General features: G+C 37.2%; 11 protein-coding genes across 17 annotated transcripts in view; 4 read left to right on the forward strand and 7 right to left on the reverse strand.

The window, feature by feature from the left end:
- Positions 1-2,006: 2,006 nt before the first annotated feature.
- Positions 2,007-5,910, reverse strand: LOC114479578 (phospholipid phosphatase 6-like). The gene is made up of 2 exons (XM_028473323.1): positions 5,444-5,910; positions 2,007-2,831 (listed from the first exon to the last, which is right to left on the reverse strand). The coding sequence occupies exons 1-2, from the start codon at positions 5,823-5,825 to the stop codon at positions 2,407-2,409; spliced, it is 807 nt and encodes a 268-aa protein (XP_028329124.1). The 5' UTR covers positions 5,826-5,910; the 3' UTR covers positions 2,007-2,406.
- A 5,286-nt stretch (positions 5,911-11,196) lies between these two features.
- fggy (FGGY carbohydrate kinase domain containing) lies at positions 11,197-26,083 on the reverse strand. 3 transcript variants are annotated; one of them, XM_028472531.1, is made up of 15 exons: positions 25,699-26,083; positions 24,083-24,194; positions 22,816-22,967; positions 21,412-21,500; positions 21,171-21,286; positions 20,811-20,939; positions 18,860-18,963; positions 17,529-17,636; positions 16,940-17,001; positions 16,651-16,810; positions 15,675-15,749; positions 15,449-15,569; positions 13,669-13,763; positions 12,407-12,468; positions 11,197-11,561 (listed from the first exon to the last, which is right to left on the reverse strand). In XM_028472531.1, the coding sequence occupies exons 1-15, from the start codon at positions 25,879-25,881 to the stop codon at positions 11,480-11,482; spliced, it is 1,650 nt and encodes a 549-aa protein (XP_028328332.1). In that variant the 5' UTR covers positions 25,882-26,083; the 3' UTR covers positions 11,197-11,479. The 3 variants fall into 3 exon arrangements, 2 of the variants coding, with proteins under 2 accessions (XP_028328332.1, XP_028328333.1); XR_003675942.1 differs by having other exon boundaries at positions 11,482-11,561; positions 15,478-15,569; XM_028472532.1 differs by lacking the exon at positions 24,083-24,194 and having other exon boundaries at positions 11,427-11,561; positions 25,699-25,827.
- A 5,464-nt stretch (positions 26,084-31,547) lies between these two features.
- On the forward strand, positions 31,548-34,744 carry LOC114479076 (transcription factor AP-1-like). Its single transcript, XM_028472533.1, has one exon. It carries the CDS (start codon positions 31,845-31,847, stop codon positions 32,724-32,726), a length of 882 nt encoding a protein of 293 aa, XP_028328334.1. The 5' UTR covers positions 31,548-31,844; the 3' UTR covers positions 32,727-34,744.
- Positions 34,745-36,752: 2,008 nt separating this feature from the next.
- On the reverse strand, positions 36,753-43,713 carry tada1 (transcriptional adaptor 1). Its single transcript, XM_028473071.1, has 8 exons — positions 43,617-43,713; positions 43,219-43,310; positions 43,075-43,140; positions 40,866-40,960; positions 40,512-40,724; positions 39,585-39,736; positions 39,252-39,408; positions 36,753-37,865 (listed from the first exon to the last, which is right to left on the reverse strand). The coding sequence occupies exons 1-8, from the start codon at positions 43,688-43,690 to the stop codon at positions 37,713-37,715; spliced, it is 1,002 nt and encodes a 333-aa protein (XP_028328872.1). The 5' UTR covers positions 43,691-43,713; the 3' UTR covers positions 36,753-37,712.
- Positions 43,714-65,512: 21,799 nt separating this feature from the next.
- On the reverse strand, positions 65,513-75,947 carry angptl1b (angiopoietin-like 1b). Its single transcript, XM_028472729.1, has 5 exons — positions 75,799-75,947; positions 71,960-72,803; positions 69,687-69,880; positions 67,550-67,820; positions 65,513-66,345 (listed from the first exon to the last, which is right to left on the reverse strand). The coding sequence occupies exons 2-5, from the start codon at positions 72,765-72,767 to the stop codon at positions 66,158-66,160; spliced, it is 1,461 nt and encodes a 486-aa protein (XP_028328530.1). The 5' UTR covers positions 72,768-72,803; positions 75,799-75,947; the 3' UTR covers positions 65,513-66,157.
- A 2,483-nt stretch (positions 75,948-78,430) lies between these two features.
- Positions 78,431-89,425, forward strand: LOC114479242 (protein zyg-11 homolog). Of its 4 annotated transcripts, none has more exons than XM_028472810.1 (14): positions 78,431-78,623; positions 79,804-79,969; positions 81,442-82,238; positions 82,384-82,524; positions 84,021-84,197; positions 84,383-84,447; positions 85,529-85,628; positions 85,849-85,899; positions 87,001-87,162; positions 87,261-87,308; positions 87,390-87,590; positions 87,686-87,738; positions 88,884-88,981; positions 89,110-89,425. In XM_028472810.1, exons 1-14 carry the CDS (start codon positions 78,621-78,623, stop codon positions 89,289-89,291), a joined length of 2,244 nt encoding a protein of 747 aa, XP_028328611.1. In that variant the 5' UTR covers positions 78,431-78,620; the 3' UTR covers positions 89,292-89,425. The 4 variants fall into 4 exon arrangements, with proteins under 4 accessions (XP_028328611.1, XP_028328612.1, XP_028328613.1 ...); XM_028472811.1 differs by having other exon boundaries at positions 87,004-87,162; XM_028472812.1 differs by having other exon boundaries at positions 79,930-79,969.
- Positions 89,426-94,131: 4,706 nt separating this feature from the next.
- LOC114478705 (leucine-rich repeat-containing protein 52-like) lies at positions 94,132-103,095 on the reverse strand. The gene is made up of 2 exons (XM_028471864.1): positions 102,135-103,095; positions 94,132-96,240 (listed from the first exon to the last, which is right to left on the reverse strand). Exons 1-2 carry the CDS (start codon positions 102,769-102,771, stop codon positions 95,927-95,929), a joined length of 951 nt encoding a protein of 316 aa, XP_028327665.1. The 5' UTR covers positions 102,772-103,095; the 3' UTR covers positions 94,132-95,926.
- A 6,828-nt stretch (positions 103,096-109,923) lies between these two features.
- On the forward strand, positions 109,924-116,556 carry mgst3a (microsomal glutathione S-transferase 3a). Its single transcript, XM_028472334.1, has 6 exons — positions 109,924-110,017; positions 110,322-110,448; positions 110,539-110,612; positions 113,783-113,840; positions 113,999-114,071; positions 115,978-116,556. The coding sequence occupies exons 2-6, from the start codon at positions 110,332-110,334 to the stop codon at positions 116,139-116,141; spliced, it is 486 nt and encodes a 161-aa protein (XP_028328135.1). The 5' UTR covers positions 109,924-110,017; positions 110,322-110,331; the 3' UTR covers positions 116,142-116,556.
- Positions 116,557-116,851: 295 nt separating this feature from the next.
- Positions 116,852-127,216, reverse strand: LOC114478960 (uncharacterized). The gene is made up of 5 exons (XM_028472333.1): positions 126,879-127,216; positions 125,906-126,127; positions 124,785-125,015; positions 124,565-124,713; positions 116,852-118,524 (listed from the first exon to the last, which is right to left on the reverse strand). Exons 1-5 carry the CDS (start codon positions 126,943-126,945, stop codon positions 118,480-118,482), a joined length of 714 nt encoding a protein of 237 aa, XP_028328134.1. The 5' UTR covers positions 126,946-127,216; the 3' UTR covers positions 116,852-118,479.
- On the forward strand, positions 126,650-140,931 carry LOC114478959 (importin-13-like). Of its 2 annotated transcripts, none has more exons than XM_028472331.1 (21): positions 126,650-127,562; positions 129,869-129,994; positions 130,140-130,777; positions 130,853-130,993; positions 131,083-131,224; positions 131,529-131,695; positions 131,883-132,003; positions 132,206-132,353; positions 132,553-132,734; positions 133,824-133,850; positions 133,934-134,068; positions 134,811-134,951; positions 135,025-135,120; positions 135,196-135,333; positions 135,420-135,516; positions 136,997-137,049; positions 137,199-137,265; positions 137,471-137,529; positions 137,616-137,705; positions 139,883-140,064; positions 140,649-140,931. In XM_028472331.1, exons 1-21 carry the CDS (start codon positions 127,500-127,502, stop codon positions 140,740-140,742), a joined length of 2,907 nt encoding a protein of 968 aa, XP_028328132.1. In that variant the 5' UTR covers positions 126,650-127,499; the 3' UTR covers positions 140,743-140,931. The 2 variants fall into 2 exon arrangements, with proteins under 2 accessions (XP_028328132.1, XP_028328133.1); XM_028472332.1 differs by having other exon boundaries at positions 127,500-127,562; positions 135,040-135,120; positions 140,649-140,742.
- Positions 140,932-141,110: 179 nt separating this feature from the next.
- Positions 141,111-143,287, reverse strand: part of fzr1b (fizzy/cell division cycle 20 related 1b) — an 11,889-nt gene continuing 9,712 nt past the window's right edge. The window contains exons 13-14 of the mRNA XM_028472996.1: positions 142,422-142,514; positions 141,111-142,341 (exon numbers count right to left, since the gene is read on the reverse strand). Coding sequence (XP_028328797.1) covers positions 142,300-142,341; positions 142,422-142,514 — 135 coding nt within the window. The 3' untranslated portion in view covers positions 141,111-142,299. The remainder of the gene's footprint in view (positions 142,342-142,421; positions 142,515-143,287) is intronic.

Below are 143,287 nucleotides of genomic sequence, written 5' to 3' on the forward strand. Positions count from 1 at the left end.
GCTCGATTCCCGGCCTGGGACCCTTTCCTGCGTGTCATTCCCTGCTCTCTCCAACCCCCTTCCTGTCAAGCAACTGTTATATAAAGGCCACTAGAGCCCAAAAAAATCCTTTAAAAAAAAAAAAAAAAAAAAAAAGGCAAAATGTAGAAGGAAAAGGAAACAAGTGGTGGTTATTGTGCAAAAGTTGGCTTATTTGGATGAAAAGTGGCCCAAAAAAATAAAATTGTGTCATTGTTAGAAAACTGTGACTGTGCTCTTTAGCTGAACTGCAACTCTTAAAGCAATTGTGTTATTTAAAATCTGAATATGTTACAAAATGTGCCTCACATTGTTTCAAATGCAACACAGGTGACAAAACACCTCATTTTGTCTTGTATAAGATACATTTATAGTCGTAAAATATGAGTTATAGTGCTTTTGTGATTTATGATGCTGAATGTGTTAAGTTTTATTAACCACCAGCTTAAACAGAGAGGGGTCTATCTTACGAGTTTTGGCAAGTGCTGACCTTTTTCCACCCGACAGCCTTCATATAGTTTTTATTTTAAAGTTACAATCGTACAGTAAGGAGAGTGGGTGGAAACACTGAGGGGCTTTTTCAGCACTGTAAGATGAGATCAAACACATTGCAACATGATGGCTATCTGGAAACTCAGCAGCAGCTGATGGAAACTCGGATGGGCTCGAGTCAATCAAAAGCGTGCACGTGTATGCAGATTGAACTGTGGACTGCAATCACTGGGTAAGAGGAAAAACCACACGAGACAACAGATGAATTTGACCTTTAGGTCAGTCAACGCTGCATGTGCACAATACACTTTCTTCAAATTCTAATTTTAAAAAATGTATTTGATTTTGTTCTTGTTTATTTCAGTCCATGAATCAATATGGGGTGATATGTGACTAATACTGTAATCTTTTCATGTAGAAAACAGTTTTCTCAGCAGCAGCCAGGGTTGGGGTCAATTCTAATTGTAAATGCGTGATTGGTAATTAATTACAATTGTGACGTAACTGTAATTGTAATCATAATAGGAAAAATATGTCACTGTTGAAATCGTAATTGAATTGTAATTGAGTTCAGATAATTGACTTTGTAATTGGTAATTGGCCTATAAAAACTGTCAATTAAAATGTAATTAAACACAAACCTGGGGGACCATGTTACAGTTCTATGGCTTACACATACATACTGTAGTTAACAATTTTTTTGGTGTATTTTACAAATGATTTAGGACAAGGGTCAAACTAACCCATTATCATTAGAGATGCTAACAGAAAGCTAGCACAAGAAGAAGGTTGCGTTTTATAGGGTTAGAGTTCCAGCCAGATTCATTACAACTTCTTTTTGATTTGAATAGTATGTTAAGTTAACGTTTTGTTTATTCAGACATGGTTTTTCAGGAATTTTTTTATCTCCTGACATGTTTCGACTGTCAACTGCCAGTCTTCATCAGAGGAGTTCTGCTGATCGCCTTTGATGGTTCCTTTGAAGTTTCACTTGACTTCCATGTAATAGTTCCTGCGAGATTCATTTTGAATAGTATGTTAAGTTGAGGTTTTGTTTATTCAGACAAGGTTTTTCAGAAAATTTTTATCTTCTGACATGTTTCGCCTGTCAACTAAGAGGCTTCGTCAGAGCTGATCGCCTTTGATGGTTCCTTTGAAGTTTCACTTGACTTCCATGTAATAGTTCCAACGAGATTCATTTTGAATAGTATATCAAGTTGAGGTTTCGTTTATTCAGACAAGGTTTTTCAGAAAATTTTTATCTTCTGACATGTTTCGCCTGTCAACTAAGAGGCTTCGTCAGAGCTGATCACCTTTGATGGTTCCTTTGAAGTTTCACTTGACTTCCATGTAATAGTTCCAACGAGATTCATTTTGAATAGTATGTCAAGTTGAGGTTTCGTTTATTCAGACAAGGTTTTTCAGAAAATTTTTATCTTCTGACATGTTTCGCCTGTCAACTAAGAGGCTTCGTCAGAGCTGATCGCCTTTGATGGTTCCTTTGAAGTTTCACTTGACTTCCATGTAATAGTTCCAACGAGATTCATTTTGAATAGTATGTCAAGTTGAGGTTTCGTTTATTCAGACAAGATTTTTCAGGATTTCTTTTATCTCTATTGTTACTATTGCAACAACACATCATCAGTAGGGTAATACTGTAATAGTAGACCGTCGTGAGACAGGTTAGTCGTGATTATGTTGTAATCTAACTTCAGTAATTGAGAACGTAATTGTAATTGACTTTCAGGGGGAAATATTTGTAAATGTAATCATAATTGAGTTGTAATTGAACATGGATAATTGAAGCCGTACTAGTCATTTAAAAATGTACTTGACACCAACCCTGGAAGCAGCATTATATATCTGTGTTATAAAACCCCTCACCCACTACCTCACCTACAGTTTCCACCCCACCATCCACAGTCCAGCAGACACCCTGTTGATTCTCTCTCTTACTTGCATGAACATTAGCTTCTGCAGGCAGTCCCAAGTCACCCACAACCTCTCCACCAGGCCATACTGACAGTAGCCCAAAGCCAGACCGAAGCCCACATCTGTCACATAGTGTCTGGCTAGCAACAGTCTGGACAGGCTGACGAGGGCAGCCCAACCCACCACAAGGACGCGCATGGAGGTGGTGTCCACCAGCTGGGTGAGGAAGAATCGGGCACACAAGGCCGCCCTTGACGCATGGCCAGATGGAAAGGAGTAACGCTCTATGAAGAAGGTTGAGAGGAGGTCGGAGCGGTTCTGAACTGCTGGCCTTCGACGTCTGACCAGTGTCTTCACGACTCGGACCAGCAGCAGGTCCACAATCAGAGCTGGGACAGATAGCAACAGAATGCCAGCATTAGCATATAGCAAAAAGAGAATAATTTACTACATAAAGTTTTAGCTGTTCTGTATTTGGTAAATATGCCAGATGCCTTCAAGAAACGAGAATATTTTTTGAACAATTTGAGCCCATTCTTGCAAATCTTTACCCTTTTTTATGCAACTACACCAAACTTTCCATATTTTAACCCATTTTCACCACTTTTTTTGCCATATTTTTGCGCCTTTTATGTATGTTTCCCACATCATTCCCATTTCTGTCACTTCTCCATCAAATTTCAAAGCCTTTTCGGCACATTTTTTCTACTTTCAAGACATTTTCAGCACATTTTTTCTACTTTCAAGACATTTTCAGCACATTTTTTCTACTTTCAAGACATTTTCAGCACTAATAAACCCTTCCCACCACTGTTCCCACCTATTGTCAAACATGTTGACCCGTTATTGTCACTTTTAACCTCTTTTCACCATATTTCATGCTTATCTTTGCCAATTTAACCACATCCATGAGTAACATGCCCATTATTTGCTAGTTTAAATGAATTGTTCCTTTTTATCATTTTTTTTTTGCCACTCTAATTTGCAACTTTTAACCAAATAAATTACTGTGGTTTTTAAAATCCCATTTTACTACCTTTTCCCACCATTTTTGGTCAACTTCAAACTATTTCATTTCTGATTAAAACAAGGATTGACATCTTTAAGATGACTAGGATAACACTGCATTTTATTCAAATCAATAAATAAATGTGTTTATTACAGATTCATATAACAATGGCCCATTATTATTGCTGACTTTATGGATGGGCCACAAAAAAAGGCCCTTTATTCCCCCTTACAGATGGCCCTGTATCCACATGACTGTTCTTCAGTGTTCATGTACCACCTTCAGGCACCGTGGGTTACTTTGGGTGTCGCGGGCTGAAAAGTTTACAAACCACTGACCTAGACCAGTTGTTCCCAAACTGGGGGCCGAGAGACGTAATGATGGGGGGACGGCCTAGCTGACCATTGAGCAAGTAAAAAAAAATATTTGCACACAAAGAACGTTATTATTCCTTTTCCGAAATATGTGATTTTTGGTATACATAAATATCAGAACACAAGCCTCAACATATTGTGAATGAACTATTTTATATGAGATAAATTGTTGTTCACAGCGTTGACTGAACATGTTCTAATTGGTCTGAAACAAAAGCACTGTTATGCTATCTATAGACTTTCCAAAACACAAAGACTCATTCCCTGGGTGATTATGTGCCCAGAATAGCTGTGGCATTTCCCCACAGCACAAAACTGTATGTCAGCACCACAATAGTTGCGTTACCTTGAGAAAAAAATGGCATTTACGACCAGCCAACAATTATTTTCTGTGGTTTGCAGCTGCTCAACAAACATCTGCCTGGTCTGAACTGGCACAACTTGGACCAGTTGTTCCTAGTGAATGGTTTGACAGACTTTATCTTAACGTGAACTTGAAACTTTGCGGTGAAAGTCAAAATGCAAAAAGAAAATGCAATATTTGTGTGATTCAACATTTTTAATTACACTAATACTCTTTCATGTTAATATCAAACAGTTAATAATAAAGGTGTGGGAAAAAGTTCGGGGAAATATTGCAATATTTTACCACTTGATTATCGTAATCAATCCAAAAAATGTCCAAATCGATTTATCATGTTTTTTTTTTTTAACAAAATAATTATTAAATTGCGCTAACAAGTGCATAGCACGTAAACTCCACATCACTAGTGTCAGTAAATGACATCAGACCTTGTTAAACTACCTCACTCCTCAATGCATTTTGGCTTGGAAGTTGATTGCACTTTATTTTCATAAAACATACTGAATACCTTTATATATGTATGTGGTTACTTTATTTAAACAATAATAATAATTCAAGAACTTAAAGCTGGTATCAGGAGTTTCTGAGAAACGTCTCGATGTCCCGCCCTAAACGGCTCCACTTCCTCCCACTGCCTCTGCCAATCTACCAGAAGCCACGCCTCTACTTTTCTGCACGCGCATCACAGAACATAACAAGGTCGCATCGGGTCGCATTGATATAGGTCTATGGGCCAGGTAAGAGCCAAAATCATATTTACGTTTGCTGTTATGACGCGCAGCCTTGTTTCCGTGCACAGTTCACAATTCACTTTGATTGACAGAGTCCGCTGCAGGAAGTCGAAGCCTATTGGCTGGGCGATCACAGCGCTCATTTCCATTTGTATAGGGGTCCATAATAGGACAAAGGCGGGACTTATTTACATGTATGTGAATGACCACCGGCAGTAGACCATAGTAAAAGACTAGTTTGGTACAAACATAGATGTCTCAGAAACTCCGGATATCAGCTTTAACGAAATCCAAATCTATTATAGATGCAAAAGTTTAACTTTTTTTAGGAAAAATGTAATTTGACAAATGTTTTTGATATTGGTACTTGAATTACAGTCACAAAAAAAAAAAAAAAAAAAAGGAATAAATTGTATTTCATACCATTTTGTACTTAATTCATATAGGCCAGAATAAACAAATGAGTAAGTTATTCTAGTTGTATGTGATAAATCACATTAAAGATAGAGTTATTTGGACTCACCTAAAGCCAGGTTGAGCATGTCCTCCTGCTCTGCTTCGCTGTGTCTGGACACCATGGTGTACACGGTGCCTATGAGCCAGGGGGCCACATGTCCAGAGAGCTCCACCAGACGCACCAGAGGCCTGATACCACCCCACGGAGAGCCCTCACAGGCGCACACCCCCAGCCTCTTGGACAGCCACAGGTCTATGGCCAGCAGGAAGCGGAGGGTTACCATGAACACAGAGTGGCTCACACTGACCGGGAACATCTCCGTCTGAGCTCCAGGAGGGAGGAAGGGGCAGCTGGAGCTCCGGCGGCGGCCAGGGCACTGGTCGGACGGTGGCCGGGTTCCGCGGACACTGTTCCGTCTGGAGGTGAAGGAGGAGGAGGAGGAGGACATCGTTGTTGGATGATCAGTAATCTGTCGATCCCTGACTAAAACTCCCTAAATCTGCACGCGCCCAACTATCGTGCATGTGGTTTTAACGGTACCTGCTCGAGCCTGGAACTGGACCCAGATCACCACGTGACCAAATACTCCCAGTATAAATTTACCCTATAATGTACCCAGTAACCTTTTCCATTTCATACAATTAAAAGCGACTTTTCTAATTATTGACTGATTGAACATGTAGAATTACTTCAGTTTTGTCCTGTGCACCCCCTTTGCATTTTTGTCAAATTATGTGTACCCCCTCTTCATATCACATCCTCTCCATAATTTCATATGCTTTTTCACCTGAGGAACAGTGGGCCCTTCTAAACCTCTAACTGTCCCCAACATTGGTTCCCTAAGGCTTAATCTACAAATTCAAAACAATAAGTGTCATTAAAGTGGATTTTTTTTTTTTTTTTTTTTTTTGTAATCACCAATGCAACTTTTATGTAATTACTTCAATAGTAAATAAATGCAGCCTCCGATGTAAAATGTAGCTAATTATTGTCACCTCCTGTCAAAAGTGTGATAAAAAAAATGGTCTCTACAGCATAAAATAATCCTGTTTCCATAAATTACAAGAAAACATAGTGTTTTATTTATACTGTCCCTCCCTTCTAGTGAGTCTGCTTCTTTTTCTTTATTATCTCCTTAAAAATGGATTTCTCTCACCCCTTACAACTGTGTTGTAGAGACTAAAACCTTGTAATTGTGCAAAAACTGTGCATTCATGCTCAGCTAATCAACTAATGATCACAAACAACATTATTATTACAATATTAATATCCAAACAGTGGTTAAACCAAACATGGAAATGGATTTAATGCTGTCTTGCTTTCCAAATCTGAACTTGATTAAAAACCTTCGGTGCGTCAAGAGAAAAAAAAGTACTTTTTACTACAGTTATTAGTTCAAAGGTGACCTCTGAAATGACTTGTGGATTAAATTTAAAAAAAAAAAAAACAGATATTTATTGGGTCAAATACTTTTTAAATGAGGATATTTGTACTAACGTTACAGTCAAAAATAAAGTAGCACAAGCTCCATTTTAATCAGCCAATACTCACATCATCACAAAATTACCAATTCCTTTATTATTCCCAGGGGGAAATTGTTTTTGTTACAGCCGCTTAAGAAAAAAAATCAAAAATAAAAGAATACAAATACAAAAGAAAGAATAAACAATAAATAAGTGTATAATTAAGTAAAAGACTGTTAAAAATAAGGATCAGATACACACACATTACAGTAGTAAAAAATAAAGTAAGATTATTATTAATAATAATAATAATATACAAATTATATACAAATATGATACAGATATTTACAAAAATAATACAAAATGTACAAACAGATTTATTGACGATTACATTAAAACTTGGAAATAACTGAGTACATTTCACGACACTTCAGTGTGCCATGGATCAGAAGTTGGAAAAGATATGATACACTTTTCTTCTTCCAACTGTTGGAAAGTCAGGAAAAACACTTGCAAAAACCTTCAGATATTTAAGGTTGTGCATCTAAATGTCTTTTTTATTAGATTAAAAGTTATTCAAATGAATCCAAAACTTGGGTTTTAAGTGTATTGCAGTTGAGAATAGAGCCTAATTTGTCTGTAAGTTGTTTAATTAATAGTGTGTGTGTGTGTGTGTGTGTGTGTGTGTGTGTGTGTGTGTGTGTGTGTGTGCACAAATTCTCCTCAGAGCCCGCCTGTTGTTTGTTGTCCCTTTCCATCATTGCAGATAGCAAACAGGAGCTGGCATTGGCCCTGGGCTGTGGGGTCCAGATGAGCACAGTGACGCCAGTCAGCGCCTGCTGTGTGTGAGAGCAGATAGTGATGAGGTGGAGGATGGAGGGAAATTGTTTTTTTTTTTTTTTTGAGGAATTTCTTTTCAATGAAATTCAGCTGTCGTCCAGTTGCTGCGGCAAAAAGCTGGAACATTCTGCAGTCTGAAGCTTAAATATTCTTCTCACAACAGATTGTCATTATGGGACTCTTCAACCCAGCTGTGGAAAATGTAATAATGCTCATTTTTCCTGAGCAGAATTTATTTTATAGGCATATACTTGTTTTTGATGGAAACGTTATTGTCACTGTTAAATTTGGCCTTTCTTGAGGTCTCTGTGGAGGCACATTCATTAAAATTAGGCAACTTTTATTACAGTGGGGACCATTTAAATGTGATTGTCTGATCCAAGGACCACAGTATGAAAATTATTGTCAGCATTTAGAAAAATGACCAATCTGAGCATTAATACAGGGAAAAATAAGTGTTTAGTTTTTCTGTCATTTTGTGTATTTTTGTTGTTGTTTTGTGTGTTTTTATTGTCATTTTCTATATTTTTGTTACTTTTGCAGTCATCTTTACAGTCAGTTTGTGTGTGTTTTGTGTTTGTGTGTGTTTTCATTATCCTTAAGTGTATTTGTGTTGTCATTTTGTCATTCTTTTTTCTTCTTCTTCCGAGGAAATCCTACTTCCAATGCAGGAACAATCACTGAATTTTGTGTCCAGTCCCATCCCAGAATACCTCAGCTACAAAAACAGGCCCATAGTCCAAAAGGTGGTGCTACATCAAGCCTTTACATTTTGAAATTTTGAAAATCCACAACAAATCAACCAATATGCAACTTCCACCAAAATATAGCCCCAACACTGAAGACACTTTTGTACACTTCAAATTTGGCAACAACGTAAAACTTAACCAATCACCTCCCACAATGTTTGCTCAATGAACACCAAACTTGCTACGGTTTATCTTCAGACTGTCCTACACAAAAGATCCACACAGATTTTTTGATTTATCAGAAATTAAACCTACCCTGCGTGAAAATGTTTAACTGTACACGGGAATGTAAACATATATTGCAAATTCTTGCTTTTTCAATTTTCATTATTCAAAAATGACAAAATGATGAGTCACTAGCAATGTTGTTTGGAAAATATCAGAATTTTATCTTAAAAACTGAGTCATTTAAAAAAAAAAATAAAAAAAAAAAAAGTACAGCATTTTGAATTTTGCTCTGGTGAACAAATGGAGTCGACGCAAAAACTGCCATTTTTAAACATCAGTTTTTAACTTATGGAGCCAATATTAAATGATAAAAACAAATTAGCAACATATCCATGCTGTCTAGATGCAATCTGTGTTATGCTGGATTTTTTTGTATTAACAACTGAATTTCTGAAATCAGCCTTTAATCACTAACAGCAGCTTTCTTGCACACAGGTGACTGGTTTAGTCACTTAGTGAAGCTACAGGTGACATTTTTATGGGCAAAATAACTCAGTGACATAGATCAGTGGTTCCCCAACAGGGGTACGTGTACCCCTAGGGGTACTTGCACACATTGCAGGGGGTACTTGGAAACATTGGTGAATCTATTTCCAACATGCTGAGTCATTTTTAAGCCTATTTCCAACACTGTACATGATCATCCAACATCTTTTCCACACGTTGACAATAAACAGCATTAATGAAATAAACAACATTGTGGCCTTAATATCCTACTAAATTATTACTAACATGCTATGCACAATACTACAAACTGAGGCAACTATATTCTTTGATATACAATAATTGTAATGTACAAAATTGATGTTTAGTTTGCGTTAAATTTACAGGACTTAATGACTAATTATTACAGCTGTAGAGTTCTTATGAGCTGGAAGTTTAAAACATATCACCATTGTATCTTATTAATTCACGTAATGACATAGAACTGGGGTCTGCAACCTGCGGCTCTGGAGCCTCATGTGGCTCTTTTACAATGGCTCCCTATAGTTTTAAAAATGTATATTAAAATAATGAATTGTCATTTCTTACAGCGGGTATTGACAATTAATGATATTAACTTCAAATAAAATTACGATAAAACCCTTTGTTAACCTAAAAATAAATCATATTGTACAATAACTTTCCTTGCACCTGTGGCTAACCTTAACATTTAAATCCCTGGTAAAATAACTAAACTAACAAAAATGACTATTCTGGAAGAAAATAAAGATTTCATATGTGTGGGGAAAGTCTAATTTACCTGCCAACATGACGGCTTAATATGTGTGCTGAAATTAGCAACTAGCATGTGTTGACTAACATGATCATGTATGTCAAGTTATTTAACTCAAAAAAAAAAAATGTTTACATAACATTTGATATAATTCCAACTGTGCGTCTTCATTGAGAAGATCTTTTTTTGGCTCCAGAAGGGTTTTTAATCCAGGTGAGATTAAACAAAATGGCTCCTTTAAGAGTAAAGGTTGGAGACCGCTGACATAGAACAATGTCTCTTTTGCCAGAAAATGTGAGTTCAAGGCTCAACTGATGTAAAATGTCACATTTTTTTCCATCTTCCTACACACACTGTATATTGCACAGAATTGCCTGGCCCGGGCCATTGTGTGTGTGTATATATATATATTGTAAATCACTTTGTGTATTTGTAATAACATTTTGAGTATTTTTTCATTCATTTTGTGCATTTACTTTTAAGGGGCGTGACAAACTTAGGTCGAGGGCAGCATGTGGCCCATGTTAGGTGCAACTACGTTAGACTTCCTTGATTTCATTCATCACAGCGTAGAGCTCTAGTTGATATATCTATTGATACAGCTATGCAGGATGTGCACCGTACATCTTCACAGTATCCACAGACAAGCCCATGTCTGCTTTAGCAAAAATGACTTCAACACAACTCATGTTGTTTCATATGTTTATTTGAAATGTATTTAAAACTAACAGCACATTTAAAAATGATCATTAACCACATATTGATAACTGTTCATGCTCAAGAATCCGTGTATCATTTGTTTTTCATTATGTATCAAAAACATGAAAAACGGAAAAAACACTCATTATTTGATATTTGTTTCCAAAACCAAAATGAAAAAACGGAAAACGCCTTGTTTTTCAAATTCAAGCTATTTTGCTTCGATACAGAAAATGAAAAACAAACACCTTTATTCGTTTTCTCCATTACCGATTGGCCAAAGTATGTGACCCGGAAGTGAAACGTTACACATTCCGTGATATCTTTAGCTCTGCAACACTTAGGAGTCTCTAAATCCTCCGAAATGTCCGTGAGGAGGTTATGTGCCCAACACCAGCTAAAGCAAAAAGGACACGTTTCGGAAGCACAGTTGGAAGCTTGTCATGCCGAACTGACGTTAGCATAGCTGTTAGCATCGGAAGAGAGTACACTTCCGGGTCACGTACTTTGGCCAATCGGTAATGGAGAAAACGAATAATTCGTTTTCCGTTTTCTGTACCGAAGCAAAAGAGCTTGAATTTGGAAAAACAAGGCGTTTTCCATTTTTTCATTTTGGTTTTGGAAACAAATATCAACTGAGTATTTTTTTTTTTTTTTCGTTTTTCATGTTTTTGTTACAGAATGAAAAACGAATGATACACGGATTCTCAAGCTTCACCTTTAGATTTAAATGTGTGCAGCGTCAACACACAGAGGGTGGTTCAGTTTGACTATTATGGAAAATCATTGAACCCAGGGCAATCATATGGACACAAGCAGTATAAGGTCAACGAGTCTACTCTGGTTTAGGTGAGCATCACATTATCATCATTGTTACGTCACAGCTGGTTCCCAGCTCAGCCTCTCGTCATCGGTTGTTCATGAGGGCCTGGTACTCCCTCTGGTGGGAGCACAGTCGAAGGAACACTTTGTACTTTCTCTCATAGAAGCTGGAAAAATACACAGACACAGTGAGTGGTCGTGTGCACCAGTGGTTTTCAAAATGTTTTGAGCCAAGGTACAACTTTTTATTGAAGAAAAAAAAAAAATCCCAAGACACACAAACAACCAAAAATGTAAAAAAAAAAAACACTTTATAGCCTATATTAAGAATATACAGTCATTATTTACAAAGTGTCTTGAATAGGAAACAAATGAACACAAAGAAAAAAGTTTTTATGATCTGCCATATTTCGAAGAGTACAGAAAAAAATCTACTTAAGTAAACTTACTGTTACGTTGATTAATTTTTACTTTAAGTAAAAGTAAAGTTACTGGTGTAAAAATCTATGTTCTCAGAGTAAATGTTAACTGGGGGGGGGGGGGGGGGGTAAATTAAATAAAATTAATGTCAAGGATGTCAATTCGATGAGGTAAGTGCTTGTGTCAATACATCCAATGTGTCAGAGCATCCAATAAATCACCTCTGACAGCAATAAATGCATACAGTATGTTAAATGAAGTCTATAAAACATTCTAGGTGGAATGAGCCGAAGGAGGAAAAAAGTATCCTGACGCCACAGGGTGACGTGAGCGCCTACACATACAGTTTGACATTAATAATAATAATTGTAATTAAAAATCATACAATCATTGCGCAAAACTGCTGATCAATTAGCTATTATAAAAATAAATGCGTACACAATGCGTAAAGATGCACAGTGGCTCATCAGGCACTGCTGGAGGACGGGGCGCACAGGAGACTAGAGTCGGTGCCAGGCAGTATTAAATGGGGGGGAATTAAAAAAAACTTCGGGGGGCACAAAAACGTTCCATCACCCTTTTACTTTCTCACCTCTGTAGTTCATCATCAGGTTGAACAACTTTTCCCACTTTGGCCATTTTCTGCATTGCTTCCTAAAGGAACAAACATTGATGCTGTATATAAATGATGGGATGCACATTTGGTTTGTGAGCCACTGTGACCCAGTTAAAGCAGACTTGATGATCAATGCAGTGCACTAAGGTCTCTCAGTAAACCTTTAAAATCCAGTGACCGTGTGCAGCTCAGAGGATCAGACACTGTTGTATTTGTGGCTCTACTGTTGGCTGACAGGTGCAGCCTAGTCCAAGTAATAACATTATATTTTTAGTAGTTGTGGCTTAAAGCCTACTTGGAGCTCTGGTGCAGAGACAGATGATAACCTGACCCTAGTCAAGGATTTAATGCTCACTTTGTGACTCAAACACAAAGATACTTTGTGTTTTGGTTCTATCCTAAAGAAAAATAATATAGAGTTCATAATCATATGAATAACCTATTATACAGTCTTTTTTTAAACATATCTTCTATATTTTGGTTAAGTGCAGACCTTTATTACAAGCAATAACTTCATACACAAATTATCTCTCGCTCTAGGTAAGATGAAACATATTTCGAGAAACAGGTCCTTTTTCCTTTTTTTGTGCATATAAACAATAAAAAGTAATGGAAAAATAACAATAAATGGGGGAAAAAAGCTTTATTCTTCCCCAGATGATTCTTGTCTACATTTTATTTTCTATTTTCCTTCCTTTTCTTTAAAACTGTAAATGAAAAACAAAGTTCTAACTTTTAGATCCAGAGAGATCAAGCAGAAATTCATTGAAACTTAGGCTTTTTTATATATATACATTTTTAAACCAAATATAAATAATAATAATAATACAAAACCGTTCAGCATAACAAAAAATAAAATGCTAATCTATGATAATTTGTAAATAAATAAGTCTTATTTTGGGTTCCAGTGCAAATAAATTGTCTATCCAGTTATTCAGTATTTATTCATTCCTTTTATGTCCGATGAAATAAGGCCCAAGTACCAGTATATATTTTTAAAATCACATGGTAAGTTAATGTAAATCCTTCCAGTGTGTTCCAACACTGGGACCCCCCCCCCAAAAAAAAAAAATCTCTCCATCAGTTTCCTGAACCAAATCAAATCTGCTGATTGTTTTTTCAAATTAATTCTAAGAGCATATAGGTCGCCTTTCTTCATCTGATATTGTTAATTATACTAATTCAGGTGTGTCTGTGATTTAAGCAGTGTGTGTGTGTGTGTGTGTGTGTGTGTGTACCTGAATATTTTTATAGTCCTGTGAGGCACACGCCCCCAGCACTGCTGCTCCCACTAACACAGCCTCCATCTGGTCCGGTAACACAACAGGTAATCCTATAAATCACAACACAAACATAATAATGTATACAGTAAATAATAATATATCCAGTACCTTGAGAAACCACAATTGTATAATCTCATCTAACATGGACCAAATACATCCTTCACAATAAAATTAACCTTTTAAAGTCATTTTTATCAATTGAAGTACTGCTGCGTTCACATTGCAGCCAAATGTGGCCCAAATCTGTTTTTTGGGAGTCAAGTGACCAGATCTGATTATGTAAATGCAGTGTGAACACTAAAATCTGACCCAAATCTGATTTTTCTTTCATAATAGATCTAGGCCACTTTCATATGTGGTCCTGAATCAGATACAGATCAGATCTTTTTCAATGTGACCTCAGTGTGAACGGTCAAGGCGGATTTAATGCGCATTTGATACGTTGGCGTCATTAGTAAGAGCTGAGGAAAGAAGGCTGTGCGCTGTCCTCTGCTGACCATGAACCAGAGAGGGACAAGGACAGAATTGGGACACGCTAGAAGCATCCACTGTAGAATCAATCCTTTTTATGCACAAGAACATGGATTATCCTTTTATTTGATACATGGATTATGTAAATAGATCCACTGTCTCACATGCCCACACTGCGCACATGTCTGTGTTTGACGTGCGCTGATCTGTTCTGTGACATTAACAGTTGTCTGTTGATAAAAGCAGGCTTACCACTAAAGCAAGCGTAAATATTTCATTTGTATGAGGAAAATAATCAGTTTTAACTGTCGGTTTCAGGTCGGGCTCTGATATAAATACCTAATGTCTGTCGTACCTTGCTCTATTGGGTTTGGGTCAAAGCTTGAAGGTTCATATCATAAATAGTCTGTGTTTAAAGGGGCCATATGTAGAATTTGCAAGCAATTTCTGCCACCGCCAGGAGGCAATACGCCTTTGAGGCGTCTAGTCTGCCAGAATTTAAAAAGAAGAAGAAGAATTCTCCACTCTCAAGCTCTCAAGGCGTCAACGAGACAAATACAAATGTATAGTTATTTCAGAAGATGACATCTTCAAGTATTTCACCTCCAAGTGAACCAGTAAGTAACCCTGGTCCGAGCAGAGGCTGAGAAAAATGAGTTCACGCCCGAGATGGCCTAGTTCAGGGACAGCTCTGCTGCAAATAGGCTTATACTCAGCCAACCGGTGGAAAAAATGTAGCACAGGTTGGCCTGGTCGACAATATTTATTAATGTATACATAACTATGTAATCTAAAAAAAAAAAAAAATCACATACGACATGACAGCTAAGGACATGTTTCTTAACACTAGAATTATGATTTTAGGTAATTCAGACATATTTAAAAGTTGAAAATTCACAATAATTCTACATGTGGCCCCTGGAAATCAGCACCACAAAAAGCCTCTCTGCACCTGCTCATTCATTCTCCAGCTCCACTGCACAAAAACTTTGAGACAAACGCAACAATGCGCATGCGAGTCAGTTTGGAGCCACAAACCATCCACACTGGAGTCTGATACAGGTCACATTTAAATGGTAATGTGAACGCACAAACAAAAAATTGGATCTGAGCAAAATATTGGAAGTGAGCATTAAGGCTTGCAGTGTGAACGTAGCCTGTTATATCAACATGCAAAAAGGGCAAAATTCCTCTACTCCAAATCTGACTCAAGAATAAAAAGTGTTATCTTTTCTCCTTGTGTTCATCTAATGGTATTTTCTACCGGTTGCATTGGCCTGAATCTGTACAAACAGTGGGTTTTTGCTCAGGCCCCCACACAGGAAGAGAGTTCTGATATCATGTCCAGCTCCTTTCATGGCCTCCAGAATGTGAAGCGTCCCAAGCTGAAACCAGTGAAGAAAACACAAAGTGAATATAGAAAACAAGCGTGTGTGATTAGAGACTGAGCATGTTAGAGAGAGTTGTTGACATGACAACACGTGACTTACAGCCAGAGCTTGAATGGTGGCCAAATAGAGAAGAGCCAAGTCGTCTAAGGTCTGTGAGAGGGACAGTCCCACCACCTGCAAACCAGCAGTCGCTCACACATTAAGATGTGAAAAATATGCAATGCTTCATGTTGTGTATCACTGGTTTAAGAAGGAAACCAGTGAACATCAATTGCAAAACAAAAATTTGTTTTAAAAAACAGAGAGTATTGCAGAACTGCCTCTTTATCAATAATGTGTTTTCATTTGAAGCAACTATTTATTTATTGTTTGCCTCTTAAATAATACAAATTACTCGACATAAACCTGAGTTGAGACATCATCAACCTTCAAGACATGCTTATACTATGGATTAAATGTCTGACAAATAGGGTTGCAGAATTCTGGGAATTTTCTAGATTTTATTATAATCATTATATCCACGTATTCTAAAGCTCTTATTAAATAAATAGCCTCGACTCGAGTCCGGGCGGCCATCCTAGATAATGTCGTCACCAGCGCGTCAGCGCAACAGGACGAGCAAGCGCAGAACGACCGGAAAATAATTTAAAGTAGAATGAAACGCTTAGAAGATCGAGGAATTACTTCATTATTATTATGAACTTACTTATTTCATTCAGAATTAAAATCAGAATAAACCAGCCACTTAATTTGGATTTAAGTTTAATTCGTAATGGCCGTTTTCATACAGAATCAGGTGTTTACACGGTCAGTTTAAAGAAGATTTAATTTGTATTCTGAATTAAAGGGAATTAAAGCTCTCAAATAAACGTGGTCATTGTTAGAAAATTTTCATGGGAATTAATGTGATTTAATGGGCATTTACTAAATTAAAAGTTGGCCCTTAAGATTGATGATTAAGTTGGGAAAATACATTTTAGCATTAACATCTAGATTTCATTCAAGTACCCCATGAAAGGTTCTATTTTTGATTATTCATTATTATTATTGCGTTTACGTCTCAGTGAACCCTCACCATTCCCTTTAGAGTGGGATCAGCCAGTGGGGATCGGTTCCCGTGAAAGTCTGGCCACAAGTGTAGATTGGTCCCCAGCAGGTCAACAGGATGAGAATTAGCCATTAAACTCAAGTGGCTGTTGAGGTAAGTGTAGAAGTTCCCACAAGTAGAAGGAAATCTGAGTTGAGATATGAGACAAGATAGACACTTGACTGAGCACATCATCCCTATGTAGTTTTTCTAGAGAAGATCTCCAGCATCAGAGGAGAAAAAGCATCTTTTGGAAGTGATACATGTAGCTGCTAACCGCTGCAGCGCCACCTCCTGGAGCTGTGTGTACGCGGCGTGGCCTTTCACCATGTGGTCGATCTAAGGTTGGAGAAAAACATGGCGTATTCGTTTTTTGTGACGTGTGTGACCGATTGTCAAAATAACAATTCATCATGTGAATGTTTGTGAGGCTGAAAGTTCTGACAGTTAATATCTACTGTATGAGAGGCACAATGTCAAACAAACAACTATAGAAGCACAGAGATGTATGACACTGTAGCTCAAGTCCGGTCCTCGAGAGCCTCTATCCTGCATGTCTGCCTGTTTCAACACACCTGGACTTAATAACTGTGTCATGCGGTAAAGGAGCTCTCAAGGAACGGACATCTGCATTCCAGTTTGTAAAATAACAAGAGACTGAGACGGATTGTAGGTTTAAACGTGAATCCTAAACAGTAGGGCTGGGCGATATGGACCAAAACCCCTGATCTGCTTCCCTAGGGAATCACAACGGTTTGGTGGAATCTCTGAATCTTCCATTTTCCATAATGTCATATGTGCACATTCTCTAAATATACATTATTTTACAGATATTCAGCATCACACAGAGTTGGAGGGAGACTGACCAGCCTTCCTGTAGCACTCTGCCCTCCCTCGTTGAGCCACATGCCAGGCACCATGGCAGAGAGGCAGGGTCCCCACACCCCTGGCACAAAGACAGGCTGCTCACTGATCTGATTTACACACAAGCAAAATGTCAAATACATCATTTTAGTGAGTCAACTCATTTAAATACTAAAAATCATCAGTTATTTAAATGTATGTAAAAGTGAATTTCTGAAAAATAAAAACTATTTGGTAGTTCTAAGAGTTTTAATGTTAAAGTTTTTTCTCAGTCACCATTACAATTTTATATCAGTATTATCCACCTTTACTGCACCTGCTAAATGAGCTATCCCTTTCATAAAGACTGTTTTAGCAACCATATATGGACAATAAACCAATAGGAGCACTGCATTATGGCACGTTCATACCAAACGCGTTCAAAGCATCAACAGCATGAGGTTTACATAAACGATATATGGTGGACGCACTACTAGGGAGCGTCAGAGGTCCCGCGCCTCCTGTGCGGCGTGTTTTGAAGCTTTTCGCGTGGTGGATGCTTTTGACTTGAGGCGGGCGCATCCAACACGGCCGACGCAGGAGTTGGGATTGTTGAACTTTTGGGGCATATCGCGGCACATCGGCCAATCAGGAGCGTTCCCTAACCGTGACGTATTCAGTATAATGAGAACTAAACGGAGGTGGAGACAGATGGACAGGCACTCTTCTGCTGGTATAGAACGCCTGTAGTTGGTGTAGGACACAGGAGAGACGGAAGTAGCACTGAAAGCGACTTTTGTCCGAGCGCAGCTCTGGTGAATCCAGAAACGGCGCCGAGGCGCAAATAAAGCCAAGCCACTCTCTCAATAATGTAGAGCCGATGAATGGGAGTCAGAGGCAGCGTGTTAGGCAAGAAACTCCAAATTTTATTCTCTGTTCACCCACACTTCTCTATAGCCCTCTAACATCACAGTGCACACACTGAGTCACACCAAAATACATCCGACCGGAAACACCGCCTTCTCAACACAATGTTCCCCACCACTTCACAGTCATTGGGTGAACTAGGAACGTAACTGATCGCCTGATTGTATGAACACCACCGGCAACAGAGAAGCCCCTCCCCTCGACGCACGTCCCGAGCATCTTCAACGCTGGTGACAAGCGTCTGTATTCGTATTCAATGAGCACAAGCATCCAACTACGCACCATTTTGATGCCCAAAACGCATTTGGTGTGAACATACCAATAGTCATTAAGAGAAACTCACAGAAATCCAAGCAATTGTAAAATCTTATCATTGTTTACTCCCTAAACTAACAAGCCATATACAACTAAACTGTAAAGCACAGACCGCCATGTGACAGGTGGACGTCCCACAGATCATGGCCATGCGTGAGCTGATTGGCTGATTCTCACAGGGCAACTGAAAGCCTTTCACATCAGCACCAATCACACCTGAAAACAAACCAACAAATAATTGGTTTGGATCCCAAATAAATCAAGTGAGCTTTTGCATAGTGGTTAGTACTCTACCTCACAACAACAAGACCTGGGCTGTGTTCGAAACGGCACAGTCCATACTACACACTACAAACTCAGAGTATATACTGTCTACTATATACTATAAGTATGGTTAGGATAATGACCGTTCCCACTGAAGTATATTTTGAAGTTTCCCAAAATCCATTTCGAACCTACAATGAAAAAACCTAAATATCTGTTTTGATTCGCCACGAGAAAGTTCTAAAAACATTTTAAGCGAGAAAGTGACCAAGTAGAATATCAACATGTGGTCATTTAATCTGTAAAACTCACAAAAGCACATTTCATGCAGACATTTCTGAGATTTTCGGATTTCCAGTTAACTTCAAAACAAGAGCCTTATTTACAATAGCGTTAAAAACTAACGGAAGACAAGAGGAGATGCTTTTGTTTTGAAAAGGGAATGTTTGACTTTTAGCTTGAAGCCGGTCCCAGGACCATTTAACGTTCTGCTCGCAATGCATCATGGGACGGTTGAGTATGACTAGTGTGCCCACCGTGCATACTTAGGAAATCAAATCAAACTTTATTTAAAGAGCGCTTTTCATATATAAAATGTAATTCAAAGTGCTTTACATCATAAAAGCAAATGTACCCATACAGTATACTCAATCCTTCCATACTATGTAATGTGAACGCACTACATACTCATTTTGACATCAGACTTAGTATTAGTAGTACATTAGTATGTGCGATTTCGAACACAGTCCTTGTATCTGTGTAGAATTTGCATGTTCTCAAAGGGCTTTCACATTGCAATTTCAACAGTTTACATCTCTTTTTCAAGTAAATGATCTTTGATTTATTGATCAATGCGGCCTACAATATAAAATTATCTGATAAAAAATGTTTGTGTCTAGCAGCTTTAACATAATCTGTTTTTTTTTTTTTTTAAACATCAAATAAATACTAGAAAAAAACTGAAAACAGGCAATCTTTCTGGAAATAACAAACATGACTTGCAGCTTTAAACCAATTACAGTATTTCTGTAACCTTTGTTTAAAATTTTGTAATAACGTCAATTCATTTTTTTTAAAAAAAAACTTTATTTGTCCTCGGGGGACAATTGAAAGGCACATAAAGCAGTAAATTAGTAGCCGCAGAAGACAACAGAAGAGTAACCAAAGTGTAAAATGGTAAATTATAGTTTTTTTAAGTCTGTAAGTTAAGGAAGTAAAATAAGGTCATGCTAAAAATTCAAGAGAATAAATATTACATTATGAGGTGTGTAAATTGGCAGTGAAGTTAAGCAGAGTTACACAGTGAATGGATAACGTGAGGGAGGCAGAAAAGCAGAGGCAAGAGATAAATAACAGCTAGAAATGTGTCTGCCAAGCTGTTTTGAGGTGGAGGTCAGAGGTTAGTCCATATCTCTGTGACATGGAAAAAAAACATATAGTGACGAGTGTTTTAACCTCTGACTGTGACTGGCAGAGGTCGCAGCCTCGGGATAGAGGTCAAAGTTCACAGGCCGTGTAACTATCACAGCAAAACCAGATGGTGAGGATTACTGCGCTAACCTAATTTTTGCCTCAACGTCTTCTGATTCAGAGAAACAAAGATATCTTAATGTTGTAAAGCAAGGTTAAACGCATTAAAACGAGGCTTTTGTTGACGTTTTCAGAATATAAATGAAAATGGATTTTCGCACAGGAAGCGGTGAAAGTGTCTTTTCTACACAAAATGCATCACTGTTGATCAAGTCAAAAGAAAATGCTAATCTTTGATTTATTAATAATGTGTAATAAGAGAGTGGTACCTAAACCTCCAGCATGAGCGTCGATTAGAGAAGCACCAACTGCAGTTCCTGGATCCAGATCCAAATCTGTCGCTGCCTCCTGAGAGAGGCCGCAGCCCACAGGACTTCCTGGAGCACAGGTCTCATTTCCTGAAGAACATAAAGTCCAAAAAGAAAAACAAAGAGTGAAATGAGTGTTGAATCCACAGTCAAAAATAACGTAAATACAGGAGAATATGAAACAAAGTAGAGGTTGATTTATGGTAATAATGAACAAGAGCACTCAAAATTAGGTAAAACATAAGTCTGTAAAACAAACTTTTTTAAGCATTGAAACAAACCAAATATAATAAAATACTTTAGTGATCCAGTCTTTCTGACCTATTTTAGAGAAATTATTTTCTAGAAGGTCCTCCAGTCCGATAGAGGTCCAAAAACTGGGATCCCATCCTTCTGGAGGACTGTACGTCCATTTACACACCAGCGTGCACAAGGACCTGGAACATTTAAGAATAGTGATTAATGACTTATGGAATGGTTCATAAACCAAAATAAGCAAAAACATTATTTTTACAGTATGATCTCCAAGTCACAAAATCATTTCACCACTTGAGGTGTTCACCTTGTTAAAGAGCCTGTTGCCTTCCAAGATAGAAAGTCTGGAAGGTCCAAGAAATGAGCAGCTTTGTTCCAACACGTTTCCTTCAGATTCTGATGAAGAGGAAACAAAGAGAAGTGAGGCAAATAAAACCCTGATTATCTCTAAAAGCCTTTTGATAATTAATAGAGATAAATATGTCCATCACTACGCACTGCACACACTGTACTGTTCCCTAATTATTCCATACTGCATTGAAATATGGGGTAATAATTATAAAACCTCTTTACCAAGGAGGGCAACTCTATCATATCAGGGCCCACAAAAATATGATTGTATCTGATCCGAGGGCCACATTATCAACATTCATGTCAGCATTCAAAATAATGACCAATCTGAGCATTAATACAGGAAAGAAAAGAGTTTTGTCTTTGTCTGTGGTTTTGTCAGTTTTGTAGTCATTCCGTGTGTTTATGTTGTAATTTTGTGTATTTTTCTGTCATTTTCTGCATTTTTATTGTCGGATTAGTGGGTTTTTGCGGTTACTTTCTGTATTTTTGTTGTTGTTTTCTGTATTTTCCTGTCATTTTGTGCAATTTTGTTGACAGATCCTCCATCTTTGGAGCTATTCTGTAATATGTTGTTGCTTTTGTAGTCATTTTGTTTGTTTAGGTGGTGATTGTGTCTGTCTTTGTTGTCATTTTGCGTATTTTTGGAATTCTTTGTGTTTGTGTGTACTTTTGTGGTCAATTTGTGTGCTTCGGGAGTTATATTGTGTATTAGGTCGGGCTTTATATTCCTTCCAAATTCTTGAAATGCAATTTCTGGGGATCTGCTCTATCCAATCACTTTTTTTATTTACAAAAAAGAGCAGTGTGTGTTACACATAAGACTGCATATCTCAAACACACTATTTCTCTATACCTTCAATACAATGGATTAAAAATGCATGATTTTGTTCAATTTTACACTGTACCGTTTGCTTTCCAAGCATTCCACAAAACATTACAAAATGATTCAAACAAAGAGAGTTGGAACACGTCAAAACCGTCACCGCTTTAAATCTCTGTTTAAACAAAGTTACTGGTCACAATACTGAGTGAGGTCTAACTATGTTTGTGTATTCTGGTTAAGCTGTGTTAATGTTGTCCATCCCACTCCATTTCAGGCTTTTATGTTTTATTTTTGTATCTGGTTTCATTAACCAGATACAGATACACAGAATGTATATATTTTTTGTGCTTGTTATCATCGATTGGCTAGTCGAACAATTCCAGATGTTTTTTTTAGTGTTTTCTCCCTAAATAAAACACTATTAAAACAAAACAAACAAGCCTGTGTTAAATGACATGGGTTAACTAATAAATAAAATGCATCAGAGCGTCCTTGGTGGTCGCGTAATGACCTCACTGACCTCTAACCTCTCACCTCTTTGAGCCAGAGCAACTTGGGGGGCTGCATTTCAGGCGACATCACCCCTCCCACACTGCTCAGCACCCTGTGGCCCGAGTCTGTTATACGAGCGGCTTGTTCAGCAGCTCGGTGGTCCATCCACATCACCACGTTCCTCTGTGTGTCACCTAGAGAAGCCAACAGGAACAGTCCAACGTCACAGACATATGGAAAGAATTTCCTCCTAACACTACAATAATGTCTACAAGTCATTACTTACATTATAAATACAAATGAAAACATTTTTAGAATAAAGAAACTATTTTTTTAACAAAATATTTATCATTTAAAGAGATTAAAGAGAGTACACCCCCTGTTGTAAACTGGGGGTGTACTCTCTTTAATTATTATCCCCATAAATTACTTCAACTCCAGCCTCTGTTCAGTGTATGACCCTGACCTTTGACCTCACGAGGCAGAGGCGGGGCTTCAGACGTCAATAAAGTATCACATTACATTACACAAAAGCAATTTGTACAACCAAAGCTCAACGATCCTTGACCATCATTAAAGATTTTTTTTAACAAAATGGGCAACGAACAACAGCAAAAACAGAGATTTGAGTTACACTTAAAATAAAAAAAACACATTCATAAGAGCAAAATTTGAAGAGTTATTAAACCTCAAAACCCCTTTTTTTCCTGCTAAAAACAAATGTATTCGTGTATGAAGTTCAGCTGTTTAAAAAACATTTGCATGGAGTGAAAAACGCTGTGATCATGTCAAAGACGAGAAGAGTGAAAGACGCTTGAAAGATGTTGTCTCTGTGATGCTCATCAGTTTGGGGATCCAACTTAAAGTTTTGAGAAGATCTGAGGCACTCAGAGGGACTGTTGGTAAAAAGCCTTTATTCATTATATATAAAAAAAAACCATGCCATCATGTTTCAGCCTAATATGCCTTCATTAGGGTACGAGAACTTCCGAGTGCCTCAGATCTTCTCCAAAACTTAAAGTTCTGCTGTTGATTGATTCTTGTCCAACTCTTGACATTTTAAACAATCACAGTATTTCAATTTATTGTATTTTGTTTTGAAAATGTACGAGTGACTGCCTGAAATCCGGCTATTACATTAGAAGTTTGCTATTGGCTGAGAATGGTGATATGATGTTTTGGTGGTTTGTTACATCACTAACTACCACTGTTAGCCCCGCCCCTCCTGTAAAAATTAATTAAATTAAACCTAAGAGTTTAGTTACTCTTCAAGGTAGAAAAAGATGTATAAAATTAATTGATCACTAACCCTCTTTAGTGACTGGCACTGGCTGAAAGTTTTGGTCCAAAACCACAAGAGAGCAGGTGGCATCAAAGCCAACCCCTCGCACCCGGCTCCGCTCCACACCATGAGTAACTTTCTAGGATAAAAAGAATAATATACACTCAGAGACACTCTTTTTGGGGGGATTATCTGCACGTAAACAACTCTGTTAACACATTGTATGAGAAAGTGTGTGTATACGCTAGCGTGACTTGTAGTTTATCAACCACTTCTGATGCACTGATGTAGTCTACAGAAGCAGATTTGGGCCAAATTTGATGGAGAATTTTTTTTGGGGACAAATCAAGAACAAAGTTGAAATATAACGTTGAGATTAAAGTAAAAAAGACAAGATTAACATCATAATTTCCACAATGAGCTCAAAATACAATATCGGAAGTGGAAGGTCTGCTAATAAAGTCAAATCTACGGAAGCTGACGAGGGCCAATTTGCCATGTGACAACAAACAGCAGATCGTGGCTGTCTACAAAATGCTGTGTATCGATGAATGTGTTAAACTATACTTCAAAGTTGGGTTTAATAACAAATATATAGATTCTCTCTCTTTTAGCTCATAAACACAGCGTTGTAATCTCTTTAAGGACTTTGAAGAAATATTGCAAACAGTCAAGTTTGGAAGAGGAGCTACGGAAACAGATTAGGGCCAGTTTTGATGATGACTGTTGTTGTATATGGTGAATTGGCCCCAGTCTGTTTCCGTGGATTTCACTTTTTATGAGCAAACCTTCGACTAATATCACGATATTGTATTTTGAGTTTATTTTCTAAATTTCATATTTAATCTCGTCTTTTTGACTTTAATCACAGTATATTTCAACTTTATTTACGAAAGTTTAACTTTAATCTTGACTTTATTCTTGATTTGCCTTAAATTATTCTCTCCATCAAAATTGGCCCTAATCCTCTTCCATATGGTTTAGAGCAGGGGTTCTCAACTGGTCTCACCCTTTTGCCATGGTCATTCATTCGCAATCCACTTTTTTTTTTTTTTTTTTTTTAATTCAACCAACCAAACTTAGTTTTTAAAAACTAGCTGTTGAAAACGCACATATAATCTATATGTTTTTCCTGTGCAACATGCATTTCACAACATGCCTGTCAAAAGAAAAGTTTCTTTCAAAATAAGAGACAAGTCCAACATGAGAGACATTAAGTATTTATTTATTTTTGACCAACTGCCCACGACCCACCCTGTATGTACAGGTCTGCGACTCACTTTTGGGTCCCGACCCACCAGTTGAGAATCGTTGGTCTGAAGAAACTCATGCATGAACACAATTTAGCATTTTTTTTTTTTTTTTTTTTTTAATTTGTGTCCTTGTGTTGTGTTTCATACTGTTGTACCTCTTAGATAGGAGTAAGTAGTTTGTATTTTTTAATAACAGATAACTTATAAAAAAAATTTTTTATAAAAAAGATAGTGTTTGTTAAATGACGTACTTTTCAATTTAAAAAAAAAAAAAAAAAATTTTCATAAATAAAGCCAAAAAGGCATCTAGAATGATATTAAATTGTTTAAAAGTAGATTATAAATGAATTATTAACACTTTCTAAAGTCTTCACTGTGAAGCTGTCCTACCTTTAACACTGTACAACACCTTTCCCAGATCTGAGTGGAGGACTGGACATAGTGGTCAGACTCTGGCTCCCAGATGCTGATGGGCTCCTCCGCAGTGCTCTTGAGCAAACCTTCTCTGGTCACGAGTGCAGCTCTAACACTGGCTGTGCCCACGTCCACACCGACGTAGAAGAGCTCAGCCATGAAGATGACAAACAAGCCCACACGATGCAAGAAAGCCGAACAACGGAGACTACACAACACCGTAATCTACGGTGGTTTAGATTAATATGTAAATATTTAAACTGATTAATTATTTATACAACAGTAGTCTCACCAATGTTAAAATATTCAGTTATTCTTTAAGGTTTGTAAAGAAGCACACATGAACTTTGAGACCGAGGAATTCTACGGTAAGCAAGAGCGGCCAAAAAGGAGCGAGTCGATGTTGCCATGTTGGAAAAACCACCGGTGTTTCTATGCAGGAAAATGCCTACGAAAATAAAATAAAATACTGTTCATTAACTTATACTTGGGAAAATCCTTTTATAATAATTAAAGGGGTATATTTATCTTTAATTTTTATTTTTTAATAAGGCTATTGAGTTGAAAAAGTCCTACCCAGAGTAAGTAGATCAATTCTTCCAGATTTAAAGTCAAATAAAAGCAGGGTTATTTTTACAAGAAAAATCTGCTATCGTATTGTATTGTGTGTGGTGTCAAACTGTGGAACGGCCTGAGGGATGAACACAAGCAATCCAAAGATTTTCATATATTTAAATCAATGTACAAACAATCTGTGTCCTCAAAGTATAGAGCTGAGGAAGAGCGAATGGATTTAACATGGTTTATTGTCATCAGAGGTTTTGTAGAAGTATGCATATATATATATATATAATATTGATAGATGTATGTAATGATAAAAATGTCAGTAACATACGTTTACAAAAGTGAATGAAAAATGGAGGTGGGAGATAAGTGCTATTTTTATTTATGTTTATCTTCAGTATTTATGTTATTGCATATCATGTATATTAGACATGTAGACTACGAATGGAAAAATGCATGTACACAAACTACAAAAGCTTTTCTGTTTGTATTAATCTGCTCGAAATAAATAAATAAATACAAATATTGTGAACTCAGTGCATTGTCCCCTAAGTTTGTTTGAAGCTGTCCTGTGATATGATGTGGTAAAATCTGTGTCATAAGGCATTTAAAGAGTCAACAAAGATTATTTTAAATTTGCAGCTTTTTCTAACATCAATAGTCATGCGTTTCTTTTAGAGGATTTTAGTCAAATAGATGTTGTCTTTTTTACTTGTTTTTTTCTTCTTAGACTAGAGGAGATAAAAAGCAGTCTAAGTGATAAGATGCTGTTTGTGATTATTATCTTTAGAACAGAAATGCTCAGTGAAGACGAGGTGCAGTTAAACACCAGGCGGCAGCAGGACAGGAAGAAACAGATGGTCTTTAACAAACACTGCACAGACACTGTTTGAAATCTCATCTGTCTCTCTCATTGCCCGCAGTATCTCAGTAACTGTCTCTATCTAAAGCAAACTAAAGTAATCAAAACTTCCCTCTGCTTATACATCCACACATGTCAACACATGCACATATAGCTTCTCCCTGTGTTTTTCTCTCATGAATGGGAGGGAGTGTTTCCACTGATCTTGGTTGATTCCTTTAACTCTGTAAGCCGACAACAAAAGCAAAGCCTGTTGGGAAGCAGGTCAGACAAGCTCCTGATTAGAAAACTGTGCTGTGGAAACAACTGGCCCAGGCAGGGAGGGAGCTGTTATCTGAAGGAAGGCGACCCTTTAGGACCAGCAAAGGGGAAAAGCTGAGGGAGAAACAGGAAGCACAGCCAGGGCACAGTGGCACTATGGAAAGTCCTCACACAGGTGTTCAATGAAAAAGGCTTTGAGGCTGATTCTTTATTGGAATATAAGAGGGAAAAATAAGACAGAAGAACTGTTTAAGATCCACAGAGACAATCTGACATCACAAAAAGTGTTGACCCCTGCTTCACTGGTGTCCATAAGCTGTCTGTGGCTGTTAACTTATTTATAGTTGGCTTTAGGAAAGTATGTTAAATAATACAGTGAGGGGAGGCCAAGCAGACTGGACTGAAGCTGTACAGAGACTGATTGGCCTTTAGCTCTAATGTTCTGAATTATAAACATAATGCATATAATAATCATATGTACAGTGTGTATATATATAATATAAATACAAGTCAAATATGTCCTGTTTTCATCAATATACCATAAATTAAAAAAAAGAAAATAAATATATCAACATGTTTTCTTACATGCAATAGAATTTTACATCTTTTGTCTTGATCTTCTTCTGCAAAAAAAGTCAAAGATTGAAAGAGAGTGAGAAGTAAGTACGGAATAACAAAGTGTCTACACGCATAAAACCCAAAGGAAATACACAAATGAAAGCAGAGAAAGCTTGAGTAATGTATTATATATATAGTTCTCCCCACACAGTTCACACATCATTATTAAACCCCACTGTGGGGTGTGTGTCAGCAGGTAGAGATAAATACAAGGAAGGGCGTTTCAGGGACTGGCTCTGACTTGGCTAATTGTCCGCAGCTGTAGCAAGGTGGCTGATTACCCTTCTGTTCGATATTCCAGTGAGTGACTGGAACCAAAGCAGGTATACATAGGCCAGACTGCACAGAAGGACATCAGACAAGGCCTTTTGTTATTACATTACTTTATGGACTCCTTTTTGATACACAATTGCACATTTACGTTTGACGTGGGCGTAGTCAATAAAACTGGTACCTAAAGATTCTCTGGCTTGACAGAACCTTGACTTGAGCAACAGTCCTATAAGAACCTAAAACTAACTCACTCTAAACACAGCTAGCATTTACTGTGGCACTGCAATATGGGATAACAGCACAATTTTAATCAAAGAACTAAACCTTTATCAGAAGGTTCCCTAACAACTATTCAGTTATGTTGCCAAGAGACAATGGAGTCAATGACGCAATGCAATGACCCCGTGGGGACAAAGTGGTGTGCAGTCAAGAACATCAATGTAATCAATTGATTAGCTTCCAACAGTAAAGATGTGCCTTTCTTTACATGATGTCAAAGCTCCATAGACATTACTGAAACGATGTTAAGTATTGAATTTATTGAGTGTAAATATGCAACATCAGCCATCAGATAATGACTATTCCCCCAATATATTCCCCTTTTCTGCCAAAGCAGTCCTTAACCAATAATGCAAATATAGCAGCAAAACAGTTGGGAAAAAATAGTCAAACTCATCTTGTTCAGAGGCCATAAAATATCTAATTAGATCCCATGGGAAAACAATCACATTATTACAGGTACTAACACCACTACGGAAAAACTGAATGAAATTATTACTATTAAATATGAGAAACTAACTAATACACTATAAATATCTGCTTTTAGGGAATGGAACTTTATGTAATTTTCTTTTTTTTTTTTTTAAACCAGACCTGATCAATAATAAACAGATGCACAAGCTGTTAACTATTGATCTATTAATCAATAAGGATTGAGAGGAAAAAGGTCAATAGGTAAAATATCAATTTAAAAATATAATAAAAATAATGTCCTAAAGGATATTCTAGATTTCATTTGTATTATGCAGCAAATGTGTGGATTATGCCATTAGGAAATGTAGTATATTGTAATATGTTGTAGAATATTTATAGAAATGTGGGTGTCACAGCAATAAATGCCAAAAGGGTCAAAATTAGGATCAAAGTTAGATGTGTAAAAATTATTATTATTATTCCTACTAGTGCAGTGCCCGTAGGAAGTATGAATTGCTATAGAAAAGTGGGAGGGTAAGTAGCTTTTTAATGGATGGCCAAATGAGGTGTTTGAAGATGGGACGTCATCACTGTGGAGGTAAGACTGATGACATCATCACTGTGGAGGTACGACTGATGACATCATCACAGGTAGGACCAATGCTCCAATGTTCTAACTGATGGCATCATCACTGGAGAGGTAGGACTGATGACATCATCACTGAGTCCGTTGACTCAGGGGGTGAGGCGTGAGGGTGGAGTGCCCAAACAAATCCGACGTTGCACACCCTTGAACCAAGCAGCAGCCATGTTGGAACTCTCAGGTCAGTCTGATCCTGATCCGCAGAGATATTTGAGGAACACACACACACACACACACACACACACACACACACACACACACACACACACACACACACACACACACACACACACACACACACACACACACACACACACACACACACACACACACACACACACACACGCAGACGCAGACAGACAGACACAGACAGACAGAGATTCCTTGCTTTTATAGAGAGATAATTAGTATTATTACATTAAATAATGAATTGCAGTGGATAAAGTACTCAAGTTGAATAGATAGATATTGAATAGCAGAAAAGTGTATATCAAAGCAGAATGTTATGAAATCAAGCTGCTGTTGGACAATGTGATGGCAGTTAAAATGAAAGTCGTTCAGTCCTGCACCTTAATGGGAAAACCCACCACCTCAACACTGTCCTACAGACCCACCACATGTTGTGCTTTTATCACAAGTTTGTTGATCCTGTTGGTTTCACGAGTCTGACACCAAATTAGTCTACACGAGAAAAACATCTTCCTCTGACTCCTCCTGTAAAGGCCATCCTATCCGTGTTGTTCCCCAGTCAGTTTATTATTGGTGTGAACCCTAAAGTACTTGTGAGTTCCTGTATTCCTTGGTTTTCTGCTTCTTCTTCTTCTCTAGTGTTTTTGATGGAACTACCCTTTTGTACCTGCTTTATTCTGTAGGTATTGAGGACCAGCTGGTGCCGTTTTCTAGCATCCAACACACAAACTTGAAGGACAAAATGTTCACACTTTGTCTGAGTTTTCCCTCTCAATAATAACTGTGCTGTAGAGGTAAGAAGACATTTGATATAATTTAACTGTGTATCATTATATGCCCTTCGCGTGTTCATAATAGATCGATCAAAACAAAGTTTGAAAAAAATGTTTATTGATTAGTAGATAATGTGTAGCATAGGATAATTATATAGAAAAGTCTGAGGTGTTTTTTCAACCGAAGAATGAATGACACTTGGTTTTCATTTACTACTACTGTCTGTCCATTGCTGCCAATGATGACTTCCTTTGTATCAGATCTGTACAGTGACCTGTTTTCATTCAGGTGACCTCAGCTTCCCAGGGGGGTGGATTTATGTTTCTCAATTCTTTTGATTGTATCTATACACCCCGCTACCCTGAAATACAGGAACAAACAGGTCTGAAAATGGATGGATGTATCTATACACTGATTCCTATTTGACCTGGAAATACAGAAACTTTCTTGACGGATTAAAATTCTCAAAATGGCTGTCTGACTATATTTCCCCATCATAGGTTTCCTCGATAAGTATCTATATTTCATTGAATACTTAAATCTTTTTTCTAAAATAGCATTGCTAGAGTTGTTGACAAGTAAGGTGTTTTTTTTTTTTTTTTAGATTTTATGTATTGAAGGTTTTGATTGTAGGTATTTGGTTTAGTTATGCACACCTTCATAGATTACTAATGCCTATTTATTTAAACATTGAGGTGTTTTATTTATTATTATTTGTCTATTAAAGTTAAACTTAGTTAAAGTAATAACTCATACTAATAATCTAAAAATGAGCGGGTAAATTAATATTCAAAAACACTACGTAATCCCAGAATTCATTGCGCCACTCTGTGCATTACCTAATCCCAGAAAGCAACGCGGGAAGGCGGGCATGTCAGTACACAAACCCCGCCCATCGTCTCATTCCAGCCAATCACAGGCTGAAGAAATGACATCATTGTTATTTTCAGGGGAGACACAGCTTAGAGGTGGATAAAGTTCGTCTCCACGTTGGAAGTAATAGAAAGTATTATTCAAATTTCTTGTTTTTCGGAGGGTGGATACGTTGAAGGTTTACGAGGATTGGAGCTCAGCGACGGGACGGTGTTTGTTGAAGTTTAGTCTGTGGAAAGTTGTCAAGCGAGTTGAAGTTCAACAATAGAAAGAACCCGGAGTGCCTGTCCCGGGACACATGTAAACAGGACACTTTGGACTGTTTTATTCTCAGAGGAAAAACACCTGGAATCAGGATTTAACTGAATTTTTATGTCAAAGAAAATGGAAGCGACGTTTTACGAAGAAGCCTCCAACTCTCAGCATGACGGGACGGCGATGTATGGATTCAATCCTAAAACCCTGAAACAAACCATGACTCTGAATCTCAACGACCCGAAAACCTTCAAACCGCAGCTGGGCGCAAAGCAGGCTCTGGATATCCTCACGTCCCCGGACGTGGGTTTACTAAAGCTGGCCTCGCCTGAGCTGGAGAGGCTGATCATTCAGTCGTGCACCGGGCTGACGACTCCCACCCCGAGCATGTGTCACAGGAACATCACGGACGAACAGGAAGGCTTTGCTGAGGGCTTTGCTAAAGCTCTGGCTGAGCTGCACTACGGCACCGCGGGGATCCCGTTCAGCTGCACCACGGCCCGCACTGAGCCTCCGGAGTACACGGACCTGGGCTCCTTCAACCGAGCAGCTGGAACCGTGTCCCAGTCTGCCACAGACAGACACCCAGGACCAGCACCGAGCTACACAGCCGGCCCACAGGCGTCCCACCACGGCCACATGGAGCAGCAGCAGCAGCACCCACGACTACACGCCCTGAAAGAGGAGCCACAGACGGTGCCGGAGATGTCCGGAGAGACCCCCCCTCTGTCCCCCATCAACATGGAGAACCAGGAGCGTATCAAAGCGGAGAGGAAGCGCATGAGGAACCGGGTGGCGGCGTCCAAGTGCCGGAAAAGGAAGCTGGAGAGGGTCTCCCGGCTGGAGGACAGGGTAAAAGCTCTGAAGAACCAGAACACAGAGTTGGTTTCCTCTGCGAACGTCCTGAGGGACGAGCTGGCTCTGCTCAAGCAGAAAGTCATGGACCACGTTAACAGTGGCTGTCAGCTCATTCTGACACAGCAGCTCCAGGCTTTCTAGACTCAACAGGAACCAACCAAGGGGCTTTGCTTTGGGACCAAAATGCAGCTCGTGTAGTTCATACTTTTAAAGGGAAATAAATAACAAACTGTGACTGTAAACACACGGATGGTGACTGACAGGTGGAAACATGTGACTATGTTTCTCCCATTGTAAAGTTGCGCATGCTAAAATAAACCAACTTATTTGCAACACGTTTAAAACACGTGATTTTTTTTTTTTTTTTTTTTTTTTTTTCCACTTTTGACCATATTTACAGCAATATTTGTGAGATTTCGATTCTTATAAAAAATGTCAAAAAATAATTAAAGGTAAATGTTAAAATCTTAATCTAAATGCCATCTATCTATTTTCAGACACGCTTTTTAAATCTAAATGTCACGGGTGAAACTAAATATTCAGCTAATGTGCTAATTCACCGGAAGTAACATATAAGTTAATTCCGGTGAATTTGCATATTTGCTAAATATTTGGTTTTACCCGTTACATTTAGATTTAAAATTGACATTGTAATTTTACGAGGGGAAAAAAATATACAAATTTCATAAGTATTGCTGTAAATCTGTTCAAAAGTAACGTTATAAAAATGCACAGACGTTTTTGAACGTGGTTTGTTGCAAAAAGTGTTTATTATAGCATGCACAACTTTACAATGGGCGTCTCTTATAGGACTTATATTGCACAGGTTCAATAATGAGTGGGAACAGCTGCCCAAGTGTTAGTTTAACACATATTTCTGATAAGTTTATCTGCATTTGTTCAACTTTAAACTCGAGTTTAACCAGGGTATTAATTACAGCACCTGCCAAACGTCCTATCTTGATGGTTCAACATGTGGTCCTGCTTGTTTTGGATGTGAATGTTCGCAATATCACAAGTGTCAAACTCGAGGCCCGGGGACCATATCTGGCCCTTTAGAGCATCCAATTTGGCCTGCAGGAGACAGTAAAATGACAGAGAAAACATTAGTTATTGTATAAATTACCAAACAATCCAGTTGTACATATTTCAAATTCACCAATTTAATGAAACTACATTATTTGTAGGGGCTCGCAGTTTTCCCACGCTTATCACTAGAATGCAGTAATTTTTAACTGCAAATTGTGGAAAGAATACATTTTTTTTTTCCCAAATCTTGCAATTTATCACAAACAATTCCACAAAATTATACAAAAACTGGTTACAAAATCAAGAAGTTCTGAAGTGAAGATGAAACTAGGGCACAGTGATGTTAAAATAGTTCTTTTTCCACTCCTAAAATCTGCGGCCCACTTGAGATCAAAGTTAAACTGGTCCATATTTGGCCCCTGAACTAAAAATGAGTTTGACATCCCTACACTATCATGTAGCTTTTTTATGTCTGTAGACATTGAGTCCAGCACTGAGTATGACACGAACCAGCGACTATAATATTCAGAAAGACACAAACAGAGAATTCCTACTTTAACTCAGAGATATTCTGTTTGTAGCGTTTACTGAAAAAAAAAAAAAAAAAAACTGCCTTACTTCCTTAACACTTATATTCATATTGCTTTGATACAGGCAGAGTTTTTATTCAGTAATGACACTTTGTGATAACATTTGTACGCAGTATTTTGAGCACTTACTTGTAAATAGGTCGAAATAAACATGTTGGACACGCTGTGTGAATATTTTGTATGTTTGTGTTAAAAGCTAAAAGCAGGCAGGTTTGTACCTGCAGCACATTAGAGGGAGCTGATGGGTTTGTTGTTGATAAACTGGGGCAGACGGAGTTTGAGTCATCGATGATGCGTGTTGAGCTAGTAATGACTGGAGAGCAAACGAGAAAGCTCATTGGTGCGTTTGGTACCGGAAGTGAGCCACACAAATCCATATAAGGTAAAAGACCCCGGGGGCGCAGTGGGAGGGGCGTAAGTCTGTGGAGTGAAGCAAGGACACCCAGGCTTTGGTAAACTAAAGCAGGAGCTTCCATTGCAGCCTATGGGACCGTTTAATTTGGATAAAACCCACAGGAAAACATTTATCAGTAAATATAACCTAATAGGATTCAGTTTATTCTCACTAAATACTTTAAAACAATATGATATCCTATATTATTATATATTTATTTAGAAAAAAATACTAGTGTAAAATGACAATCATTGTTTGTTTTTTTAAACGCCTGATCCAATATACCTTAGACTAGTTTTTAATTTTTCAACCTTTGGGTCGTGATCCCATGTGAGGTCGCCTGGAATTTAAATGGAACACTTGAAATGTCTAGTAATTCATAAATAACAGTTACCTATTATTATTATTCTTTTCAAAATTAATCTTAAAAAACTGCATTTTGTATTTTCACTTTCTCAAATATAAATCTAAAATATAACATAACAAATAATAATAAATATTATAAGACAATACAATAAAGAAATGAAATTATGTAATATACATATTTTGGGTTTTTTAAATCACAAATCCTGACTATTCTGTTTAAGTATAACAAACGTGATGAAAAATAAATTCTAAAAGGAAGAAAAAAGTCTTTGGGGTCACCAGAAATTTGTGATATTAAAATATGGTCACGGTCCAAAAAAAAACGTACCACTGCCATATACAATAATGGGCTGAAGATAACTATATGTTTTCGGAAAGGAAAAAACTAAAATTAGTGTGGAAAAAACAAACCATGCTTTTTTTAAATCTATTTTTTAACTCTGGAAATACTTTAATACATACCATGTGTATGTCCTTGTCAACTCAATAGGAACGCAAAAAAACAAACAAACCAGCAAACCACCAACAATCTGATTTGTAGAGGATAATGATGATTTTTCTCCCTATCTATCAAAATTGTCATAGTTGTTTTTACACTTCTTTATCCTTTTGTTGTTATGTGTAAAATAACTGAAAATAAAGATATTTCTGTGGTTCCTTTGTTTAATATCTGATCTGTTTACCATGACAGTTAAAGCTGCGGTAGGCAGAATCGTGAGGCACTCCACGCTCCCCCCTCCATTCTTGAACAAACCTCACCGGTCTTCTTGTGCACGCGCACACTGTGGAACTCTTTGTGACTGTTTTCTCCATAGAGACTAGTAACAATTGTAGAGACTTTATCTTGTGCTATTGGAGAGTTTTTTGATGTTTTAGAGACATGAAAGCATGTATCACTCGCTGCTGTGAGGACAGTAAGAGCCGCTCCTCAAACGCAAACAGCCGATCGCAGCTGGTCAGAGCAGACAGACTCCACACTGCAATGAATTGGGTTTTCTTTCCACCTTAGATCATTTTTAAATAGATATTTATTCCGTCTGTTATAATTATCTTTTTCGGACTCGGGCCGGACTGAGCTGACTGAAAGCGGGTAGCTCGCAGTCCGCAGCCTCTGTTCTTCCTAACCACGTTTGTGCCTTTATTCTGTTGCTTCTCCAACTCGATATTTGCCATGTAACCGCTGTGCCAAAAGCCGCATTAGAGACTTCTACTGGAAGACATAGGACTTTCACTACCCTCAGTTTGGGAACGCACATGGACTTTTGACGAGTAGCCAAAGGTAATGCTTGAAACAGCTCATGGATCGCCCTGTTGGTAGAAAAATCTCTGATTGGCTGAAGTCTAGCGTCACGCACCTGTATTTCTAAAGCTCATTTACAGAGCCAGGAGTAGTAGAGATTCACTGTCCACTCAGAACACTTTGGATTACAATACAATATGATTATGGATTTTTGACCACAAAAAAAAAAGAAAAAAAAAAAAACTTACCTACTGCAGCTTTAATGCATTAAAAGCAGGAGCTTAACAGACCAATTCCATTTTCTGAGAGTCCTCAAAAAAATAAATTAAATGAACAATTCATTTATTTTCAGAGTAGGCAAAGTTATCACCGTGGACTCACAAGTCGGTCCGAGTTAAATTCTTTTGGTTGAATCATTGAACCATGTGATCCTCTGTTAACCCTCTGCTTCAGAATAAAGGTGCTCACAACACATCTCTGAATAGTTTCAATGTCTGGATGGATAATGATTGCGTCATTATTGATACACAACACTTGACAAAGAAAGATTTGATAACAACTTCATACAGAATTTATTTCATCATTTTTTCATCAACGTACACTTCACAAAGTAGTCCGTCAGAATGAACCATGATGACTCAGCTGGTTTGATGTTTGAGGACTCTGTGGCAGCAATCAAAGGAAAGCCCCAGAATTCGTACAAAAAGGCAAATGCGTTGTAAAAACTATCTTCAGTTATATAAATAAAAAATATGTAGAAAAAGATACATTTATATACATCTAACCTGAACAGATGGAATTAAAGAAAGTTGTACAAGAGGAATCTTTTCAAAACTTGGAAACCCAAAAGTGAAAAAAGAAATAATGATAACAGTTTTATACCTGCCACAGTGTAAAGATCTCTGTAAACATCAGCTGTAAACTCAGAGAACTTGACATTTTGTGTGCTCTAATGGACGGCTCATCAGATTTGTTACACTGGTTTATGTAAACTCACAGAATCCTGCTTCAAATTCAGGAAGATCTGATCAAATACAACAACAACTCACCTGAATGAAAACCCCTGGAGTTTAACGACAGTTTAAACATTTATCTTTCAGACTTAAAACATGTTGTGACCTGACCCTGAATGCTAAGATTAGATCTAAGATGTTTCTGTCTCCTTGTATGGAGTTTATATCTTGTGTTGTGGTGCATATCTGTAGATGCGAAAACAAAGAACAAAAGAAGCTGAGTCATGTTTTGGTGTTACTCCTAATGCATCGTTAGTGCTGAATACAGCTTATTTATCATTACTGAAACTAACTTTTTAAACAAGTCAATGAATCCAGATCATCTAAAAACAACTGCTTCAATGTAAGAAATTCAGATCAACTGAAGTCTCTACATGTTCAGTTTTCTAGATGATGATGATGTTCATTCTGATGCACATTCCTAGAACGAGCTCCTGTGTAGGAATAGTTTCAGTGTTTCCTACAGCTGCACATTCAGTGCTGAGTCCCTGGTTCTCAGCTGATGATCATACAGTCCTTAGCAGCGAGGCGCTGCCGGTGCACGTGGTCCTGCTCCAGCTCTTCGTGGCTCGGGTGCCAGAGTCTGGACAGGATGCGCTCCATGTTGAGGGCGTACATAGTGTGGGAGGGCATCACACTGTGCTGAACCTGTGGGCAGATGAGAGAGGTTGTGGTGTGTTTGTGACACGGGATAAATAAATATTTACAATGATTAGTTAAATCACTCTGAAGACAAGAGGGCCACTCAGACTTATTGGTCATGTTTCATCTTCAGCGATACACTCATCAAAGAAAAGAGTCAATTTCCACCTTAGCATTCTATGGACTCATTTCAAGAATAACCATAATTGTTGATACAAAAACACAGAAATTGTACCCAACATATCGATGTAAAAGCTGGTTTTAATAACATTGTTGTTTGAGAATATTCTTACCAATATAATTGGAAAAAATGTCATATTTGCAACAAAATAATTCACTTTAAAAGGTAGAATAAGAATAATCTCTTGTAATTTACTAGTTGGCCTGCTGTATTCATTGAAAAAAACAAAGCAATTATGGGTAAACCTTGTACATCGGCCAGTATGAGATTGCAAAACAACAACAACAACCTAAAATTAGTTTGGATGCTAAAAACTTTGAAATTACTTAAAATTGTGATATTTGTCTTTTGTTGCTTTTCTTTCAGCCGTTGTTGTTTTTCTAATATACTAGTGCAGTGCCCGTAAGAAGTATGCATTATACTGTGTTGCTGCCAATGTTGATTTCCCCTAATAATTCTATAAATTATTAAATGCTCAGTTTTTTTCAAGTGAATAAATAACACTAATGGTCCAGATATCATAATAAGTGACCATTACAGCACAATCCCAAAAGAAAACTTCTCTGCATGTCCATCAACATTTCACTTTTTGACTTACCTGTTAAGTCCATTTATTACCTCCACCTAATAGGTAATATTTTCACAGGTGTTCATTTTTTTTTTTGTCTGTAAGCAGGATTAATACAAACATACTTAACAGATTTTGATCTATTTTTTATCAAAGACAAACCTTACGCCATGGAAGATTCTATTAAATTTTGGAGGGGATCTGCATTAATTTACTGATTCTGGATCAGTTTAAAAAAAAAAAAATCAAAAAATTCTTATTACTGATCTTTGGCAAAATTTCAAAAAATTCACATCTTGATTCGTAATTGATCGATCTTCACCAAAGTTGACTTAGTAATGTCAGTTATGGTTGATCCCTTAATTACCCCACAGAATTTCATCCAGATAGGATTTTTTTTTTTTTTTAATGGGGGTGCCTGTACATTTGGAGCTACTGTATCGTTATTTATGGTGATAGACATTTCTTCCAAGCCTTTAAAATGTGAATGATCCTGGTGGGACCATGATTAGAAATCACTGATCCAGATAACTGCAAATATCAGGCAAAAACGATATTTAACGCTTGGCGGAGGTTTGCGCTCTGCTGTTGCTGCTCTTGTTCAAAGACGCTATGACCAAATGTCGTATCCACATTATCTCACCTGTAAAGCCTCGAAGAGATCAAACATGTTGATTGGAGGCAGGGAAGCAGGAAGGCCGTCAGCAGCACAAGCCAGTAAATGAACAGCCTGTTGCTCAGCCTCGTCAGGGGACAGCTGAGGTGGGGGACCTGCTGGAAGTGAGGCACTAGGAGGGGGACTGAGAAACAAAGTGAAGGAAAAAAGTCAACTGGAATAACTATACGTATCACAAATATTAAGAAAACCCATCTTAACAGGTTTATCCAAGTCACAGGAACAATAACCACATTTCTTTTTATATAACCCTAATGCAAATTATCACAATTCCATAAAGAGATGAAGAGTGGTTCGTACCATTCAGTTACACTGTGGTAAGCAGCGAGGCTGTTCTTCAGGTAAGGCTGAGGCATGACGTCACTGCCAAAAGCATAAGGGAAGCGTCCATCGCGTAATCGATACGCCTTCCTCCGACTGATCACAGCCGTCAGCACATCTTTAAGGTGATGCTGTAATTAATCAGTGCACGGAATCACTACACAGCCAGGAAGAAACGTGCACGTTCCCTTTTATAATATAATCCCAGCAAATAGGAGAGTAAACAAGCACATATTCTGATTAAGGGGGTAAGAAAAACATCTATTAGGCAATATTTCACCGTGCGATTATTGCATCGATCCAAAGAATGTCCAAATCATTGTTTTTAATCATGTCTTTTAATGAAAAAACATTAAAAAGTGCCAACATATGCACAGCACGTAAACACCCAGTCACAAGGTGTCAGTGAACCAAATCAGACCTTATTAAACTACCACACTGCTCAATGCATTTTAGCTTGGAAGTTGATTTCATATTTTCATAAAACATACTGGGCACTTTTATAGATGTATATAGTTACTTTTTTAAAAGAATTTAAGAACTTAACAGAATCAGAATCTGTTGTAGAAGCAAAAGTGGAACTTTTTTTCAAAAATGTAATTTGACAATTTGATAAACACGTCATTTGTTTTTCATATTGGTACTTGAATTACAATCAGTTACCATTTACTGGTTCTCGCAAGTTTAAAAGTAAATTATCGCATCGTGACATGTAAATCGTGAATCGTATCGTATCATCAGATTCATGGCAATGCACACCCCTATTGCTGTTTGTTTGACTCTACTCATGGAAAGTAGATCATAAGAAGGAATGTTTGGGTTGCATAAACAGATTATTGAAAGCAACATGGTAAGATTAATAACAATCGTGACACAAATGCCCCCCCACAAGTCACGATTACACACCTCAACAGCATGAATCATGGCGTTTACGGTGTCGTCTGAGATGTTGTCTAAGCCCAGCTCAAAAGCAGTGACCATCATGCGAGCCTCCAGCTGGCCCCGTGTGGGCAGCAGCAGAGTGTGGGCGCTGAGACGCAGCTCCTCCTCCTCACCTCCAACCTCTCGAGGACTGAAAGGTTGAGCGGCGCTCAGAGGATTCTGAGGCTGGAAACGATGCTGTGGCCCCCGAAGTGGACATCAAAAAGGACAAAGTCAGTTATTAGGTGCACAAGCAGTGACACTTCGTGATAAGAAGGATGTGGAGCTCATTGAGAGCATCGCACCTCTGCAGCGATGAGGAAAAGAGGGAGCACTTACATCAAACTTCTGTCGGGAGGAACATTTTTTTGTCCCTTTAGGTTTGCCAGGTTTGGAAGCACAGCCACTTTGCCACTGCAACGGACCAGTGCCCTCTAGTGACCAAGAATAAAAAGACAGGCAGTGTATGATATCTCAGTCTCAGAAAGAAAGATGTTCAAGTTTGCACAATTGTAGTCCAAATATGACGAAAACCAGAGGTGTAAAAAGTACCAATATATTCTACTCAAGTAGAAGTATTGTTACGTCATTGAACTCAAGTACAAGTAAGTCATGCATAAAATACTCAAGTGCAAGTAAAAAGTAGCTCAATTAAATAGTACTCAAAGTAAAAGTTACTAGTTACTTTCAAACCCCACATTTATTTTTGGTAATAAATCTTGCCACGGTTCTCTTGCATACAGTAAACATCTCATGGATAAACTTAAAAAGGAACTTTTGGAACTTCATTTATTTTCCACAAATTCATCTGAATAAAATAAAAGGTTTGTCGAAATGTACAATTCTTTTTTTTTCATATAAAATAACACCAATGAATTCAATTCAAAATAAAATAATGCATCATGCTCTAAGTATAGCTAATTATGAACTCTAAAACAGGCTATGATGTGATGCATTTGATTGTTGTGTGATTATTTCATTTTTTGTAGTTTAATAATGTCCGTTGACCGTTTTTAATTTAACAAAAATAATAATTTACTCAGTAAAGGTTTGGTGTAAAAAATGTAATGAATTACTTTACTTTTTTAAAAATGTACTTGAGTACAATTAAAATGGCTGATTTTAATATATTTTAAAAAGTACAAGCACCCATGGAATTAAATGCAACTCAATTACAGTAACGCAAGTACTTGTAATCCATTACTTTCACCTATGACTAAAACCAGATTGGCATTAGTGCTTCTATAGGTGGTGGCTAATTGGACATTGGATAAAAAAACGTATCAAAACAGACTGCATGACAAAAAGTTTAATGACTAATCTTATGAAGTTTTTTGAGAGCAAGTTATGTAATTTTGTTTGGTCTCTGTTACTCGTGATCAGCCCATTAAACATTTCTTGCCCTTAAACTTTGAAATTATCACTGGGTTAGATAAAAGTACTTCTGAATCCATTTAGTTTTTAGGAGCCTATTATATTATTAGATAGGGCTGGGCCAGGTTGATATCGACCAAAATTCTTATCTCAATATTTTTTCTCAAAATGCCAATATACAATATACTGTAAATCTCAAAATTTTTAACTCAATAAAATCTTATCAAATAGACAACTGTGGGTTAAATTTGTTGATGCAAAATGCCAGAGGCACATTTAATAAACAAACAGCTGTAAAATATGAACCACTTTTGGCTTCCTCTCCTATAAGGGACAGAATGTGTGAGTGAGTCCTGTAGTGTGGCTTGTTTAGAGGAAGGTCTGGGTTAGGTTACACTAAGCAATCCATCTAACTGTGCTTTTCATGCTGTTCTGAGAGGTAGTGGTAGAAGACACTCCTAAAGTGAGTATTTTCATACAAAATAAGCAAAAAAAAAAAACAAAAACAAAAAAAAATCATTAAAGGCAATATTGTAATTTTCTATACTGCCAAAATAGAAATCACTATGAATCTTGATATATTGCCCAGGCCTATTAGATATCTTTTAATTTTCACGTGAGGCCAATCATCAGTTAAAAACTAGGTTAACTTTGGTTATTTTACAATCCTGAAACATACCATACATATTTGATACATTAATATTATTTTAAAGTAGCAATTCTCAACTGGTGGGTCGGGACCAAAAATTGGGTCGTGGATCTGTACTAGATGTGTCACGGACAGCTGGTCAAAATAACAAACAAATACTTAATGTCTCTCATGTTGGACTTGTCTTTTATTTTGAAATAAAATTTTCTTTTGACAGGCATGCTGTGAAATGCAATGTTGCACAGGAAAATGTATAGATATATGTTAAAAACTGTTTTTACATATGTGCGTTTTCAACAGCTATTTTGAAAAACTAAATTTGATAGGTTGGATTCTTAAAAAAAATAAATCAATAAAAGTGGGTGGAAATTTATTGACCGTGGCAAGATGTGGGTCCCAGGGTGAACTCAGCTGAGAAGCCCCAGTTTAAAGTGTAAAGCTTTGTGTGTTTTTAAATAATAATAATAATAATAATAATAATAATAATTTTGCAGAAATAAAGTGGGATCAAATATGTAGTCATACCTGGTGTGGCGACAATGATCTGGCATCGTGTGAGGATGGCCAGTAGAAAATCATTGTGAACGTGCACTGAGGAGGAAAAAAAGAGCAAATTGTTTTAGTTTTCTTTGAAATTAAGAGTTTACAAAATACTTTGCGTTAACTTACCATTATCCTGGGCTAGCAAACGACGTGCCTCGACGTCAAACTCTTCCTTACTGATCTTGTGTTTAAACCACAGCTTCAGGTTTGCCCAATAACTACAACGTAAACCCACATTAATCACTATTATCCACTAATCCAAAAACACAGTGTGAATAGCAGCTAAAAAGCATTATATTGAGTAAAATAATTAATATGTTTACTGTCAAAAAGTCTTTAACTTAGAGGAAGAAATATGTCCTCATATAATAATAGTGATGCCACTGATGAGAGCTGAGGCTAGCGCTACGAGCACCAGCGAGGCGGATTTTCTACTATATTAAGAAACTTTTCAATGACGTGAGAAGGAAAATAAAACAACTCAACGACAATAAAATAGCAGATCAACACCCCATTTAACTTACTGTTTGACATTGTCCCCAATAGCATCCGTTAAATTCTTCTTTGCAATCTCAAGCTCGCTAGCATGAGCCGCCATGGCGACGTTAATTGAGACGTAGTTGTGACGTCATCAACTGGCGACACAGTAAACTTTATTTGCGGGTGGCAACCATAGTTAAGGTGTATTATTTATTTATTTATTTATTATGATTATTTATACTTATAGCAAGTATTGTGCAGCAATAAATACAATAAATCAATGTGAAAGAAAATAAAAGCCCACAAAAGTGAACAAAAAAGCATTTTATGATACATTTTAATGCTCTTTTAATATTAGTAATTCATTTAAAGGCTTTTTCAACCAAGTTCAGTGACTGACATACGAGTCTGACATGATTTTTAGTGAATAAAGCATGGAATAAATTAAATAAGTCAACATTGCCGTTACTATTTTGTTATTTTCTTTCTCATTTTTAATGTTATATTTTTATAAGCGCATTGGGATGACTTTGTTGTAATTTGCGCAATACAAATAAAGTTGAATTGAAATGAATTATCATTAGCAGAATATCAATATCATTTATATTTAGTACTACTACCACTATAATTATTCTATGTATTATATAATGTATATATTATTACTATTATAAATGAATACAATATTGATCAAATCTACACGTTACTTAATGCAATTTACAAAAAAACTTAAAAACTGATAGAATTTTACACAGTATTTGAAAAAATAAATGTAAATACTACTCATCCACTAGATGGCCAGCAAGGTTCAGTTGAACTTCATTTGAAAAAGAGAACATAACGAAGGGAGAAGCATTTAACTCTTTAATGGCATGTAATTGTCACATCCATCTGTTTCTTTTCTTTTTTTTTCAAGTATACACATCTCCTTTTTAGACTTTATATCTGTTTTCATTGTTCCTGTTTTGTCTTCAACTGTGCCTAAGCTGATGTGTAAAAACATTGCGCAAGCTAGCGTCAACTCTTGTGGTCGAGAACTCATCAGCAGACATTTTTACCTCCTTCCATTCATCACATGTATTATCCATTAACCCATGTACATGGAGCTGGGCTCATGTGGGCGCTCGATTCAACTTCCTATTGCTCTCAGGCAAATGTGTTAAACTCAAGGCCCAGGGCCCTTTAGAGCAGGGGTCCCCAATCCTGGTCCTCAAGAACACTATCCAGCATGTTTTAGACGTTTCCCTCTTCCAACACACCTGATTGAAATGACCAGGATCGTTATCAGGCTTCTGCAGAGCATGATGATGAGTTCATCATTTGAATCAGGTGTGTTGAAAGAGGGAAACATCTAAAACATGCTGGATAGTGGTCCTTGAGGACCAGGATTGGGGACCCCTGCTTTAGAGCATCTAATTCAGCCCCAAGGAGAAGTAAGAATTACTGAGAAAACATGTACCATTGTTTAATTACAAATAATTCAGTTGTAGATATCTCAGTCCCTCCAAATACACACAAATTTACAATTGTCCCATGCTTATATCACATAATGAAGGTAGTCATTTTTTAATTGCAAATTAATGAAAAAAAAAACGATTTATTTAATTACTTTAAATCCTGCAAATTTCAGTCAATTATTCTACTAAATTAAATAACATCTGTTCACAATATCAAGGAAATGAAAGTGAATTTAAGTTTAAGGTCACTTAATGCTTGGATATTGTTGGTCTCATATACTTTATATGTAATTTAGTGCTAAACTAGGGAACAATAATGTTAAAATTGCACTTTTTTCCTGCCTAAAATCTGTGGCCCACTTGGGATCAAACTATGGTCTGTATTTCGTCCATGAACTAAATGAGTTTGACACCCCTGCTTTAAGGTCACATGCCTACATCACAAGTTAAACTTTTTTAACGTTTTCTAGAGTCAAAAATAGCATGAGAAAACGTTCACAAAAACTGCCCTGAATTAGGTGTTAATAGATCAGACTGATTGATTGGCCTCAGCTCACAGGCTATTTTTGTTTGTCTCTGAGTTGTGTTGGTACGTAAATTGACCTCATTCTGTCCAGACTCTCAGCGAAATAAATCCACTTTTTGTTTATGTTCTTCACAAATATGTCTTCACGATTAGCTGAAAAAGGGTCATATGGTCCATATTGAACATGTCTGTGTTAAGCTTTAAATCAAAAGTGCATTTAGGAACAACGTTCGTTAAAGGGTTATTTAACGGTCTGAAGGGAAAAAAGAAATCTCTGCCTTTATTTAAATTGAAAGCAGGTTCACATCCTGTCTGTTGATTTAAACTAACTGAACATTTGACGCTAATGACTCACCGTTGTGGATGTTCTCCTAACACCAGATGTCTTTTAGCAAACATCAACCACTGATCAGACTTGTTGTGTGCAGTGTGATGAAACTCGAGGACCGTTGAGCTTTGCTGACTTATACAAGGAAGGCTTTCAACCAAGAACCCTACAGTAGTTTCTCAGACACCCCAATGCAGCCATAGCTTTCAGGGATACACAGCAAGAGTGTGTTCACATTTATTGGAGCCTAGGATGTTACCTTAAGGGAAAATTACCTGAGTGGACAGAAGCTTGGTGTGTGCAAGGGTCATTTTGGGGTGTCGGTGTCTGAGGTTGTAGATACAGTGTGAGGGTTCGATGTGTGGTTGGCAGATTTAAAGGAAGACAGTGCTCAACTATCCTTATCCTTACTATCCTGATAGGAAAGTAGCTGTGTCTGTGTTTTGACTGTCAGAATTTGTAATTGTTACACTAGAACTCTGTAGTGCATGTGTCGTTCATGTGCACGCAGCAGCCTCCGTATCTGCTGCTGTAAGTGACACTGTGTTGTTGCTGCTGCTGCCGAGGTGTGTGCACATTGAGAGAGATAGAAGCGCTGCAGTAATATGCTTTTAACAGAGCATGTTATATTACTGTGATGTTGCTGTGGGACTAACGTTGGCTTGTTAGCTCCTCTGAGGGAGGGACTTTGGAATGTTTGGAGGCAGGGCAAGAGAGCAGCGGGGAGGGAGGGGAAGAGAGGGATCTGAGAGTTGCGGACTGCACCTTTAATGAATTACAGAAAAATAATTGCAGTTCATCGCTTTTTTTGCACTCCAAACAGCACGGAACCTTTCTCATTTCACAAGTTCCCTGTACCATAATACTGATGCACAGACCACAACACAAGAAATGGGAGAACCTGAGGAGAATCTTTCCTTTTAATACAAAAACAATTTTGTTTTTTATTTAATGTATGTATACGTATTTTAGTTCAAAACAACTAAATTATCTTCAATGTTATAATGGTAAACTAGTTTTATATTTTACTAAGAGTCTTTTGCCCAGATTATTTCAATGTTTGTATTATATCGATACACAGGAAGTTGGACCCATATTAAGATACTAAGTGCTGACTCATCTTTAATTACAAGTGAAGCTGGGACTATAATCCCAGCTACATTTGTACCTGAAGGGATGAGGTGTGGTTGATTTCCAGTTTGTTTTGTTCCAGGCTCCATCTTTTTCAGAAATTCATCTTTTCTCAGAATATCTCAGCGGTAGAGAACTGATTGATTTTGCCATTTTCTGGCCTCCTTTGGTTATGTTTAGTACCTGAACGCTCCAGCACAGACTGAGGTTATTACGTTCCCTTCATCCTGAAACTCTGATTCCCCGCTGGCTGCAGACTTCAATATTATACATATCAGAAGTTTACAGAGCTGTGGTTTTATGACATATTCCTTTTTGGACATTTTCTTTCATACATCACCACCAAAATGTTACACAGTCAATCCAGATAGAACCAGCAAAATATGGTTTCCCTGCTCTGCATCTCATTTAATATCAGTAATATCAACCATAGTCAAGTTCTGCTCGTACTCAAATTTGGTTTCCTAGAGCAACGTTCTCAACCTTAGGGTCGGGACCCCATTTGGGGTCGCAAAACACTGGGAACGGGTCACCAGATGCACTAAGAATATCTTTTGAACAATTTGAGCCCATTTTTGCTTATTTTTACCCTTTGTCTCTACAACTACACCAAACATTCCAGATTTGAACCTATTTTCATCACAAATAGAACCAAACAGGAATGTTTGACTTTTACAGCAAACTATAGAACAATTGAAGGGACGGTTTTTCATTGGTTGTTTCATGTTTCATTTTGGACTGAGCAGCCAATAGGAAGCCTCGGTCAGTGCAGACTTTAACCAACTTATGATTTTTAGTTTTTGTAACTAGTTAACTAGTGCTTATTTCCTCTACACTAGTGAGTCACTACACACTTATGCTATCACTAGTTCATTAGTGCTGCTGCAAACAGCTTTACTCGTAGATATCTTTATTTTATTAGTTCTCTAGTAAACATGTTGAGTCCACCTAGTTTACTAATAAGGGCTAAAGAAGAAACAAGTGAGCATGCTGACAAGTTCACTAGTTTTAGCCTTTTTTGCTAGTGCTTTTTAGCCTCCAAGTAACAATTGTACATTGTACAATTGTATCACTAGTTAACTTTAGAGACATTAACCAATGATTGACTTGTTAACATGTCAGTTTTTACAGCACACTAGTGAAAAAGTTTGATAAAGTATACATCAGCTAATCGATAGGGATGTCCCAATCCGATATCAGTCAGATATCAGCCTGAAAACAAATAGTTTCAATTCATTTTTTTTTTACCTATTTTATTCAATTGTAGAATACTGTAGATATTATGTTGAAGGTTAAAATTAATGTAACCAATTGGTTAATATTAAATGGGTCAGTTTTTCTCATACCTACAGTTGCTGACTATTGTTCTCTGAGTAACATCACTTGATCAAGCCTTTTTTAACATTTCACACTACAAAATAAGTCATTTATTTATTGAAGGAAAGAAAAGTAATAAAAGTTTGTATGATTCATGCTGATATCAGATCAATATCGGTATCGGCCGATACGCAAGGCTGCAATATCGGTATCATATCGGAAATGAAAAAGTTGTACCGGGACATCCTACTAATAAACACTCACCTTTCCATACAATCCTTGCTCATGTCGACAACTTCACATTATGCAGCTCTGCAAGCTCTCCTCTGATTGGTCCTTGCAGTGGTGACTGTCCGGTCACTTTACAGGGTTTATATCCAAATCCCTGATTGGTTGTGACGTTTTCAAAAGCCAATGGCCTGCCTGCATTTAATTTTTCCCCACCCCTGATATTAGCATATAAGGGTTACTAGCAACACGTTTCACTAGCGAATTGTACTCATACATTTGTAAACCAAAACTGAGCACTAGTGGAGCTTAATTATGTTTGATTTCCTTAACAATTTAAATTCTACGACTTTACCTAAAGTGTTAAACATCCACTTGGTGTCATCGGGTTTTCTTGAGTTTCTTGTGTTTTGTGCAGTAAAACGAGCCAGTCCAAAGTAATTGTTTATCTGATGTGAAAAGGCAGATGGTATATCTTTTCCCTTCATTTAACAGGTTTTTACAGCGTGATTGTTGCTTTTACAAGTCTTAATTCAACCTGCTGCCATAACGTGTGTTTTAGGGTATTTTATTTAAATAAATATGCCATCATCACACATTGGAAAACATTGTAAAGTAAAAACCTGCTACAATTAATTGAAAATGCATCCCATAGAAGCACTAATAAATATGTGAACACTAATTTGCAGAAGTGAAAGTAATGGATTTGTTATTTGCTTTTATTGGTTACTTGTACTTTTGAATACATTTCTAAACTGGTCATTTTACCTGTACTTAAATACTTTTAAATAATTTGTTACATTTCCACACCCAACCATTAGAAAGTTAATTGTTCTTTATTTTCGTTTCATTGAACATAATCCATGTTTTTATTTGTTCTGTTTCTCATCAATGCTCATCTACTCTTTTGGGTTCATGTTGTGGTTTAGAACCATTATGTCGTTACCCACATAGCACATTTGACATGGCACTGTTTTAGAGTTCAGAAATAGAGCTATACTTGACCTTATCATTTTATTTATTTTAAATTAAATTTATTGGTAATTCCCACAATTCATTGTCTTGTTTAATAGTATAATGTAATAAGAAATGAAACCTTAACATTAACTTCTTGATGTTATTGTATTTAAAAAAAGAATTGAAAATCAGTTTATACATGAGATGTTTACTGTATGCAAGGTAACCGTGGCAAGATTTACCACCAACAATAAACATGGGGATGAAAGTAACTAGTAACTTCTACTTTGAGTATCGTTAACTTTACTGCTTTTTACTTGTACTTTAGTATTTTATGTATGACTATTTGTAGAGTACAATTTTAATCAACATTGCTCATTACCTCTGGCAATTTGTTATCTGGCTTTGTTTGGTACACTGGGACATTTATTTTGTGGAGATTCTCATTTTGTTTGAAACTCACCTTTTAAAAGAAAAATTAGGGTCATTTACAATATCTATATAATCTTAGTGTTAATTGTCACTACAGTCTGTCAATGTTGTGGTTTTACAGTTTTAAACTTCAGTTTCTTGTAGTTCTTAAATAAATTAATTTGGTAGAGTACAATTTTAAATAGTATGCATTTCTTTTTTTGATAAAAAATGATGTTAGAAATTTAGTACTTCAAGTTTGTTTTTAAAAATTGTCCATTTGGTTTAATATTCATAACGTTGATTACAGGCATTTAAGAGTTTTGTTAATGGTTTACCTGGTAGATTGTTTTGGGGGTTTTTGTACAATATTTGGTAAAATGGTTATTTTAGGCCTTTACATAATTTATCTTGATCTTTTATATATTTCAGTGTTTAGGTGCAGTTGACAGGTTCTTTTTTATTAGTTGTACATGTTTAAGTGGTTGATTGTTGTAATCGACAACGATTTACATACTTGTTAGGCAGAATTCAATACTTTCACTGTTGAAATTAAGTTACAGCTGCAAATTGTTTTTTTTTTATCTGACACTAAAAAGCTTTACATTTTATGTATAATTGTTTTAAATAATTTTTAACAATACACATTGAATAGTTTTTATTTTTTAGTTAAACATTAGGAAATTGGAAAAGAAACATTTTGACTTCATAAAATAGTTTATCAAGCTCAAAATAAGATTTAAGTTTTAAATAAAACCTTAAACCTTTATGTAAGACAAAAAATAACATGATACTAAAGTGATATTAAAGATTCTGAAACAAAACTAACATTTCTGATTTTTTTTACTATGGAGCATAATTAAAGGAAATTCTGTTTGTGAGCTAAATTTCTTCATCCAGGTTTCAAACCAGGATTAATAAGTTAAATGTAAGATTAACAAATATCCATTTTGTTTGCGGAAATAAATAAGCATGCTGTGCTTGGGAGATAACAGTTTTTGCCGATATGAGATAATGTTTAAGACTTTTTTAAAATTAAGAGAGATTGTGGTTAGAAGTATGAAATACATTTATTAATTTTTTACAAGTTGGTCAGACGGGTTTCACTGCCAGGTTCCATCGTGGGAGTCAGACAGGTTCTTCTCCATCTGTGTAAATTTGCAGATTACGTTAGAGTGAAGCATTGCACATTATTGATCTACTTTGTTGAAGCGGTGAACTTACCCTGAGCTTGGGTTCCACTCTTTAAACCAGAAGTCATCTTGCAGAGACTAGCATGAGTCACCAGAAATACTTGATAGGATTCAAACCAGCACCCATTGCCAGAACTTCCTCCTGAAGTCATAGATGATGCCACCTGGTTGTCATCTCGTAGGAAGGAATTCATTTTTGAGCATGTACCACCTAGGACTTGGGTGCCTCATCCAAATGATGCAAAAATGGACTTCGTTATACATCAGAAATAAAGGTCTGGTTAGTCATCAGAACGCAAAAAAAAAAATACCCATTAGTCATCCAAATAATGCAAAAAAGACCTGTTCATTAGAACACAAAAAACAACCTGTTAATCATCAGAACAATGCAAAAAGGACCTGGTTAGTCATTGGAACAATGCAATATGAAAGAAAGACCTGCAAGTCATTGGAACAATGCAAAATTAAAAAAAGAGACCTGAAAGTCATTGGATCAATGCAAAAAGGACCTGTTAGTAACCAGAACAATGCAAAAAGACACCTGTAAGTCATTGGATCAATGCAAAAAGGACCTGGTTAGTCATTGGAACAATGCAATATGAAAGAAAAATACCTGCAAGTCATTGGAACAATGCAAAATTAAAAAAAGAGACCTGAAAGTCATTGGATCAATGTAAAAATGACCTGGTTAGTAACCAGAACAATGCAAAAAGGACCTGGTTAGTCATTGGAACAATGCAATATGAAAGAAGACCTGCAAGTCATTGGACAATGCAAAATTAAAAAAAGACCTGTAAGTCATTGGATCAATGCAAAAAGGACCTGTAAGTCATTAGATCAATGCAAAAAGGACCTGTAAGTCATTGGATCAATGCAAAAAAGACCTGGTTAGTCACCAGAACAATGCAAAAAGGACCTGGTTAGTCATTAGAACAATGCAAAATAAAAGAAAAAGACCTGCAAGTCATTGGAACAATGCAAAATTAAAAAAAGAGACCTGTAAGTCATTGGATCAATGCAAAAAGGACCTGGTTAGTCACCAGAACAATGCAAAAAGGACCTTGTTAGTTATCAGAAAAAGCTAATAAAAGAATACTTGTAGGTCATTAAACAATGCAACAAAAAAGACCTGCAAGTCATTGGATCAATGCAAAAAGGACCTTGTTAGTCATCAGAACAATGCAAAAAAAGGCCTGGTTGGATAGTCATTCGAACAATACAAAAAGGACCATTCAAACAAGTCAACATAACTTTGATTATGCTGAACATTAGAACATGGCCAAACAGGAGCTGTTGACAGCAAAACAGGTCCAAGATTTGTTTCAGCTACATATTGAGAGAGATCAGGGTTAGAGGGGCACATCATGTGATCAACAGTCATGCGAGTTGCAAGGTATGAGGTTGTGCACTTTCCTTTTTTACTCAATCACTTACCAATATTGCTTAGGAATGAAGTCAGGATGAAGGATCTGTGTTGAAGACCAGCAGTCAGCACAGCCAACACTATGAGACTTATGTTTTTTACCCAGCAAGAAAACTTTTAAGGAGAAAATGGGTTAAAATGCATTAATTAATTCACTTCACTGTAAAATGAAAACAGTTTCTTACATTAGTCTGCAAAAAAGAAATATGTAACTTTAGATGGAAGAGAATATAACAGCTGAAAAATAGAAATATTTAACATGAGCCAGCGAAATAGAAGTGTTTAACCTTGGCCAGAAAAGAATGTACCATTAGCCGGCAAAATTAAAATATTTAACATTAGCTGAAACAGAATGTAACATTAGCCGGCAAAATAAAGTTTATTATTAGCTGGAACAGAATGTGATATTAGTTGGCAAAATAAAATTGTTTAATATTAACTGGCAAAAAAAAATATTTTTACATTAGCTGGCAAAATAAAGTTTACCATTAGCTGGAACAGAACGTAATGTTAGCCAGCAAAAATAAATTTACATTAGCTGGCCAAAAAAAATATTTAACATTAGCCGGAAAAATAAAATTTTACAATAGCTGGCACAAAATGTAATATTAAGCAAAAAAAATATTTTTAACATTAGCTGGAACAGAAGTAACAAAATATTTTTTTTTTTTACATTAGCTGGCCAAAAAAAATATTTAACATTAGCTGGTAAAAAAAAATTATTTAACATTAGCTGGAACAGAATGCAATATTAGCCGGCAAAATAAAATTTAACATCAGCTGGAACAGAAGTAATTTTCGCCGGGAAAATTTTTTTTTCAACATTAGCTGGAACAGAATGCAATATTAGCCGGCAATAGAAAATTTAACATTAGCTGGAACAGAAGTAATACTAGCCGGCAAAAACAAAAAAAATTAACATTAGCTGGAACAGAATGTAATATTAGCTGGCAAAAAGAAAGTGTTTAACATGAACTGGCAATATAAAATTATTTAACATTAACCGGAACACAACGTAATAAATGGCAAAATAAAATGTACATTAGCTGGAACAGAGTGTAACATTAGCCAGCAAAATAAAGTTCCTTATTAGCTGGAACAGAATGTAATATTAGCTGGCAAAATAAAATTTATTAATAGCTGGCAAAAATAAAAAATTTAACATTAGCTGGAACAGAACGTAATATTAGCCGGCAAAAGAAAATTTAACAGCCGGAAAAATAAAAAAATTAACATTAGCTGGAACAGAATGCAATATTAGCAGGCAAAACAAAGTTTAACATTAGCTGGAACAGAATGTAATATTAACAGGCAAAATAAAGTTTAACATTAGCTGAACGCAATGTAATATTAGCCGGCAAAAATAAAAAAAATTTAACATTAGCTGGAACAGAAGTAACATTAGCCGGCAAAATGATTTTTTTTTTACATTAGCTGGCCAAAAAAAATATTTAACATTTGCAGGCAAAATAAAATTTGACATTAGCTGGAACAGAATGTATTAGCCAGCAAAATAATATTTAACATTAGCTGGTAAAAAAAAAAATTATTTAACATTAGCTGGAACAGAATGCAATATTAGCCAACAATAGAAAATTTAACATTAGCTGGAACAGAAGTAATATTAGCCGGCAAAAATAAAATTTACTATTGGCTGGAACAGAAGTAATATTAGCCAGCAGAATAAAATTTAACATTAGCCGGCAAAAAATAAAATAACTTAACATTAGCTGAACAGCATGTAATATTAGCCGGAAAAAAAAAAAAAAAAAAAAAATTAACATTAGCTGGAACTGAAGTAATATTAGCCGGCAAAATAAAATTGTGCAACATTAGCCGGCAAAAAATAAAATAATTTAACATTAGCTGAACAACATGTAATATTAGCCGGCAAAAGAAAATGGAACAGCCAGCAAAATAAAAATATTTAACATTAGCTGGAACAGAAAGTAATATTAGCCGGCAAAAATAAAATGTTTTAACATTAGCTGGAACAGAATGTAATATTAGCTGGCAAAATAAAGTTTAACATCAGCTGGAACAGAAAGTAAAATTAGCCAGCAAAATAATATTTAACATTAGCTGGCAAAATAAATTCATTTTACATTAGCTGGAACAGAATGTAATATTAGCCGACAAAAGAAAAAATTTTAACATTAGCTGGCAAAATAAAATTGTTTAACATTAGCTGGAACAGAATGTAATATTAAACAACAAAATAAAGTTTACCATTAGCTGGAACAGAATGTAATGTTAGCCAGCAAAAATAAATTTACATTAGCTGGCCAAAAAAAATATTTAACATTAGCCGGAAAAATAAAATTTTACATTAGCTGGCACAAAATGTAATATTAACAGCAAAAAAAATGTTAACATTAGCTGGAACAGAAGTAACATTAGCCGGCAAAATATTTTTTTTTACATTAGCTGGCCAAAAAAAATATTTAACATTAGCAGGCAAAATAAAATTTGACATTAGCTGGAACAGAATGTATTAGCCAGCAAAATAATATTTAACATTAGCTGGTAAAAAAAAAATATTTAACATTAGCTGGAACAGAATGCAATATTAGCCGGCAAAATAAAATTTAACAATAGCTGGAACAGAAGTAATATTCGCCGGCAAAAATTTTTTTTTTTAACATTAGCTGGAACAGAATGCAATATTAGCCAGCAATAGAAAATGTAACATTAGCTGGAACAGAAGTAATATTAGCCGGCAAAAATAAAATTTACTATTAGCTAGAACAGAAGTAATATTAGCCAGCAAAATAAAATTTAACATTAGCAGGCAAAAAATAAAATAATTTAACATTAGCTGTAACAGAACGCAATATTAGCAGGCAAAATAAAGTTTAACATTAGATGAACAGAATGTAATATTAGCCTGCAAAATAAAAAGGTTTAACATTAGCTGGAACAGAATGCAATATTAGCAGGCAAAATAAAGTTTAACATTAGCTGGAACGCAATGTAATATTAGCCGGCAAAAATAAAAAAATTTAACATTAGCTGGAACAGCAACATTAGCCAGCAAAAAAATATATACATTTAACATTAGCTGGAAAAGAATGCAACATTAGCTGGCAAAATAAAATTTAACATTAGCTGGAACAGAAAGTAACATTAGCCAGCAAAAAAATATTTTTAACATTAGCTGGAACAGAAGGAACATTAGCCATCAAAATTTTTTTTTTACATTAGCTGGAACAGAATGTAATTTTAGCCGGCAAAATAAAATATAACATTAGCTGGCAAAAATAAAAAAAAATTTAACTTTAGCTGGAACAGAATGTAATATTAAATGTCAAAATAAAGTTTACCATTAGCTGGAACAGAATGTAATGTTATGCAGCAAAAATAGAATTACATTAGCTGGCCAAAAAAAAAAAATATTTAACATTAGCTGGAACAGAATGTAATATTAGCCAGCAAAAAAATATTTTTTACATTAGCTGGAACAGAATGCAATATTAGCCGTCAAAATAAAATTTAACATTAGCTAGAACAGAAGTAATATTAGCTGACAAAAAAAAAAAAAAAATTAACATTTGCTGGAACAGAATGCAATATTAGCCGGCAATATAAAATTTTACATTAGCCGGCAAAAATAAAAAAACTTAACATTAGCTGAAGAGAATGCAATATTAACCGGCAAAATAAAGTTTACCATTAGCTGGAACAGAACGTAATATTAGCCGGCAAAAGAAAAAAATTTAACATTAGCTGAACAGCATGTAATATTAGCCGGCAAAAAATAAAATTATTTAACATTAGCTGGAAGAGAATGCAATATTAGCAGGCAAAATAAGGTTAAACATTAGCTGGCAAAAATAAAAAAAATTAACATTAACTGGAACTGAAGTAATATTAGCCGGCAAAATAAAATTGTGTAACATTAGCCGGCAAAAAAAAAAAAATTTTAACATTAGCTGGCAAAAATAAAATTTACCATTAGCTGGAACAGAATGTTTTATTAGCCGGCAAAATAAAATTTAACATTAGCCGGCAAAAATAAAAAAATTTAACATTAGCTGGAACAGAATGTTTTATTAGCCGGCAAAAGAAAATGTAACAGACGGGAAAATAAAAATATTTAACGTTAGCTGGAACAGAATGTAATATTAGCCGGCAAAAATAAAATGTTTTTACAATAGCTGGAACAGAATGTAATATTAGCTGGCAAAATAAAGTTCAACATTAGCTGGAACGCAATCTAATATTAGCGGGCAAAAATAAAAAAATTTAACATTAGCTGGAACAGAAAGTAACATTAGCCGGTAAAATAAAATTTTACATTAGCCGGCAAAAATAAAAAAATTTAACATTAGCTGGAACAGAACGCAATATTAGCAGGCAAAAAAAAGTTTAACATTAGCTGAACAGAATGTAATATTGCCGGCAAAATAAAATTATTTAAAATTAGCTGGAACAGAATGTAATATTAGCCAGCAAAAAATATATACATTGAACATTAGCTGGAAAAGAATGTAACATTAGCTGGCAAAATAAAATTTAACATTAGCTGGAACAGAAGTAACATTAGCCAGCAAAATATTTTTTTTTACATTAGCTGGAAAAGAATGTAACATTAGCTGGCAAAATAAAATTTAACATTAGCTGGAACAGAATGTAATATTAAATGTCAAAATAAAGTTTACCATTAGCTGGAACAGAATGTAATGTTAGCCAGCAATATAAAATTTTACATTAGCCGGCAAAAATAAAAAAAAATTAACATTAGCTGAACAGCATGTAATATTAGCCGGCAAAAAATAAATTATTTAACATTAGCTGGAACTGAAGTAATATTAGCCGGCAAAATAAAATTCTGTAACATTAGCCGGCAAAAAAAAAAAAATTATTCAACATTAGCTGGCAAAAATAAAATTTACCACTAGCTGGAACAGAAGTAATATTAGCCAGCAAAATAAAATTTAACATTAGCCGGCAAAAATAAAAAAATTTAACATTAGCTGGAACAGAATGTAATATTAACCGGCAAAAAAAAAATATTTAACATTAGCTGGAACAGAATGTATTTACCAGGAAAAATATATCTATATTTAACATTAGCCGGCAAAATAACATTTTTTAACATTAGCTGGAAAAAATTTAATATTAGCTGGCAAAATAAAATGTAATATTAGCTGGCAAAATAAAATCATTTAACATTAGCTGGAACAGAATGTAATATTAGCCGGCAAAAAATTATTTTTTAACCTTAGCTGGAACAGAATGCAATATTAGCCGGCAAAATAAAAAAATATTTAACATTAGCTGGAACAGAAAGCAATATTAGCCAGCAAAATAAAAAAATATTTAACATTAGCTGGCAAAATAAAATTATTTAATATTAGCTGGAACAGAATGCAATATTAGCCGTCAAAATAAAATTGTTTAACATTAGCCGGCAAAAAATTTTTTTTTACATTAGCTTGCAAAAAAAAAATAATTTAACATTAGCTGGAACAGAATGTAATATTAGCCGGCAAAAAAAAAAAAAAATTAGCTCCGCTGGAAATGAATGCAACATTAGCTGGAAAAGAATGTAAAATTAACTGGCAAAATAACACTGCTGTAAGAAAATTTTTCATTAGCCAGTAAATAATATTTTAACGTTAGCTGGGACAGATTAATATTAGCTGCAAATAAACAAAATGTAGCCTTAGCCCACAAAATGAAAATATTTTACATTAGCAGGCAAAATACATATTAACATTAGTTGGAAAAGAACGTAACTACAAAATAGAAATATTTAACATTAACTGAACCAGAATGTAACCTTAGCTGGCAAAATAGAAATATTTAACATTAGCTATAACAAAATGCAACATTAGCCAACAAAACAGAAAAATGAATCCTTAGCTTGGACTGATTTAACATGGGGACAATTGATCATTTTAAGATTTACAATTAATGTTTTTTTTTTACATACAATTCATATTGTAACATATGTACATTGAACAATTTACATAGGTACAATAAATATTTTAATAGGTACAGTTATTTTAACATTTACAATGGATCATTTTAACATATACAACGAATATTTTAACTTATGTACAAAACATAACAGGTACAATAGATGAATCCAGAGCACATGACAAAGGTTCTGGAGTTGCTGGCACTCAAACTGCAGTCAACGTGGGTGATGACTCAGCACTTCTCTAAACACTGTGATGGCTCCTCAATTTTTCTTAGCATCCTGCAGTCCAACTTTTAAATCTTTTTACATGGTTCTTCAAGATTTCTTCAGAAAGTTTTTAATTCTTCTCAAAATTTGCAAATTCTTCAAAAAATCCACAAATCAAGAAATTCGCAATTCTTCAAATATCACGTTTTTGCAAGTTTCGCGCAACATTGAAATCTGACACCTATCATTCTTACTGACGACAAAGTTAGAGTTCAGGAGGATAGCCTTTGAAACGAGGGTTTAAAGATTTACATCACAGCAGTTTACTTTTTATAAAGTCGTGTTTATAAAGCTTTAATAACTTGTTATTACCTATTCACAACCCCACTAGTAGGCACGCAATCAAAATTAGCTAAGTTTTAGTGGTTTAATTTGTCAACCTATTTTAAACTAAGACTGTTCAATAAAGAATGTTATAAGTAATGACAATTTTTGGGTACGATTCATTACTTTATTTATTTTATTCATTATCGTGTTTTTAAAGATTTAAGAATTTTGAATAAACTATAGACTGCGAGTAGGCGCGCAATAAAAATTCGTCACATTTTGGTGGATAAATTTGTCAAGTTTTCGTGGTCAAAATTCGTCAAGTTTTGGTTGTCAAAATTCGTCAACCTATTTTTTTAACTAAAATAACTTAGCTTTTAAGTAACTATGACAATGTTTGGGTATGATTTGCTTCTCAAACCATGACCCAGCACAAGCCTCAAAACATTACAGCAGCTAGCAAAACACATAAGCCCAAACAATGACACAGCGAAAACCTGCAAAGGAAAAACCGGCTGAAGCAAAAACAGCAAAAAAAGAAACACTTCGGCTGAGCTGTGGTTTGTGAACCACAGCTCAGCAATTTTGGTTGTAGCAACGTTGCCAAGTCATAGTTTTAAACACGAAGCATGACTGAAACTATTCGGTGTTAATGAAACCATATGGTTAAAAACAATGACTCGTGGCTAAGCTGTTATAGTCGAACTTTAATAGACTGGTGATTACACCACGAGTCAAAAATAGCCTAAACGTGAAACAGCAATTATTCTCATCAGGTCAGCTGTTAAGTGTTCAAGCCATGACTCAGCAACAACAGTGTGCATAAACTAGCATGTGTGCAACTAGCATGTGTGCACTACACTAACAACTATAACAGCAGTGTAAATGGGGTCCAGCATTAAAACAGCTAAACCGAGGGTGTCAAACATTTTAGCAGAAAACAAATAATTTAAGTTATTTTTTGTATGTTGTACGTAAAAAGGACAGTTTAATTAACTTTAAACATTAATGTGTAAATTTTTAACAGTAAAAAATACATTTACTTACAGGTAATTATTTGAGTTTGACACCCTTGATTCAATAAAAAAAAGATCATCTCACTATGCGACGACTTGAGAACGCCGTCGGATATGCAGAGTTGTCCAATCTGTAAAAAAGGGCGACGTCCATAGTTATCCAATCTGTAAAGAAGAGCGACGAGCAGCGTCCGTCAGAGCTGAAACAAAGAGAAAGACCGTAACTGAGCATTCACAGCTTAAGTAATTAGTCTAATCAATGGAATCATCTACACCTGTGACAGGTGAGCTGCTGCTGCACATGCGCAACCGCCTCTGTTTCATGCTGCGTTCCAGGACCCTCGGAACTCTGCCTTTCAATCATATACTTTATTTATCCCAGGGGTAATTTTATTTTATTTAAAAAAAATTTATTTTTTTTTTTTGCTCCATAAATATTGAATGAAAAGAAAGCGTATATAATTAAATAAAAAACTGTCAATTAAATAGGGATTAAATACCACTGCACACCTCCGGGAAAAAAGTAATAAAATAATACAAATGTACAAATATACCAATATAATAAAGACAAATATAGGTATAGTACAGTAAGTCATTTATTCACTATATCAGATATGAAATTTGGTTTGTTTGTTAATGATAAGAAGATTGTTTTTGATGTGAATAATATTGTTTTGTTAGGAAAATACTATATATTCATAAATGTTGTTTCATGCCTCATTCCATGAGGCATGAGGCATGAAATAGCCCAATGAAATAGCCAAATCTGTTTGATTGTAAATACATTGTATTTATTTAATTATAATTTTTTGTTTGTTTTGTCTTTTGTGTTGTCAGTTACTGACTGACAGGGTTAATATTTACAATAAACTAAATCTTTAAAACTTTGATCATTCAGAATAGTCTTTTTTTTCTCCACAATTTGATTCAGGTAAGGCTTTAAAATGTGAAAAAGGGCACAAAATCCAATAATGAAAAATTGAATAAAAGAAAAAAGCAATTTAAATGCATTTTAAAATCATGAAAACAGCTAATGTATAATCAAAAAGGACGTAACATTTAAATGCAGCCTGCATTTCAAGTGTGTTAGACAATAACTGCAAGTAATCTGGAAACACAGTGAATATTGTATATGATTTCCTAATGTTTTTCAACCTTAGGGTCGGGACCCCATGTAGGGTTACCTGGAATTAAAATGGGGTCGCCTGAAATGCGTATTAATATGTTAAAAAAAATAAAAAAAAACACATCACACACACTATATATATATCAAATGACTGTATCCTAAACTTTCTCAAATATAAATGTAGTTAAAATAAAATGCAGTATGAAAATATCTGAGGTGAAACACATTTGTGATATCAAAATGGGGTCACGACCCAAATGTTTTTTGACAATAAAATAATTTTAGTCAGCGTTTTACCACTGTTGTGTGATTCTGTCACAGGTGACAGCATTGTGTGTTGTCACGAGACAAATGAATCTCTAAGTCGTATTTTTTTTGTTTTGTTTTTGATGGTTTTTTAACCGACTTTAGCAAATGGGAGCTTCGACATCAAATGTACTACCTTGTCACAAGTAGTAGATGGGAATGAGCTGATTTCCAAATTGTCTGGAACGCAGCATCAAAGCCATAGGTCACCAGTTATGATGATCACCAGTTGAGTTGATACACCGACTGCGATTTTTTTTTTCTTTGTCTTTGTATTGTGTTACTGTCAAACAATGCATAAAAAAAAAACTAAAAAAAAAAGAAAGAAAGAAAGAGGCACAAATAACACACAAACCAACAGCACAATCAGGCACAATGACAGAAAAATTAGCAAAAGGACAACAAAAACACCCAAAAAATACATAAAATGAGAAAAAAATAGACTGAATGACAACATAAATAGCCTAAATAACTTTAAAAACACACAAACAACAGAAACACATAAACTCTTTCTTCTTTCCTGTTGTGCCTCACAAAATATATATGTTGCAAATGCCTGCGCATGAGCAACTCTAAAATATTTAAATGTAAAAAATATATATATTTTGGAAATTTCACTGTTCATCATTTTAACTGAAAATCACAATTATAGTCAATGAACAACATTGATAACACCATTAGGGAATTTAATCCAATATAAGGAAAGAGATGCCTTCAAATGTTTAAAAGTTTTAATCGAGGCTGTCAGTGGCATTAAGTGCAATAAATTAATTCACCTGCAGGTGTCACTACAGGCTTGTCTTTGCACAACTTGTCGTAGTTTCCAAAAACAAACTTCTAATTGGATTTTGTCTCGTGTGTGAACATTAGTATTGTTTCTATTCGTTAACTAAACAAAGTTTGTTAACCACTACTGAGAACCGTGTTGTGACTTCGTTGAATAATAACACTGGCAGTACAACCACAGTAGGACAGAAAAGATGGTTCTTATCCTCAGTCAAACTGGGAACAGGTCAAAGTAAGGTAATGCATATGGGCCGCCAATTGTAAAGTTGCACATGTTAAAATAAAGGTCAACTTTTTGCAACAAACCACAAATTTGCATATTAGCTAAATATTTAGTTTCACCTGAATAGATTTAACATTTATCATTTAGATTTAGGTTTAACATTTAGATTTAGGTTTTACATTTAGATTTAGGTTTTACATTTAGATTTAACATTCATCATTTAGATTTAACATTTATCATTTAGATTTAACATTTATCATTTAGATTTAACCTTTATATTTCACATTTAGATTTGGGTTTAACATTTATCATTTAGATTTAGGTTTTTACATTTATATTTAAATGTAACAATTAGATTAATATTTGATATTCAACATTTAGGTTTAGATTTGATATTTAGATTTAATATTTAACATTTAGATTTAGATTTAACATTTAAGAGAGAGAAAATTTTTTTTCACAAATATTGCTGTATATCTGTTCAAAAGTAACATAAAAAAAAAAAAAAACATGCGTTTTTAAACGTGGTTTGTTGCTAATTGTTGCTGTTTATTTTAGGGTGCGCAACTTTATAATCGGCACCCCATCAATGCAAACTAAATGTATCACTCATGTAAGCCGAAATATTTCCATTGAACATACTTTTCTTGACAGTTTCAATGTATTTATTCTTCTTCTCTTGTTTCGACCCTATTTCCTTGCCCTGTAATCCCTCTTTCTGTTGTAACTGAATGTTTGCATGCAAAACACTTACACAACACTCACTCTGTGGTAAAACTAAATACAGTTTGGGTATGAGCATGTTTCATTATTTATCTTGCATGATTTCCATTTTTCACTTTGTCACATGTAGGTTGTAATTTATAGACCACAGAGAATCTGCACTACAAAGGTTGTAAGACATACACAGACCTGACAACATATTTTACTTCATGAATATAAAGTAATGGCACCATGATGCCGTAGTGGTTATAGTGTTCAACTCAAGGCTCGCAAAACAAATGTAGCCCAACAAAACTTCCAATTAAGGCCCCTGGAGGATTTTAGATAGTAGATTATATAGCTGACATTTGACAATTTTCAGTTCCTCTAAATTCAGACATTTTTTTTTCCACAGTCCAAAATGTGTATGTCATGATTATTGGAGTGAACAAATGTGATGTTGTTTTTATGACTCTGTAACCTAGGATCAAATCCATACAGATGAATCAATATAAAGTGATTACAGGGGATGAGTCTTACTCTCTGGCAGGCTGGTTTTAACCTTGAATTTGTTTGACATCATTAGTTATTAAAATTCGCTCTTTAAATATTCGTAATATAGTATACACACACTACTGCAGAGATGTGCTCATATCATTAGCCTTACTGGGAATCTGGAGGAAACATGCGCTCAGCCAAATAGCCAATGCAATATATGTTTTCAATTGCTTGTCTCGGTTTTAAGTGCTTTAAATGCTTGTTTTTGGATTGTATGTCAAATTTAAACACTGTAAATTTATCAACCACGACTACTTATTTTGAAACTCATCCCACATTTAAGTTCTCTTAAATCCTTATGTATAAAGTATGTGCTTAAAAAGGCAGCTGGAGGCTGCATGAAGATTCAAAGCAGAATATAATAAAAGTGATTTACAAGGTTACTGTTACTTGATTGAACATGAAAGCATGTTTTTCTTTAACCTTTTTGTTACAAATAAACCATGCTTACAAAAGTGTACCATATATGCAAACAAATATAATAAAATGGAGATTTTCTACCTTTGGCAAAAGTTTACAAGGTTCAGAAGTGGGTTGTTTGTTAAAATGTTGTTATAATGATATCTGATGCTTCTGGCTTCCTTAGCTACTGTCCTTTTGCAAACCTATAGGCCTAGCTTATTGGAGGTTAGCTTAACATTTATTTTCTTGATTATTTAAAAGGGACAATGCACATTAATAAACAGACATGCTGTAAATGAGCCAGATTTAGCCAAAGGAGGCTAGTTTTCATCTGGTGTCCCTGGCCAAATTTTAAATGGAAACCTAAAATGTAAAAGGTATTCAAATACACAGACAATGCAACATGACATTAAGAAAATAAGGGCTATTTCCAAAATGTCAAATAATGTTTCTAAATTTTTCACCCAGCTGTACACTTGGTAACATAGATTTAACTCTTTTGGCAATGCTACATTTAGGGGTTTTGCCTTAGTGACAAACAAACAGCATTAAAAAGCACAAACAGAGACTTTGAAGAATATGTGAAGAACCACTTCCTTGGATTCCTGGAGTGTTTATTCAATGGAATTTGGGTGGACCAAGGTCTCTGTTTTGTGTGTCGGTTTTGTGTGAGATCTGAGAAGACAACTGTGTAAATTAAGAGAGAAAAACCCCTGCTGCACATGATCTATATTTAGTTTAAAGACCTTGTCTTTCATGTATTCTATGAATACAGAGAATTGTTCAAAGCGCTCCCACCAGTTTAAGGTTCTCATCTCCCCTCTCTTCTGATATTGTTTTGCTTAACTAAAGCTACTTTCTATCTACACCAGTGATTACAGAGAGCAGAGACACATGACTTTGTCAATGAAAGACGTTTTTATAAAAACATACAGTTCAAGCACTTTTGTGTGGAAAGAATTTACATTTCTGTGTATTCAACAGGAAGATTGTGGGGTAGGGGCAACGTGGAAAGAACAACTTGGAAATTTGGACTGAATCCATTTCCAGTTTATCCCCTCCTCCCTTTCCTACTCTCCCAGTCTCTTTTTCTTACTCCATGCTGTCTGGCTTTTTAAAAATGTGTTTCTCGTTGTCTGTCTCCAATGACTTTAACTCCCAACATAGTCAGCAAATTTCTGTGCTTCTAAAAACCAGCAAAAACAAAATGTATTTCCATCTTTTTTTTTTTTTCTCCAGTCAACACGTTGTGTTCCTGAAGCTGTGCTAAAATGTAACAAACAGCCAAATGAGAAAAACACATCACACACACATTACCACATGTTAATGCACACTTGAAGAATGATTGTCATACATAAAGTAAAGGAAATTGCTGCCATTTCTGGTGTGATCATATACTGTTCCCTCAGGACACCAGGCCCTTCTCACTGTTATGATAACTTAATTATACACATAAATTATACCTTATGGTGCCGGTCTGTATAGAGTTCATTTTACATATAAAATCATGTTTTTGTGCAATGAAATGTACCAGATCCAACCTTGTAATGATGTTAGTCTTTCACGTGGTGGATTTAGATTTTTACAATAAAGAGAATTAAGTGGATTTTTTATCTTGCTGCATACAATAGAATAGCTTTTTGAGGGGAGTAATTCATATTTACGAGGTAGGAGAAAGGACGGATCTTATGACTCTAAGACATGCTAATCAGATCACTATGTTGTTTTTAGGGTGTAATAATGAGAACAACATGACATCTCTAAATATGCCATACTGACTCAAAAAAAGGTAGGAAGTAAGTCACTCCTTAAATTTATCAAGAAAAAAAGTCTATTAGCTGGTCAAAGCCTCATGCTTAGTAGTTATGCCCTTTAATCCCTCAATGCTTTTAATTGTTCTGAAAATTTTTAAAGCAAAATTTAAACAAAGCCTATTAAAGGAGGCAGTTATTTATGGTTGGGAACTTCTATGGCACATTGTACAAGGACCAATAGTTATTGCATTGATGTGATCTATTTTGTTCACAGTCTCTCCTCAGTCTATGGGTCTGATCATCATGCGAACAGACTTCATGGAATAGAAGCCCCCACCATAGTCAGCCCAGAAGATACCATCCTGGAATTTACTGCGGTAGACTCCTCCGGTGTACCAGACACCGTTCAGATTAGCTTGGCCGCAAGAGTTGTACCACCAGCCTCCTTTATGGAAATGGGCACAGTTACCTATTAATGAAAAAGCAAAATGTCATTATCAGCCGATAAAAGATATTTCACAAAGTTTTAATGAAGTAACAGAGTTCATTGCTTTCCACAGAAAAGAGCAATTTACACTTTTATGGTAATTTATGCAATCTTCTTAGATCATGGTGTTTTTTAATAAATATATTAAATATAGGGTCTTAACCTCCTCTGCCAAGGAGGTTATATTTTCACCCGTTTGTTTGTTTGTTTGTTTGTTTTTTTCGTTCGTTAGCAGGATTACATATAAATTACTGAACAGATGTTGACAGAATCTTACGACATGGAAGAATTTAAAACATTTTTGAGGGGATCCGGCTAATATGCTGATTCTGGATCAATATGAAATCTCCCAAAATCCTTATCTCTCATTATGGCGAAATTTCAAAAATGAATATCTTGATTCATGATTGATTGATCTTCATGACTCTGTTATGTCGGGGTGGTTCCTCAATTACCTCACTGAGTTTAATCCAGATCGGATTGTGGTTTTTTAAAAAAAATGGTGCTTTCCAAACATTTGCACCTACTATATTGCTATTATTGGGGACTGACATTTCTTCAATGCTTTTAGAATGTGAATGATCATGCTTCCATGAACAGAATCACTGCCAATATCTGGCGAATAGGATGTTTGGCACTTGCTCTTGTTTTTAATACCATACTCAACAGATTCATTTTTTTGTGTTTTCGCCTGTCATGAAAGATTACCACTCCATTATTACGTTCATACTAACTTGTCTCACCATGGCCTAAACCCAACTCACATTCTCTAACGACAACGGGTGTCCCAATACAACTCTTTCACTCCCAATACAATATCAAGATTGAGACCTTGAGTATTGACTGACAGCCTACCGATTTCAATACAATACGATATTCATCAATCAAGCAAATCAAGTAATATTACTCATACAGTGACAAACATAGTCTGCAACAGAAGGTATGAGAAAAACTGACCCATTCATTAGAAGTGCTAGAGCGAAGTTTGGAATAAACATCTTATTTGAGAGCTTACATCAGAGGTTTTAGATGCAGATATAATCCAATACTTTTTTGTGTGATATCAGATCAATATCTGTTACCAATATCGGAGTAGGACACCCTTACTAGTAATGACAATCTTAAAATACCCTCAAACTGCAGAATGTGTTGGCTACGAGTAATGTGTTACTGTTTGTACATCCACCTGAGAAAGCATCCTTGTCTCGGTCCAAAGTGGTGAACTGTTTGCCGTTGTGGCTGGCGAGAGAGTCCCCAGCATTGCCTTGGTAGATGCCCAATCGTAGTCGGTAGCCCTCGCTCTCTGGCTCCAGATGGAAGCTGTTGTACTGAGCGTAGACTTTCTTGTCCATCCAGTCCAGCAGCTCCACCAGCAACTTATAGTCCCCTTGCCTCCCCAGTCTATATATTCCCTCCAGACCAAGCCAGTACTCCCCATCTATGTTGCCAAAGCCACTCTGAAACAAAAGATGGTTAAAACATCAAAATTATATTTAATGTCTATAGGTTGCTATAGTCAGATGGAGGGCAGGAAGTGAAGTAGCTTGAGAATCTGCTGTCTGAATTAAACTGAATGCCCATGTTTTGTGTAGTTTACGGCTGCTCCAATTGTTCCAACCGAGAAAAGGAAAAGAGATTTTATAGAGTACCAAAGATTGTCATTCACAAAGGTGAGAAATGTAAAAAGCTCACAGAACAACGCGGTAAAAAGTGGATTTTAAACCTATGTCCACGGTCGGGGGAAGCAGAGTCTGCTAATGCCCGTGTCTGTAGCAACCACTTCATCAGCGGTATGTTAGCGAGCTAACTTTGTTTTTGTGGCTGTGTTTATAAAGCATTAGGTTGTCGTTAACTGCTCATTTACTAAGTAATGATTATTAAGCTACCAGTAATCTAATATGAACTTTATTGGGACACTTTAGGCTGCCCTGGCACTTTGGGTGATGTTGAGTAAGTAGATTGGGCTCCAATGGTCAACCTCGGTTACCAAAACACTACGCCCCTGAACACCCAAATGCTATTTCACTACATGTCATAAAGTGCTATTCAGTAGTAGTAGTATATACAGTATGTGACAAACAAACTTCTTGTATCCTTGACTGTCAGGCTAAAGTTGTCGTTAAGATGTTTTGCATGTTTGTTTACATTATAGCCGTTACTGCTAGCTGCTAGCATCTTAACACAAAAAATGTTATAGGAACAAACACTCACTCTGGAGAAGACCAAATGATAATCACCGTGGAGCCGTTTGGTACCGAGGTTGTGGACACACCTGTTCACAAAATAGTTATATGCCTCCATACTTTAATAGACTCTCATCTGCTGTTTGGTGTAGTAGGATGTCTGAAGGACCAGATAGTTTGTGATATCAGCAGCCTCGATGGTCTGCACATCTTTAGATTCTGTAGAAAACTCACTCATCTTCATGAGATACCGGTCACACACAACATATTTGTTAATTATATTTTGTATCTTTGTCTTGAAATTGGATCTACGTAAATCAGTACAATACAGACTCTCTGCAACGACTTCCTCCAAAGGCGTATTCTCCATTTCACTTCCTGCCCTCCATCTGAAATTTAGCCCCCTTTTCATCGCGTCATCATAATCACGTGACTGAAACCCAGATATTTGGGACTTGGCCATTTGTAAAGGCACAAAATTCTAATTTTCCTAGAACTGAATGGATCATTGAAAAAGCCTTGTGGCAAGGAAATCTGGCCTTTGCAAATTCCTGAGACATACGTGGGGGTTAGTTCTGGTAAATGAGAATTATTCCTCAGATTTCTGCTTCAATGCTCAAACTGAGCAGATCTCTGATCTAATGATGAAGCATGTCTTGGCACTTGTTTTGAATAACCAACCACCTACATTTGGCTTTGTGCCCTCAGAACACTTCACTTGGAGGAGAAGGTTGAGGTTTGTGATTGTGAGCCAGCAGATGATGAATGATGTGAGGTTTTAGTATTGGGGCCTCCTTTGTGGTGCAATGTGTGTGTGTGTGTGTGTGTTACGTGTGGAGGCTTTCTGGAACAGCAAATTATTGTTGAAGAGAAGAACTCAGCTTCCAGTTACTTATGTACAAGCCTGACTGGGCTGAATGTATTGTGGAGATTGCCAGCAGCAATATTCTCCAACTAATTGTCACTGATGAGCAGGTTCCATAGAATCCTGGAAGGCGGCATAGGAGCAGAGCTTATGGAAAGAAATGCTTTCAGGCTAAGTTGCACTGAATACCACAATACTCCCATTTTTAAAAGAGACAATTGAAATAGCCGACCCTAACAGACTGACAGGACAATGGGAGGGCTAGCTAGAATCACCTTGTAGTTTTCCCAGTTTCGAAAGAAGTTCACTGAGCCATCTTTTCTGCTCTGGATGATGGTCCAGCCTCCATTGTCTATATCCTGTTCACACCAGACCTGCATTGGCCTCTCTGCTTCATCTGGTTTGATGAGATACATGCCACTCGTGATGTGCCCAGCATCCTGCGCCTCCAGACAGTCTCTGAAAAGGCCTGGAGAAGAGAAGAAACCACATGCAATTAAATAAAGGCGCAGACAACAGAAAGTAGCTCATAAACTTACAGTTTCTGGATAATTCTCAGAAAAGTAAATTCTGTAAACAGCAGCAAAATGGCAAACACCAGTGATGAAAACATCTAGTCTTTTGACTATCTGCAGAAATGTTTTTCTAAATGTAGCCATTGTCTCGTTAAAGTTGTTTAACAAATTGAAATTACATTTTAAGAGTTAGGAGAAAATGTTTTATAACACGAGTAAGACATATTGTCTATCCTGTTCTGTTCTTTCTGGAAATAGGTTCTGTTTTGCAATTTAAAATTAATTTTATTTAAAATATTACTTTTTTAACCAATTAAAGAAAAGACTAATAAATGCTAAGCACCAAATTTTGGGTAGTTAAAGGTTACATTTTCTTGTCCGTTTAGGTCACTATTTTTCTTTATTTATCTGAAAGTCATTATCTAAATGTATTCCAGAAATAATTAAATATACTAAAACTCATTTGAATTAATATCAGTTTGTCGATCAGGCCATCTTTAAGTATAAGCGTATATCACAACCTTGGGCAGAGACCTGGAGGAAAATTGAGAATTGAAATGTTCTTGTTTAAGATCCATGTGTGAGGCACCATCTTCTTACCCCATATTATCAAGAACCATTCTGGGGAAAGGAAGAATTTTCTCCCCATGCCGACACAAAGCCATGCCCACTGCGCCTCAGAGACGGGTTGAATGCACATTGTGAATTTTTCTATGTGTGTATGTAAATATATAAATAAGAGACTTCGTCCTGACACATGTGACTACATTCTTAGAGTAACAGATTTACTTCACTGAAACAAAAACATGGCTTGGATGGAACCAAAGTCACTTGTGTGACAGAAAGCCGAAAACAGTGGAAAAACCAGTAAACAAGAATGAAGTCTCGTAAATAGAAAACACATGATCTGTATTCCATGTCTGTAATGAAACACGTGTTTAATGTGAGAGCATGAAGAATTTGAATTGAATTTTTTAATTGAATGCCATCATTCATTCAATATTATTTTAACCAGTTGTTGTTTAAGGTGGGCCCATTACTCCATGACCACCAAAAATGTCACATATTGTCAGAAGTGTATTTAATTATAGAGTGCCCCAAAAGTCATTATATAATCATGATAATGTAAGTAGATAGTCCCTTCACCAAAAAGGACGTTCACTTTGTGGTTAGCTGACCTGGTTTCTGCCTGCACTTAGCGTGCAATGAAGGAGTCCATATTGGATCATTTTCATACACATATGTCATGAAATCCAACACACTTCATTATTTTTGTGCAAAATCACTCTGAATGTGAAAGGAAACTCAGTTGATGAGCAAAATCATGCCAGTGATCAAGGTCTTTCTTTGTTTTGCTTTGAATCTCCTGCCTCAGTGAGAAGTACATTTGTGTTTCCATCCCAGTTTGTGTTCTTTCTGTATAGGCTGGGGAGCAGAGTTACAGCTGAATTTGCGAATGTTCAACTTTTGGAAAGAAGCCCACCTGCAGCTGCATTAAAACTCAGAGATTATGATTTTTGTTATAGTTGGCCTCAAAGTCATGGCTGCTCTGGCTTACCTTAATAACTTTTCTTTTAGAGACAGGGAAAGAAAAATGCATGGTTGGATCCCTTGGTCTGCTCCTAGAGCGAGCTGGGATAGGTTGATCAGAAAATGTGGATACGAAACATTGGGTAACACTTTGCTTGAAGTTTTATATATAAGGCTGACATTATGCTCTCAATATCTGTCATGAATAAGGTGTATTTAAGGCTGTCATTAAGTGTTGTTCGCTAGATAACAACACCTTTCGCAAAATTATCACACCTTTGGAGCTATGTTGGCTTTTTTGGGTTAGGTGGAGGGATCTAGTGGGGTTATGCAGGGTTAGGGGTTATGGTTAGGTAGTTTTAGGGTTAAGGTTAGTGTTAGGCTCAGGGTAACAAGTGACACCTTATTCATAGTAATAACCGCGGATTGTCAACCTTATGCATAAGTAAAGTGTTGCCAAATATTGTTGGATAGATGAATGGATCTCTTTTTTCCTCACTGACCTTCTGCGCTGAAGTTTCTCTGAGGAGGTTGCTTGACCTCCAGGGTTTTGCTTGTCGGTGACGGCCCTGAACGTGAACCCCTTTCACGGGCAAGCCTTCGGGTGGTGTCTGTCTGGATCTCATTGGTAATGCGTGGGACATGAACTGGAATGTTCTCAGGAACCACTTGCACTAGCAGAGGACCCAGCGGTGGATGATCGTGTCGTCCACTGTAGACCTGCATACAACGCTCCTCCAGTGCTCCGATCACCACTGACTGGTTATTCACCACAGCGGACATGGCTGCAAACTTGGCCTCCAGGTCCCTGTATCTGGATGCTAGACGCATTGATTCAGCGGTTGCATTGAGGATCCGTGTCTCCAGTTGTGCCAGCTCTAGTGAGTTGTCTCTTTTGCGGATGATCTCGTGTAGCAGCTGCATGTAGAGCTGGGTCACTCTGGAGTTCATGTTTCGGCTTTCTTTTCTCAACAACTTCATCTCATTCACCAAGTTACCATCCACGTCCACCACCAGCTTTAACGTCTCCATCTCACGACGCTGCTTTGATAGAAGGTCACGCACTGCTGCCACATCCAGGCGTGTCACTCGGTCCTTGTCCGTGGAGTAACCCCGAGCAGCACAAATGGGGCCTGTGATCTTCTGCTCAGGGACTAGGAAGGTGTAGGAGCATTTTTTGCTTTCCTCTTTGGATTCTGGAGCCCTTCGTAATCTGGGGAGGATGGGGTTCTTTAAGGAAGACGAGGCTTGACCCTTGCTGATGAGAAATAAACTAACCAGAATAAACAGGCTCCATATCTCAGGTCCCATGGTTCCTCTTTTCTTCACTTCAAATAACCTGGATGTCTGTAAAAGAAAAACATGAAATATATTGTTCAAAAAGAACAAGTCTTATATCATCATCTTTTATCTTTAATTTATTGTAACAATCAAAACTTCCTTTTCTTTTTTCTAACATCCTGTGTGCATGCCCAGTCCTTCTCCCTGATCATAAACAGACCCTTATAATGATATAAACCTTTATGAAAGTTCAAAAGAAACAACCTCTAATTCTTAATCTCTTTATTTCGTAATATAAACCTAAAAACATAATTAATGGACCGCTTACAGAAAGATTTATATGGAGTCATTATATATTTAGGATGACTTCTGTTGTTCTCCTAATTTCTAGCCTCAATAATTCAATGATTCTTAATGACACATAATTTGCATTCATAGGGAAGAATAAAACCTGACTTCTAAATGTAAATGTGTACAAGCAATACTTACTGGATTCTGAAGTATTAAATGTAAAAAATTATGAATTATGATGTACAATTTTGACCATATGGTCCACGATAGTGTAGTGGTTAGTGTAGGTCCGCCTCACGGGAGCCTTTCCTGATTATGAAGAAAAGAAGCAGTGAAACAGCAGACTTTTGCACACAAGCAGCTGGTTTTTGCTCTCTTCCTTCTGGTATGACTATGAAAACTGAAATTCAAGCCTCTCACCACAACTCTTAACTCAGATGTTAAATGCATTGCCTGGTATAGGTTTACTTTAATTCTGGCCCTTGCCATATCAGGTATCTGGTGTGTTCACTTCAATTATTTGACCCAGGAAAAGATTAGTGTGAAATAAAAACATTTGAAATAATTGTGTACTACATTTTTATGGTTGGTTGTCCAATAGGATGAGGGTTGATAGTTCAAAGCCTTCCTGATGGAATTTATTGAATGAATGGGATTGGTGGTGGTTGGAAGGACTTTTAAACTAAAGGGTAATGGATACCATATAACTCCATTGACAAGGTCAGTAAGTGGCCTACAGTCATGTCTGTAAGTTACGTTTTCTCTGGTCTAAAATATGACAGACCCACCTCTGTATTTAGGGACATTATAAGACATTGTAATGTTGTGTAACTTTAAAGATGTAAAGATCTAAAAAGGACTTTTGCCCAAAAGAGGACTTCAATTTGTCACCAGAGAGCAGGATGTAGAAAAGGAAAGGATTGCCAGTCGCTGGGGGGCGTGTGTGCAGCCTCTGGTTCAGAAGAAAGTCCTGGCTCCAGGCCCTGGGGTGAATAATTGGTCCTTTTTGTGTGAAGTTTTGCATATTCTCCCTGAGCTTGCGTGGGTTGTCGCCGTGTACACCAGTTTCCTCCACAATCCAAACACATCACTGTTACCAGTAGGTTGATTGAAGTTTCTGAAATATCCCGTAGGAGTGAATGTAAGTGGTTGTATGTGTTGCCCTGCGATGGATTGGTGCCCTGTCTAGGGTGTACCCCACCTAGGCACGAGCAGATCACCGCAACCCTGAAAAAAGGTGCAAGCGGGTCCGAAAATAGATGGATGGATGTCATTATTGGCATTCAGAGAAAGTTATACTGTGTGTATTTTGATATTGTAAAGAGTGGTATAGAATGTGGTTAGAAACGGATCTGTCTGACTTATGGTAATCTCTACATTTATATTTGGCAGAATAAAACAAGCAAATTGGAAATGTGCTGACAAGTAAATCGCGCTCTTTGAGTAGGAACAGGGAACTCTGGAATATTCAACAGTGCAATGGCTAAAACAGGGATGGTTATGTTGAATAGAAACTACATCTCTCTATATTTAATGGCTTTTCTTGGCTCTGAAAGTGGAACTCTCTACTTTCAGCCAATTAGAATCAAATGTAGGCATTGAGATCCAGTCAATCCAAAAGGTTCTAGTCTAGAATATGGCCAAGCGCGTTAGGTAGCTGTATTGTTCCCCCTCAGAACTATTCCAGAGCATTACAGCATTAAAACTGCTGCTGTAGCAAAACAGTTAAATCATATCACTTTTTGTTACCCCATCAATAGGAATCTGTTTCTTTGGACTTACTGTGACCCCATTGATTGGAAGAAAGTCAATCAAACCGGTGTAAAGTTCCATACCTCTGTGACTCAGCAGCCAAATATCTGATCCTGGTTTGTTTAGACATGAAATAAAAGCCATATGAGGGGAAAGAAAACACACTTGATGGAAATTCGTCCACGTGTGATGGTTCAACATCACCTTGGCACTGTCAGTTACTTGTAATCATAAGAGTAGATTTTTCTTGTCTTTCTCTAATCACTGGTCAGCCTCCTTCAATAGTTCAGTCTCAGTAACTGGGCCAGGTCTCCAGTCTCACTATATGACTCTTACAGGCCTGACAGGAGCCACAGTGTTTACACAGAGGCTCCTTAGCCAGGGCCGTGAATGTGATTTCAGTGGGTTTCCCTCACTCATTCACGCCCTACTGTTCTTCATCAAGAAGACACTTTTTTTTCTTGGCTCATTAAAAGTGTATTTTCTCATTTATAGTCTTTGCTCAGACCCAGACCTGACCTAATTCAACCACTTATTTTATTTTAACAGTCTTCACTATAGCAGACTGGTCAAACATTGAGGTGGCTGGGTTTCCCAACTCTGGAAAATAAAAGGGCTCTGCCAACTGGGCTCAAAGAGCGACCACCAATCTCCATCTGTCTGCTAATAAAGTCCTCCAATAAAACACTTTCATTTAAGCCTAAAAAAAACCTCCTCCGGGAACAGAACACATTTAATGAGTCTCTTTTTGTTTCAGTCTGACATTGTTGAGGTTTTTTTTCTCTTAGTCAGTGCATTTAGCGCTGTTATTTGGTGATGTGTCCTTCTGTCAGTGGCACAAATTCTGCTCTGGATAAAAACTGGATATATAAATCTTTGTACTGTTGAACAAAGAGTTAGTAAAAGTCTCATACAGCCATAAATGTCAGGACAAGGCGTTTATCTCAAACCTTCTCAAAGTTTTCAAAAAGTCATTTCAAAAAATATATGTGAAACAAAAAACATCCAAACATCTCGCCTGTTTCCGTGTGTCCAGTCCTTGGTCCTAAAGGTGTCTCAGTGCTGTTTCCCCTGCAGGTTCATGCTCTTTCCTCTCATCTCTCCACTCAGCGTCTGCCTTTGCTCTCATTGAGAATGAGGGTCTGTACACTCTGCTGCGGCGCTACTGAACACAGTCCAGTAAAGACTCAACAGTAGAGGGTGGTCCATATAGCAGAGAGAGGGAGGATGGATGGTGTGACTTTCCAAACAGTTCCAGCTGAAACCAGGCTTGGCCCTGCCTCCCTTTGCTGATGTCACATGAATTTAGTAAAGAAAATCATGTTCCGTCAGATTTGAGGATATGGATAGGATAATAACTTGCTTCATATCAGCCGAAATGGACTGACTGAGTAATTCTGTCAGTCCAGTAACTTTAGCAATAAAAACAATGTGTATATGTGGTGTGTGTGTGTGTGTGTGTGTGTGTGTGTGTGTGTGTGTGTGTGTGTGTGTGTGTGTGTGTGTGTGTGTGTGTGTGTGTGTGTGTGTGTGTGTGTGTGTGTGTGTGTGTGTGTGTGTGTGTGTACCTCTGAGCAATCCATGAGGTTTAGGCAGCTGTGTTTATTTGGTTTTCAGGGCAATATGCACAAAGGTTTGCAGACAGGGAGAATCCCTCCAGCTAAATGTTTTGGGTTGAAGAGGAAGTGCAGGCTTTGAAGCCCAGGGATTCTCAGCGTGGGGTGACAGTACTTCACCATGTGGGAGGACAGTTTATGAGCAGGGAGGAAGACACACTTACAATGTTGAAGTCAGTGTGCAGACATTTCTGCTTGTGAGGATGTATTACTCTGTGTTTACACTTAGTACTGCGCAATATTAATTTTTGTTTACACTTCTGCAATAGTTCACATTTCATTCCGTGCAATATTTACACTTTTGTATTTCTGCAAATAATTTGAAATATTTATATTTTTCGGCTATAGTTTACTTCATACTGCGTAACATTTAATAATTATATTTCATATTCCTGCAATAGTTTTTACATTTTATACTGTGCAATATTTATGTTTTACATTTTCATTTCTTCAATAGTTTACATTTCATACTGTGCAATATTGATAATTCTGCTTTAGTTTTACTTCATCCTGTGCAATAACTATATTTCATATTCCTGCAATAGTTTTCATTTCATACTGTGCAAATATTTATTTTTATTTTCTGCAATATCTATTCATAATTTACTACACTGCTATACCTGAAAATAACTCCTACCACACTTAGCCCATCATACTTTAATTAGAGTTACTATTTATATGCTTCTATTGTTTTTCTTTTTAGCTGTATGCACTGTAAGGTGAAGCCAAATAAATCACGTTGTACAATTGTATAACGACCAATAAAGGCATACTGATTCTGATTCTGATGTGTAGATGGTTATAAATAGTCATTATTTACTGTTTTTTTTTTTTTGTTTTTTTTTTTTTAGTAAACAGGACTGGGTTTAGGTGCATTCACTTCATATCCGCACCAACATTCTACCATTAATGGTGAATACAAAGAACCTAAAGAATTTTTTCGTTTTATTTTTTGCATACAAACAAGCTGACTAATGACATTTTACTCTCAATCACAGAAAAGTAAAGCCTTAACCTACAGCATTCAGTTCTACAATAGGTTTGGGATTTAAATGAGCAACTTTAAGGTTTCAATCCAACACATCATTTTGAAAAGCTTATTTATATATATATATATATATATATATATATATATATATATATATATATATATATATATATATATATATATATATATATATATATAGATAAAATTTCATTCAACAACAATTATTTTAAAACGTGTTAATTTAATAGCAATAAAAAAATGAATGGAACATTGTCTCCACTAACCTGAACAACTCAGCCCCTCCTTGTGGCGAAACCTCATCACTACCTGAACGTTTATCCCCACATATTGTACGATGTATTGGTTCAAGATAAGGCCATGTGCACCTGTGCATATCCAACCTTCACTTTTCATACAGGCTTTTTAGTCATATCACTTAAAAATGTCAGGGTTGACCACTTTTACAATCAACTTCTGCAGAATTGTATACAGGTTTCAGGCATTTCTCAAAAACTCGACTAAAATGCATTTAAACGCAGTGTTGACTGAAACAATAAATGGAGAAAAGGAAGAACGTGTTTAAGGATTGGAATGGGTTTATTATAACCTGAAAAACAAATTTTAATTTATCTTCTGTTTATTGTGAAGGAAGTTGCATTATTTGATTCTTTTTTATACGATTAATCGTGTTTGGTTTTGTTTTTTTTCTGTCTTTTTTCTATAAGATTTATTAATTTTAATGTCAGGATAACATTACTGAATACCATTTAGATACTTTAGCCAGGATTTGGGAGCTATAATATAGCAAAAAGTATGAGGTCAGTTGGCTATATATATATATATATATATATATATATATATATATATATATATATATATATATAATTATTATTTGTATTATTTGGTGTCACTGGATTATTGCGTCTTTTATGTTTTTAAGCACGATCTGTGGTAATATTTTAATTTTGAAATAGATAATAAAGTGATACAAATTGTAGATTACAGAGATACGCGACGTCTGTGACGTCATGTGATCGGACCAATAGGAAGCCAGCTAGTGACAGTTAACGTCTCTAACACTTGGAGTTGTATCTTATCCACCAGAGGAACTTCTTCTTGTACTTTTTTCCCCCACTTTCTTGTCAACAAGGAAGTAAGGCCTCAGTTTGTCACTTTAAACAATGAGGTTTTAAAGTGTTAAACGTCAGTGTGAGCACTGCACTACATGTTGACGTCATGGTGAGTTTGGACTCTTTCTATGAAACGATGCTGTGCTTGTAAAGCTCTTTATTTCTTTGGTAACGTTCAGGTTATTATTGGTGCTGCTGGAGCTGAAGGAGCCTTTGCTTTTGTCCTCTTTGCCCTGCAGAGAGCTGTACTGGGATTAGTTGGTTTTAAACAGGCTTTGCTTGTGTGTAGTGTCTCATCTGCTGAGGATAAAATTAGCTTTGTGTGGGGTTGCAGATCCTGTGACACTGTGGAGCCTTTGAGCCCTGAGCAGGACGACTGTCAGCCTCTTTGACTGCTATTCAAACACATTTAAATATGACACAAGCCTGTCCTGCAAAGATACAATCATCAAATGAATCCACGTATCATTTGTTTAGGCTATTAGTTATGGCGCGCTAAAATAAACAGCAACTTTTTGCAACATTTAGAAACAAACCACGTTTAAAAAACGTATGTGAATTTTTTTTAATGTTATTTTTGACCAGATTTACGGCAATATTTGTGAAATTTGGGACATTTTTTTTATCTTGTGAAAATATCATGTCAATAGGTAAATACTGAATATAAATATTAACTCTAAATCTAAATGTAACATTTGAATATAAATGATACATCTGTATGCTAAACGTTAAATCTAAATCAATGTTAAGTCTAACTCTTAAATGTTAAATCTAAATTTTATATGTTGAATCTAAATTTTAAATGTTGAATCTAAATCTAAATGTTAAGTTTAAATGTTGTCTAAATATTAAATCTTAAGTCTACATGTCAATCAGCGCCCTATAGGCTAAGATCTTCTAAATGTTAAATCTAAATCTATAAGTTAAATCTAAATCTAAATGTTACATTTAAATCTAAATGTTATATTTTAAATCTAAATGTCAATCAGCGCCCCATAGGCTATCATAGAAAATTTTGAATTTTTTTTTAAAATATTAAATCTAAATCTAAATGTTAAATGCAAATATTAAATGTTAAATCTAAATGTTAAATGCAAATATTAAATGTTAAATCTGAATCTGAATGTTAAAGCTAGATGTCAATCGGCGCCCCATGGGCTATTGTAGATGTTGAAGTTTTTTTTTTAACAAACCAGGTCGACCACAAACGCATCTCTATATGATATTTAGTGTATCCTTGTTGAGCTGTGTGTGTTGTCAGGTGACACGGTGGTGGTGATGTGTTGCAGGACTCTGAAGGCCCTTGTGCACTCAGTGACCTGTGCTTGGCTCAGGTGTGCCACTCTTTGGATGCTTTGTGCTGCCTGCGTGTTGATGGTTCCATGAGCCTCATCCACTCCCCAATTCTTCCACAGGAGATGGCTGACCAGCTTCTTCACAGGATGGCAAGTCAAGGTAGGTTAAAAAAAAAGAACAAAACAATTAAAAAAAACAACTATTGACGTTGGATAAGACAGAATGTTATGCTTGACTTTAGGAAATAAAAAAAAAGGCCATAGGGTATGTTAGGGATGTCAGAGTCATTTTATGTCAAGGGTCAAATATGACCCAGTTTGACCTCAAGTGGGCCGAGCCAGAAAATTCTATGTTTTTGTGAAGGAAAAAAAAGCATAAATTCAAAGAAAATACAGAATGTAAAGCAATTGTTGAAAATGTCTTGACTTTGCAACTAGTTTTCTTGAAACTTCAAATGTAATTTGCCAAAATTCTGTCAAATAATTTACAAGCATTTTCCAGCTTTTTAAAAATAATTGCAATTTAATATCACTGTAAATAATGCAGTATTGCAACCCTGCTCATATTTTATCTACAACTTGTATGGAAATTTACAAGAAGTCCTGTTTTTGCTGTAATTTTAAACAAAATCTTTCTGCAGGCTGGACTTGATGATCTGGCTAGCCGAACTTGACCCCTGGGCCTTGAGTTTGACATATGTGGTGTATGTGGTTGAACAAGTAAAACCTAAAAGATATGCTTGGATTTCTCTTGAAGGTTCCAGGTTTGATTCCTAAACTCTAATTGAGCCATTTCTGATCTAAATAAGTCTTATTATGTATAAAGTTAAGGTGAAACATCTTTAAGGAGATGCCAAGTTGAGAGGCTTTCATTTAAAAAATATGTATGTATTATTCTTGTGTAGAAATATTTTTACTCTGTGCATACTGAAAGTATTTTTTCTGTTCAAAAGGATCAGATACAACAATTACCTCACAGCTTCTAGATACAGTTTAAGTTTAAAATATTTCTAAAGCTGTTTTTATGTTCTCTCCAATCCTGAATGGGTTTTTAAAGTATTTCCTCCCACAGTCTGGGAGTTCTTGAGTCAAAACAGGTTTTTGTCTTTGAGGTTTTAATTTAATTTCCTTGTGAAAGAGAAGGAATTATTCACACAGTTAGTTACAATCTGATGAAATGTCCGAGGAGTGAATCTCTTCTCTGGACTTTATACACATTGGATGTTACAAAGTGTTCTCTCAACGTGGATATGGAATGTAAACAGATAAACATCTCGCGCAAGAATGGATAACACAGGAGCCTTCTAAGAAAATAACAGACATGGAAAGTGAGCTATCAGAATGTGACATGGTCTGTGTCAAACTGACCAGGACACACAGAAACCTTAATGGCCTCTTTATGCTATACTGTAAATTCTAGAGTAACTAAATATGAATTCACACCAGTAAACACTTTACTCTCCCACAGCCTAATATTGACTCCAGCACTCTCCAACAAGTCAGAGTACAGAAGATGCATGAATGTCTCAATAACTGTTTGAGTGTAATTAAGGCTTAGTGCTGACCTCAGGGTGAAGTTTGTTTACCCTGAATGTCTCTCATACAGCATGGCTCTGTTTGTTCCTTCTTAAGGTATAATCAATGATAGATCTGTTGGGATTTTCCGAAGCAGCAAAGAACTGCGTCTTCGTCGTGCTTCCATCCGTCGCTGTTCAGTATCTGACCAAGCTTTCCAACTGGCCATCTGTCCTCACCAGCTCATGGAGCTGGATGCCTCCTGGGTCTCTGGGGGCCTAACTGGGGCAGATGTTATCTCAGGACTGGCTTCCAACCCGGCGTGCAGGTCTAGCTTGCAAAGATTGTCCCTTAATGGATTACGACTGGGCTGGGAGTCCCTGGAAAAGGTTGGAGTGGTCCACTTCAGCTCCCTGCAGGGCCTCAGGATGCTCAATCTTGCTAACACAGACTTAAGTGATGCAGTCCTTGAGGATATTTGTACTCTCCCCCATTTGGAGTCGCTGGATATCTCCTGCAGTGCCGTCTCTAATGTGAACGCACTCCTTGAGTGTAAAAACACCCTAAAATCATTAACTGCCCACAGGCTAGGACAGCTGGATATGTCACCTGCCAGGTTACTCTTTGTCTTCAATCAGCTTCATGCTCTCAGGCATCTGGATTTCTCCGAGGACCACTTTTCTGTTGACGACAGCGATGGAAAAGATGCAGACGAGACTGTACGGCAACTTCTAGAAGGGAGTCCACAGATGCTCCCTTCTCTTGTCTCTTTAGATATCTCCGGGCGGAAAAAAATCAGCGAAGCATCCATTAGAGCTTTTCTGAAGTCCAGGAGTGACCACCTGACCTTCTTGGGCCTGCTCGCCACTGGTTTGAGCTCCTGTGATGTCCTTTCGTCACTAAATAACCTGAAAGTAAGGATGTGCTATAACTTGTATTCCTTAATACACATGTTTTTCATAAGACATCTGATGTTGTTTTTTTTCTTTGATTTGTTGACGCAGCATTGTTGTGTTCTTGCTGCATGCCTGACACTGACTATATGCTGTGTGTGTTCAGGTAACTGGAGAGGCTGATGAGAACCAGGTGTGCGAGGCTCTCAAACGCTACAGGGACCGGGAGTGTTTCATACGAGAGGCCCTCGTCCATCTCTACAACTTAACCACTGACACAGACAAACCAAAGCCAGACATGTTAAAGGTACCACAGCCCAGTAGCTTATACTGAACCAGTTTAAAGTTAAGATGAAAGAGCAATGACAGGCCATACCAGCCTGTTATTGCCCAATATCATTAGAGCTCGGAAGCTAAGCAGGTCTGGGCCTGGTTAGTAGTTGGATGGGAGACCACTGAGAATTCCAAGTGGGGTGGCAGTCGCTCCAGTGGTATGAATGTGGTGGTTGGAGGGGCCAATGGCGCACTATGGCAGCCTCACTTCTGTCAGTCTGCACCAGGGCAGCTGTGGCTACAATAGTAGCTCACCACCACTAAGTGTGAAGGGAAAGAATAATGCCTTAATTCTGTAAAGCGCATTGAGTGTCTATGATAAACGCTATATAAAATCCAATGCATTATTATTATTATTATTTCAACTCATCAAAGAGGCTTCTTCAGTTCTGAATACGTTCAGTTTTAAAGCAAAACTTCTTCAAGCAATTCCTGTGTCATTAACTAAGCTACAACAATGACTATCTTAAGGTTTTTCAGGAAACAAGATTGTAGGGCCGGATGAAAATAATTACCAGTAAAACCTCATATTTCTTTCAAATTCTAATATTTTCACCTGGTATAAAATGTATATAATTATAACGAAGAACATCATGTAAAGAGGGCGGCAGTGACTCAGTCCATAGGGGCATGGGTTGGGAACTGGAGGGTCGCTGGTTCAAGTCCCAGTATGGACCAAAAAGACAGAAGTCGTTCTGGTAGCTGGAGAGGTGCCAGGGCACTTCTCAAGCACTGCCGAGGTGCCCTTGAGCAACGCCCCGACCCCCAACACTGCTCCCTTCATTGTAAAGCGACTTTGAGTACCCAGGAAAGTTAATGACAACAAACAGCAAATACGTTGTCCTTTGTCTAGAACAGATGTGTCAAACTCATGGCTCGGGGGCCAAATCTGGCCCTTTGGAGCATGCAATTTGGCCTACAGGAGAAAGTAAAAATGTGTAAATGAAACTCAACAATATTTGCAGCGACTCACAGTTTTCCCGGTTCTTATATCACATGATTGCAGTCATTATTGATGTTAAACAGTTGGAAAAACTCTAAATTGTGACAAAATCCTTACATTTTCCTCAAATTATGACATAATATTTGCCCTAATTAAATAGAAATCGGTCACAAAATCGAGGAAATTCAAGTGAAGATCCTGTTGGGACTGATATCAGTCACTTATTCCTTAGATATTGTCGGTTTCTTACATGTTTTGTATTTTATGTATACGTAGAAGTGCAATCGAGAGCACAATGTTGTTGAAATTACTTGTTTTCCCGCATAAAATCTGTGGCCCACCTGAGATACTGCTCCGTATTTGGCCCCTGAACTAAAATAGGTTTGACAGGCCTGGTCTAGAAACAAGAATTATGGAACCAGTTAATTATAAGATCATGCTGGAAATAATTCATTTCAACACTACATTCTGTTTTTTTTATACATGGAGATTATGTGATCAGACCTTTTATGGGTGTCTTCATTCAGTTGGTGGTGCAGAGCATGCAGAGTCACCCTGCCTCCCTGCATGTCCACCTGGTGGCCACAGCGTGTGTTTTCAACCTGACCAATCAGGACGTGTCTCAGGCCCTGCCCGTGAGCCTCCTCACCTCCACCATCATGCAGCTGCTGGACGCCATGATAGCTTTCCCTCACCACCAGCAGGTACAGAGACACAGCTCCACATAAGGCTTTAACTCATTAACACCATGCTGTGTAGAGATGTTGTTCCCCTCAATATGTAGTTGCAGGTTCTCTCCTGCCACCTGTAAACAACATTTAAAGTCACACCACGCTAGTTCCCACTGCCTGTATGTTTTCTCGTTTAATCAGTTTTTCCATCTGCTCAGGTGCAAAAGAACTGTCTGCTCACACTCTGCAGTGATTACATCCTCCAAGACGTTCCTTTTGACAAGTGAGTTTGCTTTCCCTCACTCGAAGTTTTTTTTCTACAGCATTGGTTCTCAACCTTTTCAGCCCGCAACCCTCAAAATAAAGGTGTCAGAGACCAGGGACCCCCACTGCACCTGAAGGTGATTGAACACAGACATGAACATTCAAGACAGTGCCATCTATATAGGGGAATAAAGGGTAGAGCTTTTTGGGGCCCATTCATAAAGTCAGCATAATGATGGTCCATTGTTCTCTGAATCTGTGATAACCACATTTATTTACAGTATATATCTGAATAATATTCACTGTTATCCAGAACCAGAAATAAAATGGGTTAAAAGTGACCAAAAATGATATATAAGGTGGTGAAATGAGATTTAAAAAACCACAGAAATTGGTTAAAAGTTGCAAATTAGAGTGGCCAAAAACAGACAGAAAAAGTGCTAAAAAGGCTTGAAAGTGCCAATATTGGATTAAAAGTGGCAGAAAAAAGTTGAAGCAATTAGTTTAAACACGCAAATAATGGGCATGACAAATTGTGAATGTGGTTGAATTGGCGAAAAATAAGCATGAAATATGGTGAAAAGAGGTTAAAAGTGACAATAATCGGTCAATGTATGTGACATTAGGTGGAAAGTGCCGAAAATGTCTTGAAAGCGGAAAAAAAAATGTGTAGAAATGACATTGAAATGTGAAGGAGAAGTGGCAGAAATGGGAGTAATGTAGCAAAAATGCATTAAAAGGATATTTTATAATATGGCAAGAAAAAGTGATGAAAACAGGTTGAAATATGGCAAGTTTGGTGTAGTTGCAGAAAAAGGGTAAAAATAAGCAAAAATTGGCTCAAACTGTTCAAAGTATATTCTTAGTTTCTTGAAGGCATCTGGCGACCCCCTTCCAGTGTCTCGCGACCCCAAGGTTGAGAACCCCTGTTCTAGAGTCTGACTAGTTTTTATTCAGCCACAACAATCAATGCACTCACAGAGTTGCATAAAATAAGTTTTGTGTTGAGGAAGAAATAATGTATGTTGTTCTAAGATTTTTCCCTGAATTATTATCATGTATGCTTTGTTCCTTGTTTCCATGGCTGCCACGTGGTTCAGATATTTAGCCACCGTGTTGGTGATTAACTGGCTGAGCAGGCACGAGGACCCGACCCTGCAGCGGATGGCTGTGGCTATCATTTCCATTCTAGTGGCCAAGGTCAAGACTCCACTTACTTCATGTTGCAGGACAAAAAGCAAATAGCATGGCACCTGTTAGTTCCACCTGTTGAAAGCTGCTGTGACACGTGTTTCTCTCCCTGGCTTTGTGCTTTCTTTTAATGCAGTTTAATGTGGCCATATTCACTATGAAGTAGATACTTTGACATTTATGAAGTGAATTTTTAAGTGGCAATTTTTTTTTTCTGTCGTCAGTGCAGTTGTCTCGAGAAGAGACCACACAACTCAGCAAGGACATCAACATCATGAAGGTACATTAACACTTGTACTGTATTTAGTGTCAGACTTGCACCATTTCTCCAGCTTAACACCAACCTCCTTCTCTTTAACTTTTCCATCTGTCCATTTTCCATTACTTTATTATTCTCCATGCACTTTAATCTGTTTGCAACAGCTATGCATGTTTTATTCTTGCAAAAAATTAATAATACACTACATTGTTTAGTTGTGTCCATCACTAGCCCTCCCTAGGGTAGGGTAAGATAATCTTTATTAGAGTGGAAAATATAAAAAGAGAAGGCAGTGTTCAGGGTTGGGGCCAATTACATTTTTGAGTTACAATTACATTTTCAATCACAATTACAATGACCAGCATTTTTCCCCAATTACAAATAAATTACAATTATTTATTCTCAGAAAGTCAATAACAATTACGTTCTCAATTTAAATTACAATGAATCATAATTACCGACCCTGAAATAAATGACCTGATAAAGTTAACCTTCCTCTTGTGTTAGCATCTCTTATGATAACAAATCTAGCGTGTCATTTATTTCTTATCTATTGGTTATCTTGTTTAGCTTCATAATCAATGAAAAAAATAGGTTTTAATATTTTTGGTGTGGGCATCTGAGCCTTTTTTTGTGTTAGTATACCCCTCGATTTAAATTTTTTTTTAAATGGTAAAATGTGGGAAAGCTTGATATGAAACATATTTTAATAATTGCTCACTACATTAGCGTAGTACTGTACATAGAACTGTAACATGGTTCCCCAGTTTTGCGTTAAATTATAATTGACCATTTTTGTAATTTTTCATTGTAAATTACAATTACAAATTCAATTATCTGAATTACGATTACAACATCAATAATTTTTTTTAATTACAATCATAATTACTCCATAATTGTAATTAATTACCAATTACAATTATAATTGACCCCAACCCTGGCAGTGTTACACCATTTGAGGGGGGAAAAACAAGGGAGAGGGAGTTAGGAGGGACATTAAAATGAAGTATCACTAAGCTTCTTTTTGAACCATGCATGTCACTGTATGTTAACAAACATTCCTCTTCAGACTGTATTCCCAACATCTCCTGTGTATCACTGTCTTGCTGTCATCTCTAACAGCAGCTGCTGGCGATAGTGCAGCAAAGAGCAATGATCGGAGTTGCCGACTCCACTTTAAAATTCGCCCTGAGCGCTTTATGGAATCTGACCGATGAGGTGCCAGCAGCCGCACGCAATTTCATCCAGTGTCGGGGCTTGGAGCTGTACGAGGAGGTCCTGGAGGTAGAAAAGTGCAGAAAGTGACTGAAAGATTTATTAGAGCAGAAATGAATCCTTAGGATGAAACACTGGGCAACACGTTTTCCTCTTAACTCTTGTAGTCGTACTATACAGAACCATCCATTCAGCAGAAAGTTCTTGGTCTTCTGGTAAGTCATTGGTTATGGTTTGTAAAATCTCCCATTTAAACCTCCTGGTGTGACTGAATCCCTTCACTCTATGTGCTGCAGAACAACATTGCAGAGGAGGAGGAGTTCCAAGCTGACCTGATGGAGGAGGATCTATTGGAGCATGTCCTCCACCTCCTGCAGGACTCTCATCTGGACGTGGGGGTTCGATACTTTGCAGGAGGAATATTGGCTCACATTGCATCCAGATCAGAGGCCTGGACCCTGGACCAGGAGCTCCTCAGAACTATAGAGAAGCAACTGGTGAGTGTTGGAAAAGACACGTTTAAATGTAGGAAAATGCTTTTTTTTTTTTCTCTCTCTGAACGTGTTTTTTTTTTTTTGTTCTTTCTGTGCAGCACGACTCCATAGGAACATGGACCCAACCTGAAGGAGAAATGGTTTCCTACAGGTGAGAGAGTAGGAAATGGAGGACAGTGTTTTTTATTTACATAATCCAACACATGAATGAACTTTAGATGATCATCCTGCCATCTATGCTGTCTATTCCCTTGATAGTGTAGTTGTTCTGATCCCAGTGTTCCATGTTAAATGTAAAGTTACTGTATTTTACGATCCCTCTGTTCCTTGTACTGTATGTAATCCTGTTATATATTGTTTTGTGACTTGCCTTTTTGTTTTTACATTTACATTTTTTACATCAACCTGTCTCGGGACAACAGATGGAAATTAGCCTATGGCTATAATCTGACATATTTACATTTGTTGTATGTTCATTGATATGTACTGTCCATACTTAAATAAATAAATAAATACAATCAGTTTAAAGCTTGAATAATAAACTTTGTGACTAATTTGTGTCCGAAATATTTTGGAGTCATTTATATTAACTTTTAGCCTTCAAACAAACGTAATACCCCTTTATATTTTAGTTTTTTCCTTTATTTTTTACCGTAAAGTGATCAATAAAGTATAATATACAGTATGTGGGCGTCACCATTTTGGAGATTTCAGACAATATGTTGCCGTCACATCTTAATACAAAGTCTTTGGGCAAATAGCATTTCAATCTAATATTTTAGCTTTGTTACGTGTCATCCAGTTCCTTCAGAGTTATGAAGTTATTCCTAAGAAAACCAGGGGGATGATAGTGGACAGATTTTAACGTTGCACTTACCAGGTAAAGAGAAATGGCTACTGCTTTATGATGCCACCATCGTGCATCTTACTACAGATAATGCAGGTATAAGTTTATGACACCATGGGAACCATTGGATGCCTTTAACCTCATAAAACCAGTTGGAGTTACATGAATGTAGCACTGTGTAATATGTATGTAATCACAGTTTCGCAAATATTTCAACCCCCACAAGCGTGAGTTCAAAGTACTTTTTATTGAATATTATGCAGCTTCTAAATTCCCTAGTAAAGTTAAAACATAATATATACATATTTTCAATATTTATTCAAAAATGTTTAGTTTTCTAAAGATATTCAGAAAAAAACGCTCTGTATATCTGAAACTATCACAAAGGCTTAAATTAAATTCCTTTTATTTCAGTAGAAAACTTTGGCTTTTTTTTTTTTTTTTCGCAGGTCTTTTCGTCCATTTTCCATCCTGCTGCAGACTGGTCAGCCCTCTGGAGTCCAGCTGTGGGCAGTGTGGGCCATACATCTGGTCTGCAGTCAAAACGGTGAGACTCATAGAGCATCAGTTACAGCTAGACTTCATTTATTTGGGCTATTGGAAGTGTTTGTAGTCCATGTCTCCTCTGATCCTTTTTCATATTCCCATCACTGCTTCTCTCCTCTTGTCCACCAGTGTCACATTATAGCAGCATGCTGGAACATGAGGGACAGATTGAACTTCTGAAAGCACTGGCAGCTCATCCTGACACACACAGCGACGTTAGACGACTGTCACACAGCGTATTGCTCCTAATAGGGCAGCACCAGAGTCGCTCAGGAGCTTCAGAGAACCAGAAGAAAAGAGAAAACTCTTAAAGACGGAGATGAAAGCAGAGCTATGGGGCGTAGATTGTAAAGTTTTGCATGCTTAAATAAACAGCAACGTTTTTAAAGCATTTAGCAACAAAACACGTTTAAAAAAAAACATGGGAATGTTTTTGTTACTTTTGACCAGATTTTTTTCTCGTAAAAATATATTGTAAATGTTAAATCAAAATTTTAAATCTAAATGTTAGATCTAAATGTTACATTTAAATATAAAATCTAAATCCAAATGTTGAATCTAAATGTTAAATGTGAGCTTTAATTTGGTACTTCTGGTAAATTCGCATTTTAGCTAAATATTTAGTTTCACCCATGACATTTGGATTTTAAATTTAATATTTAGATTTAAGATTTACATTTAACATCCACATTTAGATTTGCATTTAGATTTGCATTGAACATTTAGATTTAACATCTACATTTAGGTTTGCATTTAACATTTAGATTTAACATCTGCATTTGTATTTACATTTAACATCTGCATTTAACATTTAGATTTAGATTCAACATTGACATTTTATTTTTACAAGAAAAAATATCACATATTGTTGTAAATCTGGTCAAAAGTATACGTAAAAAAAGAAATTCACACGTTTTTTTAGAAATATGGTTTGTTGCTAAATGTTGCAAAAAGTTGATGTTTATTTTAGCACATGCGCAACTACAATCGACATCGACTTATACAGAACTCAACTGTTCCACATTAAAGTCTCTGAATGTCTGATACATGAAAGCCAGGATGTGTTGTTGTTACATATTTTAATGAAGAGAATGTGACTTAATATTGGATGTTAAATCTGCCACATTAATGTTTTTCCTGTTTATTTTTAATAAACTACAAACACATTCAGCAGCCAGTAGATGGCGCTTAATTACAAAAACATTGCAACATTTTCCTTCAAAGGTTTTTTGGCAGAATATTTAAAGTTGAAATACTCAAAAGCATGAAACATATAAACTATATGACCTCAGATCCTCTTTGCTTTGATTCAACACTGCTAGAAGACAGAAATACTCACTCCAGAGTCAAACTTGGACTATAAATAATTCATTTTAAAAGAAAAGGAATTCACAAGCTGGCATAAATAATTAAGTTCTACCACCACATTCTGCTTCTATGTTCCATAAGGTTTTTTTTTTTTTTTTTTTTTTTAATAATAAAAAATAATCTAATACTAGAAGCAAAACAATATTTTCTCCCATGTTTGTAATTCAGCCTATTCGTCCTATTATTGGATGTTCATGCTGCTACAAAGAACAACACATACAGTACTTAAACACTACATACTATGTGACAGTCTCGTGTTGTTAAAGGTCAAGTGAACATGGTGTGATGTTACCAAGATATGTTTGAGTCCCAGGAAGTGTGGGAACGCAGCTCTGCTTTCCAGGGGCTGAATGTTCACCAACAGCACGTGTTTGTACTATTGTCAGCTGTTGAAGACATGGTGTAGAGTACAATGTGAAGAGGTGATTCATGTTGGTGTTCACTGTGGAAAGCTTTACCAAATATTGAATTTACATTTGAAAAAGATTCAACAGGTTAAAAAAAAAACAACAAAAAAAAACTTGTAATTATAGGTACTGCGCAGCAATAATCGGGGCCAGGCAATTTTAGGCAAAACAGGACAGCAGTTGTTAGCGTGTAAAGACAAATTTCAAATGTCAAAAATTCAGTTATTAAGATAAAAATCAGAATACGCACATATTGTTTCTAGACATCATGGAATTGTGGGATGTATTGGCTCCAAAAAAGGAAAAACGGATGTTTAAAAAATGCCAATTTTGTATTGATTCCCATTGTTTGCAAGAGTGAAATTCAAAATGCTGTTAAAAGGTAAAATTATTTTCCAAACATGATCAACAATGACTCCAAAATGCTATATGTTCTCATGAACATTGAAAATGATATGTTGACAACAATATATACAGTCAAACATGTAAATGCAGTGTAGCCTTAATTTTTGAACAAAGAAAAAATAAATCTATGGATCGTTTGTATAGGACAGTCTGAAGATGTGCAATTTGCAACAGGTTTTTTTTTGCACATGTTAAGTTTGAATCAGATTAAAAAGAAGACGAATAACATGATAACAATAGGTTTCTCTCAGCTTTGACTGCTTGGCCCTGCTTTGTGCTTCATAATTGGCAGCTATTGAAATACAGAGAAAATTAACATTTAAGCTTGAAAATGTTTTTAAAGGTTATCACAACTTGATTTTGAGGCAATGAAGCCACATTTTGTTGTAATTAATAAAAATACACAGGTTTGAATTTATAAAATCTTTTGCTGAAAAACCACCAGGTGCAGAATAACATGTAGTTCATAAAAATGTGGCCATATCCAGCTTAGATCACTTGAAATACTGCTTGTTTTTGCTTTGCACAGGATGCAGAGATGTTTTTAGTCACTCACTGCAGTGATTAAAACATTCTGTAAACTGTAATGGTTGGGACAACACAAATTTTTTTGTTTTTTCTGTAACTCTGACTCTACAGGCCGTGTGACTTTTTGCTAGTAAACATTCAAACAATTTCCAAAAGTGTCAAAGAACAGAAAGATTATTCCTGGCCAAAAAAAACATAAATAGATGTGACTGTGGGGAGAACGACAGGTGCAAGAATAAAACTTCTGGTCAAAACTATCTTGAGAGGAGATGCATAAAGCTGCAGGGATGAAGTGAGACGTGCAGGAGATCACAGACTGGAAAAAAAAAAAAAATGGGTTTGTGCAAAAATAACCCAGTCTAATCTACAGTGTGTCTCGGTTGAAAATATCATCGGGCTGTTTTTGAGTCGGAGCTTAGAGTACAAAAAAAAAAATCTCTTTATCTCACCAGAGCACACAGAGCAGCTGGATTAACACAACTGTGAACTCAGAATACACTGGTGCTCACATCTAAGGGTTGTCTGTATAGAAGGAGTATGAAAAAATAGCATGAAAAAGCAAAAATAAAGCTTAAGTGAGACAAAGAAGAGGGGAATGCACTTCTTTAGGCAGATCTGTGACACAGTGAAGGACACACCACACGATGTCCTCTTAATGACCTTTTATAGCTGTAGTCAGGCCCCAGAGCCACAGACATGTACCAACATCAGGACCGTCCTCCTCTCTACCAAATCAACACAAGCTTTACTCTTCATCATCATCAATCCACTCTTCATCATCATCAATCATAAAGAGGACAGAGTTTAACTATCAGTGAAATATAATAGTCTGTGCAATCTGCCAAGGAAATCAGAAAACATGTTGAAATAAAATAGAATTGACCGCTTTATGACAGATTTTTTAGTACAAATCAGTAAAAAAAAAAAAAAGATTTCTAATCACACTGTAAGGTTACATCATTTAACATGAGTTGCAGTGTTTTTTCCACTGAAGAGTAGCTTAAAAGCTAGTATATTTCTGTCCCATCACTCAGTTGTCAGTGATTACTTATTAAACTCAAGCACTCAGTGAAAAAGCTTCTCATGTTTTTTGTTTTTTTTTCTTGGTGAAACTCGTCTCACTCGCTCTATTGCAAAAGGATTTTCCTCCCAAATACATGGCTGTGAGTGTGTGTGTGTGTGTGTGTGTGTGTGTGTGTGTGTGTGTGTGTGTGTGTGTGTGTGTGTGTGTGTGTGTGTGTGTGTGTGTGTGTGTGTGTGTGTGTGTGTGTGTGTGTGTGTGTGTGATGTACACGTTTGTTAATGGATGTGTCAGGGAACTCTAATGCTGGCTTAGAGCCACTGTTACTTAATGTCACATCTGCAGACATCAGTGGCCAGTTTACCCTAAAGCTCAGCAGATGCACAAAGTGCTGCAAAAAGAAGACGAGTTAAACAATCACAGACAGGAAACAAAGTGGAGGAGGAGGAGCTTTTGGATTCAATGGCTGTGTGAATTTCCTCGTCTATTCACTGTCATCATGGCATCACAGCCACAGCTGATGTGATCTAAGGCAGCTGAGTGCATATCCAACCTGGAGCACATTGTGACCGTGATGAAATACACTTTAAACCACAAACACTGACATTATTCAACACTTGTTTTTTACTATTTCAAAGCCCTGCTCTATATTTTTAACTGAGCTTGATTTCAGGAAATGTTTTATTCAATTTAATTGAATTTTTCAAATTGATTTCATTTTTTTCCCCCAAAGTAATTACATTTTTTTTTTTTAAATTAATTTAATTTTTTTCCCCAAAGTAATTTCATTTTTTTCAAATTAATTTCATTTTTCCCCTCAAATTTATTTCATTTTCTTTTTTTTCAAATAAATTTCATTTAATTGTTTCAAATTATCCACCCAGCCTTTTTCTTAATTAATTTAATTTCATTTAAATTTTTCACACATTTCGTTTAGTTTGTTCTTTAGATACATTTACTTTATCCATCCATCCATTTTCAGACCTGCTTTGTTCTATTTCAGGGACGCAGGGGAAAATTTCATTTATTCTTTTCAAATTAATTTCATTTACTTTTCTCAAATTAATTTCCTTGAATTTTATCCAAATTAATGTGATTTCATTTCTTCATTTTTGGGCTTTCACACAGTATACTAGTATACACAATATACCCAGAGGTCATTTTTAACCTAGGAAGAACAGATGCTTTTGTTTTCATGCTTTACTGCACGTTCATATGAACCATGTGACCTATATATGGTCAAATGAGGATGCATAAAGAAGTTAAACACAGTGAAATCTGGGTAATGCATTCGCTAAAATACAACATATTAATCGCCTTATTTAGAGTAAAAAAAGTGCAGGTCTAAGCTTTACAAACAGGACCTAGCACTGTGTTAGTGAACATTATACACATGAATATCATCTTATCATGCGTGTCACCTTGCTGACATGGTTTAGGTTAACCAGCTCTCCTTTATCCAGTGCCTGGGTGTAACATAGACGCTGCAGACATAGATAAGGTGTAAACAAACAGAAACCCGAGGATGGAATAGTCAATTAGTCACAGGCTTCTACAACATGTACAGTTAACACATGGATCACTATGTTTGTATTCTTGTGTGTCTTATGAGGTTTTAAACCATTTTTTTTTTTTCCCACGTTACACTGATGGTAACACCTTAGTAGATTGTTTTGTTATTCTCTTCTTCATTCAGAAGTTGTTGTTTTTTTTAATTTTTTTAAGTTTACATTTCTGTGCAGGTTATTGAAGTTTTTTACACAAAACTTGCTTATTTATATTTTGTCGACAATTTTGGAAGCTTGTTAGAAGAGGAAAAGGGGAAATCAGATGACTAGTTGAGTTACAGTGAAAAAGAGCGACCCATTGATTTACAATTTATTTTATAGAGTTTTAAACTTTGTGTGCTAGACCTCTTCATATTGAACTGACTGGAATGCCTTAAAACATTTTAAGGGATGTCCTGGCAATGTCAACACTAAAAAGGACGTAAAGTGAGCCAATTATTCACTAGATCGGAAATCAGCAACTTTTTGACTTTTTGTATTCCCTCCTCCTTGCACCTTAGATGTCATTTTTTCAATGTGTGCTCAAATAAATAAATGAAAATGAAAGGTGGCCCATGCTGAACGTGTAAATCTGATTACTATATCTCTGAGGCAAAGCTGAAAGCTTTACACAGGGAAACATCGCTTTAGATTTTCAATCAATTTCAGATTTTAATCATTTTTGACTACTTTTAACAGTGCAAGCCAACAATTTCACACCTCCTCCCTATAGGAAGAATACTCCCAAGTTCAACAACAGCAAAGTGTAAATATTCTGCAATAAAACAACACTACTGCTAATGGTGTTACTGTTCATTGTGCATCAATAAAAAAAAAATCACCTAAGCTTTAAAACAAGTTTTTACACACTCTGAAACTGTCCTAATGTCTTCACAGCAAAGGAAAAAAAAAGGACTTTGGATGAAGGAAGTTTAACGTCTGCAATGGAAATGTACCAAATGTGACCAACTGTTTTAATGTCTTCAACTAGTGACTATTTTAAAGGCAGAAATGAGCATGCAACACCACATAATGTAAGTAAGTAATGTGGTATTGCTGCATAATGTTTACAAAATGTCACAATATTTCACATGAATCTCTAATAGCAAAAAAGAAATAAATAATGCAATGTGTAATATACATTTTCATGCATTTTGTGAAAAACTATAATAGGCAGTGGTTATTACAGAATGAAACATATTATTGTAATTATTCAATAAAGCAACCCCACATTTTTTTAAAACTACAATTTGCTAAAAGAAGAAAAAGGACGACATGAAAACACACATCATTACAAAATGTGAATGTAATTATGCCATGAAGTAAGGTCCTAGTATTACATATTGTCAAGTTATTTCAAATGTGACGTGGAGTTGCAGAACAGGTAAGGTGTTACTACAGCAGGTGTTACAGATTCTCACTCAAAAAGAAATGAAGCATATTCAGTATAAAATATTTGCATATAAGTGCTACATGTGTTAGAGACCTTTACTCTGGTGATACGGTGCATGTTACGTCGTCCATCAACAGAGCACCAAACAATACAAAGACATTCTTCATCTCTGCTGGAACTTCTTCTTCTCTGTCCTCGTGGAGACTCTTCATCCTCAGACAGTTGAGGAAGTTGACAGGAGGCACTTTGGGAATCTGTCAAAGAACAAGCTTTGATTTCAAACAGTATGTGAATATTTAAATCGATTAATTTCCCTGGAGGTACGGGCCTCTTCAATGCCCTCCTCGTCCTCATCCACATCCAGAGGTTGGTCTTGTTTCTTGACGTAACGCTCGTAGAGCACCATGACCACGCCCATCATCCAGGCCGACACGGTGCCAGCAGCAAAGATCACAAAGCCGATAACTACAAAAAACAGGTAGTCCCAGGAACCCAAAGTGGGATGGCATAATGTCCGAAGCTGGAGGCCCACCTCTCCAAGACGACGGTCCTCCATGTCAGAAGGTGAGCCGCACACTGTCTGACCTTCATCTGTCACACCAAAACACATCAAACAGAAATAGTGAGGACTGAAAAGTAAAACACTAGTTTACTTACTGCAATTTATTATAGATACATGTATTTTTGCTTATTTAAGTTCAGTTAAACAGAAATCCAGGCTATTGCAGCGAAAAACCAAACCAGCTCACAGGGTTTATAAGAATGGGCATTGTTGGGAAATTAAAATAAGTCAATGCTTTAAATCTTATTTATAAGTATATTTAGGAGGGACAGAACAGAGAGCAATGTAATATATTTTTTTTTAAATTGCAACTGATGCCATGTCTATCGGCCATCTAGCCAATGGCTAATTTGCAGACCCAGTACCAAACATGAAACTACTGCAAACTATACAATAAAATGGGTCTCTGCTCTCTAAAAGGTGACATCACTCTCCTATCATCCACTGAATCCATCAAAATGACAGATAAAATTAGGGTCTGAATTATAATTAGGTGGAAGCCACAAAACTATAAGGGAGGTGTTCACCACAAACAATCAAAAAAAATAATTGGCTCAACAGTCAAACACAATCTTTAATGAAGGCCAGCATATGGTGTAAAACATTCTCGGCTCACAGCCATTCTCAACTCTGCAGGTGCAGCAGATCTCCCTTTGTGCCAATCTGTAACAGTATTCATTTCAAACCCTAGTTGGAACAAAATCATAAATAACTGATTATTATATCATATTATTAATACCATTAATAAAGTTTTTTCCCATCCAAAGATTGAACAGGACCGAATTAAAACTTTACCAGCTTCATTTCCTGATAAAACATGTCACTTCTCAACGTTAAACAAGTAAAAAGTCTACATTTGAGTGTTTAGAAGTGCATCATTTTTATAGTTATTAACTTGCCAGTAAATTGTTGAAGTATGAGTAAGTATGAGTTATGGAACTGGACTCAGACAGGTACGTTATGTTAGAGTCTGTAATGCTAAATCGGAAATGTTTGCAACTTAAGTGATATATGAATTAGGGGTGTCCAGATCCGATATTGATATCGGATATCGATCCGATATCAGCCAGAAAACAAATATCTGATTTTATCGGACTGCATCTAAAATCTCCGATATTTATTATATTATATTTATTCAATTGTTGAATACTGTAGATATTATGTTGAGGGTTAAAATGTATGTAACCAATTAGTTAATAATAAATAGGTCAGTTTTTCCTCATACCTACTGTTGCTGACTATTGTTCTCTGTTTGAGTAACATCAGTTGATCAAGCCTTTTCTAACATTCCACACTACAAAATAAGTCATAAAAGTGTGTATGATTTGTGCCGATATCGTATCGAATCGATATCGGCCAATGCTCAAGGCTGTAATACCAGGATTGTATTGGAAGTTGAAAAGTTGTATCGGGACATCCCTAATATGAATACATGTTTATACATAAGGTAAAATGTTTCACTTGTTTTCAGTCCAACACATCCATAGTGTGTTTTAACAATCTGAAGTCAAACAAATCTTGTCTCTGAAATCCCACATAAAATAAAATGACATAAGTTTACACGGAAAGATCAGAATTCGTCTGAAACGATGTCTCACGGAGTGAGGTGATAACATGAAAAATACCGGGAACAAACTAGAACAAAATGTAAAAACACGTATTTGCATCCGTCTATGGAGACTCCACAAAACTTTTCTGAAAATGCCAACAAATGAAGTGTTTATAGCGGAGAAACAAACATCTTGTTTTTGAGCAAATGATGTTTGATTTATTGATCTATGAGGCCTACACTATGGAATAATATGATAGAAAATTACAATTTCCAGCAACTTTCAAGAGAACCAATGCATGAAGTAATTCTGAGTTCATCCCAAACACTATATTGACAACCATTCTGACGGGTTATAAACACAGACAGCAGGTTATCAGGTGGCAGAGAAATCGTCTTCTCATTGAGAGGTTGCAGATTAGCATCATGGCAGCTCCTTTAGCTTTGCTTTCTGTGAGAAAGAGGTTGTTTATGTGAAACACTTCAGAACTCAAGTGCTCACTACAAGCACTCAGAGGAGGAAAATATGTTTGGTTTGGTTTACATTTCAAATGCATGCAGTAGTTAAAAAACAGCAACATACTGTACGATCGATCTACTAAATGATACGTAAAATCAAAATAACCTGCTCAGATTCTACTCGTTTTCTAGATTAACGAGAAATTAGAACTACACCACTGATTGTTCGACTCTCTCTGCACACGTTTTCCTTCACTGTCAGAATCAACGTTTTAAAAAAACCCTCTGAAGTTGGTGGGTGGTGTTTATGTGACAGCAGGAGAGTGGGATCCTGCTGTTGCTTCAATCACATCACATGACAGTTCAGTTTAATAGGATGACTAGTACTACAATGTGTCTGTCCCCTATGTTTTATTCATTCTGTGCTTCAATCTGAGCCTGCATCCTGCTCAAAGATATGAAAACACGTCTAGAAACAACAAGACGAGGAAAGGAAAGTCTGCTTCACTGAGCTCCAACTAGCAGAGAAAACTCTGATCCTCCAAAAGCTGCTGTTGTTCTCTCCACTAAATATGCAGCCATAGACATAACTTCACCTCTGTTATCAACGCATATACAATCCTCTTTTCCATAAGATGAAACTTTTCCCTCGTCTGTGTGTGTCCTTGCAGAATCAGCTCATTTGTGTGAGTGCACATGTCTCTGAGTGTATGAGCCTATAGTAGCAAAATAAGGAAAACCTTCCAGCTTATAGCGTCACCCCCCATCCCACCCATCCCCCTCCTCTCTCTACCCAAAAGAGCTGGCATCAAAGCAGAGGGCTTTCCCTCTCTCCTTCCCTCGTGCACACTGCTCTATTTCTAGATGCTTTTGTTATATAACAGACAGAGTGCTAATCTAACCACGAGAATCTGTTGGTTCCTCCTATAAAAGGTTGATTTCTTCTGCTTCCGTTCTCGCCCTGATTTGCTGGTATCTGGTGCAGTGTTCCCTGAGGAGAGAAGCGTGTCATGTTGCATGAACCAGGTGAGATGGAGATGGAAGAAAGCGAGGAAACAGCGAGAGACAGAGCTCGCAGCCAAAGAGCATCTGCACCTCTCCCTGCTCTCATACTTAGTCACTGAAAGAAGCTCAAACTCCAAATGCAACAAAGACAAAAGGCAACAAGAGGCAGGAAATGGGACAGCTCCTGCAGGACTGGATTTAGACTCAGTGTAAGGTGTGTGTAGTGGGGGAAGCCTCTTCAGTTATGGCTTTGGTGTTAGAATTATCACTGGCTTCATGCTCACTATTAATAGCTGCTGCCCTTTTCTACAGTGACACATCTGCATCGATGCATGAGTAGAATGACTCAAACATAAGAAATGTTACTAAATATCAGACACAGGGACTCAACAACAAAGAGAAATGGTGCATTTTGTGATCTATCCCATTAGGGCAGGGGTTCTCAACCTTGGGTCAGGACCCCATTTGGGGAAATTAGGTATATATTTTTTAACAATTTGAGCCCATTTTTGCTTATATTTTTTACCATTTTTCTGCAACTACACCAAACTTGCTATAATACTTCAATTCCTGCCACTTCATCAAATTTCAATGCTTTTTCTGCAGATTTTTTCCACTTTCAAGACATTTTCACCACTTTTCCTACCTAATGGTACACATGTTGACCCATTATTGTCACTTTTAACCTCTTTTCACCATATTTCATGCTTATTTTTGCCAATTTAACCACATTCATAATACGTCATGCCTCGTGAATTCTTTGTTCCAAGATTGACACTTTGAAACCTTTTTTCCACTTTTTTCTGTCCATTTTTGGTCACTCTAATATGCAACTTTTAACCAATTTCTGTGGTTTTTAAAATCCCATTTCACCACCTTTTCTACCATTTTTGGTCAGTTTTAACCCATTTTATTTTTGGTTAAAACAAGGATTTACATACAAGGATTTATGTAAATACATACATACAAAGGATTTACATTCAAGATGACTATATACTATTGCACAAATAATAATAAACTTCCTGGGTAAGTTTATTATTTATATAAATAAATAACTGTGGTTATTGCAGAACAATGGACCATCATTTTGCTGACTTTATGGATGGGCTCCAAAAAGCTCTCCCCTTTATTCCTCCTTACAGATGGTCTCCACATGTTCTTCAATCTTCATGCCTGTGTTCAACCACCTTCAGGTACAGTGGGGGTCCCCGGTCTCTGGTTCCTTTACTTTGGGATTCGTGGGCTGACAAGGTTGAGAACCACTGTTTTAGGGGTCGAGCTTTGTGCTTTCTGTGAGAGATTTTTCTGTCTCTGCTCAGATTTTAAACATGTTTACTTCAGTTTATTCCAAAGTTGTAAAAAGCTACAACTGATGAACAAAGCTAGCAGAATTAAAGTAAAAAAGCTTCCCGTCTTTGGATCTTCTTTCACACATCTTTGTTATTTGATCGTTTCTATGCTGTCGCGCTTCACTGCTACCACCACCATCACCACCATCGCGCTCAATGAAACCTGAGACCAGTTGGAGGTCAGCACTAAGCTGCATACAACGCCACAAGATTGTTACCTCTCATCCATGCTCAATGTTTACCCTCCTGTATCTGACGTAGGCACCAACAAACATAAAACAGGTAGTAAATTTCCATCTCCATCTTATTAAGTCTTTTAGGTTATACTTGTGTCCTAGTTACACTGAATTGAACTCTGGATTACATTTAATTGGACCAAGAGGATTAAATAGGTTTGCAATTTTGTTTTGGAAACATAAAGGTATATACCTATGTCTCTATTCTTATTAATATGATACACAATCAGTCAGAGTGTCTTTTGTGACTTGAATAAACTTCCAACTTTGAATGAATATATAGTGGATTGGATATTTTCCTTTTAAGAAGATTAGAGAGCTGATTGTATTGTATGTGGCTGTAATTACAGCCAACAGAGTGTTGAACTTTACTTTGTGTTTACAAGGAGGCCAGGAGTACTTTTACCATTTGGAAATGACCGGACTGAATAACTTGTAAAGTAATAATAATAATAATAATAATAATAATAATAAAGTGTGTCAAAGCGTGAGGTAGCATTGCAGCCATTCACCAAGAAGGTTGTCGGTTACATTTTACAATCTTTCAAGAGTTTTCATGTTCTCCATCAACATGCACAGATTTCCTGACATATAGTCCAAATATGTGTGTGTGTGTGTGTGTGTGTGTGTGATGTAATGGACATTATACCCTACATGGCCCACGGTATAAGGATATATGCTTCAGTGCTTTGCTAAATTTAATTAAGGAGTGAAAAAACTGGTGGGATGATGGTTTATCAAAGTATCTGAACTGAATCTTTTCATATGAACCTCAAAAACCTTTTTTTGGAAAAAAAAAAAAAAAAAAAAAAAGTTGCCTTAATTCTAGGATGCTACTTGTTCTAGATGCAACTCTCTGTGGAATAAATACAAAGACAATAATTTAAAATTTGGTCAAGCACACTCAAGTGTTCTATGTTTGTCTTTCACAACAAAAGCCCTGAATATAATTTGTACATTTGCAGTTATAAACTTATATTTGTTGCAGTGTATTTGCACATTGCTAAGTTCTCTTTTATCACAGAGACAATAGTGCCTTGCATCGACAGTAGCTATAATGTGCATAAAAATGAATGAATAGAGGCTTTCTTAAATGTGTAATGTTTACTCCATATTGATGGTATTATTTGCTCAAACCTGAACTTTAAAGTTCGGTAGTTGTTCTGGGTTGTTTTTCTTTAGTTTGTTATTGAGATGGAGTCTCCATGTGTTTACATAAGTGTTCCTTAAACACATCACAGCAGTGCTCATATGGACAGGTGATGTCTATGTCCACACAGATGGTGCCATTACATAAAGTAGATGAGGTAACAGACAGACTGGACCTTGGAACTTGAAGCTCTCCAGGTGGACCCACAGGCAGAGGTCCTCGTTGTGGCACTCGCATCTCCAGGGGTTCCCACTGAGCCCCAGGGAGCGCAGGGAGGGCAGCCCGAACAGGGAGCTGATGTTGAGGCTCGTCAGGTTGTTTCTGCTCACGTCCAGCACCTGAAGGGCCGCGTTCTCCACAAAAGCGTCCGGGTGGATGTCAGACAGCCCCGGGTTATCCGTCATCCTCAGCATCACCAAACTGCTCAGGGGCCCGAACGTCCTGTCCTCGATCCGGGTCATGGTGTTGAAGGACAGGTCCAGGTAGGCCAGCTTGCGGAGGTTCCCAAACGTGGACTCTGAGATGTGTGTGAGAGAGTTGTTGCTGCAGTCCAGGTAGACCAGGTCAGAGAGGTAGTTCAGAGCCAGAGGAGGAAGCTCCACGATCCTGTTGTTGGAGATGATGAGCTGACGCGTGGCCAGCGGTAAGTTGGAGGGGAAAGTGTTGAGGTGCTGCCCTGCGCACTGGACCACCAGCTGATCGTCGCACACACACCTGTCCGGGCAGCCTGGGGACGTGAACACCCCCGTGGAGAAGAGAAGAAGCACAGCAATCCGCAGAGGTTGCGCGCTCTGCTGCGGAGCGAGACGCATGACACCGCCGAGGGCTTCATCCACTCCGATCCTACCGAGTCACAGTTCACAGCCTTCATTGATACATCCTCACTAGGTTCACCCCAACAATGAACCAAAAACAAAGCCAAACCATGTGAGTTCCAGGGGAACCCTCCCGTGCGTAATGGATCAGTTCATTTTCCCTTTTCTGAATCCAGCGCGTGGATCCTGATGAACAGATGCCTTCATAGTGGTTCAAAATTCACCAAACTATGGATTTATCCTGATGGCAGAAAGAAATCCTCTGAGAGAGAAACGTCAGCTCATGATCACGGTCAGTAGATCCACTGCTACGGACACAGCTGGTCCTGGACCTTACATGGGGAGGGGGAGGGGGGAGTTGGAGCTAGGGGGGAGCTTAGAATATTAAATATTCAAGACAGCAAAGGTGACTTTTAAAGTTACCACAGGATTTACTTTTATAATAATAATGATGATAATAATAATAATAATAATAATAATAATAATAATAATAATTATAATTATAATAGAGCTGCAACCAACAATTATTTTTGTAGTCTACTAATCTATTATTTTTTATTATTTTTTCGATTAGTCGACCAGTCACGATTATTTTTCTGTTTTGAAGCACATATTATTTTAACACCTGCTTAAATTCTTCCACCTGTGAACGTGTCCCTGTTGTACTGTGTGACAGCATGTTTTACAGAGGAATTAAAACAATGACCTAAACCATGTATTTGTATTGTAGTTGTTATATTTAATACATAAAATATAATCGAAATCACAGTAACATTATGAATACATTCAATATCAGAAACTTAAAGCGTAAGTTGTCTTGAACAAAGTAGTAATAGTAAACAAAGACAGTAAATAAGTCACTTTAAAAAGTTGGAACTAACCAGCAGGTAATGAGGTTTAACACTAGAAGTCCCACAGAGGTGTCAAATGAACTTTTTACCTATAAAACCCAGAGAGGTGTCATTTGACCCAAAGAGAACACAAAAATTATTTATTTTTAATGACAGTGTGGTGTGAGAAATGTGCAAAAGAACAACTGTGATTTGTTTTCAATGGTTTTTATTTGTGTAAAAAAAAAAAACAAACAAAATAAATAAAAATAACGATAATAACAAAGCAACTGTGCACATATTTAGAAGAATCTCCTTCATCCTCTTATTGAGACTCGTGACATACTTGGCACTGCCACGGTATCTCTCTCCTACATTTGCCACATGTGTATTTGTGGCAATGAACACATCGCACAGTTGCGCGATTGCTCTTGCAGCAATGGTTGATCTGACACTTAGCCCTTTTCCCAGGGCCAGGTGTAGGCGGTTGTTGTTGGCGCAGTTGCTCTTTGAGTGCCTTCTTTTCACTCACATGAGAGTTAGCCAACTCTCTTGCTAGCTGAACCAGGAAGTCCACCCGTCTCTCCTGCACCCCGGTGCATGCTTGATAAAGCAGATGTGCATTGAGTGCCGCCATGTCGATCATGTTGTAGAACACGGCGACTGGCCATCGCCGTGTTCCTGTGCGCACACTGTACTCCCGCACCATCTGGTCCATCACATCCACTCCGCACTTTGTGGTGTTGTATTGGGTGATGGTGTTTGGCTTCCTTTTGATGGTTTCCTCAGTCTCAACCATGCTGTGCATGCTGCTGAGAATGTAGACGGTCTTTTTTCGTTTGGGCGCATACACCGTCAGCGTGGCACCAGTGGTGGAAAACACCTAAAAAAGAAGAAATTGTTGTTATTATAGCGGTTTTAAACACAATGACACACTCAGAGGTGTTGATGGAATAAAAAAGACCAACAACATACCTGAGTGGTGAATTCCTTGCGGTCCATCTTTCTAGTTGACTGAGGAATTTCCCGGCGAATCTTGTTGACTGTCCCGAGGATGGTGGTTTTCCGGCTTTGCAGTCGTCGTGCAAGTGTCAGTGATGTAAAGAAATTGTCCGTGGTGACCGTCCTGCCTTTGTCCATAAATGGTTCCATCAGCTTCATCACCACACTCTCAGAAAGTCTCTCCTCACTGGGACGACTGGGGTCCTTTCCAAGATATGGGAGGACATTGCAGATGTACTTTGTTTTCAAATCACAAGCCACCCAAAACTTTATGCCAAATTTGTCGGGTTTTGTTGCAATGTACTGCAGGAAACAGCAGCGAGTCTTCGATGGGAAAAGCTGTTCATCAATTGTGATGTGTCGACCAGGGTTGTAGCATGTGATGCAGTTGGTAACAAACGATCCCCACATCCGAAATTGCAGCAAACTTATCTGTCTGCACTCGCTCACTGCGCGTGAACATGTCATCAAATCGTAGGTGACGCATGATGTCTTGGAAACGGTTTCGTGACATAATTCCAGTGATAAGTGGGTTTCCCAGGCATGCTGACCAGCTGTCACGCAGAGATGGAACCTTGGTCACCCCCCTCAAAATAATAACAGAAATAAATGCCATTAGTTCATGGAGGATCATGAACCAGTCCGTCTGCTCCGTTTGCCGTGCATGCTGAATAGTCCATTCTTGAATGGGACGGAGCATGCCAACAGTAATGAAACAGAGGAAGCTCTGAAGGCGACTCCTGATTCTTCTTCTGGCCTTTGCTGTTGGCTCTCCATCTGCAGCGTACGGTTCCATTGGAGTGAAACGGAGAATTGTACCCACATGTTCTTCATGCCACACTGTGCCCTCTTTCGCCGTCTCTGTGGGCTCACTCTCCAACCGAGCTCTCTTTTCCAGATGAGGAGCAGTCTCGTCATCTGCAATGTGAACAAATTCAAATTATTCTTTTCTTCGGTTTTAAATAAAAATAAAGTCAGGAAATGAAAATAGGATGTTTGGGAAATCTAACCTGAAGACAGCTCAGAGTCCGAATCCGAATTTGGCTGAAGGTTTATGTCCTCTCCATCTGAGTCACAAGGGTTTGCATTGTTCAGGATCAATTCCAACGCTTCTTGAGTGGTAAACCTTCTCTGCATTTTGAGTAGAATAAGTGTGGAGTGTCAGCAGGTGGAAGCAGCCAGCTATTTATTCCCCACAGCACAAAAGGCTGCATGACAACATGGTATTCCAGGGGTGTCCAATTCCGGTCCTCGAGGGCCACTAATCAGCACACCTTATTCAAATGATCATCCAGCTCTGCAGAAGCCTGATAATCATTTGAATCAGGTGTGTTGGAAGAGGTGACTCTGTTTCTTTCAATGTTTGTAGTCTGTGTTTGTTCTCCCCCAGCATCAAGCAGAACGAGTTAATAAACGGGGCATTGTGACTTTAGCTTCCAGGGCACTTCCCCCTAACATTCCAGACTTCCATTGTTAGAGTCAGGCTCTCCCCCCTGCTGATTTCTCAGGTGATTCATTTACAAATGAATAGATGCAAATTGTAGCCATCAGAGTCGTCAGTTTGGTCCTAGAGTTCATTTGACCCTGCTCTGGGACTTCTGGGGGGATATAGAAATCCCTGGGACTTCTAGTGTTAAACCAATCACAGAGTTGCTTGTACTTAAATCAAGTCCATAAAATAAAATAATAAATAACCGAATCCAATAAACAAACAAAACACGTGTCCGTTCAAGTTGAAAACAAAAATAAACAAAACTGAATTATTATTATTGTTTGTTTTTTTGTTTTTTTTTTTAGCAAAAGTTCATTTTCCAGTAGTGCGCATGCGCATAAACAATGCATCCCAGTACGCCATACCGGGGCTCCGCTGTGTTTCAGTTTCGGGTGTCCGTGGATCTCCGTCGTGCTTTAACGACTGAGAGCTGAACTTCAGTGTTTACTCTTAAAGTGTTTCACTGCTTTGTTTTTGGTCAAAAGTTCTGAAGCATTAGAAACTGTAGGTCGCATTAAGGCGGGCATACACTGTGCGATTTTTGGGCAATTTTGAGCCAATTTTTCACTCGTGCGTCTATTTTTTGGGTGCGGGCTGAGTCTCTGTTAAATCGTGTGTCTTGCATTGTGAAGTTTCCATGGGGTCACGACGACAATCAATTAACACCTCACGACCAGCTACCGATCAGCAATCGTATTGTCGCAAGAAAATCAAACATGTTTGAAATCCCGGTCGCTCCTTGCGCGAACACCGTAGAACTGCTGTAAAATTGACGAACCGTACTGCCCCCTTCTGTCCAGCCAGTTCCTGGCCCATCACATTGCCGCGTTTTCCTTTTTTGAAGCACTTTTTGCTGAGATTCGCAAGTGTCTATCCACGTCTTCTTCTTCTTCTGTGTCATTGGCGACGCTTCAGAGTTCTTCTTCTTCTTCTTCTTCTTCTTCTAATTTGTACGTTGCATTTCCTTAAACAAGACCCCCAGGTGTCATGTATGGCCCGTACAGTGTGAGCAGTCAGGTCGTGTCAGAGCGTCGGTCCGTACAGTGTGAGAACATGAATCGTGAGTTGCGCACATTTGTACTCTGCCATTGAGTCGCGCAGTTTGAGCTGAAGCTGAATACAACGATTGAAAAAATCATGCAGTGTATGCCCGCCTTCAAGCTTCTTAAGATTTTTCCTCTTTCCACCATTCTTCTTCACCGTCTACTTGCGCAAAGTTGGTGGCGCAACACTGCCAGCAGTCAATGTAAGGTACTGCAGCAGAAAGAAAGAAAGAAAGCTGTCGCGGGCTGGATTCTTATCATTCATTTACAAGATTAAATGACGCGTCAACGCTATAAAATTCGCGTCAACAAATTTTTAACGGTTATGTCGACTAATCATTGCAGCCTTAAAAAAAATTCATAAAAGATTCATAAAAATGTAATGTTTGTAACACAGAGAACAATACTGTCTCCCATTTACATTATCCCATACAGGTTTGATTCCAATAATGAATGTTATATTATTATGACGATAAGACGTGACACTCTGGACAGGCTATGCATTTATTACAGAAATGAAGGACACAGTTTCACTCTAAAAGGTCAGGAATATCATTCCACTCAACATTCCTGTTTTGTATTTGAAAATTCAATTTACTAACAATTTAACTCGTGCCAATGATACAAATGATTGTGCCAATGGTTATTGATGGCTTTATGGCGACATCTAGTGACACCTACATGGTAATGTTTTGTTACGTCATGCATCCTGTTTATACTTATGTTTACTTTTTCAGCCTTTGCCCCAAAAGTGTTGTTTTCAGCATTTGTCGGAGTGTATTTGTTCCTCTGACACATAATGGAAATAACCTGCAGCTCAGTGAGATCTTAATGCCATCTGTCAAACTTTGTTCAAACATAACCATCTCATGCTGCAATCGGAAGAAATGTACTAATTTATGAAAACGCTATATACTGGATGATGTAATCTGACAAAAAATAACCGTGTTCCCCATGTTTCCTTTTAATGTTCAAAGTAGTAATAAAAGCAACAATCCATGAGGCTCATGGCCAAAATTAATTCTGATGATTCTGTTATGTTTTAATTATTATAGTCTGCAACCCAAGATAAAATAAAACAACATCTGACATTATTTGTGATGAATAACACATTATGTGGTAATTTAGGGAGAATAATTATGCTCTTATTTGTGAGACTCAGAATACAATTATGAATTTTGTATTTTATGAGAAGGTTTGAAACTCTGTTAATCATTTTTATTCAAGGGGGAAAAAAAATCTTTATCCTGAAAAAACCCCAACCTGTAGCACATCGGGCTACCCATTGCCAGACTGCGTGACGTGTTGCCAGATGCAGCAGATAACTTCCCGTGCCAAACTTTAAAGAGCTTGAACAACCAACAAATACGTGCTTTTCAAAACGTTTTCTGACTATTTAAATATAAGAGCTGCACCAAAGCATGACCACAAAAACCCTCAAAACACAAATGCATTTACCATATATCGTTAGGGTTTACCAAACCAGTTTAACAAATTAGAGGTCGACCAATATGGGATTTTCGAAGGCCGATGCAGATACCGATTAAAAAAAAAAAAAAAAATCAGTCGAATGCCAATATCTAAAGCCGATATTTGAGGCCGGTATACTTTTTTTTAAAGTACATTGATTATGAAAGACAATTGAAACACCCATATGATATAAATGTATACATTAGAAATTAAATTAAATACACCAATAGAACTCTAAATAATACTAAATATACCCGTACACAACCAAGTAGAACAAAAAGTACAGGACGGGTAAGTACGACAACAATATACAATGTGCAAATAGTCGGTTTAAAATATTTCAAGCTTATTTCTTAACTTAAGGTATCTTGTAATTAAGTTCACAAAATACTTTAAAATATAGAATCAAACAGTAACCTGAAAAGTGGTTAGGTTAAGGATATTTGATCAAGCAGTCTTATATTATATCCTTATCCTATTTTATCGGCTTTTTATTTGTAAGCCTATTGGCTTCTACCTCTCCCATGCACATGCTATTATTATTATTACTTTTTTTTTTGTATATTCATACTCCCGAATGGATGTTTTTTTATGTTCTTTTTTTCCTTTAATGGCTACTCTAAAGTTCTAAATAGATCGATTTATCGGTCGACCTCTATTTGAAATAACAGAAAACCAACACCATATTAGTGGAATAAGCATGAAAAATATACAGGCTGTCCATACCAATGCAGAAACACACTGTATACCAGTCAAATTAGTTAATCCATGGAACAGTTGCAGCAAATAAATTAAAGTCTGCAGATCACTAAAAAAAGTTCAAGTTCTTTTTTTTTTTTTACAAATCACATTTTGAATGGATGCCAAAGATGAGCGATGTGTTTACTTTCTGATACACTTTCTTTTCTTCTGTTTAGTTTTTCTACACATGCTTTACAAGATTAAATTAAAAAGAAATGCAGAAAAGCAACAATGGAGGGGTAGGACTAGATAATATTAACTTCATCCTGCACCCTTTTCAACAAGGTATCTAACTTGCTATGAAGCTGTCTTTAATTTCTTTGTATATTTCTGTGTATAATAATAATAATAATTATTATTATTATTATTGTTATTATTATTATTATTTTTTCTTTTAACCTGTTCAAATAAATAAACAAAGGTAATTATAGCTGAACGACCAAATCATGATACATTTCGCCTGAAACGATTTTATTCCACAAAACTACATTCAAAACAGCCTATTGAGGCGGAAATCTGCCGAATTTGGCAACCCCCTGCTGCCACGCCCTCGGTGTGTGTTTGTGTTACGCAACGCTTTTACGCACAGCCTTTACGCACACTGAACGCTGTGACACTGAGCAGAGCAGGAAACTTTGGAGATCTCTCATTGCTTTTGGCGAAAGGTAAACTTTTATTTTCTAACATCGCGAAGCTGGATGTTTTGTTTTTAATCAGAGGATTAACACACGTGGGTTATTTTCCAACCTTTTTGTTTCTTCAGTTTTCACGCACATACACGCCCTTTCATTCGTCCTTGGTTCTGTTTAATCTTGTTTTTGTGTGAAAACTGAAAGAGAAACTACAAGTGGGAAATATTTTATTAAAAAACGCACACGTGTAGCAGAATAAAGATAACGTAAGGGGAGGAAAAATCGTCCTTTTTAGTTCGGTAGAAGTGCTCTGTTTTATCGTTGTTTGTGCTCCCAGGCTCGTCAGGATGGTTGTGCTTTCTAAAGAATATGGATTTGTGGTTTTGACTGGAGTGGCCAGCATAGCCATGATTGGACATTTGGCCATGAGAGTTGGTAAAGCCCGGAAGAAGTACAACGTCCAGGTGAGTCACTGAAATCCTCCAGTAGCGTACATGTTTCTTTGTTGGAGCCTATGATGACTAAACACGGAACTATGTCACTCAAATCCACAGTATCCCAAAATGTACAGCGATGATCCGGAAACTGGGAATGTTTTCAACTGCATCCAGCGTGCACACCAGAACACGTGAGTGAAAACATCCTCTTGCGTCTTATCCCATCCTATTGCAATACAGTAATTCTCATTTGGGTATTATAATTCCAATTTATCCCAGAGACAGTAACAATTTATTTGTAACCCTGGTCATTTCATGTTTTTTTTATTTTCTTATTTTTATTTTTTATTTTTGGTGAAATTAGGCAATGGCCCTATTTAAAGATGCCACATTCTTTAATTCTAAGTAACTCAAAAGTGATTTTTTTTCCCCAGTAACGCATTACTTTTTGGTGTAAGTAATCAAAATAGTAACTGAGTTACTTTGTGAATGAAGTAAGTAGTTACTTTTTTTTTCCAGCATTGGTGGTGAGATTAAAACATGTTAAAACACGTTTTCATCTTTGAAAGTCGGCACTGAGCTAGGATAGCGCTAGCCGCTAATCACATGGGCTTTTTTCACTGGTGGTTTATGTTTATGAGAGGAGAAAAAACTCACCGAGTTGGATGTGACGCTGGTGGGCGTGGCTTCGTGTCAAAGTGCATATGGGGACATTTTATGATCCTGCGTCTGGTGCCGCAGAAACTGCTTCTTAACAATAAATAAAATTTAAAAAAAAACAGCCAAAGAAATCAAAGTAGTGCAAACTTCCTAATTCTGTGTTTAACTTAATTTGAGGTTTTTCTAGAAAAATATGAACAAGTCAACATTTGAGGTTAGGACTAGAAGTAACCTCTTTGTCAACATTTATTTATTTATTTATTTATTTATTTATTTATTTATTTGATGGGGACAATGCCATTCAATGGATACAAAATAAGTTTGCAGCTTATGTGATGCACATAAAAGTTTACAGCTAGTGCGAGTTTACAGCTTCTGTCCCTAGTTGGTCCGTTCTATATTACAGTGGAATACAGTCAATACAATAAAACTCACCCACCCATGATACAAAGATTATAAAACATTATCTCGCTCTCGCTCTCACACACATACACGTTTCCACTCCTCTGACTTGTAGCCGCACTGCATCATGCACAAGTTCTACAAACTCCTCTGTTTCTATGTCGCTCTGCTGCTGCCACCATCCGCCGTGTTTCCTATCTCCTCTGACCTCGCGCTGTCGCACGACATTGGCTCAAAAAACGTAATTTTAAGCGCAACAGCTCATTATTTTATACCGTGACATAACCACGACGATATAGAGCCACTTTTAATACTGCGGTATGTCGTCAATACCGTGACATTCCTGGTAGGCGTGTCTGTAGACACTGACTCCACACAACAGTTTGCTATCCACACACTCTTGTGTTTGTTTTCAGCCAAAAAAACTGCACATTACAATACAACACATGGCTATTTAAGCGGCATGTGTGTGTGAAGGCAAAGGTGATACAGGGCAATATAACGGGTACTAAAAATGGAACCGCTCCCTGGGTTCTACACCGTGGCTGCCCACTGCTCCTCAGGGAGGGGTTAAATGTAGAGAGAACACATTTTGAATATGTAGCTTTAAATATGACAATAAAGTATAATGTATATTCTATATTTAACCACAGTGTTTGTTTTACCTGTGAGATAGTTTGAGAGGGAGGAGCTTATTTTCTTATATAGGGTAGGAAGAGCCAGGATTGTCAGGAGGAGGAGTTTCCGCTCGGTGACGTCAGCAACTCGCCCATTTGGAGCTGACTTTTTACAAAACGTGGAATAACAAGGGAGGGAGGAAACAGAACTTTTTCAACTTCGGCCCTCTGAATGAGGCTAAAAGGATGTATATCACTGTAGAAAAACCCTTATAAAGTGATTTGAATAAAAAGAAACAAAATGATATAGAAGGTCTCAAATAACCAAAAGGAAGAAATGTATTCAACTAAACTGTTTTCTGTTGTTTTTCTATGATTAAAAAACAACATTGAACATATTTACACACTTATATTTGAGCATTGTATTATTAAATAAAAGATATACAGGACATGCTTTAATGTGATGGAGTTCTTAAAAAAAAAAAAAATGCTGAATATGGTTTAAAGCAGTGTTTTTCAACCTTGGGGTCAGGAGTTTAGATATGGCCCCCTGAAATGTCTTGTAATTGATTTTTAAAAAACAAAACAAAAAACAGTAATTCCTGATTTTTAAATTTTTCCTTTTTTTTTCAAATTAAAATGTACAATCTTAAACATCCGTATTTTATACTTTTACTTTCCCAAATATAAATGTAGTTCAAATAAATATATATATATATATGTATATATCTGAGCTGGCACAGCTCGTCACTAATCCTGACTACTCTATTTGTAATACAGTATATAAGCATGATTAAAAACTGATTCTATAAACAAAAGAATTGTCTTAGGGTTCGAAATAAATTATTTATCAAAAATGGGGCATGATCCAAATTAAGTCGTTGATTCCATTGCAGTTAAATTTGCTTTAGTCTTCGTCTTTTTTATCGATGTTTTTCTAGTACATTCCTCTATGTATTTGTTTTTTTTAATATATCACGTGATTTTCTTTTCACTACGGACGACACAAGGATGTGTGTTGGAGCTCCTTCTGAAGTGCATGAACTACAAAGCTGGTATTGTGAGCTATTCTTACGTATCAGAGCGGCCACAGCCGGCAGTCGGCTGCACTGTTTACCTACGAGACGTGGCCAAAATCAATCAGCCTGACGGGTGATTAGGAGGACATTAAAGAGATTTAGAGGAGGGAAATGTGTTAGAGGCCACTGCATTTACTGGTTGACTGCTTTTTTTTCCTCCTTCTGGCTGCTCTATAAGGACTTTTAAAGAAAGTTACCTGACTAAACCTCTAGTATTATATATAATCTTTTGATAGATTTTGCAGTTCAAATTCACAACGGGTACCTTTCAAAGGCATAAAGAGGATAACAGAATGTTATTAGTTACCATCAATTCTTTTCTAATTCCAAACTCACTCCAACTTTGATATTCAATGCTTTTTTTACACTTGTTACAGATGACTTATCAGTTACTACACTATCTGTTACTGTTACCCATTATCAAACTTGACCATCTGTAATGTCAGATATTTTTATGTGAGTTTTTTTCCTTTGTGTTTGTGTAACTGTACAAAAAAAAAATGACAAGTGTAAATCCAAACTTTTACAACTATTAGTAACACTCAGTAAAGTAGAAGTCCTCAGTAAAGCTCTTACATACATTTCTTTGTTTTTTCACACTAGTTTGGAGATTTACCCAGCCTTTCTTTTTTGCCTGGCCGTCGGCGGACTCCATTGTCCCGTAAGTCATGCCAAATTATTGCTATGAACTTGAAATACTGTCTTTATTTTTCATCAAAGTTAATATAAAATGTGTTTTTTCATCTGAAGCTGAAATATGTAAGGTGTTGTAATTATTTGTACAGTTTAGCTTATCTTTGGTGTTTGTTGCTAACACAGCGTCTGGTCAGTGGACTGGGAGTTGTGTGGATCATCAGTCGAGAGGTGTACGCACATGGATACTCTACAGGAGGTAAGTAACTTTTCAAATATGTTAGTTTAATTTTCTACCAGTGTTTATTTTGTCGACCAAAAATTTTCTTCATAGTTATTGTTGACTACATTTTTTCTAGTGACAATAACTAAACTCCGACTAATTACCGCTCCTATTATGCTTGGGGACAATTTGACCCCGTTTAATGTTTATCATTCAAAAAATAATAGTTGACGTATTTTTTTTTTCCTTCATATTTCATGTTTTTTTCTAATTTGATTGGTACAATTGATTAAGCATACAATTATTATGATAATATATTTTCAATGTGCTGAGCACATTGCACGCATTGGTGTTCTTCTGGGGTCAAGCTGTTTTAGCTATAAAACTTGTCAAGGTTTCATTATCAGTAGTTATTTATGTGTTCAACAAATAAAAAAAGTGCCTGACACTAATACTTGGTCACCAATTTTCTGAAAATCATTTTCTGGAGGCAAATGTCCCTGGGGTCAGATTGACCCCAAGGGTAAAATGTGTTTTTATATATATATATATATATATATATATATATATATATATATATTTGAGGATAATATGAGGGTTAAAAAAAAACACAAGAAACATGTTAACAAAAACTATATTAAAATTATATATTTGCTGCTTATTAAAAACTAAACTATAATTTTGTCACATAGGATGCAATCCAATCAGAACTCGTGTTCTTACGCATTGATCACGTCAAATCTGTATTTATAATCAATATCAGGTTTATTGGTGATAACATTTTGTATTTTTTTATTTGACTATATCTGTAACAGATTTAGTCGACTAAAATCTTAACTCTTTTCAGTGCCAGCCATTTTCAGAATTTCTACCCCCTCAGTGCCAGCCATTTTTGAGCATTTTGACTGATTTTCAAAGACCTACAGCATATTTTGTACTAAAGCAATCTGAATTCTGACAATTCTCTGATGTCATCAGAAAAAATAATTTTGTTTCTTGCTTGTTTCATTCTTCTGTAATCCGCAGTTGAATAGAGGCACGTGTCACACAATTTTGCTATCTACTGTAGGTCAGAGTTGAATGGATTTGTTACTGTATTTTGGCCATCCTCCAAGTCTCTCCCCCGTCATTCTCCACACACTCAACTTCCTCCTCCTGGACATGCCGAGTCTCACCACTTGCCCCGTTTTTTGATCGTTTTCTCTCACCTTCGCAACACTCTCAATTGTTTACTTAGTTCCACACATGCTCTGGTCGAGTGTGCACTGTTGTGAGCTGCTGGGAACTTCAGCATCAACTCTCGTAGTATCATTTTCTGTCTTGTACACTCTTTTCCTCTTCCTCTGAGCTCTGCCCATCACGGGTGATCTCTCATCCAAATGCGCGCTGCTGCCACCTGTATGTCACCTATTATTTTGATATCTGGCTCACAGTTGAATGTTTTGCTTACTGCATTTTGTATCTGCCCCCCGTCAATCACACAGACGTAAGTTCCTCTTCCTCCCGACACGCAGAGATGACCCATTTGGCCCGGTTAGTTGATGGTTTAATCTCACGATTGCAACATTATCAATAATCCAATCAGGTCCACACATGTTCTGTGTTAGTATGTGGTGCTGTGAGCACCACAGCGTAATTGACGTAATATTTCATCAATGGCACTGTATGGATTTTAAATTACGTAATATTACATCAATGGCACTGAAAGAGTTGAAAAATGTCCTGATATAGTATACATCTGGGTATTTTTCGCATGCTCAATCTTTCCATACTATGTAATTGGAAGGCACTACATACTCATTTTGACGTTGGACTTTGTATGAGTTGTACATTACGATGCCATTTCGAACACAGCCTAAACCAATCTTTGCTATTGTTTTCTATATTTACATAATGTTAAAAAAACACAAAAAAAACAATGCATTTGTTTTATCCTCACCAGATCCTAAAAAAAGAATGCGTGGAGGATTTGGGAACATTGCACTGCTGGGAATGATGCTGACCACTCTCAGCTTTGGACGCCACCTGCTGGGCTGGCGTGGACCACCGATGGGACGCTTCCGTCCTCGTCCTATTCCCGTTCCGGCTCCTGTGCCCTCTGCCTAGTGAGAGCAGGGACTTCACACCAAACTCATTTAATCAACTTTATTATCACAGCCAGTCCATCTAGTTTGAATCATGTGTCACAGTGTGTGTGCTGCTACTGCTTTTCAAGTCGGCTGAAGTTCATGCTTTTTAGACTTCAGTGATCTGACAGGTTCTTCGGAAACCCTGCTGTCTGATTGGACGGCTGATGTGGTGCAGTCTATGACCCTAGTTCAAACAGGATAGGTTTTTTCTTCAACTGCCTTAAACTTTGAGGGAAAAAAAACCCCATCAATCAGCCACCTTCTAGTCTAAGGTAATATGGAAGTTGAAAAGCTAACTTCACTAGTAAAACTACTTGATGATTAAATTGCTGTTCAATTCAATGGATTGTTGTTGCTGTTGACAAATAAAGAAGTAAAGAAATTATTTTTAATTGGGTTTATGTTTCACTTTTGTGCCGTCGTCTCTAAATAATGACGATCCACGTGTTCGCGCACATGTCCATTAACTTGGCCAAGTATTAGCCCAAAGTCCACCTTACCTTGCCACCATACCTGTCCCGACAAGCACACCTTACAACACTCCCACTGATTAATCATGTTGGACAAAGACAACTTGCCTTTGTGCAGGAACAATGACACAGCATAAACACACTCAGCTCTCACACACACCTCATTTGGCAAATACAACACGCAGCATGATGCCTGAATATGGACTTTTATTAAGAAAACACAGCTCTTTAGGCCATTTACAACAACCATACTAGTATCACTCTACATTTGGAAACATTTTGTTTAAAACTGATACAATAGCTTTGCTTAAACAGAATTTAATAACACTGTGTACTATTAAAAACACGTACATTCAAGTTTCTGTTGCAAGATTGAGCGCACTGAGAGAAGTTTGGCATAACCTTTAGTAAATATTACAATCTATGATGCCACCACAACTTTTACTCTGTGTAATTACCAATGCTAAGGTTATCTTTATTTATACAACAGTTAGTTCCAACCACAGTGGGCCGCAGAATTTTGGATAGAAAAAAAATAGCAAATTAAACATTAATGTCCCCTGGTTTGTGCTTCCATGCAAAAATGGGAAGAAAAAGTATGTGAATATAACAGTCTCTGCAGGATCTTCATTTAAATTTATCTGATTTTGGGAATTTGGGTAAATTTTGTGGAATAATTTGAGGAAAATTTGTCAGATTTTGGAAAAGCGAGCTATTTTTCAACAATTTGAGATTAAAAAAATGACTGCTGTTGTGTGATATGAGAACTGGAAAACTAGTAGTAGTTGGTAATTTACAAAATGTTTCATTTCTACTTTCTCGAGCGGGCCGGATTTGGCCCCCGGGCCTTAAGTTTGACACGTGATATAGAGTAACAGCAGCACCAGGATTTCTTACAGATCATATCACTCCGCTGTACAGCTAATCGTTACATCTTTACACCGCAGTACACTGTGTGCTCTCCACTTGTGGAACTATTTTTGTTGGTGGAGCCAAATTATTAAATAAACAAATCATAATCTCTCGTCTTGTCACTTATCACTGTTAACTAACCAAATGCACTTGTAGAACTGTTGTAAAAAAGCAATATCGTACCCGAGGTTGTGCTGAAATATCAGCACTGGTGTGATTATGGATACGACCCAATCACACCAGTGCTGATATCTCAGCACTACAACACTCCCTCTCGTGTGCTATTGCCTAATTAATTAAACAACATAACACAGAATAACCTCACTGTGGATAAAGCATCAATTTAAACCAAATACCATATTGTTCAAATAACTTTGACCAGAATTATGCACCTACAGCCACATGTTAATCATCTGCAGTAGAATTAGGAAAGTTGCAGGAAGACTTTCTTCAGCTTAAAGTGCAACAATGTGATTGATTTAAAAACACATTTTCCTTAAAGGCTAAGGTGAATGTTTCTTTAGTGTATGAAGCAGGTCATTGATTATTTCGACATTTAGTTTTTGATGCTGAAACACATTCAGATGCATTGATAGAACAAAGTACAATAACTTATATTATGTCCAAATTCCTGTGTAACAGTTCCCATTAATAAAGTGTGTGTCATGTTTAAGGCTTTTGTTCATGCTGTTGGGCAACCTTGTTGAGATTATGTCAGATGTCCGCTAGGGGGCGGTAAGCCACAATAAAGTGCCGAGCATTCGCCTGTGAGTTTCACTCAACAAACATAACAAGTCCAGAAATTTAAAGGGAATGTGGGCAAACTTTGAAGTGACTCTTAGACTCGTTCCTAACCTTTCTACAGTCACTATAAAGTGGACATAAAGCAGCTTTCCTGTAGGTATAACACCTTCATAGTTCCTGGAGCTTTCATCAGTAGGAGTATCTTGACAGGGGCGTGTCCTCCATCAGGTCATCCTGATTTGGATCAAGGAAAGTACAACAACTGTTATTAATGAACTGATTTAAAGCCAGGGTGGTGGTCAATTAGATTTTTCAATTACAATTCCGTCTTCAATTATCCCTGTTTAATTGCAACTGGATTATGATTATGGTGACTGGCATTTTTTCCAATTACAATTAAAATTACAATTAATCCTCCCCCTGAAAGTCACTAACAATTACATTCTCAAGTACTAAAGTTTAAATTCAATAAATCACAATTACTGAGCCTTAACTAAATAACCCCATAGAACCTCATCTTGTGTTAGCTTTCTGTTAGCATCTCGATAGTCTATGATACTGTAGGTCAGTTTTGACCCATGTCTTAAATCAGCTGTAAAATACATGGAGGGATTTTTTCAAGGGCCACTTGTCTCCACCACACGTGTAGACCATTTAACAATCAATCAATCAATCAATCAATCTTTATTTGTATAGCGCCAAATCATAACCAATGGTATCTCAAGGCACTTTACAGTAGAGCAGTCTTAAGGACGGACTCTTCATTTTATGGATACACACATATGCATATATACGTATATACACATACATATGTATCCCACACCCAACATGAATTCATCATGGCGGCAAGGAAAACCTTCTGTTAAGCAGCAGGAACCTTGTGTGGATCCCATTCCTATGATGAACAGCCATCCACGTTATGCTGTGTTGGGTGTGTGCAGAGGAAAGGGTGGAGACAGAGCCGCTGAGTCTCTGTAACTCCACACTGAGGATCCCACGGACCTGCAAGACAAAAGCCAGAAGGAGTACAGGAGCAAACACACAAGGGAGTAAGCAGACATAGAGGGAGTGTTTGAGAGAGGAATGGGACCCTCTCCGGTCCCTCTCTAACCTAAATGACCTCTCTCTTAACGCCCTCTCCAACCTCTCTCCAACCGAGCATGCCAGACCCCCCCCCCCCGGCAGTCTATGCCTATTGCATCTTAATTATGAGCTATGAGCTGGTTCCTAACTAAAAGCTTTATCAAAGAGGAATGTTTTGAGCCTAACCTTAAAGGTAGAGAGGGTGTCTGCCCCCCGAACCGTGGTTGGTAGATGGTTCCAGAGAAGTGGGGCCTGATAACTGAAAGCTCTTCCTCCTATACTACTTTTAGAGATGAATGGAACAACGAGTAGTCCAGCATTTTGAGAGCGTAGTGTTCTGGGGGGATTGTATGGCACTACAAGCTCCTTGAGATAGACTGGTGCCTGTCCATTTAGGGCTTTATAAGTGAGAAGAAGAATCTTGAATTCTATTCTATATTTTATGGGAAGCCAATGCAGAGAGGCTAATACAGGAGTAATGTGATCTCTTCTCCTAGTTTTAGTCAGTACACGTGCTGCAGCATTTTGAACCAGCTGAAGTGTCTTAAGCGACTTGCTCGGGCAGCCTGCTAAAAGAGAATTACAATAATCCAGTCTAGAGGTAACAAAAGCATGGACTAGTTTTTCGGCGTCGCCCTGAGACAGGATAGATCTGATTTTAGCAATGTTACGGAGATGAAAGAAGGCAGTTCTTGAAGTTTGTTTTATGTGAGAGTTGAAGGATAAGTCCTGATCAAATAGAACCCCAAGGTTTCTAACAGTTGTGCTTTGTGCCAGAGTAATGCCATCTAGGGCAGTTAGGCTAGCATAGGTTTCTCTAAGGTGTCGCGGGCCCAGTACAATGACCTCAGTCTTGTCTGAGTTGAGAAGAAGAAAATTTTGGTCCATCCAGGCCCTAATGTCCTTTAGACAGGCCTCAAGTTTAGATAGCTGATTTGTCTCACCTGACTTCATTGATACATACAGTTGGGTATCATCAGCATAGCAGTGGAAGTTAACAGAGTATTTTCTCATAACATTACCAAGGGGGATCATATAGATACAGAAGAGGATTGGACCTAGCACAGAGCCCTGAGGAACCCCGTAGCTTACTTTAGTGTACACAGAAGACTTATTATTCACGTGTACAAACTGGTACCTATCAGATAGGTAGGACTTAAACCAGTTTAGGGCAGTCCCTGTGATTCCAAGTAATTTCTCTAATCTCTCTAGTAGAATATAGTGATCTATAGTGTCAAAAGCTGCACTAAGATCTAATAAAACCAGCACTGACAGTCGTCCTTCATCTGAAGCCCAGAGTAGATCATTAGTTACTTTAACTAAAGCAGTCTCTGTGCTGTGTTGAGCTCTAAAGCCTGACTGGAAGTCCTCGAACAGGCTGTTGTTTTGAAGAAATTCACAGAGCTGAGCTGCCACAACTTTCTCAAGAATCTTTGAAATAAAAGGAAGATTAGATATAGGCCTGTAGTTTGCTAGAGTGCTGGAATCAAGAGTAGGTTTTTTGAGAAGGGGTTTGATTACAGCTACTTTAAAGGACTGTGGCACGTAGCCTATTGATAGGGATATATTTATTGTCTCCAACAAAGATGGGCAGACTAGGGGAACAACTTCTTTAAACAGCTTAGTTGGGATCGGATCTGAAAGGCAGGTCGATGGTTTGGAGGATGAAATAATAGAGTTAAGTTCCTGAAGTCCTATATGTGTGAAACAGTTTAGGTTAGGCCTATTTACATTTAATGGTACAGCAGGCCCAGGTGAAGGCAGGGAGTGGCTAATTTTATCTCTAATCTTGTGAATTTTATCGTTAAAAAATGTCATAAAGTCCTCACAGCTGAGGGCTAGAGGAATCATGGGCTCAATAGAGCTCTGACTTTGTGTTAGCCTGGCTACAGTGCTGAAAAGGTACCTCGGATTATTTTTATTTTCTTCAATTAGTGAGGAATAGTATGTAGATCGACTATGTCGTAAGGCTGTCATGTATTTACTATGGCTTTCTTGCCAAAGTATTCGTGACTCCTCTGTTTTATTGGAGCGCCACATTCTCTCTAATTTACGGGTTGTTTGTTTGAGTGTGTGAGTTTCAGAGCTAAACCACGGAGCTTTCCTCTGACGTTTAATAGTTTTTTCCCTCAATGGGGCAATTGAGTCCAAGGTGGATTTTAGTAGACTAGCAGAGCTATCGACAAGCAGATCCAGTTGAGAGGGGTTATAATTAATATCATAGTTATTTATTGGATGGTGCACTGTGTTTAAGGCAGCAGGAATGGCCTCTTTAAATTTAGCCACAGCACTGTTGGATAGATTTCTACTTGTAACTATTTTATTGCACAGTGCGAGATCCTCTAGGATAATGTTAAAAGATATTAAAAAGTGATCTGATAGCAGAGGATTTTCAGGGTAGACTTTTAGTTCATTAATATCAAGGCCATATGTTAGAACAAGATCAAGAGTATGATTTAAACGATGAGTAGCTTCATTAATAGTTTGAAAAAAGCCAACTGAGTCTATTAGGGACATAAAGGCTGAGCTCAGGCTATCACTATCTTTGTCCACATGGATATTAAAATCTCCTACTATCAGTATTTTATCAGAACTGAGGACTAAGTTTGATATAAACTCAGAGAATTCTGATAGAAATTCAGAATAAGGGCCTGGAGGACGGTAAATTATCGCAAATAAGACTGGCTGGCAGGTTTTTGATTCGATATGAGATAAATTTAGAACCAGGCTTTCAAAGGAAGTGTAACTGGCCTTTGGTTTAGGATAGATTAGGAGAGAGGAATGATAAATAGCTGCTACACCACCTCCACGGCCTATGTCTCGTGGCATATGAGTATTTAAATGACTGGGAGGAGTGGCTTCATTTAAACTAACATATTCATCTTGATACAGCCATGTTTCAGTTAAACAGAATAAATCAAGGTTATTTTCTGAGATAAGGTCATTTACTAGTAGAGATTTGGATCTCAGTGATCTAATATTTAATAGAGCACATCTAATGGTTTTATGTTTTGGTGTTTCTAGATTTGAGATTTTAATTTTTTTCAGATTTTTATAATTGATAGCTCTTTTATTTGATTTTATGTTAAAATCATTGTGAAATATGGGTCGGGGGACTGACACCGTCTCCATAAAATAATATTCATCACCATCACAACAGTTGTCATGGCGATGAACACAGCTATCCTGATAGCAATGGGAGGGAAACTGTCCTAAGGCAAGCGCAGAGGGGCGTGGAGGACTCCCCCTCTGTAACATGGTCTCATTCATGAGATGTCATAACAGTGACTGTGCCATGTTTTCTGATAGTAGAGATGCTCCCTCCAAAGTAGGGTGGATTCCATCTCTTCCTATCAGGTTCGGTTTTCCCCAGAAGGATCTCCAATTATCAATGAAGCCCACACAATGTGATGCACAATCGCACATTTATTTACAATGTATTAGATTTATTTGTTTTTTGGGGGAAAAAAATACATGTTTTTTTTAATTGAAATAATATCATTTTTAAAATTGTTATTATTAAAAACACCCCTCTTTTTACGTAAAATGGTTCAGTCCATCAGCCTGCAGAGCTCTAACTTCACAGACTGTGTCACTGTTAAAGGACGGTAGGATTCCTCAAAACTCAGGGTGTGCAGAAAGAAAAGCCAAAAAGTTCAGACAGGAGAAGAAAATAATAAGAAGTCGACTATGTCACCCAGTTCTTCCATAGCCAAGGTGGGTCTGTTAGTGGTTGATGTGATGGAAAGTTGTGGAACATTAGCCTTTTGGCTATTCCTAACTTTGTAGCCTTCATACTTTCTTAAGACAGCTCACTTTTCTCCCTTTAGTAGCTCATATAACTGAAGAACACTGTTGTTTTAGTTAACTAATTAATGCAGGCAAATGTTTAGCAAGTTTTTGCTCACATTCAATCAGTCAAGAGTAGCAGCAGTTGTGTGTCAGCACTCACGAGGAAGCAGGTGAACAGCTGTGTTAAATTAAGCAATGATTTGGGAGAAAAAAAAACATTAAAGAATGAAAATTGTTCTGAAATTTACCAAAAAAAAAGCTTGTAGTTTGTATTTATTATAGAACAATTTGAAGCCCAAAAACACAAAATAAAGCCAGAAAAATATTATTATTTTGGAACTGAAATGTTTCACTTTTTACTGAAATCCTAAAAAATAAATCAATGTTTCCATAAAATATAACCTATGTATATAGATATTTTTTTGTTTTTAAAGAAAGATATTGTTTTAAAATATAGAGCAAATAATTGAATCTAAATTAATTTCATTGTATTTTCAGTGCTATCATAAAAATGCACAGTTTTAAATGAAATAGTATAAAAATTTCACACTGGCCTGGGACCCAGTAAGATTTTTTTTTCACGGGGCCCAAAAACCCTGGCATCACCCCTGGGTGGGAATAAATAAAAGTGTTGGCTCAGCTCTCAAGAGGCTTTTATTCAATACATGACAATCACATAAAATAAGTCCTGCAGATGCATTTTATAGTGGCCTTGCCTCAAGAACTTTGATCTGTGTACTGTTCGTGTCATTTTTTAAAACTTTTTCTCCTCTAAGGGACAGCACGTGTGAGTGAGTTCTGTAGTGTGGCTTGTTTAGGGAAGATTTGGGTTAGGGCGCTCTCAGAAGTTCATCTAACTGTGCTTTTTATGCCGTTCTGAGAAGTAGTGAAAACAGTGACTCCTAAAACAATAAAATAAAACTATAAAAAACATATTGGTATAGGCGATATTGTAATTTTCGATATCCCCAAAATAGAAAAAAACTCGATATCTTGAATCGCAATATATCGCCCAGCTCTACCTCTCAGTCGATAGTTAACTGTTTATTTGGATACTACTTGGACCGTCCTGTTTGCTCTGACAGAATGTGACGTGCTTAAACTGTCGCTCTAATTTCCTCCCAAATATCCAAATATCTCACAAACTAATTTTAAAACACTGCTTTTCTGTTTTTTGTTTCTGTATTTCTGTTTTGGCTTTAAGTCAGTAAAACAAAATAACCACACTGTTTATTTGTTATTTTGATTTGGTTTTAAAACAGAATAACCAAAGAACGAACAGCACACAAATTCACTCCTCAAAAGTCACTATTGGGAATGGTAATTGTCCCTCCCCATTTTTCAAAATAAAATGATGCCCTTGATGGAGTGGCCATTGTGTGATTCTGTGTTTTATTACCATTGGTAGATCCTGAAGCCGATGGAACTCTGGGTGGTTGGTTTTCTGCCTGAACTTGAGGAAAAGAATGACGAAGACAATGGCGGTGACAACGATGACGGCTGACAACAGGGCAGCCAGTAGAGGGTCTAAAGGGGACCTCTTATGCTCTGTGACACAAAAACTTTTCATGAGAAAATTGCTGAGTCAATCTGAGATGATGAATCGAAGATGACTTCACCTTCGTCTCCGACATTGAACTCAAACGGGGCCTCCTGATGCGTGTGCCCAGCAGGAGCTCGACCCAATGCTGGGGTCTCCAGGTGACCCGGGGTCATGGGGGTGGAGGGTGCATGGCTCACACCAGATTGAAGGGCAGTGAGAGAAACTCCAGTCAGAGAGGAGCTGTGCTTAGTGATTGAACTGTCAGTTTTCAGTCCAGGTGGCAGCGATGAAAGGAAGTGTGCAGCATCTGAGAGAGGACGGGAGGGCAAGAGCTGTGACCAAACAGGATTCTTCAAAGGAAAGGACACACACACACACACACACACACACACACACACACACACACACACACACACACACACACACACACACACACATATAGATCATAGATAAACAGACAGACGACTTTTAGGAGTTGTTTAACCAACCCGATTTCCAGATTGGATTCCGATTATTGAAGTCTTGGTTTGATTACGATCCGATTTTCGGATATTATAGATTTTATGTTTGATTATTGCTGACTATTGATCTTCCATTTAACACCAGTCAGCTGCTGAAATATGTAACTTCTCTTTTGAGTAACACCTCACAAGAGTCCTCCTAATTTTAATATTTTAATTAGAAAAATGTAACTAAGAAATTTTTGGAAATATTAAAATAAAATCGTCAATGATAAAATTGCAATTAATTGATTATCTTTTTTAAAACCACACCTGATAGATGGATAGATACGATAGATAAATAGACGCTGTCGATTGATAGATACTGTAGATGGATGGATGGATAGATACTATAGATAGATAGATAGATAGATGCTGTAGATTGATGGATATATAGATATAGATACTGCGGATAGATAGATACTGTCGATAGATAGATAGATACTGTAGATGGATGGATGGATAGATATAGATATATACTGTAAATGGATGGATAGATAGATACTATAGATAGATAGATGCTGTAGATTGATAGATAAATAGATATAGATACTGTGGATAGATAGATACTGTCGATAGATGGATAGATACTGTAGATGGATGGATGGATAGATATAGATATATACTGTAAATGGATGGATAGATGGATACTGTAGATGGATGGATATATAAATACTATAGATAGATTCCATGTTACCTGAAATGGCCATGGGTACATCTGTGGATGCTATGAGGATTTTGGTAGTGTGAACAGTTGGTGCCACATCTATGAGGCTCTGTGAGTGGACGGTCCTTTCTGCGTGAGTCTGGGTCGTGCTTTCATGTCTAACAGGTGGATCAAGTGTCGACTGTGGGGCTTCAGTTCCACCATCCTCTGGAAGGTGAGGAGACCCTGAGGTTCCAGCTAATGGGAAGGTGGCTGAAATTAAACGGAAGCCAATATGCTCTGAGTCAAAGTAAAATATTAATGCAATAAAGATATTTTCTATCACAGACAATGCACAAACAAGACAGTGGATTGGCAAATACAAGTTTCCTTTCAGTGGGACAACTCAAAATGAGTGAAAAACAGTTGAATGGCCAGTATGGCTTATGAAAAAAAAAAAGAAATGTTACTGTAGATGGATAGATAGTTAGATACTGTAAATAGATAGATATATTGATACTCTACTATAGTGATAGGCATAGATAGATGGATAGGTAGATATACTAGAGATAGATAAATAGGTAGAGATAGAGATGGATATATCCATCTATCTATATCTACCTACCTATGTCTATCTCTATATAGACATAGATAGGTAGATATAGATAGATACTATATAGAGATAGATGATAGATACTATAGATAATAGATACTATAGATAGTGATTGTTAGATAAGTAGGCATATATAGATAAATGCTATATAGAAATAGATGGATGATAGATACTATAGTATAGATAGTAAAATATTCATACAAGTAAGATACAGTGGATCGACAAATACGTGTTTTCTTTCAGTGAAAGAATGCTGTTAAAGTTGTTTAAATTCACATTACTGGGACAACTCAAGGAGTGAAAAACAGTTAAATAACCAGGGTTTATGAAAATTACAAAAAGCAAAACAAACGACACCCTAATGTTTGCTATCAGGTGCATCACGCACGCACGCACGCACGCGCTCCTTACCAGTTGCTTGCGTTGAGCCGCAGATGAAAATATGGGCCCAAAACAGCAGATTCATGTTCAATCTCATCCCCTCCGTGTGTCCTTTCACCTGTGACGGTCCACAGAGGGTTGTTGTTGCTGCTGCTGCGCTTCTTTTGCTCCGCCGCGCGGTTTGACGGAGAACACCATCAGCGCTAAAAATATCCAGTCAGTGGGCAGAATAGACCGGGGTGGGGCTGTCTGGATCGGTATACGATCACTCTCTGCTGGGTCTATATCCTCGAGGAGACGCTGATCAACAATAGCTGAGAGCGTCTGAGACGCATCAGGTGGACATCAACCAATCAGACGTCAGTGCGTCAGTGGCGCAGCTGTGCGCGCCAGGAGCGGCTCGCGCTGGACACGCACGCAAATAACTGTGGGCAAGTTGGACACAATCATATATTTGCAGCCAATTTTTTTTTTTTTTTTTTGTGGAGGGTGTGACATTGACTGCGCGTCCATGAGGCAGAAACCCTTTGTATCCCGGAGAGAAGCTGAATGACCCGCTGCGTCCTCTGCGTTTTGACACCCACAAGAGAACAGTGAGTGAATGCCCCCTCACACTACCAGCCAACCGGACTGAACCTCTGCACTGACCCAATGGAGGCACCAGCTGATCCAGGACTTAGTCCGGCGGATTTAACGGTGGAGAGTGTGGAGTCGGTATGTCACCATTCACGTTTTAATAATTCCACCATGCACCAGAGTTGACGATGTCTTTTTTTTTTTTTTTTTTAAAAACAAAACAAAAAAACATGCAGTTTAATAGGTAATATATTTAATTCCTTATTGGCCATAATGAACACAACTTCAAATGTAGGTGCCCACCAAACACCCAACGTCATTTAAGACTTTTTTTTTTTTTTTTTTTTTGGCTAAATCTGGTCGGTCCGTCTTAGCTTCGATTTAAATCAAATATAGTAGTTAAATAGTTTTGGTTTTGAACCTTCACAATTGGTTAAATTTTAGCCCCAATATAGTTGTTGAAATTGGGTTGTTATTGGACTGTCCAACTTGGTCCAGATTTAGCACATTTGGTCCAAGTGTGGCCCAAAAATAGTCACTGGAAACAGGACTTCTCATTTGGGGAAAGAAGCTCAACAATTTTAACCCTTTCATTTTCATCAATACTAAGAAAAAAGGGCATTGTAACAACTTCAAACCTAACAGCCCACAAACAAACCAAAAATATACGAATCTGATCTTGCGGTACAAGTTGACTACAAAGCCAACAAAGGTTCCCACAATTAGGTATTACATTTTTGGAAGGTAAGATAGAAAACTTTTAATTAAATATTGAATTACCTAAAAAACAACAAAAACTAAATAAAATCTAAATTCCAGCAAATTTTAAGATCTAAGTGAGCAATTTCATTTAATGATTTTAATATGAAAAAATGTGCTCTAGTGTCTTGGCATGGATACTTTTGATTTAATTCAAATAGAACCAAACAAACTGTTTATGCAGAAGCATAAATGGGTGACTTGACCACATGTAACATGATACCAGCCAAAAGCATATGCTGCCCTAATAATAACTTAACACCATGTGCTTGTGGATTAGTTACCATGATGACACATGTTCTACTAAAAAGAGAGAATTCAGGATTTTTAATAAACCTAAAGTATCTGTGATTAAACACAGGATGTTTAATTTACAAATGTAGGATACATGTGTAAAAGGAAATCTGCACGTCTACATCAGACAGTTGATGTAAAAGTTCAGATTAAGTTAAATAAAATGTGTATTTGTTTTTTTTTTTTTTTTTTTTTTTTTTTAATAGAGTAGCATAAATAAACTATTATAAACACACCTGTTTAAACATCAAATTATATAAATGCAGCTATGGACTAACAGACTGCCCAAAGAAAAATCAAAACAACACATGTTGCCAGTTAAACACTTTGGAGTTTGCTTTACATCAGATTTTTAGTGTTTGTCATAATTTTGGTTTGTGGTTATGGAATCATTGTTTTACGTCAAAAAATAATAATAGTTTCCACATTTTTCTTTTTTATACCATACTAGCCTTACCTCTGAATTTTGGTGTTTGCCGAATATCTTTTTTTTTCGTCAGCTTTTCATGTCTTTACCTTCGTTTTAGTGTTTGTCTTAAAAATTTTATTCGTTTTTATGGACTTAGCTTTACCTCAAAGAAAATCTTTGACATTTTGGCATTCCTATGCCTAACTGAATTTTAATGTAGTCATATTGTCATTATTTTTTTTTTTTTTTTGTCTCACTGCAGCCATACCTCCATTTTATTGTGTTAACAATTCACAATTTCCCAACTTTTCAGAGACCTATACTACTGTATAGCGTTACCTCAAAAGAAAATTGTTCAAAATGTTGCCATTTTTCATGCACTACCTTGCCTCTGATTTTAATGTGGTCATATATATCTATATATTTTTTTGTGCCTGCAGCTTGGTGTGTTTGTCACAGTTCATAGTTTTTAGGAACTTAACCTAAAATAAATAATTTTGTCATTTGCCTTACTATAGCCTTGCTTCTGATTTTTCTGTTTGTCATATTTTTCTATCTTTATGTACCTTACTTCTAATTTAGTGTGTTTGTCATAATTTCACTAGCTTATAGTCACTTACTATAGCTTTACCTCAACACTTTTACCTCATAAGTCATATTTTCATCATTTTTGTGCCTTACTGCTATAATTCTGTTTTAGTCTTTACTAGCCTTTTTTTAGCCTTACTATATTAACCTTGGTTTTAGTTTTTCGTCATATTTTCAACATTTTTGTGTCTTCCTTGCCTTGCCTCTGTTTTACAGTTTTTGTCATAATTTCCATAATTATAGCTTACCTCAGAAGAAAAAAAAAAGGAGAATTGAGTTGTCTTGTTTAAGTGTGATGTGATGAAGAAAAGTCACCAGAAACATAGAGAGAGACAGTGATCAGCAAAAAAAAAAATGCATGTTTTTTGCTTCCAAACCACCTCGTCTCCTTCAGGCTCTCTACCAGCTGTACTTTGATCCAGACATGGAGAAGAAGAACATAGCTCAAAAGTGGCTGACCCAGGCTCAGGCCTCAGCACAGGCCTGGCACTTCTGTTGGTGCCTGCTCAGTCCTGAAAAGGTATGCATCATAAAGTATGTGACTGACTGAAGAACATTAGGTAGTACAGTATATCTTCCTTATATCTAGGACACTGTATGTAAATGCTAAGTTTAAAGCTACAAGTTGATCTGGTATATTTGGGTTTTACTCTGTTTCTCTTTAGATCCCGGAAGTTCAGTTTTTTGGTGCCAGCACCCTTCACACTAAGATATCTCGTCACTGGAGTGACCTCCCCACAGACCATCATGAGAACCTCAGAATGCAGCTTCTTACGCAAGTCTTGCGGTTCTCCTGTGGGCCTAAAATAGTGCTGACTCGGCTTTGTGTAGCATTGGCCTCGATGGCTCTGAATCTGATTCCCCAGGCCTGGTCCCATCCAGTAGCGGATATGGTGAGGGCATTTCAACCTAATGTCGAAGACGACTCCACTGCTGTCAAGGAGTCTCAGGGTCCTCCTCAGGCACACTGCCTGGCACTGCTGGAGCTCCTCACCGTTCTCCCCGAGGAGCTCCAGAGCAGCCGTTTGACTCGAGCCCACCGTGGCCAACTGAGGGGGGTTCTAGCCTCGGAGTGGACAGTGGTTTGTCCACTGCTGAGGCAACTCCTGCAAAACCAAGACTCGTCAAATCAGGTGAAGGAAAAGGTGATGCACTGTCTGTCTAGCTGGGTCGGGCTTGATGTGCCTTTGGAAGAAAGTCAGGAACTAGTCCAGGATTGCTTTGGAACTCTTTCTGACCCAGAGCTTTTTGACACAGCTGTGGAGACAATAGTCAACGTCCTTTCACAACCCGACTGCCAGAGGTACGAGACCAGAACATCATTTTTTCTATTTGGAAACTAACTTACAGATCCTTGACTTGTATCATTCAAATACAGGTATGTTGGTGCTCTGGTGAGCCTGGTTCCTCTGGTTCTGGGCTTCCGGGAGCAGCTGGACGCAGCAGCTCAGAATGGGAACATGGAGACCTCCCATGGTCTCTGTCGCATCGCTATTGCAATGGGTGAAACACACTCAAGGTATACAACAATGCAAACATACATCAGCATTCATCATGTATTTGTACGACATGTTTCTGTTTACCTTTTGACCTGTTTGTGTTTAACAGGCTTTTGTTGGAGAACAGCGGGCACTGGCAAGAGTTTCTAGCCTTAGTAAACATGATTCTGTTCTGCACGGGCATTCCTGGACATTATCCTGTCACTGAGACATCAAGCTCCCTCACTCTCACTTTCTGGTATACTCTGCAGGTATGAAAAGGAATGCTGGCCTCATTTACATTATTTATCACATTTGTTTAAGGCAAAGGTGCCCAATCAATGACAGATGCCACCCCACCGACATATATTTAACAAGTGGCTGTTTAGTTTTGATTTCTCAGAACAAAAACTCTATTAATTAATAATTCATTATTTTTCTGTCATCATAAAACACTCTGGTGGGGGCCGTCAGAGGGATGAAGAACTGAAGTCTGAAAAGACTGACTTAGAAACCAATGCTAAATCGTGATAACATTTGTGCAGACATGTATTATTAATCATTGTGCATTTTTAGGATGACATTCTGTCCTTCGATGAAGAGAAGCAGGCTGTTTATCTGCAGATCTACAGGCCAGTGTACTTCCAGCTGGTGGATGTGCTGCTCCATAAATCCCAATATCCTTCTCAGGAGGAATATGAATCCTGGTCATCTGACGACAAAGAGCAGTTTAGAATGTACAGGTAAGAATTAAAAAAAACAAAAAACATATTGGGTTAAAACACAAGACGAGAAATAATTTTTATTTACTTAAAGGAAACTAATAATCTTTTTCATTGACTATGAACTAAATATTTAAGGTTTGAAAAGATCTTTGAAAAGATTTCAAAGCTTTTAATTGTGGTCACGTCGCCATTCTTCTCTCCTCAGAATAGATATTTCCGACACTCTGATGTACGTGTATGAAATGTTAGGATCCGAGCTGCTTAGTAACCTCTACGACAAGCTGGGCATGCAGCTGATGGACCCCCAATACCCAGTCGTGTGGCAGGTAAAGTCAGCAACAACAATAATACCAATTCTGGAAGCTTTGGGCATATGATGAATATGTGACCAAGGAATGACTTCAGCAATCTGTTTTGAGACTTTTCATTGAAAATATCAATTGGGGATCAATTCCAGCTTTGCTTCCGTTCTTTGTCAGGATGCACATTCTTCTACTTCACCTCTTATATAAATGTTTTTCTCCTAAGGACACTGAGGCTCTGTTATTTGGCTTCCAGTCCATTGCTGAGACCATAGATGTGAACTACTCTGATGTTATTCCTGGGCTTATTGGTTTGATCCCCAGAATCAACATCAGTAACGTAATGCTGGCCGACACTGTCATGTATACTATAGGTATATCAACAACAACTTACTACTGGCTTTTGATTATCATTATCAATAAAATCTATTTGAAAATTGATCTCAAGAAGTAATTAAAATATCTACCCATGTTCATTGTTATCAGTGGCAGTTTTAAATTGATGATTCTGGTTTGCCTTTCATGTCGAGCGTAGCATGAATGGACCTGTGGTGCGTCTCCCCTGCTGACCAGGCTCGCTGGCTGAGTGGTTGGCAGACCACCCGGTGATGCTGGGCAGCATATTACCCATGGTGCTTCAGGGGCTTGGAAAGGCAGAGCTGTCTGTGTCCAGTGTGTCAACGCTGAAGAGGATCTGCAGGGAGTGCCGACACGATCTTGGCCCGTTCGCTCAGGACATCCTGTCAGTGTCACAGGTCAGATGAACTCCTCCTACACCGTTTGTCCAATTTTGACAAATAAGCTATCAAAACTTTTAGAAAAATATATGCTTGTGCTTTTATAATTTGTAACTTTTAAACATTTTGAGTTATTACATTTTTTGTGAAACTGCATTGACTTTTCAGCTCAGATCCCATTTTTAGAGTAGATAGCTCATGAGGCTAGATTAGAGCTGCTCCAGTTTTTACCTTCAAATCTTTGCCAACAAATTACAAACCATTCAGCCTTTACCATGTTCAGCTAATCTGTTCAAAACATTCAAACCTTTTTCCAACCTTTTCAACCCATTTTCAACCTGATTGCTAATGTTAAGCTATTGCTAGGTTAATGCTATTGCTTGGCTAATGCTAAGTTAGTGTTAAAGCTAGGATAGAGTTAATGCTAGGTTAATGCTATTGCTTGGCTAATTTTAATGCGAGGTTAATTATACCGATAGATTTATGCTAATGCTAGGTTAATGCTAAGGCTAGGTTAATGCTAGGTTAATGCTGCTGCTAGGCTACTGTTAATGTTAGGCTAATGCTAGGTTAATGCTATGGCTAGGCTAATGCTAGGTTAATGCTAAGGCTAGGCTACTATTAATGTTAGGCTAATGCTAGGTTAATGTTCATATTGGGATATTGCAAATGCTAAATTACTGTTAATGCTAATGTTAGGCTAATGTTAATGTTAGGTTAATGCTAATGTTAGGTTAGTGTTGATGTTAGGTTAATGCTATTTTTAGGCTAATGTTAATGTTAGGCTAATGCTCTGCTAATGCTAATGTTAGATTAATGCTAATGCTAGTTAATGCTAGGTTGATGCTATTGCTAGATAATGCTATGGTACTGCTAACTAATACTAGTTAATGGTAATGCTAGCCAATGCTAATGCTAGGTAATGTTAATATTAGTTAATGTTAATGCTAGGTAATGCTAATACTAGTTAATGCTAATGCTAAGCTAATGCAGTGCGATGCAGGCCAGCACCTTCATCCTCACTTGCATTTTCTTGTGGAAATACAAATATTCTAGTTATTATTATCTTTATTATACTATTCTAACTGTTTGCCGTCTTCATTGTAGGAAGTGCTGGTTAAAGAAATCCATAAGGTGAGTGAATGTTTCATGTGAGCACAAAAACCCAACCTGGTTTCATTCCATTTATGTGTATTGGTTTGTTTCTGAACGTGCAGAGCAGTCAGTGCATTTGGCTGATGCAGGCAATGGGATTCTTGCTTTCTGCTCTCCCTGTGGAGGAGATTTTGGGAAGATTGCACATACTCATCGGTCCTCACATTCAACAGCTGGATACAGCCACACAGCAGGAGGTAAGAAGAACTCTTATTAAGTGAAGAATGGATTAATCAAAAATCTAAATGTTATGCAAAAATGTCAAATGTTTTATAAAGTGTGTTTCCTTGTGTGACATCTACTGGGACTCCAAATTTGTATTGACATACATCGGGCTGCTGTCCTGTTTATGGGTGCTTTTTTATAAAAAGACAGATTATTAAAAAAGAAAACAAATAAGCCCTATTAGGTTCCACTTTCACAAACAGGTTAACAACACTAGCTAACAACAGACAACAACAATGCCCATTTGGTTTTAGAACAATATATTTCTTAAAAAACACAATGACCCTTTAGGTGCTTCATTAAAATGTAAATATAAACAGATTTAAATAAATCAACAAGATTTAATCTTTATATTATGTATAATCAATTTTGTTTATTTTTATTTAATCCTGTTTTGTGTTTGTTTTAAACCCTAATCCTAAAATCTATGGATATAATTTTAGGATTAAGGATCTTTGTCTAGAGTTATACTTATTTTTAATGTGAAACTTGATCAAGACCTTACAATAACAGCAGTCAGAGGTTTTGGTTCTAATTACAGATTTACAAATATACTCGAAAAAGTACCCATAAAAGCAACTCAATTACAGTAAAGTGAGTATTTGTAATCAAATACTTTCACCTCTGACAGCAGTGAAGCCTTCAAGAATAACATTTTATTTCTTCTAATCTGACATCCTTGGTCAGACTAATCCATGTGCTTTGGTCCTGTAGCCCAACCCCAGCAACAAACAGACCATAGTCTATGTCCTGGGTCTGCTGGCCAGCCTCTTCACATCTCTGGACATCAACAAACAGGCTGAGAGTTCAGAGGAATCGACCACACTCACACTTTTGCACAACAAACAAAACCCAGTAGGTTTATACAATAAGGCTGTGAAATCAATGAGAGCAAACTGTGCAAATAAAGTCTTGTTTTTATATGTGGATTGGAAATGTGCAGGTTGTTGTTATGCTGCAGCAAGTCTTCCCTCTGATAGAGTCCATTCTCACAAAGTGGCTCCATGACTCAGAGGTGGTGGAGGTAAAGACATTCCTCCCTCAATGGTGTGTGTTTTGGGTCTTTCTGTAAATGTCTGCTGCTCCCTTTCTGATACAGGCAGTTTGTGGAGTTTTTGACAAATCTGTGCGAACCCTCCTGCATGATTTCGGTCCAGTGGTGGCTCAGCTCAGTGAAATGCTGGGACGGATCTACACCACTTTCCCACAGGCCTCAGCTTTGGACCTGACCAGTCAGGTACAAACCAGCACCAACATCTGACACTGTGCTGGAAGGATCCCATCATCATCATCATCATCATAACTGTCTTTCATACATTTCAGATGATCCACATTTTTTCCGCAGATGACCAACACACATCAAACATCCGGGTCCTCACTGAAGTGCTGACAGCCAGCACGCTCTCTATGTTTCAACAAGGTAAGGATGAAAAAAGCAGGAATCTCTTCGACCTTGACATACATTTTTCGTTGACACTTTATTTTAACTTTTAAACATAAGGCTGATATTACGCTGTCATTATCTGTCATTAGCATCAATAAGGTGTCATGAAGGCTGTCATTACAGGTCTAGTATTATGCTGAAAATTCACTTTCAGACTATTCCTAAAAACAGGCTGTTTTTTGGGCCTTCATGCTGGCCAAGGTATGTTTGAGCCTCCATGCATAGCGGAGTTCAGACTGTCCACACTCCTCGGAGCTTAAATAATTGAACGGTTATTATGGTTACGTAAGCGGAGGATGCATTGCACACAGGCAGCATCGGGGGTTAGATTTTAGGCCCGAGGCCGACCCGAAATTCGGGCAGGGTTGGGCCGAGATGTCACGCATTAGAGTCGGGTTAAGGTCGGGTCATTCTTAAAGCCTGTAAAACTGTGATAACGGCTCGAGTCACATCATTACATTACCTTTTGGGCAGAGCTGCGGTGCTTGTGCGAGCGACCCCCCTCCCCCCTAGCCCCGCAAGACACTGCGCTACGAATCTACCGGCAGCAATACGTTCAATAAAATAATCATTTAGTCGGGTTTGCTTCGGGCTTGGACCTACAATTTAAGTTAATGGGTCGGGCTCGGGTTGGGTTGGACTTTAGGCCCAGGTCGGGTTGGGCTGGATTTTTTGGGCCCGATCTAACCTCTAATTGGGGGCAGCTAAAGGGCTGCAGGGGTCCTTGGGTAAAGACGGGAGTGTCCGAGCCAGTCGCCTGTATTAAATGGGTGTGGCTGATGAATGTGTTTCTGGGTTATTCAGATTAAAAAGAGAGTTAAAATAACCCGTGCACACCTTGGAGTCCCTTTTGTGTCCATGTGTGCAACAATTATTTCAACAATACCGATCAAAAAAGGAAAAGACAACAGAAAATCCCCCCATGTTGCTGAAAACTGAACGTAGGGGGCGCCATTGCTCCGTAGGGGCGAAAAATTTCAATGTCGGGGGACACTGCGCTCAACAGCGCTGGTGAGAATCCTGAGAAGTATTTTAATTTTATGTATTTAGTTGTAAAATGTCAGATATACTGACCTTAAATTAGGAGAGCTTCAACAGTGCGATACCCTCACGAGGAGCGACCAGGATTTCAAACATGTTTATTTTCGTACGACCATACGATTGCTGATCAGGAGCTGATGGTGAAGTGTTAATTGCTTCTTGTGACCCCATGTATACTACACGATGCATGACACACAATTTAGCCGGGAATCGGGCCAATCCCAAAAACAGACGCACGAGTGAAAAATCGGCTCAAAACGGGCAAAAAATTGCACAGTGTATGCCTGCCTTTATTCATGCTAATGACAGGTGTCATGTCATAATAACGACAGTTTAATGTCAGCCTTTATGTATAAAACTTCAAGTAAAGTGTTATCCATTGTTCTTTTTGGTCTCTTTTTGTGTTTGAATGCAGGTCCAAGGGATCATCCTGATATAGCAGAGTCATTTTTGCACCTTCATGCTCAGGTTGGTTCAACAAATTCAAATTATCTGGTAATATTTGCCTCTTTGATGAGAGGAGAGACATCTTTATAGCTGTATATCTTCACAAAGGGCAGTTTGATTCATTGAAATAAAGAATACTAAACCGATTTTGACTTTTGTCGTTTTTTTAGATTCTAAAAAGAAAGCCAGATTTGTACCTGTCTGACCAGTTGGATGTTAAAGCACTGTTTTACTGTGGTAAGCATTCGTGTTCATGACATGTTTGTGATATATTTAGAAACCATCATATCAGGTTTTGATTGCATTAATGTAATACTTATGCAAAGTAAATCAAATCTGGCCTCAAACATTTCATCAAAGCTTTGTCTCTGTTGACGATCTGCATAACGTTTTTATTCACCTGATTCTTCTTCTAAACCTGTCTCTCATCCTTCATTATCAGGAATTATTTCTGTGAAGTTTCCAGAGACTCCCACTGTCAAAGCTGCCAGTCTCTTCTTTGTAAGTGAATTTTTTTTTAAACACACACACAGAAAAATAGAATCACTTGAAGTCAGTCACCTCACAGATTTGTCTCATTTTGACAGTCAGAGTTCTTGAGTCGCAGTAATGACATGGCTTTCCTACGTGAAGTGTTGCTGAGTCATGGGAAGCTGCTGACAGAGACCATTCTACAGGTGAACCAGGGTGCTGAGGAAGAACTGTCCAAAATAATAACCTGAATGTTAATACAGGAAAGAAAAAAATATTTGTGTTATTCTTGTCTGGGGCACATTAAGTTTTTGTATTTTTGTTGTTTTATTTTTCTGTTTTTTTTTGGTGTATTATTTGAGTCGTTATGCTGGTTTTTTTGTTGTCATTTTGTGCATTTTTGTAATCTTTTCGTGTGTTTTTGCATTTAATTGTGAATTTCTGTTAATATTTTGTGTTTTCTGTGCATATCTGTAGTGAGTGTGTTTGTTGTTGTTTTGTGTGTATCATTTTTGTTAATTTGTGTATTTTGTTGTGATCTTAAATTTTAGTTTTTGTTGTCGTTTTACGCATTTTTGGAATCATTTTGTGTATTTAGTGATTTTTGTATGTATTATGGTTGTCGTCGTAGGTTTTTCTCCCATTTTCATTTAATTTCATTTTCTGTTTCTGTTTTATGTGTCAAATGAACTTTGTGAATTATTTTCATTTTGATTATTTGAATTTTAGGGAATTTGTTTTGGGGGCCGAGGCCGTATATGTTCACCTCGCCCTGTCAATTGCCCATGTTCTTGATTCAAGATTTTGAACAAAATGTATTTATGAATAGACTTACTGACAAACACAGGCTGATCAAAGTTATGGCAACTGACGGTTCTAGAATTTTACACAAAAGCTCATTTGGTTGACTCTAATCTGTAAGGTATTTTAACAGTGCATGAAGAGTCACCGATTTTGGTCAGGAAAACAAATGGTGAATATGAATAATGTTATCGTACAGGGTTGTGGGTCCATATTCCAGCCAGTTAAAGGCCTAATTAAAGGCAGGTGCAGCCAATTACATACATTCCCTCTTTTGGCCAATCACGAGCTGCGTTTCCATTGCCCTTGGAAATGTGCAAAATCTAAATAGCGTAATAAAAACTGGTAGTGGAAACATCCACATTTCGAAAGAACACCCTTCGCAATAAAACTTTTATGCTTTCATTAGGAGGTATTTCAGATGTTTTGATATTGAAATGTGTCGCAAAAGCGCTATGGAAACACTTTTTCCGCAAATACATGTCACAGGACATGATGTACCTAGTCACATGACCACTTAGTAGTAAACATGACGCGGTACAGTTCTTGAAGCCAAAAATCCATCTTGCATTTTTGACGACATTTGGAGCCAGAGTCTGCGAAGTAGGGTCCAGCGGGAGGAGCTCTGGTAACCTGCCCTGCCCATTTAGTATTCTGCCCTGATGACTTACGCAGCCCAGCTAAGAAGTATGTTTCCCGCTGGAAATGTTACCAATGGCTTAGAACAGTTTACTGCAGAACTCATTTTGACAGCTCAAAAAAGACCAAAAAACTGAAAGGAAAAGTTAAATGGCATCTCGGCTTTACTTCACGATGTAACTGCTATTCACAAAGAGAGCTACGCAAGATCCGTGGCTGTCAATCATCATCATATATGATGTATAATTCCGTTTTTCAACCTCAAATAACTTATTTAAAACAAACTTCACAGAAAAATGCGCACTTGATTACAATAGAGGGTGATAATAACTAATGATCACAGCAGAGTTTAGGTTTGGAAAAAAAATTGTTACGAGCATTTTAACATTACAGTTTGACCCACATCCTACCTGTTATCATTGAGGAGGTGGGGTTTATGACCCATACTGCAGCCAGTCAGCAGGGGGAGCTCTAAAAATAAATGCTTCACTCCACCAGGGAGCTTGTCCCGTCCATTCTTTTTACAGTCTCTGCGCGGTACACCGACCGAGACATTTCTTCTGCCACATTAGGCATGAAATAACAAAGGAATACAGTGTGCTATACGGAAGTTTGGAGCGTTCGTCTTCCTGTGGTGAAGTCTCGCAGAATGAGATTTCACGGGAGTTGCGAGGCTCCTGCCCAAAACAGCCTTCAATGGAAACACATTCAAAGCGCAATTATACTTTGTCAACATTTAGAAATATCACTTTTATTTTGCAAAAATCTGTAATGGAAACCCGGCTAGATACTAAACATAGCCTAACATTCAGGTTTTAAGCCTTTGGGGACAAACTACAGACAGCTTATTTATCCTCTACTGAGCTCTGCTTTATGAACTGAAATAGCTGCACATGTTGCAACAATTACTGAAATAAACACCTCTATTTGTATTGGCACTCAGGCAGTTGGTGGGGCTTCTCCTCGCAGTCTGACGGATCATTTCTCTGAGGTGCTGCTAAGTCTGAACAGACACTATCCCGTCCTGCTGACCCAGTGGCTGACAGAAACACTGCAGACTCCAGGCTTTCCCTCAGCTCACGTCTCCACGGAGCAAAAACACACGTTTACACAACAGCTGCTGAGGTACATGTCATATAGTAAATGCTGAGAGCAAACCTCTCAAAGCTGTTTGGGAACTGAAATAGTGTTCCAGAAGTTTTGATTTGAATGTGAGGTGGAAATGTAAAGTAAAAATGACATAGAAAACATGAATTGTGTAAATTACCAAATAATGAAGTTGTAAATTGTTGTTGAAAGAACAATGCAGTTCTTCAAATCATTCCACAAAATTTCCCCAAATTACAAAAAAATGTGAAAAACTCAAAAATAATTGACATTTAAGTATTTGTCACTTTTTGCTACAATAATGTTGATGCCTTCCATACTTTGTCTAATTTATAACCGGAAGTGCAAACATGGGCACATTAATGTTGAAATTGTTTGTTTTCCCGCCTAAAACCTTCGTCCCACTTGTGATTGAACTGGTCCTTATTTGGCCCTTGAACTAAAATGAGTTTGACACCCCTGCTCTAAATGTTTGTTGTAATACATTATACACATATAAAAGATACACATAAAGGCTCCTTCGTATCAGCTTAATTTAATATTGTGTTTCTGAATGGTGACCCATCCATTAACATTGCTTTTGTTTTGTTTTTTCTTTCCAGGGAACAAACCAACAAGCGTCGTGTTAAAGAGATTGTAAAGGAGTTTTCTCTGCTCTGCAGAGGCCTGCAGGGCTGGGGATACTCGGACTACTAATGTTTTTTTAACTATCCACATCCAGCAGTTCCAGTTGTACCAAAGATGCCAAACATCAGTATTACTATTCATTCAGTAGAGTTATGCTAACGTCACATTGTCATTTCTGAATCTCCACACAGCAAATGTGGTGACGACTTTTAATCATCAGCTCCATCCATAGGTGGAGTTTGAGATTTTTGCCGGGGGGAGGGCAAAAGTTAAAAAAATAAATATATATATATATATATATATATATATATATATATATATATATATATATATATATATATATAGACAGTCTCAAGGTTTGCACCAACCGCAGTGTATAACATATACAATAATGCAAAAACGATTAGTAACATAATTGATTATGCTGACTACAAAAATTTGCGTTGACACGTCATTTAATGTTGTAAATTCATGATAAACAAGCCGGGGGCCACTTTCTCTTGAAAAATTGCCAACAGAAGAAGAACTAACGTAAAGTCTCTCAAAAGTTCAAGGCCATTTTACTGAAAACTTATACTACACAGCTGAGGTAGAACTAACATCTGTGACATGAAACTAACAGTAACATGTTAGTATCTATTTTATGAAACTGTAATGAAAACTTTTTACCACTAGGGGTGGGGCAATGCCCGTAACACTCCCCCCCCCAACTCTGTGTATGTCTCCATCCACCGAAAACAGATTAGTCAACACAGCGGCACCAGAGACTCTGTTTTTATTGTCCCTCTATTGCTATAGTGCGGTAGATTTACCTCGCATTATCAAAATATAGACCCCACCCGAGCTTTGTTCCTCTCTCTGTTACAGAGTTTCTAAAAACCGTTACATTGTATCGTGTAGCTCATAACTGTAGTACATGTTTGTGAATATATCATAAAAAAAAACACTTTCACAAAAGAAAAGAGAACATAAGAACTGCTTGATGTGTTTCTTCTTCTTGTGGGTTGTTTGTTCAGTTCACTGTGAGGGAAGCAGTCGTAGGAATAAGTGCTGCCTCCTCGGAGGGATAAAGGGAGTTTGAGATGTGCTGCTTCAGTGGAGACTGTGGGCAGCTTCAGACCGTCTGTTGAGAACCTGAGACACAGGTAGCTTAATGCTGATGAGCTTTCAGATCAGCCTACAGATTTACACACATACTGGCAGATTTTCTACAATGAGTAAACGGACAGGACAATTGTGTTTTTTAAACAGCATTCCGACTAAACCATGATGTATCTCTGAAAAGAGTGCTTCTTGATAATTTGAGAAAAATGCAATTAGGTTCAGAGTAAAAATTTAAAAACCTTTGCCAGGGTGTTCACTTATAAACACTAATGTAAATACATGATTCGCCAATTTTATGTTGTTTCTACAGCCCCATCTTTTGTCTAGTGTAGGACCTTCCAATGCCAGCCTACTTAAGTGTGACGTAGGCCGAGGTCCTCTATCAAAGATTCAGAGCTGTATGAACCAAAACTGGAACCGTGGCAGTCAGAAAGCAGCCCGTGTTGAGTCTAGTTGGACGGTTTTGTGCATTTTAACCAGCGGTCTCCTCCAGGAAGCTGTCCTGACCTCGGAGTCGCTTCACTATCGTATCCTTGTAAAGAGATTCAGCACCGACTTTGACTCCTGGGAAGAGGAAAAAAAAAAATCACTTCAGAATACATCGTAAAAGAACAAGGAAGAAAAGCCCCTTCTTTTTGATGTACCTTCGTGCAGCGAGTTTTGCTGAAGACGTTCCAGAAACGTAGCGTCTCATCTCCAGCTCCGGTGACGATGGCCTCTCCATCAGGCGACACAGCCTGAGTGGGAAGAGGGAGGAGACCAGAGAGATGAGAACCTGGAGGAAATGCTGCATTTCAAGAAAAAAACACTGAGCTACCAGAGGTGGGATCTTTAAGACTAGAGCAGTAGTCAGGGGTGGACTGGCCATCTGGCATACCGGGCATCGCCCCGGTGGGCCGTCCACCCGAAGAGGGCCGCACCGGTCCACTACGTTTTTTTTTTTTTAACGAGCGAGTGGAGGCAGACATGGTAACAGGTGGTAAAACATCGTCCAAAGGTGGCCAAACATTGCAAGAAGAGTGAAAAGTGACTAAAAGCAGCCAAGAGTACCCAAAAATGGGCAAATAAAGAAAAAGGTGTGGGTGGCAAACAATAGTGATAGAGGGCAAAATGTAGGGGAAAAGGTAAACAAGTAGTAGTTATTTGGCAAAAGTATTTATTTATTTATTTATTTTTGTGAAAAGTGGCCAAAACAAATTAAAGAAGGGAAAAAAATTATATTTATTGGCAAAAGGTAGCTAAAGTGTCAAAGGTAAAAAGGGGTTAAAAGGATTTCTGGGGGAATAATAATTAAGACATGAAGAGCCACATGTTGAGAATCACTGACTTAATAAAGGCTTCTACATGGTGTCGTCGATAATGTAGTGGACTGGTCTGGACAGAAAATACCAGAGCCAAATTTTTGTCCCAGTTCACCATTGGTTGCAGTTATCTAGAGGCAAAATGTCATTCCAGATTTTTTTTTTTCAACCAATGTAAATCTTTTGAATCATTTAAAAAAGGTGGGATG

The sequence above is a fragment of the Gouania willdenowi genome, chromosome 17, assembly GCF_900634775.1.
Source record: "Gouania willdenowi chromosome 17, fGouWil2.1, whole genome shotgun sequence".
In the NCBI taxonomy this organism is placed as follows: domain Eukaryota; kingdom Metazoa; phylum Chordata; class Actinopteri; order Blenniiformes; family Gobiesocidae; genus Gouania; species Gouania willdenowi.

Excerpts from the sequence above, each read along its gene's own strand:
- LOC114479076 (XM_028472533.1), top strand. The coding sequence starts at position 31,845 with ATGTCAAAGAAAATGGAAGCGACGTTTTACGAAGAAGCCTCCAACTCT.
- angptl1b (XM_028472729.1), bottom strand. The coding sequence starts at position 72,767 with ATGGGACCTGAGATATGGAGCCTGTTTATTCTGGTTAGTTTATTTCTC. Across the intron at positions 69,881-71,959 it reads GAGAAACTTCAGCGCAGAAG|GCCTTTTCAGAGACTGTCTG; the intron begins GTCAGTGAGGAA and ends TCTCTTCTCCAG. Across the intron at positions 66,346-67,549 it reads AGACAAGGATGCTTTCTCAG|GTAACTGTGCCCATTTCCAT; the intron begins GTGGATGTACAA and ends TTTCATTAATAG.
- mgst3a (XM_028472334.1), top strand. The coding sequence starts at position 110,332 with ATGGTTGTGCTTTCTAAAGAATATGGATTTGTGGTTTTGACTGGAGTG. Across the intron at positions 110,449-110,538 it reads GGAAGAAGTACAACGTCCAG|TATCCCAAAATGTACAGCGA; the intron begins GTGAGTCACTGA and ends TCAAATCCACAG. Across the intron at positions 114,072-115,977 it reads ACATGGATACTCTACAGGAG|ATCCTAAAAAAAGAATGCGT; the intron begins GTAAGTAACTTT and ends TATCCTCACCAG.
- LOC114478959 (XM_028472331.1), top strand. The coding sequence starts at position 127,500 with ATGGAGGCACCAGCTGATCCAGGACTTAGTCCGGCGGATTTAACGGTG. Across the intron at positions 133,851-133,933 it reads TGGTTAAAGAAATCCATAAG|AGCAGTCAGTGCATTTGGCT; the intron begins GTGAGTGAATGT and ends CTGAACGTGCAG. Across the intron at positions 137,530-137,615 it reads AAGCTGCCAGTCTCTTCTTT|TCAGAGTTCTTGAGTCGCAG; the intron begins GTAAGTGAATTT and ends TCATTTTGACAG.
- tada1 (XM_028473071.1), bottom strand. The coding sequence starts at position 43,690 with ATGGCGGCTCATGCTAGCGAGCTTGAGATTGCAAAGAAGAATTTAACG. Across the intron at positions 39,737-40,511 it reads CCATGATTCATGCTGTTGAG|CATCACCTTAAAGATGTGCT; the intron begins GTGTGTAATCGT and ends GATTAATTACAG. Across the intron at positions 39,409-39,584 it reads TACCACAGTGTAACTGAATG|TCCCCCTCCTAGTGCCTCAC; the intron begins GTACGAACCACT and ends TTTGTTTCTCAG.
- LOC114479242 (XM_028472810.1), top strand. Across the intron at positions 85,900-87,000 it reads AGGACATCAACATCATGAAG|CAGCTGCTGGCGATAGTGCA; the intron begins GTACATTAACAC and ends CATCTCTAACAG. Across the intron at positions 87,163-87,260 it reads TGTACGAGGAGGTCCTGGAG|TCGTACTATACAGAACCATC; the intron begins GTAGAAAAGTGC and ends TAACTCTTGTAG.
- fggy (XM_028472531.1), bottom strand. The coding sequence starts at position 25,881 with ATGGCTGAGCTCTTCTACGTCGGTGTGGACGTGGGCACAGCCAGTGTT. Across the intron at positions 17,637-18,859 it reads CGTCCACCTGTCACATGGCG|ATCAGTGAGCAGCCTGTCTT; the intron begins GTCTGTGCTTTA and ends TGTGTAAATCAG. Across the intron at positions 16,811-16,939 it reads CAGGAGGTGGCGCTGCAGCG|ATTTCCTTCTACTTGTGGGA; the intron begins GTTAGCAGCTAC and ends ATCTCAACTCAG.
- LOC114478705 (XM_028471864.1), bottom strand. The coding sequence starts at position 102,771 with ATGCGTCTCGCTCCGCAGCAGAGCGCGCAACCTCTGCGGATTGCTGTG. Across the intron at positions 96,241-102,134 it reads GGAGAGCTTCAAGTTCCAAG|ATGAAGGTCAGACAGTGTGC; the intron begins GTCCAGTCTGTC and ends TTGGTGTGACAG.
- LOC114478960 (XM_028472333.1), bottom strand. The coding sequence starts at position 126,945 with ATGAGATTGAACATGAATCTGCTGTTTTGGGCCCATATTTTCATCTGC. Across the intron at positions 124,714-124,784 it reads GTTCAATGTCGGAGACGAAG|AGCATAAGAGGTCCCCTTTA; the intron begins GTGAAGTCATCT and ends TTTGTGTCACAG. Across the intron at positions 118,525-124,564 it reads GGCTTCAGGATCTACCAATG|GATGACCTGATGGAGGACAC; the intron begins GTAATAAAACAC and ends GATCCAAATCAG.
- LOC114479578 (XM_028473323.1), bottom strand. The coding sequence starts at position 5,825 with ATGTCCTCCTCCTCCTCCTCCTTCACCTCCAGACGGAACAGTGTCCGC. Across the intron at positions 2,832-5,443 it reads CATGCTCAACCTGGCTTTAG|CTCTGATTGTGGACCTGCTG; the intron begins GTGAGTCCAAAT and ends TATCTGTCCCAG.